A 144,179-nucleotide genomic window follows, 5' to 3' on the forward strand; every position below is an offset into this window, starting at 1 on the left:
TCTTAACCACTGTTGTTCCTAGGTCTGCTCTGACCTGGAGTAGTAGCACTTTCCAGGGTACTAGCTATGGGTTAGCATATTAAGGATTGCATGTAAAGACTGGATCTGATGGACTCTGCAGAAAAAAAAACCTCATTATTCAATGGAGGAGAAGGCAGCTACAACAATGCATTGTGGAGTACAGAGAGCAAGATGAAGCCTGTAAGACATGTTGGTCAGTTCCTGCATCTGTTTCCATCACAAGATGTCTTGACCTGGTCTTTCTACTGGATTGACGCTGGTCATAGATGAAAGAGTTAGGTAAATAGTATGCAACTCTTCCTTGTTTTAAACATCTAGAACAATGGGAACCATGATGTGCCATATTGCTGTCAGTGTATTTCAGTGGCTACTGAAACAATTGTTAGTTAATATGTTCCTTATTTTTCAGTTGATAACAAACTTTGCCTCCAAACTTCTAATTATAAAGTCACTATTTTCATTATCAATCTTTGAGAAGGATTTTACTTGTCATAAAAAGTCTCTTGTTTCTTTGAATTAACTGACAAAAATTGGAGTTTATAAGCAAAAACAAACTTAGCCCTCTCTTTGTCAAAGCAGACCTACAGCTTTGCTATACAATTTAAATGGAGTCACTATTAATTTTTTACATGATTTGGTTTTGAATTTATGAAATTAAAAATAATGTTATCATCATCATCATTTAGCATCCATTTTCCATACTGGCGAGTCAGAAGACTGCATCAATCTCTACTGTCTGCTTTGGCATATTTTCTATGGTTTGATGTCCTTCCAAATGCAACCATTTTACAGTGTACTGGGTGCTTTTTAAATGGCACCAGCATCAGTGAGGTCACCAAGTAACTTCAGGACAAGACCCCCATCAACTGTGCAGGGAGTAGTATTAAGAGAAGAAAAAGGTGTCTTGCATTTGAAAAGAAACATAGCTACTTTAGATGGAAAAAGAGCAGGATGGTGAAGATGTGATGGAGAAGTAAAGGTGTACACCTAAGTTACAGGGAGTTATACAGATGTGTATACAGTGAAGTGGACCAGGGATTAGAGAGGGTGTTTGAGTGGGTGAGTTCACAATATTGCAAAAAGAGTGGGGAGGGAATGTAATAAGTGGCCACATGGTGGGGGAGGGAGTATTAGGAGGTTATGTTGTGAGGAAGGGATTCAACAAGGACATTGTGTGCAGATAGGTACATGAAGGAGGGGAGGGGAATACAGCAGCGGTGAGAAGTAGGGAGGTGTCTGGATATTTTTTTTTTAGGTTTTTTTTTTCTTGTTTCTTGTATTCTCTAACTTTATATCAATGTAACTGTCTTCTATTTTAGATTCCTACTTAAATGTGCTAGAGACATTTTCCAAGGAAAGAATTTGGTTGGTTTTGTCTCATACCTCAATGCCAATTACACAACAGAACATCAAGATGTTGACTCCAATTTACACTTGTCAGCACTACTGAGATTATGTCAACATAGATCCAAAAGGTAAAGTTTTGATTATTCTTTTATATGAAACAGATAAAAATATTTTTCATTTGCAAAGATAACAGGCATAGCTCTATGGTAAAATCTTGCTTCTCAACAACATGGTTCCAGGTTCAATCCCACTGCATGACACCTTAGGCAATTGCATCTTCTACTATAGCTTTGGGCCAACCAAAGCCTTATGAGTGGATTTGGTAGATGGAAACTGAAAGAAGCCAGTCATAATATATATATATATATATATATATATATATATATATATATATATATATATATATATATATATGCATACACATATATATTTGTTTGCTATTGTTGGAACAAACTGGCAAGCAGCCATGATCCTCATTGGTAATCATATATTTAATTTTCTTTGTACTGAAATACAGGTTGACCTTGGCTAAGATCATATTTGTAATGATTTAGTTAATATGTAAACAACAATAACAATATCAGGATGATTATGATGATGATGACGACGATGTCTGTTTTCCATGCTGGCATGGGTTGGACAGTTCAACAGGACCTGGCAAGTTAAAAGACTGCACCAAGCCCTACTGGTATGGTTTCTGTGACTAGATGCTCTTCCTAATGCCAACTACTTTATAGACTATACTGGGTGCTTTTTACATGGCACCAGCAACAGTGAGGTGACCAAATAACTTGCAAGACAAGATCTTTTAACTAAGTGGGGAGTAGTATTGAAGGACAGAAATAGGTTTCCATCATCTTTGCATATTTATTCCCTATGTAATGTAATATGAAATTTTCTTTTTCTTTTTTGTAGAATGCTTTTATATATTTCAGAACTTGTTTTTGAGAAGATAAATTCTGGAAGCTCACTTGAACAGGCATTCAATATGTGGTCAAATGAGATAAAAAATATGGCTGTTGTAAGTTGATTTTAAACAAAATTAAATGAATTCGGTTAAATTTCTTTATATGTTTTTAACAAAAGATTTTTTTGCTTCTCCTTGAAGGCTTGTAAAGAAAGCATAACCTCTTATGTAAATATACTTCACTTGCATAATTGAAAAGAGAATTTCTGTGAGGTCACTTATTATGCTATAAATAGGAACCCAATATCCTTCAAATCTTGTTCTAATTCTGATAAGAAGGTAGGATGGTTGTGTTAGATCTGTTTGATCAGGGCTCTTTCCTTTGGCTAAACAGCAACAACAAATATGCTTACAATAGTGCTCCTTAGAATAAGGAAATGTTGACCCTGAATCCACCACATACTAGAGTAATATACATAACAAGAACAACAAAAGTTTATAACACTTTACTCGTTTCCAAAAGCATATATATATATATATATATATATATATATCATTATCATCATCATCGTTTAACATCCGTTTTCCATGCTAGCATAGGCTAGACGGTTTGACTGGAATCTGGGAAGCCAGGAGGCTGCACCAGGCTCCAGTTTGATCTGTCAGTGTTTCTACAGCTGGATGCCCTTCCTAATGCCAACCACTCCATGAGTGTAGTGGTGCTTTTTACATGCCACCAGCACAGTAGCCAGAGGAGGCTGGCAACATCCATGATTGGTTGAAGCTTTTTACGTGCCACCGGCATGGGTATCACTACTACAATTTCCATTTGATTTTTATTTTGATGTTGATGTATTTGACTCAATAGGTCTCCTCAAGCACAGCAGGTCACCCTACGATCCAAGGTAAGCATAGTAGGCCATCCTGCGAGCCATGAACTCACTTCATTTGTCGGATCTTCGCTGTCACAGCATATCTCCAGAGGTCTCGGTCTTTCGTCATTGCCTCTGTGAGGCCTAATGTTCAAAGGTCATGATTGACAACCGCATCCCATGTCTTCCTGGGTCTATCTCTACCCCGGATTCCTTCAACTTTAGCAAATAATTCTCGCCATTATATCATTTTTATATATATTGATAAATATAAATTACGATAGATATTAATTCTTATATCTATTTATTTAGATTTGTTTTTACATTTAATTTAATTAGGTGGTATATTTATTATGTAGTATTAAATTTTAAGATAATTAGGTATTATATTAATTGATATTTAGTCAACTATATCATAGATTGATATATTAAATCTATAGATACTACATATGTATATTAATTATATAGTTAGCTTATTTAATGAGTTTGTCTATATTTGAACCATTTTTTATTTTGATTACAATTTAATGACTTGTACTAGCAATGTGTATATTAATTAATTTTAAAGTATTTAATAATTTAAGTATTGTTTTAGTTTTCACTTAATGTATATTTAGTATTTTGTATATATATATATATATATATATATATATTAAAGTATGTTTATTAATTAATTATTTTATTATTCTAGTTTATTTTTAACCTGATGAGTAGCTATATTTATATCGAAGTGATTTTACTACTACTATTAATTTTTTTACTATAATCATTTCTTAAATATAGCCACGAAACACGTGTCGTTATTCTACCAATTATATACGTTTTTATTATTTTTTCGCAATTTATTTTGGTATTTTATTATTTATTTAATATTAATACATTGGTATTTTATTGTTTTAATTTTAATATTTCTATTATATGTAATTTTCTAGATGGTGTAATTTAATTGTTCATTTTGAATTGATAAAAGGTGGTTCTTTCTAATTTTTTATATATATATATATTATAATGTGTGAAATTTGATTTAGTATTTCTAAATTGAATTTTTTCCCTATAAGTTAGGATTAATATTCCCTCAAATAATATATATATATATATATATATATATATATATATATATATATATATATATATATATATATATATATTATATATATATATATATATATATCCTTTTCAAATTTTAAAAGAACTCCAAAAATTTCATTGAAACTGAATTTAAAGTAATACAATATTGGTAGAGTACCACTAAATGCTTTATTATTTTTGCTCTCCTTGGTTTTGGGCCTCAGGCCCAATTAGTCCTCCACAGGAGCTAGGTTAAAAGTCTTCACAGAGTGTGGTTTTTAAGCTAGTTCTTAAAATAAACCACAAAAACCATGTCATATTCAGCTACCTAGGGTTTCCTAATCAAAATATTAAATTTATTTCACCACAGTTCCAACCTGTAAACTCTGGGTAGCTAAATTTCACATGGTTGGTTTTTGTTTAATTTTTATTAATTATCTACTCTGATTGAATGCTTCATACCACACATGTATGTACACACACATATACAATTACGCATGTAAATACTGCTTTCAGCAGAGATCCTCAATGCATCACAAAAAATAATGGAATTTATCCTCAGCTGTGAGCAAGCACATAGGAATGTAGAAGAAAGCTGAGACTCTAAAAAGCAGATGATAGTACTGAAATGCTTTATTATTTTCCCCCTCTCTTCTATTTCTGTCTTGCAAGTTATTTAGAAACCTCACTAATGTTGGTAGCATGAAAAAAGCACTCAGTACATACTGTAAAGTGATCAGCATTAGGAAGGGCATCCAGCTGTAGAAACCACACCAGAACTAATACTGATTCTATCAAACCATCCAACCCATGCCAGCATGGAAATTGAACGCTAAATGAATAATCATAATCATCATCATTACTATGACAATGACAATGAGTTCAATTACAATTATAGTTTTATGTTATTATTATAGGCTGTCTGTCAAGTTTACACCATGGAAAAATTCATTGAAGCTATTGGTCAAATAAAAGAAAATTGCTTGGCATCAGTATTGACTGATGTTTGTAAATTTTATTGTGTATTTAATATTGTGGAGAATATTGGTGATTTTTTACAAGTAAGTTGGAAATTATTTTTATGATATAAATTTTTTTATTATTTTTAACAATTCTGATAAAGTAGATCATTTCCTAATATAATTTTATTATCCATTGAAGTGAATACTAATTTTACAGAAATTCTTTTAATATAAAACACAAATTCTTGGATCGATAGAATATATTTCTGTCATTCAAGATCCACTGTTATATCATTGTTACCCATAACAGGCTAATTAATAAAGCATCAAACTTCTTGTTAATTATTCAATCAGTTTGGTATACCACTATTTAGTGCTTCTTAATTGCTGTCTAATTCTTTTCTAAGACAAAAGCATAGTGTTCTGGCACTAGATAAAGTGCTAACATTCAATCTAGCCATTTATTATGTAAAAGTTGAAAAAGGTGTGTCACAGAATATTTTTGTTGTTTTAAAATATGGTATTAAACATTTTTTTCCCAAGCTTTGCTACTGTCTTCAAATCCCTTCCACTACTTTTCTATAATGTTGATGTACAAAAAATTTCATGTAATATTTTGTTTTTAAAGACTGGCAGAATCAGTTAAACAATGGACAAAATGTCCTGTGGTATTTTGCTATATACTTTAATGTTCTGAGTTGTAACAAGTAACAGGGTGAGCTAATCAACTGTGCTACACCAGTCTTCCAAATTTTTAAGGATGATATCCTTGTTAGAGATCAATGTTGTGTTTTTCCCACTCTCTACATGTCTTCCCAATTATATTTATACTATTTCTTTTCAGTTCAACCTTCTCACCCAAGAACAGATAAAATTACTGAAAACTGCAATGTATAATCAACTGTCCAAAATAAGGCCTAGTGCTGTAGCATTAGTAGATGCCTTCGATTTCTCTGACCGTTTGCTTCACAGTGCTCTTGGTCGTTATGATGGTCAAGTTTATCAAGCTCTTTATGACTATGCCAAACTTGCTCCAATTAATTCAAAAGAAGTAAGTGTATTTTGTAACATCATCACCATGGTTTAATTACATGTTCCATGCTGGTATGAGTTGGATAGTTTGACAGGATGGATCCAAATGGGTCCAAATACTGCATTCTTCTTCAATGTCTGCTTTGGCTTGGTGTCTACAGCTGGATACCTTTCTCATTGCCAACCACTTTACAGCATGTACTGGGGCTTTTTTTCAAAGTACCAGCAGTAGTGGGGGTGCCATACAGCCTGCTAGACTTAGAATCCTTTGTACTGAGTGGGGCTACAGAAGGGAGGAAGGTGGTTTTATGCTAGGGGACGAGGGAGTTAAGGTGGTCAGAACAGGCTTCTTGCTGTAAAGGAGCTACATGGTTACTAACGTTATATAAGAGAGGGTAAGAGTGGTGGGGTGATGCTAGAAAGAGATAAAGATAGTGGTGATGAGGTGTTAGGGTGGACCCTCAAATATGAGGTGGGTAGAAGTGAGTGGGGACAGGAGAGTAGGAAGTATGGGTGGTTAGAGGTTGCAAGCAAATATGAGAGATGGTTAGAAATAGAGGATGGGTAAGAGAATGAATATAATGAAGAACAAGTGTTGAGAGATGAGAAGTAGGGAAGAGGGGAAAAATAGGTGATAAAGGCATAGGTGACTAGGATATGAGGGAAAATGGTATGGACAATAGAAAGATGAGTGAGTGAGAGGGATGTGTGACACAAGGGATGAGAGATAGAGGGATGAATGATGTGGGTGTTTGAGAGTTGGGAGAAGAAGCTTCATCAACAGAAGCAACATACTTTTGCACAAGTGGTTATAGGGCGTTGGTGGGGAGTAAATTATTGCTAGTCAGTCAAATGACTTTCTTTTGGACATGGTCTTGAATGTTTGTCTCTAGCAGCAACACTCTCCTAGATATGTGATCAGTACTCCAATCTGGATCTTATTTGAGCATTGTTGAAGGTTAACAACTGATCTGGGCTGAAATATCACCATTCTCTAAAGAGAAAGTGAAATCTTTGGCATGTATGGTTTTGGCAATATGAGGTTTAATGTGAAAGATTTAAGAAATTGTGCACTTTCAATAACTTTGAAAGTTTAATAAGGCTTGAAAATTTAGAAATTGTAAAGTGAAGTAAAATAAGCAAAAGTTATTTCCAAAATAATGCGATGGTGGTGGTTATCTGACGATGGTAACGGCAAAGTTGATGCTGATAATGATGAGAACTTCTGTAGGAAGAGAGAATATCTATCAACATGGAGTTTTGAATTCAATGCACTCTGATATCTTTCTACTATTGTTTCCACCAACATAATTAACCAATTAAATAACTTAAATACCATGTGTTTATAGAAGCCTTTGTTTTTACTACTTGCTAGGGATGGAGGGAGGAGCAGTACCCATATCTTATGCTGGCCCTCAGAGACTTCTGAGTTTGATACCATTAATGTTACATTTAAACTGTTGTGTGTCAACACCTGCAGAAAACGACATATGTAGAGATGACACTCCAGAGGTCAGATGTTTTGGGGAAGAAGGACTTGGCATAATTGTTAAGTTAGAGACTGAAGGGTTGGACAATTTAAGGAGAGATAAGTGGATCAGCAGTGCCAGTGAGAGGAGATACAAGAGCAGCCAACTTTAAGAAACAAAGTGATTTGATGTCAGTAGCTATTCACTTGATATCTATGGGCTTAGCAACCTCATCATCCCTGATCAAGACCTCAAATGAGCTTTGTAGCAATTGTTGGAGGTTAAAATAGCTGTAGTTTCTTAAAATAAATTAACATTACCGTACTCTCAACTAAGTTTCATTCCTGTTATTTTTAACTTGTAAAAATCCCCTCATTGCTTTCTTAGAAGTTAAAATGTTTTGTTTGTTTCATAGAAACTGATTTCGTTTTGTTTGAATTTATTACTTTGTAAAATAAATGTTTTTCATCTTTTATACATTTATTTAAAACTATATATATATATATATATCGTTTTTGTTTTCTCAGGTACATGACAGCTGCAAGGAACATCTGCTTCCATTTCTCAAAGAGCAGAGATTGAAAGCTCAATTATAAAGGAAAATTTTAGATTTTAATCTTTACAAAATTATAATTCCTCTAGACTTTGTCTACTCATTCACCTGGTGCTATAGAATCTGTTTCATAAAAATACTGCATACAGTACATATTTTCATTGTTATATTTCTGGTTTCCTCACGGATTTGTTAATGAAGAAAATTTTTTTGAACTGTTCTTTCAATGGAAAGATTTTCTATGAAACGCCAACACTTATATGTTGGCTTTTCATTGACCATTAACTTTAAGAAAGTTTAGTACTTTTGCAGTGGAATGAATGAAACTGATTATAACTATTTTAATTGATTTCAAATTATTTCCATGATTGTAATTAATTTCTTCATCGAATTTAATCATATTATTCAAATTAAAATTTACAAAACCATATTTAAAAAATATAATTGCTTAGATACATGTTAATTTCATCATACAAAACCAATATTTGATCAGAACAATTGGGAGCAACTTGAAATTGAAATAATTTCATCGAATTCAAAGACACCCTATAATTAATAGAATAAACATAATTAATTAATAAAAAAAGTTTTATTTTTACATTTGTAACTCTTACTCTTACTTGTTTCAGTCATTTGACTGTGGCCATGCTGGAGCACCGCCTTTAGTCGAGCAAATCGACCCAGGACTTATTCTTTGTAAGCCTAGTACTTATTCTATCGGCCTCTTTTACTGAACCGCTAAGTTATGGGGACGTAAACACACCAGCATCGGTTGTCAAGCGATGTTGGGGGGGGGGGTGACAAACACAAACATGCAAACATATACACACACACACACACATATATATATACATATATACAACGGGCTTCTTTCAGTTTCCGTCTACCAGATCCACACACAAGGCTTTGGTTGGTCCGAGGCTATAGTATAAGACACTTGCCCAAGATGCCACGCAGTGGGACTGAACCCGGAACCATATGGTTCGTAAGCAAGCTACATACCACACAGCCACTCCTATGCCTATGTAAGTACATATAAAACAAATAACAGTAATAATAATAATAGTTTCAAATTTTGGCACAATGTTAGCAGTTTTGTAGCAAGGCAGTAACTTGATTACATAGACTCCAGTGCTCAACTAGTACATATTTTGTTGACCCTGAAAGGACAAAAGTCATAGTCAACCTTGGAAGCATTGAAACTCAGAATGTAAAGCCAGAAGAAACACCACTAAGGATTTTGTCTAATATGCTAACAATTCTAGTTCACTACCTTTACTACTAGTTCACTACTACTACTACTTGAAGATCTTCTCGGTTTGAACGGCAGTTTTTTCTAGCGGTGTCATATGAAATTGTCACCCATAATTATGACCCTAGTATTGATCTATTGCATTTCAATCTGTTTTAGGGTTAGGGGTGGGGAGAAGGGTATCTTTTTCCTTCACAAATGTAAATAAACCCAATCTGTTTCTTAAACGAGGGACATATTCATATGGCACAGAATGTATTTTACCTCAATAGATGTCAGTGATTGGTTGAAATTGCAGAAAAAAACAACAAGTATCTTACAAACTATAGAATTTTCTCAGTAAAGCCAAGAGAAAAAGATGTTTTATAAACACATTCTTGATAACTAGTGTTGCTTTGTTTATGTCACTATAAACTTAGTGGTTTGACAAAAGAAGTTGATGCAATAAGTATCAGACTTAAAAGATAAGTATTGGAGTGATTTGTTTGACTGAACCATTCGAAGCAGTGCCCCAACATAGCTGCAGCCCATTGACAGAAACAAGTAAGAGATAAAATGGTATTATGCAAAGTCAGAGCAAATAACCAAATGTTTCTCACTTGTACGCATTGTGTTGCTCATATACCACTGTCCAGTGACCATACACATTGCTATATAAAAAAACAAATCATGTAAGAGACTTGCCATGTCTGAAAGCATCCATTGTTATAAAATTTTGAGTCTTGATTAAGTAATATGCTAATAAAAGTTACAATAAAAAACATAAATAAAATATTTTTTGTTAATTATTCAAGAAAATAAAATGTTTTTGCCATCATGCCACTTAGAATTAATTACGGGGATATGTTAACATTTATTTCCTGTTTATTTTACACCTGTTTCAGAAATATCTGATATATTGACAATCCTATTTTTCTATGCCAATAAATATTTTTGTATTTAAACCATGGTGATGATGTTACAAAATACAGTATTTTGTTTTACTGTCACTACAATGAGATGGGTGGAATCTCATGAAATTGGAAAAACAAACAACAAATGGGTTGTACCTTATAATGAAAGTCTTTTAAAAACATTCAAATGCCACTGCAATGTTGAAATTGTTGTTACATCATCAAGTACATGCTGTATGGAAATGACCAAGCTGCTGTTCAAATAAACAGTGATAACGAAATTAGTCAATGGGCAGGTATATTGGACCATCCAAAACAGTTTCATCCATTTTAGGATTTTCAATTCATGAAAGAGTACCTGCAATAGTGAGACCGCAAGTTCATCTACCAGATGAACAAAGAATATTACTCAGAAATTATGAGGATACATATGGTTGTCAATGAACAATATTAACAGAATTCTTTTCATTGTGCATCAATGATGACTTTGCAAAAATATTACTTAATGTTGAAGTACCCGTTTATTTGACTTGAAACAGTAGTAACAAAGAATGGCAAAGAAGAAAGTAAGGAAAAAATGTTGAAGGCCATTTGAATGTTTTTGAAGAAGAAACACTTGGTCATTTTTATATTGTCACACCAAAGACAGGAGAACTGTGTTATTTGAGAATTTTATTGTACAAACTTCGAAATAGTATTTTTTTCCTTTACTGCTGCACATCAACATTTTCAACTTGGAGTGGTTGTGACCCAGTGGGTCACGGCAGGAGCATCTAGTATCTTCTAATATAATAAAACGCTAAGTGTTGCCCCTGTTGGCCATGCTGTACCTGTAGGGAAAGAAAACTAAAACAACAGATGAAGTGGGAGTATGTGGCAGTGAGAGATATTACTGCAGGTGGACAACATTTAAACACTTTGCTCCAAAGACACTAGGGAAAGAAAAGTAAAACAACAAACGGAGTGGTAGTGAGTCAGAGGTGGCAAACTGTAGTGAGCTCTGAAATAAACAGTATTTAAATGAAAATGAAATAAAATTTTCATTGTAAATTCATCATCATCATCATCATTTAACGTCCATTTTCCATGCTGGCATGGGTTGGACACTTTGACTGAGGACTGGAGAGCCAGTGGCTGCACCAGGCTCCAATCTGATCTGGCAATGTTTCTACAGCTGGATGCCCTTTCTAATGCCAACCATTCCAAGAGTGTAGTGGGTACTTTTTACATGCCACCAGCACAGGAGCCAGTAAGGCAGGCCTGGCATCGATCATTTTGGATAGTGGTTTTTATGTACCACCGGCATGGGAGCCAGTCTGGGGGCACAGGTATTGGCCATGTTCAGATGGTGCTTTTTATGTGCCACTGGCAAGGGAGCCAGTCAGGCACACCTGGCATCAACCCCGTTGGGTTCAGCTACTCTGCATTGATAAAGGGCAAATACCCTGAAACATGTCTGCAGATGCCTGACCAGCGAGGGGAAGTGGCTAACCTCCCCTGTTCGAAGGTTATAATGGACACAGGTTTGTGGGTCATATAGCTAGCTAGAGGCGATGGTTTCTTGGAGCTAATTAGCGGAAGCTTTCGTTCTATATTTATGGACTGCCATATTAGCTTGACGATAACTGTTAATATATATATACATATATATATGCACATTTATACATATATACACACACATATATATATAAATATATATTTCATTTTTAGATTTGATTTGCAAGATTCTTTATATGAGTTCATGTATTGAAGCATATTCTGTTGTGTCTGGGGAGAGTAATTTTCTTTTTGTGCTTTATAATTTAACGTACTCGCTGGTAAAATTTCCAATTATTTTTTATTTTTAGTTTCCTAAAATTTTCATTGCATATTGCAACCTTTAAAATAGTCTAAGACTATTGAAAAGGTTGTAAATGTTAGGAAACTAAAAATAAAAAATAATTGGAAATTTTACCGGCGAGTGCGTTAAATTATAAGGCACAAAAAGAAAATGACTCTCCATTCTTTTTGACCCAGGTTGATGTGTCAGAAAAGAGCAGAGTCTATTACTCTCACTTTTATTAACCTGTATCCTCCTTTCATTCCTTTTTTTCCTATTCAGTTTTATTAACAATTAACATGTAATTTCTTAACTCTATCTATCTTCTGTTGATTGATCAATGGCAGTTCTTCATGTTTGAAGGAATAGCTACTTACATGCAGGGTTGAGGTTGCAACTACCAGTACCATCAAGTACCTGTCATAAGGCTTTTCTACCTGCTCTTAGTTTTAAAGTAAGCGTAAGTAGGTGCAATTTGATCTTGCTCTTTAGAACTTGGAGGTCTGACCACTGTGGTTCAGCGGACTAAGACAACTGCAGTGACCAACAAGTTGTAAGTTTTACATTGGAGTAGTTTTTCTCCTTGGTGTATTACCTTACCGGGCTGCAAATATTTTCCCCACGAGAGTTCTGGACCCCAGTAATGAACTCATTTGCATACAGCCAATCAGAGTTCACCTTGACCTTGTTATCAAGTTAACAAACACACTCTACCAAGTAAACTCAAGATGAAAAATGGTGTTGTAAGTCCACCGATCACCAAGTTATGCTTCATTTTAGAAGGAGACAAGTAATTAGATAGATTTTCATCTATACCTATTATTGGAGTTTGTTAGGGCCCCATATGTAAAGATGTGGATGAGAAAAAAATCTGGGTAGAGGGTGATGTGCTAACAACCCTCTCCCCTTATTGCTTTACAAAGTAAACAACAACACAAATATCTAAGCAGAGTCAGCCATGGTTGAAACAAGAACAAAAACAAACAAGCATTCTCAGAAGAGAAAAGAAGTATAGTTATTCCTTACCCAAGTGACCTTATCTTATCGCCCATCACTTGTTATGTTCTCATAAATTACTTTGATAGTTGAGCTGATTGGCTGTATGCAAATGAGTTCCTAAATAGGGTCCGGAACTCTCGTGGGAAAAAAATTTGCCTCCAGGACATTACTCTCTTCCATATTACACTCTTGCATCTATCTCTGCTTTACCTCTCTCATCCACTTACCCTTGTTCTCTTGTTCTCATCAGTCTTTCTTCTATCCACCCCATTGACCACATTTGGCTTGAAAAACAAAAAACAACATAGAGTAGAAAGGACTCTTTAATCTCACAGGGAATAAGGCATGTTCTTTAATGTTGGTATCATGATAAAATGTATCGTACACTCTGCTAAGTAGGTGGTGCTAGGAATGGAGACAATGTAGGGTAGACAACTTCTCTAGTGCTTGCATTATGATAACATGCATCCAACACATTCATGTAACGGCATCCAGCTATAGAAACCATGCCTCAGACTCATCAAATTCCAAATAAGTACTGACTTGAGAATTGGCTAACCCTTACCAGCATGGTAAGCAGACGGAAGATGATGGTAGTGGTGGTGGCGCTGATAATGAGGGTGACGATGGTGAAAGGTTTTGCTAAAGCTCGCTTTTCAAACAGTTTTGAGAGCCAGTTTTGTTGCATGGTTTCACATATAATTAAAAATTCTGCATTTATTTACATATGCAAGCATACAAGCTGTCTGCTTCCATGCATCAATGAATATACTTGCACAGGTAGATATAAGTATATGCACGCACGGTGCATGTCCATGCTGTATGTATGTGCATTTAAACCTCTGCATACTGTGTATCTTTGTATGTGCATCTATGCTGTGTATTTACACTGATATATGCACACAATATATGTGCTTATCTGCCTACATGTCTGCATGCATATCGGTGTTTTACAATGCGCGTGAGTGTGTGTAATTTTAGTACATCTGTATGAATCCACCCCCACCCCCGCCAATACACCCTACTACGCTAACTTCAGTCTTCCAGTCCAGCATTAGCATGCCCTCTATTTCAGCTAAGAAGAGAATGAAAGAAAAAGAAAACTTCACAAATCTATCTACCTCCCCACTCTGCATCATTCAGTAACCCTAATTGACCTACTTAAGTCGACAAAAATTCTTTTCAACCTCACCTTAAAAATCCTTCTCCTAAAGTACAATTTTTTTGCCTTTCCCCTTCCTTATAAACAGCCTAACCCAAATTGACACACAAACGCAATAAAAAAATAAAAACAAAACAGAAACCTGACCACACTAATTCATGTCACGACCTTGACATCTCCAAGACAAATGCATTGTTTAATAATACCCTATTCGTTTGTCAGTTCTTCAATATTCTGAAGATTCTCATACCAGGATTAAATCACTGGTATTTAAGGCATGCAATTCCCACAATAAATATTTATTCATTAACAATGAAGAAAACGAACAATAAGTAATAAAATTGGGTAAAAAGGACACAATTTTTACAGACTATTACAGGAAATACTGAAACAGATATTTCCATCTGAAAAGTTTTCAAGTCAATGTAAAACTCACAGTAAAATAGCAATGAGGTAACTAAGGATGAGGTATGAAACAGATAAGTATAAATACGAGCATCACCTGATACTTTGATATGACAAGACACACCAATGGTGAGAAAAGCTTCGTTGTCATTCTCGAATATCATGGTTTAGCAAATTACATCTGACGAAGCATTCCCATTACTAAATTACTTCTGCTAATAGACGTAACAAAATTTTACGAGAAAGTTAATCCACCTAATCCTGGCGGAGGTAAAGATCATAGCTCGCACCCCTTTGGGATTTTTTTTTACAGGAACACACTATATCGAAGGCGGAGATTCCGAATCTGCAAAAACAAAATCCGCATTTCAAAATTTAACCCCCTCCCCTACCAATTTCTTAAATTTTCACTTTAAAAAAAATTCTTTTGGGCGAAATACGCAGAAAAATACGGAGTTTATGAATTTGAAAAACAAATTTGTAAAATTTCAATTTTTCAAAAAAATAAACACCCCCTCCCATCCGCCCCTATGACAAGAAGTGAAATTAAAGTGTTTTCTCTGCTAATGTTTCACGCATGCATAGAATTATAAAATAGCAGACGCAAAAGGTATCCAAACAGAAAACCTGACACGCTAGAAATACTTTTTCAAAATTTTAATACGAATTACCAAAGAAGAAAAAATTTCAGAACTGAACCCCCCACCCAATTTCTTCATTTTGGGCGAAATATGTAGAAAAATACGGAGATCATGATTCTAAAAAAATTATTGGTAAAATTTCAATTTTTCAAACACCCCTCCCCTCCATCCTATGACAGAAAGTGAAATTTCCCCCATCCCCTTTTTTTCCTTTGCTAGATCTTTGGGGAGGGGGGTTTCAAAATGGGGTGAGGGGAAATAAAAAAAAATTTTTAATGCTTTTTTTCTTTTTTGCAGATTCGGAATCTCCGCCATCGATATAGTGTTCTCCCGTACAAAAAAAAAAAAAAAATCCCAAAGGGGATGCGGTCCATGATCTTTACCTCAACCCCTAATCCCTATTATTGTTAAAGTGACATTATAATTTAGTGAGAAATCTATATAAAGTTTGTAGATTAAAATTTGTCAGTTATATAACCTCCTGCTGAAGGTTATGTTGTATATACCTTTATCAATGCAAACATTTTAGTTAAGGTACAAATCTGGGATACAGTTCCCTATTTCAATACATATTCTGTCGGTTTAATATAGTAATTTTTTCTACTAAAAGCACAACAAATTCCTTCTACTACAGGTACAAAGGTCTGAAATTTTGAGAAAGTGGGGGGCTAGTCGATTACAACTTTTTCACGGCAGAATCTGAACTCAAAACGTAAAGACAGACGTTAGCCCGGCATGCTAATGATTCTGCCTGCTCACTGCCTTGGTTTAATGTAATTATAAAGCTTATTCAAAGTCGAGGTCCTTCCCATAGGGAAGACCCAACAAAGGTCCCATACATACCGGAAATAAAATTTTAACCGGAAATACCGGTAGAATGCTGGGATCGTTGTTAATGTCAGTTACTGTGTTTATCTCAAGAAATAGGTTCCTTGTGTTTATTTTTATTTCACAAATATTTTATATTTTCTTTGCCGTACGTGTCTACACTGACTTTATTATTTTGGTCAGCGCAAACCTAATTAAGTGATATTTGCATATTTAAAAGTTTACCTCACAAAGGTAAGTTATGTGCAAGCACTTTAAAAAAAAATTTCATGTGAATTTTCTTGCTTGTAACATCTTTCACATTTAAATGTAACACGGTTAACTGTCATATATGTTGCAATTGTTCTGTTTATGTAAGATATACAAAATTTGATTTTAGCTTTGGTATGGTGCAAAAGTTTTCAGTTTTACAAAGGTAAATAACTATAGAAAAACAGTAGGTATTTGTTAACTTTAGAATGTTAAAACTTTATATTATGTCTTATTTAAAAAACAAATAAAAAAAACACGTCCACAGAAATTGGTGGAGGTAAAGAATACGTACACCACCGGCTTTCGGCGTAACAAAAACCCGAACTCTAAAACTAGTCCTAAACCTCGAGTGTACGTATTCTTTACCTTTGCCTCCAAATTAAGATAAAGTCCACAAATCGAAAGATTTTGTCTCGTTACTCCGGTTTCTTAGAGCTTTTATACGAAGCCAAAGTGAAAATCAAGTTTTGTTATTTTGTGGTAGTGGTGAGGTGTGTGTGTATTAATATAGTTCTGTCTGTTAATGCAAGTGCTGTTTGTCTATTTGTGTGTATGTTAATGTGAATAACGAGATTTTTGGCCTTACGAATGGATTTATGGGGATTTTTTTCCCCTCCAGTTGCACTCATTGTTTTAACTATTTATTTATAGATTTGTGATGAAAATGAATTGTAACGGCTTTTAATAAAACCGTTACGAGGGAGTTTCGGATCAGGACGCCGAAATAAGTTGGATTTCTCCGTTTTGTTACTTGAGCCATCTATCTATTGTAGTCATTACATATTCCTTTTTTGGGGTGAATTCGAATTACAGCTGTTTCCGATAGTCATTATTGCTTCGCTTCGTTCGTTGATTGATTTACTCAACAATGAAGGAACGGTTGAAGAAAATTTGGATCTTTGTTTGGCTTTCACTTTTCAATTTCTTCCAATTGATTTCAAATTTGGTGTGTTAATGTAGTTGTGCTAATTATTGAAATACAATTAATTTTCGTCAAATCTATAAATAGATAGTTAATCACTTTGAAAGTTTGCAAATTTTGAGTAATTCAAATTTTAAAATTTTCATTTAAATTTAAAATTTCAAAACCTGAAGGCAAACAGATAAAATCCAAAAATTGAACGACTTTTAAATAACTATTGCTTTCCTCGTCGGAGTCGTGACGTTTCCAAAGAATAGCGTCGGAATGTATCTCATGCGCTCGTGTATGTTTTAAGTATCTGAGATTACGATTTTGCCAATAACGGGACGGGAAGGGACGCTTCTGTTTTTCCGTGACGTCTCAGTTTTGACAGGTTTTGAAAATCTTGTGTTGAAGAATTTTGTAATGCAACTTATCCAGTGATTGGAACATTGATGTTGGCAATTTTGTTAGAGAGTTTAAATCTAGATAATTTAAGCCTGGTTCTATAATACAAATTTCTTGTTTTAAATTGTCGTTATCTCTGGAGTTTAAAGCATCGATCTAAAAACTTTTCAAAAGAATTTCAAAACAGAATAATTACGGAAAAGAATTTAGGGGCTATCTCCTCAAATTTTCTTTTGTAGACTCCACTGTTTAAAAAACATACACATTCGAAGAAATTATGTTTTTTTTTTTTGTATATTTTATAATTTTGAACTATATTTTTTTAGGAACACTGATCATGATTTTTTTCTACGTTCGAGTGCCCTTCTTGACACCAACTCTCGCCTGTTTCCAAACAAGATAATGAATCCACTAGTCAACCCGCAAATTCTTTTGCTGACTAGAAGCAGTACCGTTTGTATGGACGGTGAGGCATTCATTTACAAACAGTATGTAACATGTCAAGAAGCCTGGGCATACGTTCCAGGCAGACTGCAAGCAAATCACGTATACGTACACACATACGCTCTTTCACTGTTTTCAGTCATTGGGCAACAGCCGTATAGGGGTATCACAATCAAGTGTTCAGTTGAACACACTAATCCCAGAAATTTGCAGTATATTCTGCAATGGAGCCTTTATTTTAGTCTGATGCTATTTTACTGATCTCTATTTATCAAGTGCTAATTTAAATTATGACATGTTTTAGCTCTTAACTCTTTACACTCTAAGGAGGCCAGGTCACATCCAGGTCATGACTCTTTGATACTCCTCTGTCATTTTTGTACTACTGTTTAGGTTCAAATTTGCACCCTTGAAGGTGATGAGGTACCTCAAAGCCAAGGTGCTTTTCTGATAGATGTAACCACTTTGCTATTATATACTAGTTATACAATGAAAAAGTACTTCTGAAATTCACTTTGACCAGATCCAGTTAGATCTCTTTTTGGCTGCTTCTGCCACTGCCTTTAGGTCTTTGGTATTCTTAGAAATTGAGAGCTGTGTCATTAGATCATAGGCAGAGTTGCATACAAACCCTCTTGATCACTAGCATAGCTAGAGTGTGTGCCACCCGGGCAGCCCTTCCATTTGCCGCCCCCAGACCCCACACATATCACATATTGCCTACAGCAATAGCCTGCAATAGGATGAAAAGTGACCCCCCCCTCCAGCTATGCTATAGTGAAGATTTTGGCTTTGAAGCCAGATTCTCTAAACTTGCATGCTTCTCAGTCTTTTAAATGTAGGCTTTCTCCATTCTACTTTCATATGTTACAGTGAGTTGAGTCAGAATCGTTTGATTTATGTGAATGGAGTTACTGTTCAGTCTCTTACCACTCTTGTTCTTGATTTCTGAGTTGTTTCCAGTTTACAAGATTTGCTGTGCACTCCCAATCATCCACTCTATCTAGTAGATTCTGCTTCCATGATTCAATACACAGCTGTTCTAGGTCATAGTTTTTTGCTACCTTCTAGAGCTTCTAGTGGTGTGGACTTTTTTGCTCACATTACAAATCAAACATATGCTCATTTTAAGCACTTGGTTCTGCTTCCATATGCAACTCCTTTGGGCAAGCACCACCTTACATGAGCTCAGTGTATACTCTGCTGTTTGTTTTGACAGAATAGGCACTCAGGGTTGGCTAATTTTCCCCATTTCATCAAGTTTATATTCGAGGACAGGAGGTCATATACACAGATCTGAGGATGAAGCTAATTCTAAGAGTCATCATGCCTCTGGTCATTCTAGCTAAGACACTTTCCCATGGCATCTTTTGTCCTTGTTGGCACTTTGGAGTTTTTCTGGTCTTCTATTCTTCCCTCATTTCCTCTATTATGTCCATCTTTGTTTCCCTTTTGTTGTTTATCACCATTCCACTGAGCCCCTATCCCTATGTATTAATTTACATATATCCTGTTATTACTCTTATCTTGAAGCTCTTTTGTTGTGTCTACTGTATCTTGTGTTTTCCATTTTCTTCTAGTTTCCAGTTGGGCTGGATTTGTTTTACAGTCTTGTCTCCCAAGTGCTCAAGCATACTTAAAGAGCTTTACTTTTTCAGTTTAGTAGAAATTATATATTGCAGAAATAATCTGCATGTAAGTAATCAACTAAATGATTAGGTACAACTCACAGATTCATCTCTCCAGTTATACCATGACTCTACTTAGCTAAGAAACACATTGCATACTCCAGTATGCAGTAATGAATTTTATGGTTGCATTATCAAACTCTGCACATGTTGCACTTTCCACTGTTCTGTACATTTCAGTACACCTATTGATAATGCTAGATTAGCTTTTATTGAGCTGTCATATCAAATATATTCTGGCCAGAGCATCTCATATTTTCTCTATGTACAGGGAACACAGCACCATGTTATCAAATATGTCCTTTTTTTAAGACTGTGGATGCTATTTATAGCTTGTTAAGTAACCATGAAAAAGCTCTGATTCTGGTGGTTTCCACGTTGAAAATGAGCCAAGAAAACTCAGAGCATGGAAGTTACTGCATGTAATGTTGGTGGTTTGCATCCCTGTTTAATATTTGGAGCTCATGTCATTATTTTGATATTGTCTTGGTTTAGTGAGTGATAAAGTGTGTTTTAAGAATGTCCTTCTAGTAGTGTTCTTGGATATTGAATATATCTAGGTGTGTTATAGGTGATTTTAAAGATTACTCTTCTACATATGTATTCAGTTTTTCAAAAAACTTACAAAAAAAAACCCCAGTTGTTCAAGTAGAAAAATTTACTAAAATCTCTTTTATTTAAGTCATTATACTTTTACTACTGGTTGTGTGTAGCTCAAATTAACTCTACTTAGATGTCTCCATGGTGGGTCTAATGTATTGTTATATATATATATATACCTGCTATAAAATCATTCAGGCACTTTGTTATGCTTTAGTTGATGGTTGGCAGCTATTTGTTATAAAGCACATGATGTAAGCAAATGCTTACATCATATGCTGAAGTGGAATGTTTGAACTGAATAAAGCAATTATTTTGTTTACAAGTTCAGTTTGCTATAAAATACAAATAACAGTGAAAAAGTTTCTTTTGACTACATAGCTTTGATGGTACTTCATTGATAATTTCTATACAATTTTCTGCATATTCTAATTTTACTAAAGCTTCATCAGACACTGTAAACTTTGATCTGTAACTGCAGATATATATTGAGATGAGTGCATTAGAGATTGATTTCTTTCCAGGAGCTTCTCTGCTTATATTCAAAAATGACCATTTTTCCATAAGTATGTCAGTCAAAAAGGACCACAACCAGAACATCAGCATCTAAGACCTTGCTATAACAAGAATACATCAAGCAAAGTAACTTAAAATGCTGCTATTAGCATATATATTTCATGAACATATTGATGTTTTTATTTAAGTAGTGTTGCTAGTTTCATAAATATTTGCTTGACCTTCTCTCTCTCTCAGAAAATATCCTTGTATTGACTTATCAACTCAATCTAAAAAGACTGCTTTGTAATTTTTCTATTTAATCAAAAGATATATTTAAATGTTTTTGTGTAACTTGTGTTCCTCTATGGCTTTCTTAAATGACTCAGTTTTATAATAATTAAATTTAGAGGATCATTAAACAAATCTTATTGTTTACTTGTTTCTATGTTTCTATGTTGGCAACTCCTCCCTCCTTTTATTTATTCATACCTAGATAACAATTTGAAACCAGTTGCTGCTAAATCTTGCCTCTTTTTGCCAGTTGATTCAATATTTAAAGTGAAACTAAATAGCTTCTTAGTGAAATCATTTAGTCTCTCATTAAGCCTTCAATTTCTTCATTTTATGAGCACAAGTATTAGTAGTAAGAAATAGTGGGCAACAATGCCTTATTATCAACTACTTATAAACAAGAAACCACTGTTGTTTTCTGGATGCCTATTGAACATCTTAGAATAAATGCAACAGCAAACATAAGAACAGATTTCACATTTGCCATAAGATTTCAAGCTGTTGGTAATTTATTCCAAGTTACCATTTGGTGTGACTAATTCCATAAGTGCTTTTCAAAGAGTGATGGATGGTGTAATTACTGACATTGATGTCAAAGGTGATTATACTTATTTTGTTGATTCATTGTCAAAAACCTTTTGAGAAGCACAGTGGAAACTTAACTCAGTTTATTTCCCTTACTGAGTGACTCAACTGTGACATATGTCTTCTTTGTTTAACATCTGTTTGTTACTTAGGTTATAAAATAAAAAAAACATAATTCTCCAGCAACCTGATCTGAAAAAATTGAAATCCCTCTTTGATTACCACATGGCTATAGCTATTGTAGAATGTGTTCGGAAATGGTCAACTTTGAGGTTACTTCACATTTACATCCGATCAACAAGTGATCTCATCTATATTTAGTTATAAAAGTAGAAGAGAAATGAAATTCTTCATTGAGTTAAACAAATGTGGTGCATAAGAGTACTTTTGGTGTATTTCTGTGACTTGTGACATTTTACTTTTATTTTTTACATGTCTCAATGCTCTGCCTTTCACTTGGATCTCAAACAAATAACAATTTTGATGACCTTATTGTTGTTATGAAATCTGTCATAGAGCTTCTGTATAGAAGTCAACCAATATGTTGTATGTTTGTAGTTTCAGTTAGTGGAGACAGGTGAGGTGGGTATGATGGAATTGGTCAGGCCAGGCTGGTTGCTTTTGCTCTTACAATTCTAGTGGTGTATATTCAAGCAGAGTGTTTGGAGTTATTGATGCTGTGACAAGTGTTTGTATGATTGTGTCATTCAGTGACAGAGGAAAGAAGAATGAGTGAAAAGGTTGTTTGAGAGATGAGAGGGTATACTGTCAGGTGAAAACCTGACAGTATACATACAGAAATATATAAATACATACACTCATGTATGTGTATATATACACACACATACGAGTGGACAAATGAGAGGCACTCAACACATTTAGCCGGCATTACATATAGTATCATTTTAAAACGGTTTGATTTGGTCTCATGCAACTGAAAATTTCATAGACTCCTCACCTCACTCATCAGGCCCAGATGACGGAATCATGCATCATCATTTAACATTCATTGTCCACATTGGCATGGGTTGCATGGTTGACTACAGCTGGCAAGCTGTGGAGCTGCACCAGACTCCAGTCTGATTTGGCATGGTTTCTACTGTTGGATGCCCTTCCTAACAACAACCATTTTACAGTGTGTGCTGGGTGATTTCATGTACCACTGCATTGTGCTTTTACATGACACCACATGGGTACCTTTATGTGGCACCACCACGAGTGCTTTCTACCATCTGAAGGACCAATCTTAACACCTCTGCAGTGGAGTTCAGGTCTTGAGTACAGCAAGATTCCAGGTATCTTGGTCCTTTGTCATCTCACCTGAAAGGTTCAACATCCTGTGGTTGTTCCTCAGTACTTCATCTCATGTCTTCCTGGGTCTCCCACTTCCATGTGTTCCATCTACTTTGAGAGATCGGTACTTCTTTATGGAGCTGTTGGCATCCATCCGCATCACATGACCAAACCAGTGCAGTCGTCTCTCTTGCATACTGCATCTAATTCCTCTTGTGCCTAACTTCTCTCTCAATACTTTAGCACTCTGTCAAACATGTACACTTATATTACACATCCAGCAGAGTATATTAGTCTCATTCATTTCTAACCTTTGCATGTACTCTGCATTCAGGGCCCACATCTCACTACTATGTAGAATTGCTGTCCTTATAACATGTATCACACAATCTTCAATTCACTTAGAGAGAGAGAGAAACCTTTTGTGGCCAACAGAGGTAACAACTCTCTGAATTTCCTCTATCCTATTCTTATTCTAGCTATCACACTCTCCGTGCATCTTCCCTCACTACTAATTTGGTCCCCTTGGTAGCAGAAATTATCTGTTACCTCAAATGAGTCACCAGGGCATTTGACAGAATCAATTTCCTGAGTCCCAGCTTCCACCATTACCAATTTTACTATTCATTTTGCCATGTCTATATGTGAGTGTTCTCTCACACTATGTTGCCAATCATTCTAGTCCTTTGTCATCTCCTCTAAGAGATGCAACAACTTTGGATCAGTCTTCACTACTTTAACCCAAGCGTTCCTTGAGATGTGTGTGTAAAAAGAGACACAAAGAGAGCTCATCTTCTGCATTGGTATATAATTCTGCTTCCATTTTACTTCATTTTATTTTCAGCAGACTATTTGGATCTGAAAATGGGCAAGCATCAATTCGCCAAAATCTTCCTTATTTTTTTAACGTTTGCTGTGCACATGGCTATGCTTGGTGTTAGTTACTTGGCAGTATTTCCAGAAAAAAGTCGAGGTAATAATCTTTTACTGTCTTTAAACTGTTATGTAAAAATTAAGCTCTCTTTAACATCAGTGAAACATACTTTGATAGTAGAATAGTACCTTCAGATCTTATGTGTCATGAGAGGTGATCAATAGATGAAACACCTAATAAAAATTTGAAAGAGTCCTTAAAGCTCAATTTTGTTGACTGTGGATAAGATGTGGAAAGAAGCTGATGTATAAGATCTTGAATTGGCCATGGGCCATAACTTGCAGCAATAAAAGAATAGAATATTTTTGGTTGGGCTGGGGGCACTGAGATAAGGATCCTATCCTCAGGTGCACCACTTTTCTTTGAACTTCTGAAATTGAATGGTTGGGCTGGTCATGCCAAATTTAAGCTAACAGAATCTACTTAAATAGGGTTAGTTGGTGTTGGAGCTACTATAGTTATAATGTGGCTGAATATACCACTTGTGTAACCCAAATGTAGTGGTTCATAATCTTTTTGGCTTCGTGATGCCCTGGATATCAAATAAAAATAACTGGCCCATTAGAAATCAGATAAAAATAATTACTTAAGTTAATAAAACTGTTTTAAAGTTTAAAAATTGAGTAAAACATAGTAAGCTATAGTTAAGATTGAAATATGTGATTTAACCCTTTAGCACTTAAACTGGCCATATCCGACATAGATATTCTTGTTTTATGCTCAAACTGGCCATATCTGGACTCTCTCACCTACCCTACAATGTCATTCTGAAAATATACAATCACATCATTGAAATTTTGAAGCTATGAATTAATGTATGATTAATTCAAAACAATGTGAATAAGTAAGCATTACATTTGACACAATAATTGGAATGCTAAAGTGTTAAGGCAGATTTGGCTGCTATTTCTTGCAAGTTGAGCAACTTCTTCATTAGTTCAGATTACAAAGTTCTCTTTTGTTGGCTCAAACGATTTTTTTCTCTACAGGTATTTACACTGATTGTTATTTGCATTGTTTATTAACGATTACCATTTTTCTGTTGAAAAACATAGTTTTTTTTTTATTAATTTTGAAAATAACGAAGGATTTAATAAAATAATTTTGTCATTATGAAGTTAATGTTTGGAACATAAATTATGAAATTTTGATTGAAGATTTTAACTTAGATCACACTAAAGCATTGAAGTTTCTATAATAGTACTAAAGACTCCGCCGGTTACGACGACGAGGGTCCCAGCTGATACGATCAACGGAACAGCTTGCTCGTGAAATTAACGTGCAAATGGCTGAGCATTCCACAGACACGTGTACCCTTAACGTAGTTCTCGGGGATAATCAGCGTGACACAGAGAGTGACAAGGCTGACCCTTTGAAATACAAGTACAACTCATTTTTGCCAGCTGAGTGGACTGGAGCAACGTGAAATAAAGTGTCTTGCTCAAGGACACAACGCGTCGCCGGGAATCGAACTCACAACCTTACGATCATGAGCCGAATGCCCTAACCACTAAGCCACGCGCCCTCACTAATAGTACTAAGGGCTGTCTCAAATGCATTGATATCTTGTTTTTCAAGATATTCATTAGTATAGATTTTCCAAATCCTTAAATTATGTTTTAAAATCCATGTTTGCACCGAGATGCATATTTTGGTGCACTAAGAACCACTGTCTTAATGCATGAATTAGGAGTCCTGCAGTCTTTGTGACCTTTCTGGTAGGTCAGCAACAAAGATAATGATGTCAATCCATTTTAATGGCACCTTGTTCTTATTTTATCCAACCTTTGGAACAATCTTGAAATAACTCAAATGTTCAACCTCCAAATGGGCCCTCCTTGACAATGAGGAAACTTTATTTTTTGAATTGCTGATATTAATCCAATTAGAGGAATAAAGGAAAATGTACACGTGGAATTTGCAAACACAAGACATTCAGAAGTTGTGGAAAAGTTCTGTAATTGACCATAGATTTTGGTATTAGAAGAAAAATATTTGACAGAGCACAAGTAATTCCAAACTATATACGAGAAGTTTGAAACTTTGAAATCAAGAGTAATATTTGTAGAAAGAGCGAAGTGGGTTCAAACAAATGCTTTTATGTATGAACGATTTGATAGGTTTGGAAATGAAAGTTATTCCTCATAATATACCAGTAAGAGTGAAAAATAAAAATCATAAAAATAACTTTTAGTTTATTGTTGGTGAAGAGAATTTGCTTCCTAGAGTGTAACTTGTTAAAAACTTCTTGTTTGTAAAATCTTATTTTATCTTTACAAACACTTTATTCATGAATTCTGATATGCTTGTTTCCTACATCAGATTGCTCCTATTTGGATATTGTCATGTCAAAGTTGAACTGTATATGATAAATTTTGCTATTCAAAAAGCAGCTAGAAAGAACTAAAACCTGGAAAGGCCATGCTTATCCTGAAATTATAGGCTTTTTTCATTAACAAGCTTCATATGTAAAACTTTTCAATGAACGATTAATGATCAGTTGGTTTCTTGAACAGAACAGTATCTTTATTGATTTTGTATATTTCAGAGTCTTTGAAACTTAAGATTATCTGACTTGCTTGGAGACATACATTTTGTGATGCCTTATTAGCAAAAAACACGGAGTATCTGAATTCTTTGATGTAGAAAAGTTTCTTACAGTATAAATTTACATGGCAACACAACAAATTTATGTTTCATTGTATTGACCAGACTATAGGATGTCGTACATCACTGGTCACAATGTGCATTGTAGCTTTCAAATGATGGCACCCTGTTGGCTTGATGGGTAGGCTGACATTCCCACTAAATGGAATAGCAATCTATCACAGGGTTACTCATTTACTGCTGAGTGGATAGGAGCAACATCAAATGAAGTGTTTTGCTCAAGAACACAACATGCCACAAGTCTGGGAAATGAAATCACTATCTTGCAATCATGTGTGCAGTACCTTAACCACTAGGCCATGCATCTTAGTACATGTGTGTAATTGTAAACTTTTTTTAACAGCAGTTGGGAGTTTCTAGTGTAGCAGGACTTTTGTTTTTCATACCCTGTTTAACTCGAAAATTATCAAATTAACTGAATTCTTAATCATATCAGTATTTTTGTATACTGATGCAGAAAAACATAGTAAACATCTATATTATCTTGCTTCACAATGGTTTCAAATTTTCTAAAACTGAGAAGATTGTGTATACATTTTTGTAATGTTCCTTCACTATGAATGCCAATTTATTGAGTTCCATTGTGCTTAAACACTTTAAATTAGTATTGCATAGCAAAAATTTACTCTGTATTTGCAGAGAGAAGTGAATTAAACTTTTTAACATAGTGTTTTTGTTTCAAAATTTAAAATCTATTGCAATTTATAGCTCTGATTAAACCTCATTTTTCATCTGATAAGTTTCAAGATAGATAGGAGCTTGTTTTTTACTCATACTATATGTGTGTTTGCGTGTAAGACAAAAATTGAATTGTAATTGATTTCAATTTTCATGTTGAATACTGAAAATAAAGAAGTTGAAATTTAGATTTATGCAAATTTTCAAAGATTTATTATCTTTTTCTAAGAATTTATATTTTCTTTATAGGCCTGTTCACTTCTGAAACTGGTAACATTTCTCATAAATATGATCTGGCTGCTGTTCCTGATGATTCAGCTTTCTCCATTTGGGGTGCAATTTACCTGTCAGAAGCATTGTGGCTTTTGTATGCAATCACAACTGTATTTCGATCAACTTCCAAAGGACCTTTATATGTTTCGTGTAATGTGATGCCTTCGCAAATGCTTATTGGTTTTATACTTAACTGTATTATCAATATAATTTGGTTAATTGCGTTCGACAGAGAAAAAATTCTTTATTCTGGTATCATTATTTCCTTCCTTCCATTATGCCTTATATACTGCCTTGTCCTTTCTCATAGAAGATTGCATTCTTATTCTGTCTTCATGATTAAAGAGTCTTTGCTTTTTGATATTTGGATTAATCGTTTCTTAGTCCAAAATGGTATTGCCGTAAATGCTACATGGGTATCTATTGCAACATGTTTGAACTTCGGAATGGTTCTTACCTATGTTTATGATGTCAAAGAAGAAATTTCTAGCATTATTGTTCTGATGATGGTGTCAATTGGAACCCTGTTATATACTTGCTTTGATTACAAGCGCAAGCTTACCCACTATACAGTGACACCATATATGGTTGTTAGCTGGGCTACAGTTGGCGTACTGCTTAAACATGCTTCAGAAACTTCTTGGACTAATATTACTATATTGTCTGTTGTTCTCCTGGTTTGTACTTGCATTGTGTTGGGGTTCAAAGTCTTCTCCATTTTATTTCCATTAAAAACTGATCGTAAAAGTAAGGCAAAGAAAAGTTCTTAAATATGAATGTCCATTGAAATGAGAGGACAAATAAATCTCGCAACTAAATATAAGAAAATATTTTTTTAGTACAAATTCTTTTTACTAAGAATATCTTTAATTTTATATTTTACTGATACTTATTTATAAAACACATTGGAGTGGCAGCTGAACTTAAAACTATAAGGGCCTAAACTATTTTCGAAAAAACTTCTTTTTATATATGTATGTTGATTCCATTGCTCTCAAAAATGGAAAAAGCTACATTTTTCTAAGTCAATATATCCAATAAGTACAAATCATTATTTCTCAAGGTACTTGTCATACATTTTTTTAAACATGCTTGTAGTTATTACAAGCACCCAAGTCTTAACATTTTAACAATCTAAAAGTTATAAGAATAATAAATTGAATGTCTTCTATGTTGATTGCCCATCATCTGGTACAGTATCAAAAATTACAGATTCAATGCTTTAGAAAGCTAAATTTCTATACATGTTCATCATAGTGATACTTAATTATCAATTAAGATTACTTCTAACTTTAAAGATACATCATCAGAATGCCTTTTGAATTTCATTCATTCGAACTTTTAATCTCAGTACATTGATTAAAATATAAAATTTATACTAAATTAGATTATATTTTTCCACTGAAAATTGTATAATTTTTTTTTTTTTTTTAATTTTCATATAATAAGCGAACTGAAAAATTAAACAATGATATTTTGCTATGTAAAGTTTTAGAATCCAGTATTATACATTGAAATCATTTTTGTAATCACATGAAAAAGGGCTTTTCATTACAGATAACTCATTAATATAAATTTGTGACAAAAACACTTATAGATTGTGTCTTTTAAAACGTTTTAAGTAATTTAATATACTACTCATTGTTTCAAGGATACTTGTGGATCATACTGTTACTATGTCTCAATTATCATGTGTAACTTTTCTTATTGAACTGTTTTCACTGTGTTTTGAAAGAACTAAAGTTTGTATATAGACTGACTTTTGCACTTTTTTACATTTTCATAATCAAACTTTCCATAACAAAATTGCATTAGTTTTTCTCATTTTTATGTAGTAATTTTTTAAATAAAAAAGTTATTAAACATTTTATTATATTGTTTTGTTCTTGTTTTTTTTCCTCCTCTTATTTGTGAATCTACATAAGTATTTAAATATAAGTATCTTAGAATTCACTGTGAAAGGATTTTTTGTATTTCAGTCTATTCAATAAAATGATCTCCAGAAAGCATCTTGAAAATCTTTTGAGAATCAAACCAGTTACTTGATATGATCAAAAGTATTATTCTTCAATAGGTAATAATCTCTATTTCATGAAGAGATCAGCAAGAACCAGTCTACTTCTGGTCATAACTATGAAAGGAATTGAACTTTCTGCTGTTATTTTCAGTGAAGGTTGTCAAAGTAGCACTGCACTGTGTGTTACAAGATATGAATCACTGATAGCTTAGTATACTTTCAACTCAGGACCGTTATGTAGTGATTCCCAAATGATTGATCAAAGCTTACCAATGTCACAAAAATATTGCTAGGTGTGTTGTGAAAATAAAATTAGATTTAAAAATTGTGAAAACTACAAAATAGAATTCTAAATATAGTCTTTAATGGTGATTCATTTATTGAATATAGTAATAGGTTATTTTCTGTAGTGTTTTTTATAGGCATAATCTTTTTGTTTTACTTGTTTCAGTCATTTGACTGCAGCCATGCTGGGGCATCGTCTTCAATTTTTAGTCGAATGAATCAACCCCAGTATTTATATTTTATTTTGAGCATGGTACTTATTCTATCAGTCTCTTGCCCAACTGCTAAGTTACAGAGACATAAACACACCAATACCGGTTGTCAAGTGGTGATGGAGGGACAAACATACACATATGACAAGCTTCTTTCAGTCTCCGTCTACCAAATCCATTCACAAGGCTTCAGTCGCCCTGAGGCTATAGTAGAAGATGCCCAAGGTGCCAGACAGTGGGACTGAACCTGGAACCTTGTAGTTGGAAAGGAAGCTTAACTGTTTTATTTTTATTAGAGTATTTTGTTCTAAAAAGCCATGAGCCAAAACTCAAAAGTTGTGTGAACCACTGCTCCAGATCTTATGTTTATATTAAAGCATCTGTACCAGCAACATGTGAGAGTACCCAACACACTCAGTAAAGTGGTTGGCACTAGGAAGGGCATCTAGCTGTAGAAACCAAGCCAAATTGGACAGAAATCTTGGGCAGCTCTCCTGCCTGTTAGCTCAGGTCAAACTGTCTAACCCATGAAAAACATTAAAGGATGATGATTAATTAGCTAAGTATTGCAACTTAATTCTACACATAAACCCAGGAAGACATGGAATGAGATGGTGAAGAATGATCTTGAACTTTGAACCTCACAGAGGCGATGACTAGTGACTGAGACTTTTTGTGATGTGCTCTGCTTAAGAGGACCCATCAAGCTAATTGCACCTGTAAAAAAATAATCAACCTTTGAACGTTGGATCTCATGGAGATAAAGTGGATGAGCCCCTTTCGAGTGTTGGTCCTCACTGAGGCAATGACCGAGACCTTTGGCATTATGTCATGCTTGAGAAGACCCATCAAGCTGAGCAAAATCGCAGTTGTGGCAGATACTTGGGTCATGCAAATAGCACCTGTGCTGGTGGTACATAACAGCACCCATTACACTCTCGGAGTTGTTGATGTTAGGAAGGGCATCCAGCTATAGCACCATGCCAAATAAGATTGGAGTCTGGCACAGCATACCAGCCCAATTAAACTGTCCAACTCATACCAGCATGGACAATGGACATTAAATAATGATGAAAATTGCATTTGATTCTACTTTTTCTTTCATAACTACATTTTCCTACAGTGACAAGGTATAAGCCAAAAGGAAAATTAATCTAATGGAAATATTTTTAAAGTGTTGGTGCAATTGTTTAGGGATATAGACTGAATTGAAGCTTTATACAGGCTGTTGCTCACTGAAGCTTTAATTGTATTGTAACAGTTTGCATAATTTGATGTTTTTAAATACATTTCTCAGTAATATTGATTTTAATACAAAACTTACTTTTGTGAATGCAAAAGCACGATATAGGTAAGATTCATCTATTTCATTCAAATATCAAAGTCTAAATGTGTAAAGATGATCATGAAAGTATACTAAAAGATCAACATGAAATCTTCAGTCACTGTATTTTGTTTGGAAGCAAGTTTATTTAAGATAAATAGTTGATGAATAAATGAAAAATATAAAAGTAAAAAAAAAAAAATTCATTTCAGAAAACATACAACAGGAGTTAACTCCTTGTTTATGATGATATCATTTTAATTTGTAACTGAACAAGACCTGGATAAATGAAGCAGTTAACATTAATCATATCCCATATGTTATCTCCCCTTAGCTATAATTACCGTAACATGTTTGGTAAAAGACCTATTCTGCATATGAATAGCGTTCGAATCTGATCAGTGAATGTTATGGATTCAAATTCACTAGAAATAAATAAATATAATATCTGGTTAAAAGGCGTCCCTTTTATTAATATCAACAAAGATTAAAAAAGAGTTTCAAAAAATCTATGGTTCCAGTAGATGTTCCCAAAGAATCAGTGCATGTATAGATTTGAAAGACATGATCTGGTAAACATTCCATTTAATGCCAGATGTGAAAATTTAAGTAGCAAAACATTTCTCATGGTGCTTGGAGGCCACAAGGAATGTATGTAAATGTCATACTTCAACTTACATTGCATTTGGCCCGATCAGAAACCCTAAAGTGGAATATCCAAATCTGTTGATTCACCTTAATGTTTGGATGATTTGAAAAATGCATAATAAAAGTGAAAATTCTGATATATATATGGAAAATTAATAATGCAAAACTGTCACCATAGATACGAAAGGAAGCACCATACTTCCTCTTTCTATTTCTGAATATGTAGGGCACTTTCTTGTCCTTGTCTATAAACTTAGGCAGACTCTAACTTGGTGTATTGTCAGGTTGTTCATTTTACCCTTGTTGGCATTTTTTTTTTTTTACTTATACATCCAGAAACAGAGATTATATTCATTCTGTACAATGTATTGACTTGTCCTGAGTGAAAAAATACCTGACCAATATGACCAGTGTACTCGTGTCATTCACAATGCCTGTAGCTGCTATCCAAAACAGTGATGGGTTGAAAACGTGGTTTGTCTTGTTTAATTTTAAGTGCAGCAAAAACTATAATAATTAGTATGTATCATTTTAGCAATTTAGTTTTGAGTAGAAAATGATTTATAGAGCAATACAAAAGAAATCCGACTGATAGTTACTTATTGCCTATGTAAAGATTGATATAAAACAAGATCACATAATACATATACCATTCATAAATTCATTTGGATAATATACAACAAGAACATAAGTGAACTGATGAAATAAAGGTTAATTTAAAAACAACAGCTTCAGTGTAAATCAGTGAAAGTGATGAAAAGAAGAGATGTGTAGGATGCTGTGATACTGTTTTGAAAGTAGTGATATCAAACAAAGCCATTGATAGTAATTATCAAGCCACTATTGTGGCTTGAATGATTTATCACATATAATAAAAAGGATAAAAGTTATCCCACAATGGTTCTTGTAAAAGTCGAAGATTTATTTACAGGCAGCTATTAAATTCTAAACATTTTTTTCACACAGAAAAGCTGTATAACAACATGTGTAAATAAGATTTAATAACAACATACAAGTTGCTATTTAGTGAGGTTGCAAGGCTTGGATATCACCATGGTGTGGAACATTACTCCCATATCTGAGTTACTGATGAGCCAAATCAAATTTGAAAAAAAAAAAATTTTTTTTTCAATATCTGGTTAACAGATAACAAGTAGCTTCCTCGGTCTTTTCTCTTGTTAGCAGTAAAAAAAAAAGTTGTCATTCTACATTTATCACTCCTCCAAGACATTGCATCAAACAAAATGCATTTCTCAGGAATTTATGACTTTGGAATGCCTTTCCTATACTTCTACAAAATTAACATCAGCTAAGGGGTTTTCGTCTGGTGAGATACTTGTCTGATCCTTCTCTAGGAAGTAATAAATAAAACATCTTACATGTTTTATTTATTTACATTACAGTTATGTTCCAACCTATATTTTAGAAGGTAGAAAAGGTCCGTTTGGCTAACACAATTGTTTAACACTTTCAAAACCAGCATTACCAACAGTATTTAATATAATTAATCTTAAAATGCTACACTTTGTGATTTATAGCAAAAACTGCTGTTAATACTCTTCTTAAAATTTCAGTGAGAAATTATTTGTGGTTCTAAATCTATATAGGTGTATTTTAATTATTATCAAAACAGTTTAAAATGCTGGAGGTGACAAAGAAAGGGTTAAATGGAATTCATGCTCATTCGCATCTGACTGACACCAGCATGAAGTCCTTTACACTGTAAAGTCATTACATATCATCTTGCATATAGCGTAAATACTTTTCATGATTTGCTTCATAGCTGTGAGATTGGTATTGGCCTTCACAGGTTTGTAGTTGCTTAAAAGATGTACCAGACAAGGTTTGAAGTACATAATCTCCAATGTCAAAGGAATATAATTCATTCCAGGAGAGGCGACCATCATGGTTGCTGTCAATTATGTTGAGAAACTGAAGGAAAAGAAAATAACCAGTTTAATAAAAAATCTAACTAAAAACATTAAAAAAATATTTTGTAATTTGACTAGATGGTTTTTAAGATACTTTTACACAGTACAGGATATTCTTAATATTTTCAATGCAAACTATAAAATATACAAATTTTAACTCTGCCTCATGAATCTTGGACACCAAAATTCACCATAAGGATTTTTGTTTAGAAAATTGCAAATATTTTCTTGTTACATCATTATCCTCATTATCATTTAACATCTATGTTTCATGCTGGCTTGGATTCGATCCAAGTGGGTCCAAGGACTGCATCATACTCCAGTGTCAGTTTTAGCATGGTCTCTATGGCTGGATGTCCTTCCTAAAGCCAACCACTTTAAAACATGTACTGGGTGCATTTTTGTGCTACCAGTTCTAGTGAGGTTGTCATGCAGCTTGCAAGACTACAAACCCTGAGAGGTTTAATAATAATTTAATAACATATTTGATCAATCTCTTATGATAAAATAAGTGCTAGACAAAGTAATGGGGTCAGTATGTTTGACTAAAACCCTTGAAGGCTGTACCCCTGCGTCGCCACAGCATTAAAAAGCATTAAAAAGACTGAAAGCATTAAAAAGAAATTTTTAAATAATTAAAAAAAAATTTTAAGAAGAGGTTTACTTCATTAAGAAGTGATCCATACATACAAGCATGTCCACTCATTCCTCTCTGGGCTGAGAGAGCCTACTCTTGTGGGAATGTAGGTGCTGGTGCTATGTAAAAGCACTCATGCTGGTACCACATAAAAGCACCCATGCCAATTCCACATAAAAGCACCTGTGCCGGTACCATGTAAAAGCACCCATGCTGGTGCCATGGAAAAGCGCATGTGCTGGTGTCACATTAAAAGCTCTCAGTACACTCTGAAAAGTGGTTGGCATTAGGAAGGCGCATTCAGTCATAGAAACCATGTAAAGCAAACAATAGAGCCTGCTGCAGCTTTCTAGCTTGCCAGCTCCTTTCAAACCCAACCCATGCCAACATGGAAGACAGATATTAATTGACGATGATGAATGATTTATAAGCAGTCTTGGTGATGAGAGGTTTTTGTTTATTTTTAGATCACTTGAAATAAAATTCATTCTCTTTATGTTTTTGGTATACTTCTAACCAGGATATCATATCAACTACTTTACAGAGCTTTGCAGACAAAATTCATTCATTATTTTCATCACCATTTGAGTCAAATACACTACATGCACTCTGTAAAGTGGTTGGCATTAGGAAGGGGTATCCAGTCATAGGAACCATGCTAAAGCAAACAATGGAGTGTGGTGCAGCTCTCTGGTTTGCCAGCTCCTAGGTGCATTTCTAGTTACTTAATTTTCAAAGGAATCAAATTTTGATACTAAATTAGTTTGACTGATGTCCATTTATGTATTTACCATAGGAAGAAAAGTAATATGTAATTGTGATATGCAAACACACAGATATAAGAGAACAGAGAAGAGGCAAATCAATACAGCCATTGAATGAAAAGAATTTCTAATATACATTAAATAACACCGAAAGTATTGTGATGGAAGATCTGCAGAGATTGGGTTTTCATGTGAAATATTTGACACAAATGGTGATGAAAATAATGAATAAATTTTGTCTGAAAAGCTCTGTAAAGTAGTTGGTATGATATCCTGGTTAGAAGTATACCAAAAATGAAATTAGATTATAAAAATTTGCTTTGTTCAAATTTCCCAATATTACCATTACCAAAATTTTAAATGGATTTGAGGAGCAAATATATAACATTTTTATATACCTGAATCCGTGATTCTTCATCAAACTTAGAAATTTCTGAAAAGAATTCTTTATTGCTGACTGTTTCTTTATTAGCCCATTTAGAAAGCAATTTGGACCTGGAAAATTTATTTAAAATATTTTGAAAAGTTAATAGAATACTCAAATTGAAAATAAATTTTTACAATACCAACAACACTTCACAAGATGTAACCTCATCTAATCCCAGAGAACTGAACTCCTTTCCTTTAGTAGTTCATCAGGCTATAAAATGCTAACCTTTCTTTACCCACTTTCTACATCTCCCTTCATCTATTCAACTTTGTTGTGGCATATGTACAACAATTACTTCTGGAAATTTCTCCTTTACCATAGTTTTTCTCTTAATAACAAGCATCGGTTTTAATTTACTACTATCAGCTATACAAGAAAAAGTTATAGAAAATTTGTTTTCCTCATGTTGGTATATTTTGCCAGTAATGACTTTTCTTGTATTAGGTTTCCAGTATGTGTCTCTGGCAAGTAAAGATTAAGAAATGTTTTGTCCATACTAGCATTTCATTAATTTGTAATCGGCAAATGGAAGAAAGTTACCCGATAACCAGTAATCTTTTTTTACCTGCTGATTACAAATTAAGAAAATACTAGTATGCAATCATCTGGATCAGAAGGCAGCCGTTATGCAACCTTCATTCTCTGTTGAAGTGCTACATCATTCCGTCTCATGAACCTTGTGCATCTTTTGGCACTTATCTTAAAATCCAAAATTCTGTCCTTGGATTTCTTATGTGCAAAGATTCAAATGGCATAAATTATACATTTGCTATCTCAACATTTTGATTTCCAAGTACCCATACATTAACTTTTTCTACCTGGTCAGCTCCTGTCAACTGTCCTACCCATGCATGGAAGATGGACGTTAAACAATGATGATGTTTTCTCACAAAAACATGAAGAACTTTAAAGTCAGAAATAATCAGCTGTATATACAAGGGTTGAACAAAATAATGGAAACACCTAGCATCATAGCATCATAATTTTGAAATATCTATAAAATCGTCAAAAGCTTGTTTATTTTTATGTTTTTTGATTTATTATTAGTGTAACTTAATGTTTTGCTAAAATTACTGTTTCTTTTCAGACATCATTAGAAAAAGGTAATTAAAATTTTTTAAAATGACAGATCTATTGGACTCTCAAAGAGGTCAAATTGTTGGTGCTTGTATAGCAGGAGCTACTGTAATGAAAACAGTTGAAATGTTTGCTGTATCAAGAAGTACTGTCTCGAAAGTAATGACAGCCTTTGAGAAAGAGGGAAAAACTTCGTCATTGAAACAAAACTCAGGAAGAAAACCAAAACTTTCAGATAAAGACTTCGGTACTCTTATGCGAATTGTTAGAAAGGATCACAAAAGTACAGCTCCCAAAATTACTGCAGAGCTTAATGACCACCTCAAGAACCCAGTTTCCACAAAAGCTGTTCGCTGGGAGCTGCACAAAGCTGGATTTCACGGGAAGGCTGCAATCACTACTTTCAAAAACAAATGTTGCAAAGTGTTTACAATGGAGTAAAAACCTACAGAATTGGTCCCTAAAGCAGTGGAAGGATGTTATTTTTTCAGACAAGTCATCCTTTACCTTATTTCAGACCACAAGCTGAGTATACATGTGGAGACAGCCAAAAGAAGAATTTGACCCAGACTGCTTTCTTCCAACTGTTAAACATGGAGGAGAATCTGTGACAATCTGGGGGGGGGGGTGTCTATATTTTAGAAATCTCCTGGCCCAATGGTTTCCCTTCATAGCAGAATTAATAGTCAAGACTATTTAAGCACTTTATCTTATCAAATTCATCCTATGGTTGCAGAACTGTTTCCAGAGAGAATCGCAATCTTTCAGAATGATAATGCACCAATTCACACTGCTAAAGTTTTTACTGAATGGCATGAGAAACATTCTAGTGAAGTTGAACATCTTATCTGGCCACCACAGTCCCCAGATCTCAATATTACTGAACATTTATGGTGCATTTTAGAAAAACAAGTAAGGAGTCGATATCCTCCACCATCATCACTACAAGAACTGGAGACTGTTTTAGCTGAAGAATGAACAAAAATTCCTTTGGAAACAATTCAAACTTTGTATGAGTCCATACTTCATGGAATTCAAGCTGTAATTACTGCCAAAGGCAGTCTTACCCCATATTAAAATAAATTTGTTTGAAATTTTAAGGTATTTCCATTATTTTGTCCAACCTCTGTATATGTGCTACATGGAAACTAATATCAGCTGTCCTACAAGTGATATTATGAACTGATTTTGACCCGATTTTTATATGATCTACTGAATTTCTGTAGCTTGTAAAAAAAAAGTGGACCGTAAAACTGTTAATTGTGATGTCATTACATTGAGAAGTACTGCCTTTTGACTCTTATCTGACAACACAGGTTATACTACTTTACAACTGTATGTACATGTATGTAAGCTGTAGAAATATGGTAATTATAATGAATTATAGAGGTAAATGTATATGGTTCAGCTTATATAAGAAATGATAGAGTTTAGTAATAATCTAGATTACAGTAACTGCAACACTTTTTCTATAATAAATTTGAGAATTGTTTTTACAGTTAGATACTCTTCCTATCTCTAATTCACTTAAGTATGATACAATTAGTTGTCAACCAGAGGCAGCTGGCCACTGTATTCCACAAAATAATTTAGTAGACTTTTATTCACAAATAACTTATAGGTAACAGTTTTGTTCCTGATGATAAGGTACAGAATTCAATACAGTAAATTGATATTTGCTCTTTTAGCAAAACTTTGGAGTTACATTAAATGGAATTAGAAATATATTGCTTTTATTTCATTTGTTGATGCACTTCAGAGGACCTACTAGTCAAGGTTAGAGGAGTGAATTAGAAAATGTTAAATTCAATAGTAATAAGTAAAGTTAGTACTCTTAATGTTATACTAATTTATTCATTATCTTGTTAAATAATGCAAAAGAAAAAGTTAGTATAATACAGGCAGTGAAACTGCATAATAAACTATATACCTTACAGTATTTAGTCTTGTATCTCAGCTTTCTGAGCTCAGATTCAATTCTGCTTTTATTTTTCTGGAAGCAATATAACAAACATCAGGAATATTATAGATTAGTTCACTCAACTGCATGCTTTCTCTACAAAACTGTGACTTTGTGTCACAATTATTATCAAGGGTATTATTAGCATTCTGTTAATCAACTTCCTCACTAAGGGTTCTCTTTTGCCATTTTTTTTGTAGCAAGAGAAGCAAATTTCAGTTTTCTCTTAGGTTATAGTCTTGATATTTAATGCTCATGATTGAGTTAATTTTTTTGTGCTGTATTGATATGCAAATTAAGAGCCGATGATTAGATGTTTATATACACACACACACACACACATACACAAACACAGAAATATATATATATAAACATTATGAATTGTTTGTCCTAAAGATACAAATAAATTTGTAACTTAACCTCTAGTGCTTAGATTTCCTCTACACAGTTCACTAGAATTCTAGTTTCCCCGTGGCGGGTGACAAACCCTAAAGAATTTAACCAAAGGTTTAAGGCATGGTTACCCTAAACCTGGTTTAGCTAGCCTACTAACGCTGTTGTTCAATAGAGGGCATGCTGCTACATGCAGATTATTCATGGAGCCGTAGGTGAGAGCTGAATGCCAAGTTGAAGCCAGTGGCAAATGAGTTGTCCTGAAAAGAAATTAGGAGGATCTCTACTGAAGGTAGTGTTCCTCCCTCATACTCATACTGAACTAAATATGTGTACATCACATACATTTTTGTTCAGTTAATTACTACACAGAATTAGGACCACATCTTGGCTATTTTGATTTTTTGAATATTATGACTTAGAGATTTTGTTCACAGCATAGCTGTTGACAAAGATGATGTTTTTCATTTGTTTTTCTTTTTTTTAAATAGAAAGATGCTGCTGCTGGCTTGTTTTCATCAGTTTTGCCAAATCCAACTTATGGTATTAGAATATCAATTGAACATTTGAAGATTCACCAATTAGGTCAGATAAGGATTTAATTATCAATTAAATAAATTTCAAGTAAAGCTGAATCAATGCATCAGTAAAGTTATGTTTTCTCATCAATATTACATAAAGAACAACAGTTTCACTTATCGTTTGTCAAAATGTAAGATAGTATTTCTCCAGATAAGCCATTTCTCTACAAAACAATAAAAGATACATTTTCTAAAATTAAAAATGGTATTGAACTAAATTTCAGCAAGTAATTGTCTTGAAAATGTTCTTACCTGACTTGTTCATTATTCGATTGTACTGCCAATTGTTCCAGAGTTAATGAACCACTTTTTATCTCTATTGAGTCACAGTTGGATTTATTAAGCCACCATAAGTGACTGAACCAATAATTGATGCCCAAATTTCTAGCATTACTGGATCGGAACTGGTGATACCAACTTCAATCAATATTTCAGGTAAAAAAAATTTTTTAATAAAATCAGTGTTAAATTTTGAATTAAAAATATCCTGTTTTATAGATTATTTTCAGAGGTTGCACATTAGAAAAAAAGGTACTTAATCACTATGTTTAGACTCAGCTAAATACTCAAATAACATTTTAGAAATTCATTTGATGTTTCAGTGTCTTTCTTTATGTAACCAATCTTGAATTTTGTCCAGTAAATGGCTAAGAGTAGAATATTTGTGAATAATTATCTCATATTTAAATTTCTCAGGAAATGCACTAGTACATACTTGACCAATATGGCATTTAAAATAGAAGTAAATATTTTTACAATCTTTAAGAAAAGAAATTATATTCCAGAGTTTAATTTAATAGTCAAATGTTGATACAATATACATTTTGACTTACCCATGAGGTATGTAAAGACAATCTCCTTTATCTAAAACTGCAGTAGACCAATTCACTTGTTGTAATTTAGGAAACCTTTTTAGATTTACTGCATCAACATCAACTTTACTAAAAGACCCTTCTTGCATAAAGCCATTTGCTTCAATCAACTGCTTCTGAGCCTAAAAATACAAATGTTTGGGTTCTACTTTGAACATGCAATTAAAAAGTTATAAGATCAAATCTTGTTGATTGTTTATGAAAAAGGTTTGAAATTACAATGTTTCTTGTTCCTTCCTGCTTCCCTGTTCCTTGCCATACTCTCCCAGATTCCCCTCTTACCATTCACTCATCTCTCAGCCTATGATCATCATCCATTTTCTCTTTCGTTTTCGTTACAGGAGTAACTTTAAGGCCTGAGCCTTCCAAGTCGTGAGAGCTGGTGTCATGTATAAAACAGCTGGCATTAGAAAGGACATCCAGCCATAGAAACTATACAAAAGACATTGGTGCATGATGCAGCCATCAGACTCAAAACGCCATGTCAAACGGTCCATCCCATGCTGGCGTGGAAGACAGGTGTTAAATGATGATATCGATGATGCAAATTATTACATAAAAAGTTCACACATTCCACTTAGGTACTTATTTAATCAACCTGACTGAAAAGCCAATGTGATTGCACAGTTATTCTTGATCATCATAAACAAATTAACCTAAATATTAATGAAAAAAAAAAAAAAAAAAAAAAAAAACAAGCTGCAAGCATAGCTATATGGTTACAGAGTTCACTTTATAGCCTTATGTGGTTTCAGGTTCCATCACATTGTGTGGTACCTTGGGCTAGTGTCTTATACTTTAACCCTGGCTTGACCAATGTTTTGTGAATGCAATTGGGTAGACTGAGATTGTACAGAAGCCTATTATGTGTATGTGAGTGTTTATTTTCGTGTGTCTTCATGTTGACACCATATGAGCAATAGTGATATTACATTTGCATCTTGTGTAAACAATATGTCCTGTAATTTGGTAGTTTTGTTAGTTTTGACAGATGAAAACTACTGGATTAAAAATACCTTACTTGAAAAACAAATACAGATTGGCAAGAGGAAGGCATCTAGTCATTGAATACTCCCTCAATAAATCTCCTTGCATCTAACCCATGCCAGGATGGGGAAAAGAGAATGAATGATGAATGAGAAAAGAAAATATAGTACCACTTTAACATGTAGTCTACCTGGCCATTTACACTTTAGCATGCAGTCTACCCTAAACCCTTAATTCATATTAGGTAATTTCACAGCATAGACTGTGGATACTGCAGTAGACTGGAGTAGCACTAAAAAATATGTTATAAAATGAATGGATTATGAAGAAAATGTAGAGTTTTCATTTTATGTGAAATTGTTAACATGAATTAAATTTGGTAAATAGTATTATCTGGATGCTTATTGAAGTTAGATTCATTTGATAATAGACATCAAAGGTAAATGATAAAAAAAAATTATTCAGGAAGAAACTAAATTAAAGCAGAGTATAATCATAAGTTTTGGTTTGTAGATCTCACAGCTTAACATGGCTAAGTAGTCAGTCAAAATGGGGATACATGTGCATAGAATAAAAGGTCATATACAAGTAGGTAGAAAAAGTATTCACCTCACCCCTCAAAAAAAAACACAAAGAATTTATGCACCACACACATACACACAGAGTCATGACTATATCTTACATAGTGTAAACATTATCTGACTAGAACATAATGCATATTTGATATATGTATTATATCAGGAGTCAACAGTCTACTTTGTGTTACATGCTTGGCTGTTCATAATATTCAAGAAGAGCCAAAGTTAAAACTGAGATTTTTTTATTAAAAAAAGTATGACTGTACAGGAATGTAACTGTTTTCATTAAGTTCTTATAAAAAGATATATGTTAGTTGGAGAAGTGCTATGCACTGACAGTTTAAGGTGCCCACAACATAGAAAAACAGGAAGAAATAGTGAGGTCATGTCTGAAGTTGGTAGACTTCTCACATGAAATTACAAAGGATAGCAATTTGTGTTAACATGCCAAATCTGATGAACTAATGCATGAGAGATAAAGCAGATATCATGAGGATTATGGTGATGATATACAGACATATTTTCTTTTCCTTTTATTCTCTTATAAGCTCTAAGTAGTTCAACAAAATATCAAAATCATTAAAAGTGTATCACATAGAAATAATTGAATAAGTGGTTTCAAAATCAAGGAAAATATTTAAAAAAAGAAGAGAGAATCAAACAGAAAAAGAATGAAAAATAATAAATATACATATATGGATCCAACTCATTCCAGCTAAGGAAAGCTGACACGGGCATTTGAGAGAAACCAGATTGCTTTTGGGCCTTGAAAGGGGTGTGGGATCTTGCAAAGTTAAAAATAAGGATTTTATCTATAATTTTTATTAAAAAAATTTTTTTTTTAGAGGGAGTAGTCCAGCAGATAGTCATGAGCTTAGGCTCTTGGAGCCAGACGGATATATTGGCTAAATCCCACTCTTATAGGCTCCAGTGCTTTGTAGTAAAGATTGTTTGCCAACATAACATGGCAATCCTGGTTTAGGACGAACATTGCTGAATATCTCACACTGTGAGATTTAAAAATAGTAATTTTCTAATTTATAAATCAGTGACTAGTTGTCACTTTGAAAATTATATATTTCTCACAGAATTTGGCAGTGCCACCTCTAGCCAAACAATTATTCTGTGCTGATGAATGGAATTAACCTGGAAATTGCGATACACAGGTATTGTTTTGAGCTGAGTAGGGGTGCTAGATTCCCTTGTTCAAAAATATAAGGACACAGATCGTGTCGTATAGCCAGCTGGAGACGATGTCTCCCGGGGCTAAATTACAGCAACATTCGTCCTAAACCAGGACTGCCATATTATGTTGGGAAACAATCTTTACTACAAAGTGCTGTTGCTGAATATCTCACATGAGATTTTAAAATAGTAAATTTTCTAACAATTAATTCTTAACTATTCATGAATTTAGCATGTAATTAACCTTGTTGACAGAGTATCAATAGAACAGAATGGATTGGCTAAAAGTTATGCATCTTCAATTTGTCATTACTGCTATATTCAAAATTTGCTTGGAATTAAATGTAACTTACATTTCAATGTTAAAGTTGGATAAAGCAGGCCACCACTACTAGTCTTATGAAATCTCTTCTTGGAGAACATCTGCCAGTTCACAGAGGAAGTTACAAAAAGAAAATAATGAGGGACCTCAGACAATAACATATACTTTTTACATTTTAACCCTTTCGTTACCATATTTCTATTGAAATATGCTGTCTTTGTTTCAATTATTTTTAACAATAAAGAAGAATTTAGTTAAATAACTTTGTCACTATTAAGCTGGTACTTGGAACATGAATTAATATAAAATTTTGATGGAAGGTTTTAATTTATATAACTTTAAAACAGGAAACTTGTATCATAGAACCAAGAGCATTGTCCAGTAGGTTGATATCAAAAGGGTTAACATAGAAAATTAACACATGTAAAATACTAATAACAAAATTTATATGCATGCAAAGCTTATACATTTACGGAGAAGGAAGTACACAGAGATGAGCTAAGGGATGCAGTGAAATAAACTTTAATAGAGAAGTAAAAGGATAAAAATTAAATGATGAGTGAAAAAATAGAGGGAAAAAATTCTAGTCAAAAAAAAATTCTAGTCAAAAATAAAGAAAAACATAAAAAAAAACATAGACAATACTAAAAGCTTGTGTTCTTGAAAAAAATCATTCATTGTCCATACTTAACCTTATTAAAAAGAAGAACAACTTTCTGACCATCTAATACACAATTGATGTTGTCCATATCATCAAAGTGTAATACAGACCGTGTATTACCACTGCTTAACCATAAGACACTGTCTTGTAATACCTTTTGGAAACCACCACAATTCAGTAAAAGTGGAACTGTAACTTCATCTGGAAATTAATAGAAAAAAATTTATAATACAAAGGAAAAAAAAAAGTAAACTTAGAAAGAAAAGAAAACAAAAAATAAATAAAAAGAAATGAATCACCAAAAATAGAGAAATGAAAGAAATTAAAAGAAAAAAAGAATTTAAAAGAAATCTGGTTATAGAGAAGAAAGTCTTTTAAATGTTTTTGACATTTATTAATCACTTTAGAATGCATTATTACATTTTAGTAAGCAAGCTGAATATTAATGTTAATGCCTAGTCCTCATAGCAGAATTAGCCAAAAATGTAGAGATGAAGTTCCATACTTGGAAAGAAAACCTAGAATTAAATCCCTCAAAGTAAACACCTAGAAAAGACTCAATGTTTAATTAGCAGGAAAGAAGATAGGGTCCTGCTGTTGATTGGAAAGTGGTCATGTGCATTATGCAGAAAAGGTGTAGGTAGGAAATTCATATGATGTACCTACGAGGGGCGTTCAATAAGTAATGCCCCTGACCCACTTCCCATAGCAGTAGAGTAACGAAACTTGGCACAGTTATTAGCCTTTTTCTACATAGGAACCACCCAGAGTTACGCATTTCTCCCATCGTTTGATGCGGCTCTGGAGACCGTTTTTGTAGAAGAACCCAGCTTGGTCCTCCAACCTCAACGTGACTTCAGAAATCAAGGCTGCATCATCTGGGAAACGCTTTCCTTTCAAAAACAACTTCATGATTGGGAAGAGGTGAAAATCAGAGGGTGCAAGGCCAGGAAAGTAGGGGGGATGGGGAGGAGTTCATAGCCATATGCCTGTGCTTCTGATCTGGCGACAAGCGAGTTGTGGACCGGAGCGTTGTCCTGCAGGAGGAGGATGCCTTTGCTGATCTTGCCCCGCCTCTTGATTTTGATAACTTCTCTTAATTTCCTCAAAAGTGAAGCATAATAGGCTCCTGCAATTGTGGTACCCTTTGCCAGGAAATCTGTCATCATTACTCCGTCCTGGTCCCAGAAGACTGTGAGCATGACCTTGCCAGCGGAGGGCTGCACCCTTGCCTTCTTTGGAGGGGGTGAGTCACGGTGCTTCCACTGCATTGACTGGGCTTTGGTCTCTGGATCATCGTGATGGACCCAGGTTTCATCCTGTGTAATCAGTCTTTTGAAAAATTTTGACTCATCTTCTTGGCACATCTCCAAATTCACCCTCGAGCACTCAACGCGTTCTTGCTTCTGGAAAGGCGTGAGCAACCTGGGAATCCATCTGGCAGACACCTTTTGCATATGCAAATGGTCATGAATGATAGTTTCCACAGACCCGGTACTAATCTTGACCTCATGGGCTATTTGGCAAATAATTATGCGTTGATCTTCCAAAATGGCAGCCTCAACTTGACGGACAGATGCCTCATCAATGGCAGAAGGGGGCGACCAGATCTGGGAGCTGTTTCCACAGAGTTCCGACCATGTTTGAATTCACGATGCCAGCGTTTTACAAGGTCATATGATGGGGCATCATCACCATAAGTTACTTTCATTTCATCAAAAGTCTCCCGTGATGTGCGTCCTTTCAAATACAAAAACCGGATCACTGCTCGACACTCAACAGGCTCCATTTCACACTTGACTCGGTTCAAACACCTGTAAATCAGAAATCACAATTAATTCAGAGCTGTAATTTGCCACTTACTCTATAGAGATATAAATGATTGCACATGCAAAATTTCAGCTAGATCAAACAACTGCAAGTGGGTCAGAGGCATTACTTATTGAACGTCCCTCGTAGTGTGAAGAAGAAATGTAAATTGATTACAAGCAGGTTAAAAGGGAAGGTAGGATTCTTATATTACAGATGTACAAGAGTAGTGAGCAGCAAGAACAAATGTTTTGGAAAACATAATCTCAGGTGACAAATGAACTGATTGTCAGTAAGAGGTGAACACTTGGGTAAAGACATTTTTTTCTCTTCTAGCATGCAATGTTAGAAGCAATGTTGTCTTAGTGACAGTTACTAATCTTAACATTATGCATTAAAAGGCTGGTGTATGTCTAATTAAGAATAAAGTTCATGGCTATATTTTGTGGAGATGCAAGAACTGAACCAGGTTATTTTACTTTTCCTAATCCACTTTGGGGGTTGGGGCAGGGATCTTCCATGTACACTAATTTCTTGCTAAAGCCACTCTTCACAATCATTGTAAAGGGCTGTAGTTCTATCTAAAATATCTGTCAGAGGATAAATTAAAGATTCTTCTACTAGGGCCAGTTACTAAGTTTCTAATTAAAACTTGGGAGTGAATAGTGATTTCTGTTAATATATTACAGCCTCCTCATAAGGCTTTATAGAGATAATATTTGACTGTCTTAAAGTAATGTCTGAGAAAATGAGTGTATTTACATTGTGCTGATATATTTCACCCTTTTGATACCAAAACACTTGATTTCATCTTTGTGGTTGTATGTTACCAACTTCCTGAGTTAGGATGAACTAAATTAAAACCTTTCATTGGAATTTCATGATAATTTGTTCTAAACGCCAGCTTAAAAATGACAAGGTTATTTTACTAAATCTTTCGTTATTTTCAAAATTAACTGAAACGAAGGGAATGTATTTTCAACAAAATGGTTAATTCAAACATCTTGAAGATTCCTTTAAAATTCTTCACAAGTTTATCTGTGGTGTGTCCATTGGCATTGCTTAAAATTATCAGGCTATCATCCCCTTAAAAATCCAAGCTGTTGGAAGGTATAGATTTCTTGAGGATATCCAGTATAAGTAATCCTTAATCCATAACCTCAGCACTCTTGTAACTCTCCATAAAGATTTTGAACTGTGGGTCATCTTTCTTTTTAACTTGGTAGAAGTCATCATGATATTAGTATGACTTGCTAGTATTTATGATTCTTTTAATATTGTAAGTAATTCTAGTGAATTTCCTCCAAAAGTTCAAGGTTTTTAGAAGGGGAAGAATAGGAAACTTTGATAGCAAATTGAGTGAATCTTCAAGCTAATTTGTTCTCAGTACTGCAAAATTAGTTGATAATGGCAGAGCTGCAGTTAATCTAGCAGCCCTTCTAATATTAGAATTGACAACGTTCAGTATACACTTACTATGCCTCATTTATAAAACATTGGTTGGTCTAAGCCCAAAGTCAAAGACACTTGCCCAAGGTGAAATCACGCAGCCATGCTATTTCCTTTCTTATTTTATTGGATAACTTATATGGCTGCTCTGAATGATCAGAAGGAACTAAACGGTCATTCAATGATGACCATTAAAAAAGTGCTTTCTTGTCTCATATGGTCAAGGTAACATAGATACAGTTGTAAAATATATTAAAATATATTTTATGGCGTTAAAATGTTATACATACTGATATGTATGTGTGTGTCTGTGAGTGTGTAGTTAAATCAAATAAACCAACATCAAAAATAACAATAATAAACAACAAGAGGACATGTACATGGAATGTATTAGCTTGATGTTCAGTAAGAAGAGAGAGCTTCTGAAGATTTGAGCATAGCTCTTCATCAGAGAGAAAACTGAAAAGGCCAAAGAGAAAAAAATCACCAACAACACATGTGCAGTTACAGAGAGAGGTGGGGATATGGATGTTAAACAATGATGATGATGCATGTATGTATGTATGTATGTATGTATATATCATCATCATCTTTTAATGACTAATGATTTGTAGGTATGTGGTATTTCGTTATACAACCATAATACACTATAAATATATTAAATGTTTTTATAAGTCAATATCACATTCTACTGCATTAGTAGTGCTTTCTTTCATGATTTTAAGGTAATTTCGACAGATATTCTGTAGAAATTACAGCCAGCACTGATTTTTTGTTACAACGTTTCATATTGAGACGTTAGATGTAAACAAACAATGAGTCTGGAGACAAAATTGGGGTTTTTGTCCCTTCATCAGCACTCTATAGCCCATTCTTACCTCCAAACATATTGCTTATATAGCCACCACATCCAGTGGTGTTAAATTATTGGATATACCAATTTACATATTAAACACATTCCTAGAACTGGTACGTAAAGACTAATGATTTGTAGGTATGTGGTATTTCATTATGCAACCATATTATATGATAAAGTATATTAAATGTTTTATGTGGAGGCACATGGCCTAGTAGTTAGAGCAGCGGACTCGTGGTCGAGGGATCGCGGGTTCGAATCTCAGACCGGGCGATGTGTGTGTTTATGAGCAAAACACCTAAGCTCCACACGGCTCCGGCAGAAGGTAATGGTGAACTTCTTGCTGACTCTTTCACCACAACTTTCTCTCACTCTTTCCTCCTGCATCTTGCAGCTAGCCTGCAATGGACCAGTGTCCCATCTAGGTGGGGAACCTATACACCAAGGAAACCGGGAAACCGACCCTAATGAGCCAATTATGGCTTGAGAAGGAACAAACAATATTAAATATTTTATAAGTCAATACCATGTTCTACAAGTCTTTACATAGAAGCTCCAGGAATGTGCTTAATATGTAAATTGGTATATCCAATAACTTAATATGCAGTGGCTATATAAGCAATGTGTTCAGAGGCGAGAATGGGTTAGATGAGTGCTGATGAAGGGGAAAAAACCTCTGAAATATGACACCTATTTTTGTCTTCAATTTCACTGTTTGTTTAGAATATCTGTAGAAATATACCATAACAAAATCATCTTTTAATGTCCATCATCCATGCTGGCATAGTTCCTTAATGTCTGGTTTGGCATGGTTTCTATGGTTGGATGCCTTTCCTTATCTGACCAGTTTACAAAGTGAATTGGTTACTTCTTTTGTAGCCCTAACACACATGAAGATTAAGATTCCTTCAACTGAGTGGAGTTATAGTAGAGAGGAAGATGGTTTTTTACTGGAAGATTATAGGTTAGAGCAGGGGTCGCCAACTGGGGTCCATGAATGCAATATAATAAATTGAGGGCCACAGTAATTTTTCAGGGGCAATGATGATGATGAATGAATGAAAAAATCATGCTTCAGACCAGTAGAATTTATGTGGTTATATTCTACAATACACAAAATATTTTAACAATTTTTATACAAGTCCTAATAAAATTTAATTAAAAAGATACAATAGCATTTTTAAAACATTGAATGATTATGGATGATCCACCCAAGCAAAATAGGAATCAAAGAAGTTCATAGATCAAAAAATGGTTGAGAACCATGAGTTAGAGTATGAAAGAAGGGGTATGCCAACACACAAACATGTATAGCATGATGTGTACAAATGAATACTAAAAGAAAGTGAGAAAGGAAATTGAGTGAACAATGAAGTGTAGTGAGAGAAGAGACAAAGACTTCTGGGTTAAATAATGAAGAAGCATTTAAAATGTATATGATAGTACCTTTCATCTCATTGAGAACACTTTGTACCATATAGATATCATTTGTTGCATACGCGTCTAAAAACGTTTTTAAGTTGTCATGTTTAGGCTTGAGAGAACGGTTTTCTTTTTTACTTTGCTCAACACGGACTTTTAAGTTACCATATTTTTCACTGAAATAGAAAAAGAATATTACAATAATTAATTTAAATTCCAAGATAGATAAATACTAATAAGCCTATATAGATACATGTGTGCATATTAGATGAGTTGTTATAGTGTCAAATAACAAGTACAATGTTAATTCATTTGATCTTCGAGTTAGGTTTGTAGCCAAAGCACATAGACTTAAAAAATTTTAAAAAAAGTAAAATTAGATATTGCCACACTCTGGCAGAACATATAATACCAAATATCAGCTTTGACAGTTGACAAGGATTTAGTTTTAAAACTTTGTTTAATATTTTGAAAAACAAATCAAATCACAGTTAAACAAATATCTAATTCAGAAACACAACACATTAAGCCAGCTGGTGGGCTAGCACAGACTATTCATATTATTTAAAATCAGAACTCAAATTTTCAAATATCCAGCTGATGTCAACCTGAATTTCATCCATGATCAATTGATGTTATTTTTCTGACATTTTTTTAATTATTAATTGCCACAAAGATTATAACTGATTTACTGATTTTAAACAGATTTTAAAAATTAATTAAACCTATGACGATGCATAATCTGTATAGAACATTTTAGTGGTCATTATATAATCTTGAAATCCCATGTGCATCATTTATCTTTTACTTGTTTCAGCCATTGGACTATGGCCATACTGGGAAACTGCATTGAAGGGTTTTGTTAAATGAATCAATCCCAATACTTCTTTTCTAAAACTTGGCACTTATTCTATTGGTCTTTTTCGCCAAACCACCAAGTTAAAGGGATATAAATAAATCATCACCTGTTGACAAGTAGTGGTGAGGGATAAACACAAACACACACACACATAGATATGCACAAGCACACACACACACACAGATATGCACAAGCACACACACACAATAAGTTCCTTTTGGTGATTTGCTGTGTTTGAGATGATATGTTGAGCTAAGTGAAATTGCACCTGTGTTGGTGTGTGTTTGTGTGTGTGCTTGTGCATATCTGTATGTGTGTTTGTGATTATCCCTCACCACTGCTTGTCAACAGGTGATGATATATTTATATCCCTTTAATTAGTGGTTGGCAAGCCAGAAGGCTGCACCAGGCTCCAATCCGATCTGGCAATGTTTCTACAGCTGGATGCCCTTCCTAATGCCAACCATTCAGAGAGTGTAGTGAGTGCTTTTTACATGCCACTGGCAACGATCACACTCAAGTGGTGCTTTTTACGTGCCACTGGCATGGGTACCAATCAGGCGGTAGTGTCATCGGTCACAACAACAACTTCACTTGCCTCAACAAATCTTTGAAAGCACAGTTTATTGCCCAATGATTGAAGGGTACTCTTAAATGGGTTGGTTATGTTGCACTGACATAGGCCATGGTTACTGATTCACTTGGCTTGCCGGGTCTTCTCAAGCACAGCATATCTCCAAAGGTCTTGGTCACTTGTCATTGCTCAACGTTCAAAGGTCATGCTTCATCACCACATACCAGGTCTTCCTCTTCCACAGGATCCCGCTACTGCTAGGGTGTGGCACACAGCTGTCCTCATCCATACACAACACGTGACCATACCAGCGCAGTCATCTCTCTTGCACACCACATCTGATGCTTCTTATGTCCAACTTTTCTCTCAAGGCGCTTACTCTCTGACATTACACTTCCAGCAGAGCATACTAGCTAATTCCTTGCAAGTTTACCCATGTCCTCAGCAGTCACGGGCCATGTTTCACTACCACATAGCACTCTCCTGTTCAAAGAGGCGACTATGTATAAAACTGTATATAACAATAACTTTTTATTTATTTATTTTTTACATAGCTTAAACACATTATTCTCTTCTCCTGCCAATAAATTTCATTTGATTTGAAGACTTTGGCTTTGCTACATTGACTCTAAGGCCCTTCAATTCTAGACCTTGCTTCCACACCTGAAACTTCTCCTCTAGTTCTGATAGTGACTCAGCTATTAGAGCAAGGTCATCAGCATAGAGAAGCTCCCAGGGGCATCCTGTCTTGAATTCCTCTGTTATTGCTTGGAGGACTATGATAAATAAAAGGGGGCCGTGGAGTGTTCACCAGATCGGTAGACAAGCTGGCAGAATCGTTAGCACACCAGGTAAAATGCTCAGTGGCATTTTGTCTGTCTTTATGCTCTGAATTCAAATTCGGCTTTGCCTTTCATCCTTTTGGGGTTGATAAATTAAGTATCAGTTGATCATTGTGGTTGTTATGATCAACTAGCCCCTAATTCCTCATTTCAAGCCTTGTGCCTATAGTAGAAAGGATTATTATCATTATCATTATTAAGGCAGCGAACTGGCAAAATTGTTAGCATGCCAGGCTTAGCAGTATTTCATCTGTCTTTACGTTCTGAGTTCAAATTCTGTCAAGGTCAACTTTGCCTTTCATCCTTTCAGAGTCAATAAAATAAGTACCAGTTGAGTACTGGGGTCAATGTAATCAATCCATCCCATGAAACTACTGACCTAGTGCCAAATATTGAAATAATTGTCATCGTCGCTGCCGTCATCATCATCATTATTATTGTTAGGGTAGTGGATTGGCGGAACAGTTAGAGTGTCATACAAACTGCTTTATGGTATTTGTGCTGGCTTTTTATGTTCTGAGTTCAAATCCCATTAGAGTCAACTTTGCTTTTCCACCCTCTGGGGATGATGAAATAAAGTACCAGTCAAGAATTTGAGTAGCTAGCCCTTCCCTCAAATTTCTACTTTCTGAGTTCAAGTTTACCTTTCAACCCTCCAAGGATAATATAAGTACCAGTCATACTGGAAGTCAATATAATTAACTAATCCTCTCCTAGTAAATTTCCAACCTTGTGCCTATGCTAGAAGAAAATCATTTTATTATTTTTATTATTATTATTATTATTATTACCTCTGCCTTAGTGAAGGCAGAGTTGTTGTTTTCAGTCATGTTTGTTTATTTATCCATTGACAAGACATCTCAAGAACTGCTGGATGAATTCGGATTAAACTTTCAGAGATGTTTGGCCTCATAACTGATTAGATTTTGGGATTGATCTGGTACCGGACAAGGATTCTGGATTAGTTTTCCTGTTTTTTTAACTTGATTTTTGAGAGCAATTGGGTTCGTTTTTAGTATTCTTGTCTGTAAGTGCAATAGAGTTTATTTCAGATATTCTCATTTTAAAAATCATCTCTGGCTAATCGTTGAGAAGAGTTTGGTGTTGCCTTGGCAGAGGTTTGTGCCCTCTGAGTGCTCTTGTTATTATTATTCTGCCAAAGTTGACTTTGCCTTTCATCTTTTTGGGATTGATAAAATAAGTACAAGCTGAACACTGGGGTTAATGTAATCAACTCAAATCAGCCCTCCCTCAAACATGCTGGCCTTGTGCTAAAATATGAAACCATTATTCATCATCATCATTTAGCATCCATTGTCCATGCAGGCATGGGTTGGATGGTTTGACCAGGGCTGGCAAGCTGGAAGGCTACAATAGACTCCAGTCTGATTTGGCATGGTTTCTACAGCTAACGCCAACCACTCTGAGAGTGTAATGGGTGCTTTTACATGCCACCAGCATGGGTGCCATTTGTGTGATATCAGTATCTGCCATGACTGCGACTTTACTTGGTTTGATGGGTCTTCTTCTGAAGCATGACATAATGCCAAAGGTCTTGGTCATTGCCTCAATGGGGCCCAACACTCAAAAGGAGTGTTTCTTATACCGCCGGCATCAGGTAATTTGCCTCCTTGCCTCTGTGAGGTGGCACAAAAGGTACTTTTTACATGCCATCAGCACAGGTGCTAGTTATATGACACCAGCATCAGCCACAACTATGATTTCACTTGACTTGACAGGTTTCCTCAAGTACAGCATATCGCCAAAGGTCTCAGTCATTAGTCACTACCTCTGTGAGGCCCCAAGTTTGAAGATCATAAGGCAGTGAGTTGGCTGAATTGTTAGAATGTTGGGCAAAACACTTAGCGGTATTTTGTCGGTACTTTGTAAATATAAGTTTTTCTCAAAAATGCTAAGAGTAAAGCATGTTTTATATGACACATTCTACCAGTGTATGAAGTTTGAAAGTGTTTCGTTACTAAAAATTATTTTTAAAATCTGTAGGTCAAAAGGTAAAGATCCCAAAAATGTAGTAATATCCAACTAGTTTTCGCTATTTAAATCAGATTTTCAAGGGACATTCTGAAGTAATCATTCCTAGAGACAAAGGAATGATTACTTCAAAATGTCCTTGAAAAGCTAATTTAAATAGCGAAAACCGGTTGGATATTACTACATTTTATGAGACATTTATCATTCATAATGTATGTATATATATTTTTTCATAAAAAGATATTAAAAGTATGTGAAATGAAGGTATTTCTCTTCCCCTTTTTATATATGTTTTCTACATATTTTCACTTCATAATTTTGCCAGGTGGTGTATATGGATCTCCAGCATTTTCCCTTCTTTTATATTTCTCATATATATATATATATATATATACGAGCAAAACACCCAACCCGTCCAATGAACGGTACTGAGTTGTCAAACATTTAAACCAAAATCGCATCTCCTCAATGACCAACATTCCTGTCACAGGCATGACATCATTGCACATGTCTCCCATCTGAAGCTTCAAAAAATGATGGATTTGGTCAGGTACGCCCAGTTGTTTGGAGCAGTTCGTTGTTTCACATACAACATGGAATGGCAGAAGAGAGGCCTACTGCATGCCCACATCCTTCTGTGGCTAAAGGTCAGGCTTTTTTGGTCTCTTAAATATACTGCAATTTGTGGCATTATTTCAAGCCAGCCGACTTTTTTTGCGCAAACTGCATGTGCATTTTTCTCACATACAAGTAGTATTGATTGCACAGCTGATGTACTTGCACGTACAAATGCACGTTCCTACAGCTTTATTGATTGCATTCTTACCTGGAATCGATTTTTGTAATTTTTTCAAGACTTATACATGCCCTGATACCGTCGGTATCTACATATCAAATTTGAGTGCAATCGGATGGAGGATGCCCAAGATCTTAGAAGACACACACACAGACAGACAGAACAGATTTTATATAATAGATAACCCATGCTAGCATGGAAAATGGACGTTAAATGATGATGATGATGATGATGATGATATGCATGCGTGCGTGCGTACGTACATACATACATGCATACCTGACAGGCTTCTTTCAGCTCCCGTCTACCAAATTCACTCATGAGGCTTTAGTCAGCCCGAGGCTATTGTAGAAGACACTCTTTAACCCTTTCATTACCAAACCGCCCAAAGCCGCCCGAATTTACCTATTCATATTTAAATGAGAATATCAAAGCAAATCTCTTTAGTACATTCGTGAAAACACGTGATTATGCTTCATAAACAGTTCATCTACAGTTTTGTACAACGATCAACATGTAATTTTAATTCCCTGATTTTGGGAGATTTTTTTCCACATTTTTTTCGGCATCGATTTTTCTTCAACTTTGAAAATGGATAGGAGTTTTATGTTATCAAGCATTGATTCCGAATTGGAAAATTTGTGAAGCAAAATACTGGGTACTGTTGTGGATTTAGTTTTTATACAGGGAAACTAATGTTAGTCAGCATGGCTTAGGGTATGATGTGGTCTGGAAGTTAATGTTTGAAGCGATCAATGCGGAAACAAACACAAAATGGGGGTTCAAATTTCAGAAAATTTGTGAAGCAAATACTGGGTACTGCGTGGATTTAGTTTTTATACAGGGAAAATAATGTTAGTCAGCATGGCCTAGGGAACGATGTGGTCTGGAATTTATCACTTCCATACCATAACCAGGGCCGTATATTATTTTTTGACCGATTTCTTTAGTTCGGTCAAACTTACGGTGGATTCCAGTATTTCACTTTATTCCACCTTTATGGTACATCTGTTGTGCATTAAATTCAACTGATGATATAGTGATGTGCACAATTCTTCTTAATCAAAATTTTGTTGCATACCCATTTGAATATTAGCTGATGATTCATTTTCTATGGTGATGTTTAAACAAAATTTTAATATTTTTACCTTTTGCTCAATTTACCTGGATTTACTTGTAATTAAAGTCACTTTGAGACAAAAGTTATGCAATAGAATTGATTAAGAACCCTTTCTTTAATTATGTTCCAAATATCACATTAATATGCTGATAAGTAAAAAAGTTACAGTTATTTAATGAAACAAGCCTAGATTCATGATTATTTTAGAATTTAATTGAAACTCATGAGGGGTGTATTTTGGTCAGAAATATAGTAACGAAAGGGTTAAAGTATAGAGCTGAATTCTGTGTAGCCACCCGTAAGCAACTTTTCTCCCCCACCCATTTTGTAGCGGGTATTACCCATTTTCTGTGCTCTTTTCACAGCTATACCTCATTTGTAATTTGCATAATTTTTGTATGAAAAAAAAAAGAAAGGGAGGGGTCTTGTTTGTAGTTTGTAGAGAAAACGTTAAACATGCCTGAAAAAAAATCATGGTCCCCCCCCCCCCAACTAAAAGATATGAAGAACTATGAAAGAAGGTGAATAAGTACCAGATATGGAGGGAAAGAAGAGAGCACTAACAGTCAGTCCTTCTAGAACTCCCAGAATAAAAACGTAAACACCTGAAAGACTTTCCTCTATTCATTACTAAATGTCTTCCCTTTACTTCATTGTTAAAAGTAAAGAAGCTAGAAAAGATCAATGGTATTTGAGTCTAATTGTCGTTGTAAATAACTAATGCTTTCCTTTCTCTATCTCTATCACTTCACTCCTTTTCTCTACAATTGAGTTAATTTTATCCTTGTGTGGTAATGAAAAGTGAAAGTGACATCCAGTATACGCTGTAGTTATTTGTCTTTAATTTAACAATGTGTCTGTGTATCTATGTATCAGGTTTCTTTTGATCTATGCATCTACTGTCTCTCTCAATTTATCTCTCATTTCTTCTGAGTCCCTCCTCTCTCCTGCTTTTAATTTAACAATGTGTGTATGTATCTATGTATCAACTTTTCTTTTGATCTATGTATCTACTTTTCTTGTGATGTGATAAATATTTAAAAACAGGACACGAATGCCATCACCACTCACTGTCTCTTTCACTCTCTCTTTCTCTCTTACTTCCTCTCTAAAGCATTTAAAACACAAAACGAATGACATCACCACTCACTGTCTCTTTCTTTCTTACTTCCTCTCTGTCCTCATCTCTCTCACTTCTTCCTTTGAAGTAAGTGTGACAAATACCACAGGTATGTACAAAAAGAACAAGTTAGTGTATTAATATTATTAATTTAAGAAAACAGCTAGTAAAATTATGCATTCGATTAAAAATTAAAAGAAACCTTTTCCATAAAAAAAAAGTATTTTAAACATTTTCATTTGACTTACCCTAAATATTCATCAGTCCAAATATTCAACATCGGAAAATTGATGTCAGTAAGAACATTTTTCATTAATAATGGTAATTCAGGTTTAACAAAGTCATTATAAAATTCTGTTGTACTTGGAATGTAGGAAATATATTCCATCTGCTGTCCATTTTCAGAATGCTTTCCAAGTGGGAGCAGTTCTTCAGCCGAAGAAAATGCAAACAAGATTAACAAAAGAGACATCAGGTGATGCAGTTTCAATCCAGCCATATTTATTTATTTCATACAGCTGCCATCATATTCGGTTCTAATGAAAATACAAAGAAAAGAAAATGAGATTTCATAAATTTTAATACAATCTTCGCATAGATAATTCTGTGCATTACATATCAATATACAGAAATATAGTAAACATGATATTTCCAACATAATAAAAGTGCAGTTTATAGGCCAGATATATATATATTTTCTAAATTCAACTTGAGTATTTTGATAACCACAAAACAATGCAAAGTTCTGCAAAACATGTTGTAAGCATGTCTCTGTGGTAAGAAACCTGCATCCCAATTATGTGGTTTTGGGTTCAGTCCCACTGCATGACACCTTGAGCAAGTGTCTTCTACTATAGTCCTGGGCTGACCAAGACCTTGTAAATGGATTTGGTTGATGGAAACTCATATGGTGTATGTGTGTGTATGTATGTTTGTGAGTTTGTCCTCCATGACCATTTGACAACCAGTGTTGGTTTGTTTACAGTCTTGTAAACAATCTGATAAAATAAGTACTGGGATTGATTGATTTGTACAACTAAATCCTTCAAGGCAGTGCTCCATCATGGCTGTAGTCCAATGCCTGAAAAAAATTTGTGTCTATTAAAACTTTTGAATTAAGAATTTTCCTTGTACATTTAGTCTTAATATGCAGAGGACTCGAGTTTATGACAGTTACTATGGGAATCCACCTCACATATCTTCAATATAGCCAACAGATTTTTTTTTTAATTATAAGCACAAGCTAAGATGTAAAAGAGATTCCTGGTGTTGACATGAACTACTCAAAAAAAAAACCCCTCTCACTTCTCACAAAATTCAACACCTAAATATGAATTAGCATTGTTGTCATTACAATGCTCACTTTTCTATGCTTGCATAGGTCAAATGAGACTTGATGAGGCAGGTTTTCTACAGCTATGTCTTCTTTTTGTTGCCAAGCAAAGCAATACTTCCTGTTTCCATGCAAAATAATAATTCCCCATGTCCTTCAAAGAATGTACTCAGCAGTCAGCCATCTTTGCATGAAGATTGAAAACAAATGACACCATTTGTATGAATGGTGGCTTTATTTATAATCAGTGTGGAAATGTCTAGATGAGTACACACACACACAAACACACAAATGATGAGTTTCCATCAACTAAATTGACTCAAAAGGCACTGGTTGACCTTGATCTTGAAATATAGTAGAATATACTTGGCCCAGAATAAGCACAGTGAGACTAAACCAGAAACTATGTGCTTGTGGAACAAATTTCCTAACAAACTTGCACTTATGAGGTTCTAAGCTGTTGGAGATGCAAAACTAAATATTTTGCATCTACAATAGCTTAAAACTATTGTGCAGTTGTTTTACTATCAACATTTCTAACATCCCTTGAAGTAAAATACATTTCTGTCTTTTTAGTGGCCAATATATATTTTACAAAACAAGCTCAGCTGGAGATCTCTGAGTCAACTGATAATTTCTGTTAACACTATTTTATTTCAATTCATAGTGCTACATAGTTAATATTTTACATCAGCTACTTGTTATAAATTAGTCATATCTAAGCTTTGAAGCTAGATATATCAGATCATCCCATAAGTTCTGTCCGAATTTTGAATAAAGAAAACAAGTGATCAAATGTTATATTTAATTGAAATTTAATCATCAATGTACTTTCCCTGATTATCTATGACTTCCTTCCATCTATTTACAAGCTTTTTAATCCCATTAATGTAAAACTCTTTTGGTTTCAAAGTGAAGAACTCTGAAATGTCAGTTTCGACATCCTGGCTTGCGAAAGTTATGTCCTCCAAATAATTCTGTAAACTACAAAACAAATGGTAGTCTGAAGGAGCAAGGTCGGGAGAATAAGGTGGATAAGGAATTTTTTTCAACCAAGCTCTTCAATCTTCTGTGATGTGATCTTTGCAGTGTGGGGTCACGCATTGTCCTGATGAAACATCACTCCTTTTTGATTCATTAAAGCAGGTCTTTTTTTCTTCAAAGCTTGGTTCAAACACTCTAATTGCTGACAGTAAACTTGAGCATTGATTGTTGCATTAGCTAGTAACAATTCAAAGTGAATTACTTCTTTGCAATCCCACCAGATAGAGAGAAGAACCTTTTTCCCATGAAGTTCCCGTCTCGGTTGTGGTTGAGCTTTTCCCCTTTTACCAAGCCACTGTTTACGACATTTAACATTTCAATAGAAGATCCATTTTTCATCACCAGTCACAAGTCTATCCAAAAAGGGTGAATTAAGTTTGTGAGAAAGGAGAGAAGAGCAGATGTCAACTCGGGATTTGTGGTTGCTTTCAGACAATCCATGAGGCATCCATTTTCCAAGTTTGGGAACCTTTCCAAGTTGTTGAAGATGATGATGAACAGTTGTATGGTTTGAACTAAGCTTTATTGCCAATTCTTCAACTGATAATGCAGGATTTTCTTTAAGTAATGCCCCAGGGAGCTTATCAAACTGAACTGGACGTCCTGTTTGATCTTCATCTTCAAGGCTGAAATTTCCACTTCTGAATTTTGCAAACTATCTTCTGCAAGTTCTTTCATTCAAGCATTATTTCCCATAAACTGAATGTATATTTCGAGTTGCTTTGGCTGCAGAGTTTCCTTTTTTGTACTCATAAAGCATTATGTGCCTCAAATGCTCTTTGGATACTTCCATATTAGAAAAGGTTTTAATCAATGAAATTTTAATTCTATTATTCTGTAAAATAATATTTAATTAGTTTAAATGTACACAAATGCATAAAAATAGTTTTTAATTCCATTAGACTTTCTAAAATACTATTAAATGTCATTCAATTTTAAAAAAGGTAAAATTGGACAGAACTTATGGGATGACCTGATAATACTAATTTAACTGATGTGATGTTCCCTAGTATTAAAACATCAATATCAGTAAAGTATCCCATTCAATAATAGTATAGATTTCCCAGAAAGTTAATCATTTCTCAGAACCAGTTCATTCAATTTTTCCAGCTACTTCCTGTCCACTTATTACATATTCAAGAAAAATAAAATTAATCTTTTTAAAATGGGAGGGACTTGTTGCATTTCAAAAGCTTTCAACCCAATTCTCATGCCCTATTCATGAGCTATTTCAAAGCCCTATTTTCAAACAACATTTCATGCTGGACTAATTATATTTTCATCCATACCAACTAACTTATTTCTTGAAGTTGTTTTCTAAGAGAAGATCAAAAGCAGTCAATATCAATCTACCTTGTAAATTTTAACTTCAGTAAAAAAAGGATAGTCTTGAAATTAGCTCTAACTTAATCAGTTTCTTAGAAATAAATCTTTTTAGTGGTGTACCATGGGTACTTAAAGTGGGATGGATTTTAAAATCAGGTAAACTTATATGTATGACTTGTTTTATAAAATTTATTCTGAAATAAACATCATCATCAACATTTTGCAGATACCTTTCATGACATTAACCCTCATCTGTTTCCAAGCAAGATAAGAATCTCCTGGTCTACTGAACAATGAACAGCCCAAACATGGTTACATGGAGAGCTGGAAACAAATGACACTGTTTCATTGTTTCTTTTATTCACAAAGATTGCAGAACATGTCAAAAAGCCCTGATATGCAAACTGTCTGTATGAATAGTCAGGCTTATATTTACAATCTGCAAATATGTGGAGACATGAGGGAAATATGAACTCACTCTCACATAAAGTCATACACACACACATATATATATATATAATAAGCCCATTATATATCTACTGTGTTTTTGTATTTGGTTTGCGGGATGTGAATTCATGTACTGAAACAAATCTTGTTTTGTCTTGGGAGGGTCATTATGCCAATAATAATAAACACATGCACTGGTTTAATATCACTTCTTTATTAGTTAGTCAATCAGTTAAATATCCAATCAACTATCTAATTGATCATTTGCTTGACCAATCAATCAATCTGCCTTGAGACTCAAGGCAGACCTTGAAGACAGAGAGAGCATGTCATTGATGAGATTGCAAATAGCGACCAAAGGACTTTCACAAACAAACAACTGACTGATTGATTAACCAATTCATCCCCGTGTTCGATTCAGGTAATGTGATGTTGGGAAGCCACAAAAATGGCAAAATATCGGCATCCATCACACCAGAATTTGATTGGAGGTGAGTTATCTCACCTGTCTAGACTTTCAGGTGTTTTAGCACCCAGCATAAAGAAGGAGTCTTCCCCTAGGTGCTATACTGTAGCAAACAAACTAAATGTATACATTGAGTATGTGTGGTCAATAATATATATATATATGGATCAAAACAGTTTGATTCAAGTTCATTGGTACTCCAAGTTTCAAGCGTGATGCTAATCTTCAGCCATTCAAGTTCATTCTTGAAACTCGGAGTACCAATGAATTGAATCAACCTGTTTTGACCCAAACATGTAACTCCCAATAAATTTGTTGAGTGCCCTTCTTTTGTCCACTCACTTGTGCATTTATATATATATATATTTTATATATACACACACATTAAATCAAGAAACTGCTACACAATTTAATGTCTACTTTTCCATACTCACATTGGTCAGATGGTATTTCTCGAGGCAGATTTTCTGAGGCCTGATACTATTGCCAATAATTATGTTTCCAAACATCAAAATATTTTTTTCTGGCCAATATGATGCTCATCTATAATCATCTTTTGATTTCAAGACATAAGTATGGACAGGCATACACACATATTGAGCCTTCTTTCAGTTTTTATCAACCACATCCACTCACATTGCTATGCAGTGGGATTGACACTGAGACCACACAGTTGGGAAGCAAGCTTCTTAGCCACATCATCACCTCACATGCTTGAGGTGAATTTTCTTTCTACAAAGAAAATTTCAATTTTTCCCATTCTTGATTTTTGAGTTTGAAACCTAACCTTTTTACACCTCATGGCAATTGGATAACATTACATTTTGGATGAATTCTATAAATTAGTTTGCTTAGTCCTGCTATATATCACAATGCCACTATATCACTAAAGATAAGGCGGCGAGCTGGCAGAATCGTTAGCATGCCGGGCAAAATGCATAGCCATATTTCGTCTGCCAATACGTTCTGAGTTCAAATTCCGCCGAGGTCGACTTTGCCTTTCATCCTTTCGGGGTCGATAAATTAAGTACCAGTTACACACTGGAGTCGATGTAATCAACTTAATCCGTTTGTCTGTCCTTGTTTGTCCCCTCTGTGTTTAGCCCCTTGTGGGTAGTAAAGAAATATATATCACTAAAGACTAATGTTTCCATGTAATGATTTCAAGAGGGATACATAAAACTGCTCTCTTGTCCTCTGACTCATAATTCAGAGAACAAAACAAATGAAAGATGTTTTGCAAAGGTATGATTCACTTATCACTTACTGGTAAACTCTATCTATGCATAACACAAACCAATAAGGATGTTTTTTATGTGTTTGTTTGACCAGTCTGAAATTGCAGTAAAATTCTCAGAAATCACACTCTACCAACATGGATAAAATAGTCTGGGGTTGAACAACAACCGATTTACAGTTAAGCAAAATGAATCTAACAAGAATATTCTTGACTATAGACACAGACAGTGCAGGGGTGGTGAAAAGATGTGAATAATTAACATGACCAGTAAAACAATATTTTATCAACTTGACCAACTGCAACTGTACATTATGTAGCTAAGTTCATTAAGATAAAAACTTGCTTTAGAAAAATTAACTACTTAACACTTATTTTTTTAACAGATTAGTCATAGGAGGAAGGCAGCATCTATGATCCTTTCCAAGGTTTTCATGATTGGTGGATAGAAGTTATCTTTAGATTGGGAATCTAGCCACTAATGGCTCCTAAATGGCAGCCAGTGGTATTTTTATGTTAAAAACAAGTAGGTACAGCTTGGTTTATCATCATCATCGTCATCATCAGCATGATTTAAAGTCCACCTTCCATGCTGGCATGGGCTGGATGGTTTGACTGGATCCAGTGATCTACAGGGCTGCATAGTTCTCCATGTCAGCTTTGGCATGGTTTCTACAGCTGGATGCTCTTCATAATGCCAACCCAGTGAGTACAGGGTGCTTTTTTTGTGCTACCAGCACTAGTGGGATTGACAAGTAACTTGCAAGATGGAAAAGCACAAGAAAAAGAGAAGAGGGAAAAGGCCCCTCCCGATTAATTGGTGATGGCCAAGGGTATTTTAGAAAGAGGAGAGATGATTCTTTTTATGTCAGGGGCAAGCAGGCGTCTTGCTATACAGAAGATACAGAGCAACCCCACATTATATAAGGATAGATGAAAGTATCAGGGACAAAATTAAGCTGGTAGTCATGGGGTGCTAAAACAAAGACTTTGTCATTGTTGTAAATTACAAATAGGTTATTTAATTGCAAATTAAATAAATTAATTTACTTAATTTTTACATAATGGCTTTGTAGATGTGCAGCATAAACTTAGTGGATAATGAATATATGCTGATGATTTATAGTGTTTTGATAGCATAAGAGTTTAATACCTAAACCAACAAATAAACACTAGAGACCTGTGACTAGATAACTCATTCATATCAGTGACTTGCAGTAGGACTTCTGTTACTGGATATACATGTGGAAATTCACAAATATCCATAAAGAAACAATTTTTAATATGAGATGGATTGAACAGACTCACTCTGGTCACCTGAGTATGTGCATGTATACAGCTATTATTGAATCACAATAATACAATATTACATATAATTTATGTAACATTCAACAATTAACAGCTGATAATAATGCATTGAAACTATTGTAGCAATTTTTAATGAAGCCTGTTCAATCCATCTTCTCATTAATATATATATATATAAAGATGGATGAATAGAAGGAGAAATAGTGAAAAATATATAACAGCCAACAATATATGTATATTATTTAAGGAGTAGACAATTCAGGATCACATAGCCTATAAAATTCTAACTCAATAGTGTTTCAACTCATTCTAATATACACTACATATTGTTCCTTGTGTAATTTCATGTATAAACTGATGACCTCTCATATGTAGTTGAAAAATCTTACCACTGGGTTGAAAATTTTATTTATGGCTTCTTTAGTTGTTAGTAATCCTGCCCTCATGGATAATGTCTGTCTATATTTTTCATATTCAAATTCATCTATAGTATTTATTGTAAAATTTGTCAAATATTTTCTTAATCATTTTAAACAGGACCAGAAAGTAAACCAATAGCCATAAATTTAAATCTTTACTTCTTTATTAGCCTATGTATATATCTGACAGTCCAGTTCTTCCTTTTTTTTTCTATAAAAAAGGACATAATTCTGCTAATCTAATTCATTCTTATGACTAACCTCAAGCACCTATTCCTGAAATATTACAAGTAATCTCTTCTAGTCTTGACCTTTTCATTTACTATTTTATACACTCCTTTGGATACAGTACTGAGGTCTTAATTCTTCACCATCAGGATTTCTTTGCGGCACGCGTGTATCTCAATTTACAAATTCCAGGAGCTTAAAATAAAGATCAGCTAACTTGATCTTTCTTTCGTTAGAAAGATGTTTCAAAAGTGATTCTGGGGGAGGTTAAATGGTAATTGACTTAGAATGGATCTACGTCACGTAATTTTAAAGGAAAGAATGTTAAATACGGATGATTTGTCTGGTGTTGATGTAATATAACTGAATCAAAATAATGTGTTTTGTTGGTTTTTAATATAATATTTAATAATGGGGTATGTTATGCAAAATAAAAAGCTTTGAAATTTTTTTTAATCGAAAATATTAGAGCTCCAGTTACTATTTTTATTTAATCTTTGTAATTTTTACGACACTATTTCGATTTTTAAATTAGAAATGAATCTTTTCTTCACTAGCAGATGGTTAACAAAATTTACCAATTATTCTAAGACTATATTCGAAATGAATTACATTATCAACGTAAAAAATTGTGATTAACTTCAAAAACTGTTATTTATTTTAAGTGGTTAGCTATTAATAGTAATATTTCATAGTAAATCGCAATTACTAGAAAATGAATGCAAATTCTTACGTTAATATTTGTAATGCAACCCCGAGGATCCTAACAGTTGAAATTGACCTATTATCAATCAAAGTATAGTTATCATTCTAATGTTTTGGTAACTAACATACATTTTTTTGCTTTAATTTCAAACATCCCTGTCCAACTAAACTTCAGTAAAACAATTAGTGCATTAATCGTACATTGATAATATCAAAGACAATATGTTGATAAACTGTTTGCTTTTTAAACGACCAGTAAAATGTCGAAATCACCTGGTACCTAATGACATAATCACTCCCCTCCATAAATAAAAATGCTTAGTTTAGGTGAGCGTAAGAACCACACTGAAATGTAGCAATAATTTGATTCTTTATTAATTTGGGCAGATGTTTACACTGGATTAACCGTGCTGGTTAAAGTTAGCAGTGTGGAGTTACCGCTCTCTTCTTCAATGTTTATCTTCTCACCATCACACACTATCGTCACCTTTCATACTCCAAAATGCACTTAACTCGTTTAGCATGCTATTCCCAAATTAAACTCATTCATGATTATTTTAATACCACACCGAAAATGGAAAAAAAAAAAGAAATAAAAACCCCATTTAGAAAGGCACGTTTTATCTGCAGATATATATATATGTATATATAAAATTATTATATATTTCTCATTACTACTATTTCTATTAGACTATAATAGTGATTACTGCAAACATTATTTACCTTTACTGATGCGCAATAAAATCTTGAAGCGAACGTGTTAATTGACAATTGTTTTCTTTTCTCACTTGCAAGAGTTTTATTTATTTATTATTTATTATTAAAAGACTTGCAGCCTGAATCAGTATTTCCCAGCTTCGTCTCTACTCCCTCCCCTCCCCACCGGCCTTCACCTCCCTCCCTCCCTCTCTCTCTCTCAACAGTTCGACGACGACGCAATGAATGACGGTATATTTCATACTACCATTCATCGTCACGTGATTCTTCACATCAACATTCTTCTGTTGTGATCTATCTCAAAACGGAAAAACTTCTTTCCATCAGCTTTATATTAATTACAACTTGTATATGTTTTCCACTTTGTGCCAATGTATCCGTAAATTCAAGTTGACATGGTGAGTATTTTAGTTAAAAGTTGCGTACTTGGGATATTAAGCACATATTTCTCTCACACATATCGTTGTCATATCTAATGGCGCAGAGAAAGCTTCTCATAAAATATAGTTAAACGCAACTAATATCTCCTTTCCCCCTTCCTGGATGATGTTAATATGTTAAGCTACTGTCATAAATATATGTAATAACTTTTCAAATAAATTTACGTTTTATAGATATCTATTAATCTGGTTGAATTAGTTTTGTAGTTGTTACTTTTTTTTTAAATTTCACAACTACTTCAGAGTGTTTTTTTTGTTTTTGCTTGTTTTATTTTTTAAATTACAAATTGAATTTAGTTCATCCTTAACTTTGATCTTGCATCTAAAATACAGTAAGATAATTATCTTTCTGGTATTTTTTTTAGCGTGTATAAAGAATTTAATGTGTCTGAACAAATCTAAAAATTAAAGTTATTTATTATAATTTCTCATTAATTCAATTAAAATATGATTTTAAAATATGCAATTCCGTTTCTTAACCAGATATATTACATATATATGTTATACTGATATGATCAACTAATTCTCTGAAACCATTTTCATTAAAGTTTTATATGAAGTTAATCTTAGGCATTTCATTAGTGTTGTCTGGCAACTAAAAAAAATCAAACCTAATAATTAAAATATGAGAAACATTTCGTGAAGTGAATTATATATATAAAAAAAAAGATAAATAAAAAAGAAAACCCCATCATGGCAATATATGTATGTAGTGCATAATTTACAATCCGTCCATTATTTTGAAGTAATATTGTATGTGGTCTGGCACATACCATACTGTTTGATATGCAGTTTTATCATATGGTTTCATATTCTCCATACATCATGCAACTTTTAGATATAACTTCTGGGTGGCTTAATTTGCCCTGACTCCTCTACAAACTGACTTTTGGTCAGACAAACTATTCTAAGTACAAGCTGTTACAGACAGTAGATTTATTTCATTTAACACATAAAATGTGAAAATATATTGCTATATTATTTTGTTAACTTGTTGCACTATTTAACTGAAAATAAATTCTTAAAATTGCTTTTTTGGGGGGGATTAGTATTCATTATTTCATCAAAATAACTCAATGGAACATATCACTAGAGACTTTCTCAAAAATATGATAGATCAATAATATACTTAAGGTAGTTTGATGAAAGACTAACACAATAATATTGAATTCTGAAGGAGAATCCTGCTACTATCTATGCTTTATTAATATTGACTTATACTTTTAGCTCATCTGTATTAGTTTTTGTGTGGCTACATTAAAGTATCTTGGGGCTTATGTCCATTTTCACTTTCTGATTTCAGAGCTTAGGCCCTTCAAGCAAAAACTGAAATAGGTTTGTTCATGTGAAAAACAAATTTTACATTGTTATTTAATTTTATTGAACAAAAAAGATTAAGAATACTTGTGAATCCTTATGAATATCTGAGTAATTTAAACCAGTGTAATGTAATATTAATGTGAAAACAATATTTAGCAAAAAGTGTGAGAATGAAAGAAATAAAGGGATTAGGAGTAATCTATTTATAGAAAAAGACTAAAGATAATATACAAATATACAGTGAAAGAAATAGTGACAATAGATTCTTAAACTTGTTAAAAATTAGAACTAAAGTGGTCAGTTATTTTAGATGGTTAAATAAATATGCATAAAAAAAATCATTGATTGGACAGTTTAAAATGACCACTTACATAATGTCATATAAATGGAATAGAAAAGATTATCCCAAATGGATACCATTGAAATAGCATGTGTATATATAGCAAACAATGAAGCTTCCTTTGGATATAGCTTAAAATATGTGAAGAGGTACATGCTGACTAAGAAAAGAATTTGTAATGGACGATGACCTAGGAACAATTCCTGAATAATGTCTGACGTGTGTCATTACAATGAAAGCAGGAGTAATATTGCTGTAACATTCTAAAATGAAATATTGAAGGTCATAAAATAAATAACTTGATACAGTCTTGTATTTCTGAAGAATCACAGGTGTGTTTTTTGTCTGCTTTATTCTTTGTTAGTGTTATTGGAATCTTTATTTTTACAATATATCTTTACTGATCTTTTATCATGAAGTAGAAATTATTATTTTGTAGCCATGTTAACAAATAACCTTATATAATTATCTTGCTATAGGATATAATATTTAAGACCTCATAAACTCAGTTATAAAATACAAATACATTATTCTTTTCAACTTTCAAACCACATGTTCAATATCTAAAAATCAGAAATCCATTCCATCTTACTTTTCATGTTATCTTCTCAAAGTATAAAAATGTTTAGATAGCATTAGTTGTAGTTTAGTCTTCAGATATGTTTGCTTCCATTCAACCATATTTGGCCGTCCCTATGCAATTTTTATTCTTTGGTATTGTGTTTTGAAACTTTGTATAGTTTTGTTATTGATAGTGCTTAGAACATTCTTTATATGCAGTTCGCTTTATGTTTGTCAAACCCATGCCAGCATAGAACATGGACTTTAAAATGATGATTCTTTTGATATTCTCTTAGTAACACTATTAGCAATAGCTTCACTATCAAAAGAATTTGATATTTAAGTGGCTAAAAAAATTGAACAAATTATGACATGATCCATGGTTACATGCTGTCCCAAATACAAGGACATCATCATCATTTAGTTCTGTTTTCCATGCTACTTTGGGTAAAGTGGTTTGACTGGAGCGGGAGAGCTGTACTGGGTGTCAATCTGTTTTGGCTTGGATTTTATGGCTGGATGCCCTTTCTAATACCAACCATTCCACTGAGTGTACTGGGTGTCATTTATATGTCATTGGCACAGCTGCCTTTCACATGTCATCGGCACTGGTCGTGACTACAATTTCACTTTGCTTGATGTGTCTTCTCAAGCACAGCAAATCATCAAAAGTCTCAGTTACTTATCATTGCCTCTGTGAGACTCGACATCTGAAGATCATATTTCACCACTATCTGTTTTCCATGCTGGTATGAGTTGGACAGTTTGAAAGTATGTGGTGAGTCACAAGGTTCAGTTTTGGCATTGTTTTCCTTCCTGTGACACTTGTGAAGACCTGTGAAGACCTGTTGAGGCAAGTGAAAATCAAATCAAATCAAATCAAAATAGATGAACATCAATGGAATTTGTATCTTTGTGGTACCAGTGCCGGTGGCACACAAGAAAACCATCCGAACGTGGCCGTAGCCAGTACCGCATCGACTGGCCTCCGTGCTGTGGGCACGTAACAAACACCATCCGATCGTAGCCAGTACCGCATCGACTGGCCTCCGCGCTGTGGGCACGTAACAAACACCATCCGATCGTGGCCGTTCGCCAGCCTCATCTGGCACCTGTGTCGGTGGCACATAAAAACACCATCCGAAGACCCGGCAAGACTAGTCAGGCCATAACCCGTGGCCCCTACCTGGGACGTAGTCAGTCCACCTGTGCATACCTTCCTTCTTGTGACACTTGTGAAGACCTGTTGAGGCAAGTGAAAATCAAATCAAAACAAATCAAAATAGATGAACATCAATGGAATTTGTATCTTTGTGGTACCAGTGCCGGTGGCACACAAGAAAATCATCCGAACGTGGCCGTAGCCAGTACCGCATAGACTGGCCTCCGTGCTTTGGGGACGTAACAAACACCATCCGATCGTGGCCGTCCGCCAGCCTCATCTGGCACCTGTGTCGGTGGCACATAAAAACACCATCCGAGCGTGGCCGTCTGCCAGCCTCGTCTGGCACCTGTGTCGGTGGCACATAAAAACACCATCCGAGCGTGGCCGTTCGCCAGCCTCGTCTGGCACCTGTGTCGGTGGCACATAAAATCACCCACTACACTCTCGGAGTGGTTGGCGTTAGGAAGGGCATCCAGCTGTAGAAACACTGCCAGATCTGACTGGCCTGGTGCAGCCTTCGGGCTCCCCAGACCCCAGTTGAACCGTCCAACCCATGCTAGCATGGAAAACGGACGCTAAATGATGATGATGATGATTACAGTTGGATGCCAGCCACTTTACAGTGTGTACTGAGTACTTTTTTTTCATGCCACTGGCATAAATGTTGGTTGCCATGTAATTTGCAAGATAAGAAAGTGCAGTAGAAAGAAAAGGTCCCTTCACTAAATGGGTGGGGAGGTGGCTGTATGCCAGGTGTTGGGGGTCTAAAAAGTATGACAGAGGATAGCTCAGGTGTTTTGCTATATATCAGATACATGGCTACCCTACATTATTTGTAGTGGTGGGGGCGAGGGAGTAGTTAGAAGATGCAGATGGTGGTGACTAGATGCCAGAGCATCGCAAGATACAAGGTGATACTGAAGGAGAGTAGCAAATGTTCTGAAATTGGAGGAGAATTGAATATAGTGAGTAATAAGCGAAGGTGGAAATGCAGTTTGGGAAATATCAGTATGGAGTGGGAGAGAGTATGGAATATCAATATGACAAGTTGAAGTAAACTGTATGTAATATTGGCAACTGCTCTGATATCTCTGCTTTTATGAGTTATAAAAAATTTCTTTCTACATACAAAATACATAGTCTTGAAATCTCAAAACTGTCATCTGTCATAGAAGAATAGTAATTGATATGTAAAATATATAATACAAATTCTTGTAGAGCATAGTTTGGCCGATATAATGTAACTTAACATCATGACAGATATGCAATTGGTCTCTTTAACATTAGTTTATTGATTTCCTACCTTTATGTAATATATCTTCCTCAGCTTATGTTGTTTAGTTTATCGTGTATTTCTCTTTTATTTTTATCCTGAGTCAATCATAACTGAATCTGCTTGCTTGTTAACAACGCATATTTTCCTCAGTATCATTGTTTTACATATTTTTATGTTCATAGCCACAACAAATATTTAGTTGACCAAGTTAAAGTGTTGGATTACTTACCAAAACATTGATAGCTCATACTACTTCACTGGCAATACATTGTGTTCTAAACAAATTATTCTTGAATCTGCATTCCTCCTGGCTGTAAATAAGTATGTTTCACTGAATGGGAATATTGTTTAATTAATGAGTTTCGCTGTGTTGAATAAGTCCGTGCCCATCAACAGAATGCTGTTTTACATCACAGGTGGTCAGTTTGCCATTTGGTTGGAGTACTAGTTTGGATTCTATGCTGTATATGATATTATGCAACAGTCTTACATTAAATTCTTGCTCAAATAAGATACCTCTCCTGATTACAAAAGATTCTGTTACAGTGATTACTTATTAATATCATGTTGTAAGGCGGCAAGCTGATAGAAGCACTAGCATGCGGGGAAAAATGCTTAACTGTATTTCATACATCTTTATGTTCTGAGTTCAAATACTGCTGAGGTTGACTTTGCCTTTCAATCTTTTGAGGTCAATGAAATAAGTATCATTTAAGCATTGGGGTTGATGTAATCAACTCACACCTTTCTCTGAAATTGCTGGCCTTGGGCCAAAATCTAAAACCAATATCATGCTGTCCTTTCTCTTTATAGTTGTCATTCTGTCAGTGAATTTTCTTACACTTCACTAGTTTTAATCACCCATAAGGTACTGTACAGGCTTCTGCAGATCTAACATTTCATTGTAAGCAAAATTTATATTTATATCTTCCAGACTAGTGAAGGCCAAAGACTCTTGCTTAAACTTTAACAATTGTGTAGATATTGTAGCGCCCTTCAGTATCCTCATGAGATTAACTTAGAGAAGCCATACAAAGCAGCGTGACAATATTTGTCTGTTGAATAGGATGATATACGATCTTTAATTCAGTACAAGTTTTAGTTTGCATTGCTTTATCAAGTTATAGTGTTTTTGATAGTAAATATCTCCAGACCAGTATTTGACAAGTCCACTATTGTGTTTCACTAGAATTGTTTCAAGTGCACAAAAGTCTAGTATTTTCATTTCCATCAAGATTTAATTTAAATGTGACCCGTAGTCTCTATGTAATTCTTAAAAATCTTTCTCCATCATTGATGACAATGATTTCATCACTAGTGACCATTATGTTAATAATTGCAGAATTGTTTGTTGGAACTTTGATCTTTTTCCTCTTTCAGGTAAGCAAGATATAGGTATGTTTAAAAAAAAACTGTTTAATCTTGCCTATTTTCATTTTCTAAAAGATAAGACTGTGGTGTACTCAGTGTCTAATTAACTGCTCACCAATGCAATGATGCCCATATACTTGCACTAGATAGAACATTTATAGTCTAACAATTGCAAATCCTCTGCATTCAGGGCCCAGTCTCACTTCTGTATTGTACACAAGTATCATACACTTTGCTCTTCATTCTAAAGTAGCGGCTCTTTGTTAGCTCTTTGAACTCTTTCCACCTCATCCTTACCCTGGGTACTATGATTTCAGAGCACCCACTTCTACTGCCAACTAGATCACCTTGGTAACAAAAACTGTTGACTACTTCCAGAAAGCCTCTTGAACAGTTGTAAGAATCTATTTCCTGAATGCTCTTTGTACTTAAAGCTCTTGTGCACCTACTGTTTACACTGGGCACACTATTAAGTTTCTACCTGCTCCTTTTCTACTTATTGAGCATTCCTGACAACATCAGTGTCATGTCTCATCTATTTGATATAACTTTAGTCTTGTCTAAGTTTACTTTAAGGTCCTTTAATTCCAGGTTTTGCTTCCATGTTTGCAATTTCTTCCACAGATCTACGGATGCTGCTGTAAGAATAAGGTCATCAGCACACAGGAGTTTCCATAGACAGCCAGTCTTATTTAATGCACGTTATTGGATAGCTTAACTTTTTCAAAGATGACACTGTTCATGTAGCTATCTTCTTGACAGAATGTTGACATTTTATTTTTAAGCTTGGTGGAATGTTATGATTATTATAGAAATTCCCTTCAACATGTATATGAAGTATGTTACAGGGACTGGGATTACTTTATATGTATTGATACTTACTGAAAGTTTGTAGTCTTATGAGTCAAGATATTTGTGCATAAAAGGCTCGTGGGAGCAACAAGCATTTGGTTTTCCAAATGCACTTGAATATTAATTTGGATGAGCAGAAGAGCATGGATGATTACAAACTCCGTAAATAGATTTCTGGAGTAGTGAACAAGTTCTATTGTTTCATTGATAATTCTGTATGTAGGTAGGATTACAAAATATTTATTTTTTTTTGTTATGAGATTGAACTGGTATTATTTCTTGTATTTTTACTTTACAGAATGATGCTGAAACTTACATCATGTTCATATCTGAATGCACCAAAATGATTTGTAATTAATGAATATTTTGAAGAAAATGGAGTCAATGGATACTAATGATTCACCTTCAATACTTGAGTCACCACTGATGCAATTAGCGAATGCTAGTGCTTCTGCTGTAAGAGCTGATCTGCCGACTGAAGAAACCCCTAAAGACCAGCCACGTGTGTACACCAATGAGGCATTTTCAAGTGAGGATAATACCTTGGCAAAAGAGAATAATATATCTAATGTTTACTGCACTCAACAACTTGATCAAAAGGAATGTCTCCTGAATTCTCATCAAATGGAGTCTAATAAGGAAATGGAATTAGTATCTACTGATAGTTTTGAAAGTAAATTATCAAACTTTCAAGTAGATGCGCAACCAAACATTATTTCTCATAATTGCTGTGTTTCTACAGCTAAAAATTCCCCTTTCAGTCAACCAGATTTTAAAAAATGCAATAACAAAGATATGATATGGGATTCACAACACTTACTGCACACACCACAAATTCAGGACAATAATGACAATTTTTTCCCATCGTCAAATTGTGATTCAGAACAATCTAAAAAAAATTCCACTTCTAGTGATGATAATTCATCTTTTGAATCTAAAAATAATTTAAATTCATTGGCAGGAAAAATAACTTTATTACCAAAAAAATGTATAAAACCTTTTAACAATATAAGTGATACTTTTGATAAAATATCTAATAAGGAGGAAATATCTTACAACAAACAAGATCAGTCATTAAGTAGTGACTGTCAACTTGAATCTTCTGAGATAAATACTTTTGTAGAACCAATATCCATTCCTAATAATGACAATGTTAAGGCATGTTCTAAAAAGTCTGCATCACCTGAGGCTTCAATTGAGCAAAATAGATCCCCAAATTGCAAAAACGATTTTGATTCTTCACTTAAGGAGCTGCAACGAGTTTCTAATTTTCAAGTTTTGTCTAGTAAGGAAGAAACTCATGAAAGAAATTTAAAGACTTTTGTAGAGTTGCCTCCAGAAAGTGAAAGCAAAAAAATTGCTGAAAAAAGTACTGGTGAGGAAGTATTTTTAGTACCTGAAAAAAATTTGACAGTTTTAGCTCCTAATAAATTATCTAAAGTAACAGAAGAAAATACTTCTGATCATTTGCTTGATGAGGGCAGAACTCTCTCAAAATCACCAACTGAAGAGGCTTCCAGTTTTGTTACTGCTGATACGTCTAAAACAGATGAAACTTCATTACCAATTACCAGTTTTACTATGAATAATGATGTAGCCCATAAACAAGTTCCAGATGAGGTGTTGACAGATATAAAAAAGAAAGCAAATACTCCTGAATTAACTTCCAAAATTGAAGCGGATAAAGATAACGTAAACACGGTTTATTCTCTTAATAAGTCCTCTGAAACTGATCAAGATGATAAAAACATTTCTTCATCTCCTGCAAGAGCCACTATTTCTGAGACTGAATCCAGTAATGTTTCTAAAAGGCCACGCAGAAATATCAAGGCAAAGCGCATATTTTCTGCATCATTAAATGATGCTAATTCAGCCAATCAAAATGAAAAGAGAAATGTTAAAGAGTCAAGAAAAGAATCTCTGTGCTTAAAAAAAAATAAATTACTTTCTGCAAAGAAGAAGAAGTTGAATCTATCAAAAAAATTACATGTTGAGGAAGATGAAGATATTGCAGAGCAAAAAAATGCTCAAATTAAATCATCTAATTATTTTAAAACTGATCAATCAGTTCCAGTAGTTTTTACTTCCAGTCACTCTTCCATATCTTCAAATCCTTTAGATACTGTTGGCATGAAAACAGTTTCAAGTAAAGCAAAAAATTTATTAATAGTTCCTAAATCCACATTTACTGTGAGTTCTCCTGATGAAAACCAATCAATCAATAAATGTTTAACCAAAAATCGAAATAGTAAACCAAAATCTGTTACAAAAGAGAAAAGTTCTTTACATACAAATGTTGGAAAAGAAGCAACAAAGAATGGTGAAAATAAGTCTTCTTTCACTAAAATTAATAAAAATAGCAGTAAAAGAGTCCTTTCAGAAATAGCTTCGACGTCTTTTGATAATAAAGTCACAAGTGATTCATTTTTAAATAGTAGTATTTCTTCAAACTTTTCAAAACCTGATGAAACTGAATGTAGTATAATTTTACCTTCCAACATGCCTATTACTTCCTCTAATCTTGCTACTTCATTTCACAATGAAGATGTAAGTCTCAATATTACTGAAATTGAGAATTACATTAAAAAAGAGCCCACAGACATCTCTGAGTTGAATGAGTCAGCAAGTTCTAAAGTTTATGATAGCAAAACTGAATCAGTCTCTAATGCTTCCAGTTCGGTTGGTGAAACTCATGAAATAAGGAAATTGCTTAATGCTAGTTCAAATGCTACTCAGTTAATTAGCACAAATTCATCAGGCTCATCAACAACAATTTCCAATGCACAACCTCTTGGTTCTGTGAAAATTAGTCCCGTATCCCCTTATGCAATATTTTTACCAGTTTCTCTTCCTTCTGGTTCAACTGTTCCTACTACTGCATCAATATCGTCAAACAGCTTTCAGTTAAAAGTTCCAAATGTTCTTAGAAAAGAAAAACCTTTGTTACCAAATGATAGTATAATCTGTAAGAAGTCAGATGGTACAGGTCAGTTGGCCAACAATTCAAAACAGAAAAAATTTAGCAGAACTAATCTTATTCCTGCATATTTTCCTGCTCCTTTACCTAAATCTCTAATAGATAAGATAACTGTTAGTTATCATTCATGTGCTGAGTGTGGTGATACTTTTTTATTTAAGTCAAGTTTACATATTCATAAGACTCGTAAATGCATGCAAATAACTTATAACTGTGACAATTGTACAACGAAGCTTATTTTTTATAATAAGTGCTCTGTGCTGGAGCATGTCCGTTCGCATTATCCATCTCAGCCAGTTACTATTAAACTTGATAAAATGGACATTGTTCCACTACCTGAAAGTATAACTGACATTCTTGAAATAGGGGACTGTGAACAAATACCAGTACACAAGACAACAGAAGAGAGCAATAACTTCGATTGCATTGAATGTGGTGCCAAGTTCCATACCGCTCGTGCTTTAGCTAACCATTTTGGACATTCAGAAACTGCTTGTACTTTTACTTACTACTGTGCTCTGTGTCAAACTTATTTACCTAGACATTGTGCACAGAAGGCACATCGACGTATCCATCATGAAAAAACACCACATGTTTGTCCAGAATGTGGACAGTTAATACCTAACCTTGTATCTTTCAGGCATCATTTAAAATATAAATGTGTTCATTTTTCCCGTATTGCACCACTTACATGTCCTAAGTGCTTTGCAAAATTTTGCTACAGTCCAGAATTAAAAGATCATATTATTTCTATACACAGTGAGACTTTTATCAAATGTTCAATTTGTCCAATGGCTTTTAAAGCCAAATCTTTTTATCAAAACCACCACCAAAGCATACATTTATCTGAACAAGAACAAAAAAAGGAAATTTACAAGTGCCCATTGTGTGATACAGTTTTTCATAATATCCAACAATTAATGAATCATGTTGATGTTCACATAAATGACTTAAAAGTTGGTGTTGATTATGCTTTCCGATGTTCTGTTTGTTCTGTTATATTTGATAGACGCTCACTTTTGTTGTCTCATCTTGGAAATTGTCATCATCTTGATTTTATGCAACATAGGTGTGAATTTTGTGACTGTGTTTGCAAAACAGCCCATAATCTCCAAACCCATCAGAAAGCAATCCATAAAATTGAAATGTCAAAAATTAATAGCAAAAATGAAGCAAAAACGGAAAATGAGGCTATAAAATCTAAAAAATGTAAGGATAAAGGTATTGCATATTGTTCTTTATGTCAAATATTTTTTGCCACTGAAGGTCAACTGCAAATGCATTCATCAAAGGTTCATGAAAGTAAACTTAATGATTCTTCTGCAGTTACTACAAGAACTCGAAATACACAAAAATTTTGCCAATACTGTAGTGCTCCCTATAAATCTTGGAATCGTCTCATGCAGCATATTTTAGGACATCGGCAGTCAGGAGTTTATATGTGTCTTATGTGTACAAATGCTGCTTTTCTTACAAAAGAAGATCTCCATAAGCATGAGGAATTTTGTAGTGGAGAATCTAGTCAAGGAAAGTTACCAACTGTGTTTGAATGCAAAGAATGTCATGAGCTTTTCAAGCAAGAGAACTGGTTAATAGCACATCAGAAAAATATCCATTCAAAGAAACCCATGTTCCCTTGTCATTTATGTAACTTAGTGTGTAAATCAAATGACTCCTTAGTTAAGCATATACAAATATCACATGAAAAGAAAAAGCATTTTTATTCATGTCAAATTTGTAAAGAAACAAACAAGGAAAAGATATTCAGACGTCGGATCCAACTTGAAAAACATATAATTTCTAAACATAAAACGCTTCGTAATAAAAGCAATAATTCTAAAATAGCGCTTCAACCAAATGTAGCTAAGCAATCTACAGAAACTGACAATAAGGAGCAAGCACATGGTATTAATGTGGATAACCAACCCATAAAGAAACTAAAAACACAAGAAGAAACTTTTTCTTGTGTTAAATGTGTGTTTACCACTAAAGATCATAACCTGTTTCAAATTCATACACAAGAGCACAAAAGAGTCAGTGATGGCATCAGGTGCAGTGAATGTGGATTGTGTTTTACTGCAGTTGATTCACTTCGGATGCATTTGTTTATGATTCATAAAATAAAACAAACGAATGAATTTTTGAGCAGTCATGGTTTGCTTTATAAAAAAAATAAACTTAAAACAGAAAATGCTTTAGAAAGTTCTCCACAACAGTTAAGTAATATAGAAAATAATGCAACTGAACAAGCTCAATCTTTTGAATGCAATGTATGTTACAAAGTGTTTGAAAGCGAACATCTCCTTAAAATACATTTGCGAACTCATGGAATGGCATTTATTCGTTCAAAACGTCTTAACTTAACTGAAACAACATAAATTTTTCATGTTTTTGCGTTATTTATTAAATATTATGACCTTGCATTCTATTTTTAATTCATGCATTCTGCCATACTTTTTTTACACTTCTCTTTTGTTCAATACTTTTTAGATTGTATTTGCTGTAGTTTAATGTGGAGCTCAACAGATTAATCTTCACTCTTTCTTTCTAATGTTAATTGCATCATCATTTCACATTGTAGCTTAGAAAATACGAGATGCAAACTGATACTGTTGTGAATTGTTGATTTGAGTTTAGCCTAATCAAGCAGATCTGTGATATCTTATCTTTTGAAACTCACTTTATCTGACTACCTTTTGTTTAAGGATGCTGCTGGTGTCATGTAAAAGCATCCAGTTCACTCTGTAAAGTGATTGCCATTAGGAAGGGCATCCAGCCATAAAAACCATGCCAAAACATTCAGTTGAGCTTGGGGCAGTCCTCTGGCTTGCCAGCTCCTGTCAAACCATCCAACTCAACTATGATGGAGATGATGATGGTAGAGTGTGATTTGAGAAAGATTTGGCTATTATTTCTAACAGATTGTTGTTCAGCTTCAAATCAGCTTGATTGAGCAGATCTGCAATCACAGCTATTTCAGTCATGATTTTCCATCTTTTTTGTACTCCATTGTCTACTTTGGCTTTTCTTTTTTAAGATGGTAGATAGGATTTAAGGGAGATATGGTTGCTATTTCTATCAGGCGAAGAGACTACCCCACAGATAGAGTGATGTTGACTAAGCTATTGCATACTTTATCATACTGGCATATTCTTCAGTAATTTCTGATTTGAAAATGGGTGTAAAGTCATTTATCAAATGACATTAACATATTTTTGGTAAAAAAAAAATGTCTTTTTTGTATTTTCAATTATCTCTTTGCATTTTAAAGTCTAACTTCTTTTAGTAGCAAAAGTATTTAACTCTTAGTTAAAAATGTTACTTAAAGAATATTCCATGTTCTTGAACAGGGCTTGAAATTCACAATATCAAATTCTGCCAAGGTCGATTTTGCCTTTTATCCTTTTGGGGGTCGACAAATTAAGTACCAGTTGCGTACTGGGGCCAATCTAATTGACTGCCCCCCCCACCCAAAGCTTCGGACCTTGTGCCTAGAGTAGAAAAGAACATTCAATTAACAGCAATATTATGTTGTTTGATATATATATTTATTTATATATATATATATGTAATTATAAAAGATCTTATTAGAATGTTATCATTTTTATTTAGCAAAAAACAAATCATTAATTTTAGTTTTACTGTGTTCCATCTTATCTGAAATTCTAAATTTCATTGTTAGAATGATTAAAGCTGTTACTTTTTATGTCAATTGGAGATACTATTTAGGTGTGCTTTTTGTTAAAAAGGCGACCACTTCTTTCTGTAGGATAAAGTTGAGATAATAGACAGAGAACACCACTGGAAAATACAAAAACTAAAAGAGGCAGCACATATCCTGGGACTTAATAACCTCCTAAGCTGACCTAGTGCAGATATGAGTAGCATATGGAAACTGGTATTAAGGAAGGATAGAAACATATTAGATTTATAAGCCCTAAAATTCACTCCATAAATTCACTCCCACAGGCATATGGCGTAGTGGTTAAGAGCACAGGCTACTAACCCCAAGATTCCAAGTTCGATTCCAGGCAGTGAATAATAATAATATCGAAAAAAAACCTTAGGAATGAGAACCCAGGTTCGAAATTCCCCCAGGACACCTGACGACTGCTGGAGAGTACATCAGCTGAAACATTATGTTAACAATAAACAAGATGAGGACAAATATCTGTCAAAGTGTGAAGTCAACTAAAATGGGGAAAAAAATATATAAATGCAGGTGTGCCCAATTGGTTAAGAAGTTTTCTTCTCAATCACGTAGTTTTAGGTTCAATCCCAATGTAGGGTAAATTGGGCAGCTGCCTTCAACTATAGCCCATGCTGACCAAAGAATTGTGAGCGAATCTGGTTGGTAGAAACTGAAAATAGCCTATTGTGTGTGTGTGTGTGTGTATATATATATATATATATATATATATATATATATAATCTTTTAGCTTTTACATGTTTCAGTCATTAGACTGTGGCCATCCTGCAGCACTACTTTGATGAATTTTAATCAATACCGGTGATTTTTTTTTTTCAAGCTGGGTACTTATTCTATTGGTCTTTTTGTTAAATCACCAAGTTACAGGGACCTAAACAAACCAACACTGATTGTCAAGTAGTGGGACATACACATATGTATGATGGGCTTCTTTCATTTTCTGTTTGCCAAATCTGCTCACAGGGCTTTGATTAGCCCAAGGCTGTAGAGTAGAAGACATTTGTCCAAGGTGCCACAGATTGGGACAAAGCCTGAAACCATGTGGTTGGGAAGCGAGCTTTCTACTACACAGCCATTCTTGTGCCTATAAATTGTTTACTTATTTTAGTCATTGGACTACAGTTGTGCTGGGGCTCCACGTTGAAGGGTTTAGTCAAACAGATCAACCCCAGTTCTTACTTTTAAAGTCTTTCTTTTGCCAAACTGCTAAGACAGGGATGTAAACAAACCAACACTGGTTGTCAAGCAGTGGTTGGGGCCAAACACAACACAGACATCACACTCACACACACATACAAGCACAAGCATGTGTATCATGAACTTCTTTCGGTTCCCATCTACCAAATCCATTCACAATTTCACAAGGCTGTGGTTGGCCAGGACTATAGTAGAAGACACTTGCCCAAAGTGCCAGTATATATATATATATATACATATTGTTTCTAGAATAAGTATTGGGTAGAGGAAGTTTAGAGAGCTATTACCTGTGTTGGCAACAAAAGGCCTCTCTCTCAGAATGAAATGTAGACTATAATGCTTGTGTACCAACGGCTATACTCCATGGGAGTGAGGCATGGGCTCTGAATGCTGAAGACATGCATAGACTGGACAGAAATGAAGGTAGTATGCCCCGTTGGATGTGCACATGTACAACAAAGTGAAAATGTTTTGAGAAAAAAGTTGGGCATAAGAGGAATCAAATGTAGCATGCAGGAGAGAAGACTTTGTTGGTTTGGACATTTGATGCATATGAATGAAGACAGCTGCATAAAGAAGTGCTGATCTCTCTGAAAGTGGATGGTACCAATGCAAGAGGGAGACCCGGGAAGAAGTGGTAAGGACTGATCTCAGCAAGTTGGACCTCATGGAGGAAGTGACCATGGACCAAGATGTCTGGCAATAAGAAGTGCTAGAGCAGGAGATTTTAACAAAGTTGAAATTTTGAAAAAGAATTTTTTTCAGTATCCTAATCTGAATTTCTCCATGCAAAATTTAAAAAAACAACTTTTCAGAAAAATTTAAAACAAGCAAAAAAATCATTTGGAAAGCTGATTTAGAAGCAACATATAAATCTCTATTGTTGAAAATATTAGAATCCAAAGAAATTGGAAAAAAAAAAAAACATAATTGGTTGAGGTAAGTTCTAGATACTTCAATCTCCAATTTCTTTTACTTTTCAACTATTTATACTAAATAATTTTTGATACAAATTATCACTATTTTGATTGGGTCCTACTATTTGTACCTTTTAATCTCTCTCTATCTATCAATCTATCTATTTTTTTAATCTTTTATTTGTTTTAGTCATCAGACTGCAGCCATGTTGGGACACTACCTTGAAGAATTTTTAGTCAAACGAATTGACCCCAGCACCTGCCTTTTTTAATCTGGTACTTCTGTTGATCTCTTTTGCTGAACTGCCAAGTTACGGAAACATTAACACACCAACACTGGTTGTCAAGTGGTGGGGAGGGGGACAAATACAGGCACAAATAAATAAATGTATATAGTTTCTGTATACCAAATTCATTCACAAGCTTTGGTTGACCCAAAGGTATAGTGGAAGATACTTAGCCAAGGTACCACATGGTGAGACTAAACCCAGAACATATGGCTGTGAAGCAAGCTTCTTATCACAATATAGGCATAACTGCAGTTTAGTGCCCCAGGGATCACCTTCAAATTCAACTAGTTTTTGCCCTATAAATTTTTATCTACTGTACCAAACTTGGTGTAGATCTCATTTATTCTTTTATACATTTCAACCTAAATGCTGTGGCCATGCTGGAGCGTATGCTCACACACACATCATTTTTGCTTTAACATCCACTTTTTCAAGCTTGGATGGATTTTGTTGAGGTGGATTTTCTATGGCTGGATGTCCTCCTTGTTGCCAATTCTTACCTGTTTTCAAGTAAGGTAATATTTTTTCATGAAAGATTGTAATGATGGTGGACTCATTTACAACTACAGAGTGGGGCAGAGAAGATGGACATTTTTTGAAATGGCTATTACTCAGCCCCAGGGGGAGGGACACATGTCCAACAGGTACCATTCAATTTGTGGTGTCTTAGCATTTTTTATCTTTTCAGGTGAAGCCATGGTACAGTAGACGATAGAGCATCACATGTTTGCCTACAACAGTGATGTGAAGAATAATGAGTCTGTCACAGCAGTTCAGTGTGAGTTTCGGCACCACTTCAATATTCACTGAAATCAGGCTGCTCCCACCCACAACACAATCTTACATTGGGCAAATGCACTTTGTACACGAGGTACACTAGCGAATAAGAGACTGGTTTAGGGGCGCCATGAATGGTATGGACCCTGGAAAATGTGAAACGCATCAGACAAGCTTTGATATGGAGTCCGAATCACTCTACTTGGAGGCATTCCACTGAACTTGGCATTGGTAATCGATCGGTAAGGTGTATTTTGCATGAAGACCTACATTTTCACCTATACAATTGGTCATTGGGCAACAGTTGAAACCATGGGACTATGCAGTGTGGCTTAACTTCATACATCAAATGGAAGCAATTTTTGAGGCAAATGACAACCTCATTTTCTTAATGAGTGATGAAGCGCATTTTCATCTCAGTGGCATGGTGAATCAACAGGACTGTTGTTATTGGTCTTTTGAAAATCCGAGAGAACCACATGAAAGACTGCTGCACAGCCCAAAAGTGATGGTTTGGTGGGCTGTTGGAAAAGCTGCCATCATTGGTCCTTACTTATTTGAAGACAATAATGGAAATGCTGTTACTGTGAATTCTGAGCATTACATCAAGATGACAAACAACTTCTTTGTGCCTGAATTATGATAAAAACATATGCCTATTTGACATGTGTGGTTTCAGCAGGATGGGACAACAGCCCACACAGCCAGAGCATCAATGGATGTTCTTTGCCCTCTTTTTGGTGACTACCTCATTTCCAGATTTGCTGACATTCCTTGGTCCCCTCGGTCCACTGATTTGTCTATATGTGATTATTTCTTGTGAAGAAACCTCAAGGCACATGTGTATGCACACAAGCCCAGTACATTGGATGATTTGAAAGCCGCTATTCGTGTGGAAGTTGCCCAAATCGACAGAGCAATGCTAGAGAGAGTGGAGACCAACTTCCAAGAACACCTTCAGAAATGCATCAATGAAAACGAACATCACATGATGGATGTTGTTTTTCACACTTGATTTTGACAAATGCTAATTCAATATGAACACATTGATGTCAATAAAATTTGCAGCTGAAATTAACGGTTTTGTAAATTTTTCAAAAACGTCTGTCCTCTTTGCCCCACCCTCTATCATGTGAAGTCTAGGCAAGGAGACAGTAACACACACACAAACTATATATATAGTGTCACTTTGTCATGGTCCATAATAGACTCAGGGCTTCCATACCAAGGTCAATACTTAGCCTGTAAATTATGCCTCAAAGCTGCATTCCACATATTAAAATACAACTTCTCAACACTACTAAACAAATATAATGAGGCCCTAAGTACATGCAACCACCGCTTTTTCATACCTTCAAATTTTACCACAAATCTAAATAGCAACACAGTATATATCCACAACACCCTGTAGGTAATCCCCAACAACCCTACTTATTTCCCTTTTAATTGTTACTCTTTAATTAACTCCCATACTACATATATGGACATGTGAGTGGGTACATGTGTGCACAAGTATTTTATGTATTTGTGTTTGGGTATATGTGCATATATATATGCACACATGTATGTGAATGTGAGTACGTAAGTATGTGTGTGTGCATATATATATACAAATATATATGAATGAGTGTATATATGTATACATAAGTACCTTCATGTGCATGTATGTATACATTTATGGATGTGTGTGATTATGCTTGTGTATGTATAGGTGTATGTATATGTCTGCAGATATGTGAGTTTGTGTGTATTTGCATGTATACATATTCACATATATATATATATGTTTGTGAGTGCATGTGTATGTATGTCATTATACCTTCTTTCCTCCTCTCAGATTCCTACCGACCACTAGTCTATTTATAGTATTTTGACATCCTTATATTCTTCCCTCCACTTCAAATTTTACTTCCAAAACTACTACTCACTTTGGTATCACTCCAACCATACGTTTTCTTTATCCATCCCTTAATACAACCCTGTCATATCACCCTTACTCACATATCTCACATTCTTTTACTCCTTACTCTCTCATCTCTCCTATCCTTCACCCTACCTCTCCCTTCTTCCCATCACATTATCTTGACCACCAACGAACACTCCTTTCTCACTTCTTTTTTCTCTCTTTCTGTCTCTCATTTTCTCTTCCTGTTTTAAACCTGACCTATCTCCTCTTTCTAATCATATACACCCCCCTCCATCATCTATCCATAAATACTACCAATTCATTCTCAAATGTTCATTCATGCTACAAATCCCTTTCAAATGAGCAACATTGATTCCATAGCTGCATACTTGGAAATGACTAAACATGAACTGCTATTGGAACTTACCATGTACAGGAAACTTTTTTACCACTTCTATACACCATTTTCCTGGAATAGTGGAACTGCAACTACAATATCTATATATCTTATTTTTATTTTCATTTTCTTATTTCCCTTCTATTTTCCCTATCGTCTCCTTTTCCACAATAATTCGAACTCAAATATTTTCTCACACTGTCTCTGATGAAGGGATATCCATAACATCCCAGAAACAGCTATATGACTATTTCATTATAAATGTCCTGAAAACTCCTCACAGCCTTGGGTTTGTTATCTCATTCTATCTAACATACACGCACACACATACACATTCATAGATGCTCTTTTTACTCTTTACTCTTTTACTTGTTTCAGTCATTTGACTGTGGCCATGCTGGAGCACCACCTTTATAGTCGAGCAAATCGACACCAGAGCTTATTCTTTGTAAGCCTAATACTTATTCTATCGGTCTCTTTTGCTGAACCGCTAAGTTACAGGGACGTAAACACACCAGCATCAGTTGTCAAGCGATTATGGGGTGGGGCAAACAGACACACAAACACATATATACACACATACATATATATATATATATACAACAAGCTTCTTCCAGTTTCCGTCTACCAAATCCACTCACAAGGCTTTGGTCGGCCTGAGGCTATAGTAGAAGACACTTGCTCAAGGTGCCATGCAGTGGGACTGAACCCGGGACCATATGGCTGGTAAGCAAGTTACTTACCACACAGCCATCTCAATTCAAGTAGATGGATTGAACAGGCTTTATTACAAATCACTGCGATTATTTCAATGCATCATTATCAGCTGTAATTTGCTGAATGGTACATATATTATATGCAATAGTGCATTAATAGGATTCAACAATAGCTGTATGCATGCACATCCTCAGGTTCTCTTTAGTTTCTCCACATTTTATACCCATGCCAAAATACTGTTTTGAAATACAGTTTTTAGTACTCCTCTATGAGAAAAACATAATGATTTGTAATAAAGCTCTTTCATTCCATCTTCTCATACTAAAATGTTTTTGTTTATACTCTATGGATATTTACAGACCTACTGTATAATAACATTTGGTAGCTGATACCTGGAGAGGAGCTTTGGAAAACACTATAAGGTCATTACCCAGATTATATTAAAATATATATTCTTTTATTTGTTTCAGTCATTTGACTGTGGCCATGCTGGAGCACTGCCTTAAAGGGTTTTTTTTTTAGTTGGAGAAATTAACCCCAGGATTCATTCTTTGTAAGCCTACTACTTATTCTGTTTATCTCTTGCTGAACCATTAAGTTACGGGGATGTAGACACACCAACATTGGTTGTCAAGTGATTGGGGTGACAAACACAGACACAAAGACATATGTACACATATATATAAAAGTTTTTCTCCATTGAATATGTTATATGACAGAAAAGAGAGATATGAATATGATATAATAATTGTTTACCAAAAAGTGTTATAGATAATTATTGTTTATTATTTTGTCAAAGGATAATGTTAAAAATTAGTGCTAATTAACTTCCATTGAACATGTTAAGACATATCCCTTCTTTGTTAATAAGGTGTGGGTTAAGAAAGATAATGAAGTGTGGTCTAAATAAAATAGATGATAGCTGCTACATGAATTTTGGCTTTCTTAAGAACAAGCCTAAGTAGAAATTCTACAATTATCAATTCATAGGCAAAGGAGAATCGTGTATTACTGATGATTTTGTAACCTGTTCAGCAGTGGCTTGTATTCTTTAATAAGCAGACTTTCTTTATTAATTCTTGTTTGGCCTAGGATATTGTCTGTACATTGATAGGGTATGAAGACAAGAAATTTGGGAAATTTGGTTTTCTTACATGTGTCTAGGTATTCACTTAATGGCATATATTAAATTTTTTGAAGAGCTAGTAAAATGGATTTTCACAGTAAAAATTTATTCTGATTTAAATTTGCAAGTTGTGTCCTAAGTTCCACAACCATATTGGCCACACTTTGAAACTGTTGGAGTTGAGTCTGTAGTTGGTAGTTTCATATTGGTAAATAATGTTTTTTAGAGACTTTGGTTGTCTTGCATTTGATTATTTTGTATGATTCAAGGGCCTTCTTCATTACTGGGTCTTGGCTTGATAATGATATGTTCTGATGGATAATGCTGAATGTTTGTATGTTTCTTGGATTGTGTGTTGTAATTAAAAATAGTTTTTGTTGTATCTGTACTGTTTTTAGCTTCTTGTAATTCTTCAATGTCTATTGCTTTGGTGTGTTCTATTTCATTCTCTATTAGAGTAGATGGGTAATTTCTTTCAAGTACTGCTTATTTTAATTCAAGGAGTCTTTTATTCTGAACATTTGGTTTGGAGACAATGTTCAGATTCTTCTAGCTAGGTTGAATGGAATATTGGATTTGGTTTGTTTTGGGTGGTATGAATAAAATAGTAAGTACTGATTTGAGCCTGTTGGTTTATAATAGACATTAAATTCTATGTTCATATCATTCTTAATAATCAAAATATCTAAGAAGAGTAATAGGTTATAGCTAAATTCCATGATAAACTGAATACTGTTAATGATGCTTTAAGGTAGGAATTTGAAATTATTGAGTTCACCTAGGTTGTATGTTCACAGAATAAAGCAGTCATCTAAATATCATTTCCAGTTTTTCACCAGATAATTTTGGAAGTTGAACTGTACATTATTTTGGCATGTTCATACATCTGAACTTATAGCTATGCCATGACTAAGTTGGCATATGTTTGGACAACTTTTGTATCCATTGCAGTTCCAGATATTTGTTGGTAGGTATTTTCCCTTGAAAATAAAGTTGTTTTGAAGGATGAATTGCAATCCCTCTGTGATGAATTGTAGATCAATTTGGTCTGAAGTTCATCAGAGAATTTTTTTAGCCAAAAGGCTATTGTTGCTAAAACTTATTAGTGTAGGATGACTGTATAAAGATTTATGACATCAAATGTAATGATTATAATATCGCTGTTAACTTTTTGTGGCAGATGGCTTAATAGTTCTTGGTCATCCCTTATGAAACTTGGTATGAATTTTAAGAAAAGTTTTAGCAGTATGCCATGGAAGTTACTAAGTCTGTGAGTTTCACACGCTGAGTCTGCCACAATTGGCCTTAATTTCAGATCCTTCTGAAAGGATATGTTTATGTAAACTGAGTGTGATTCTTTGCAGGCATCACTGTATTATTTTTGTGGATTTTGGGAAGTCTTTAGAAGAAACTAGTTTTGGCTATAAAATTTGTTAGATAATCAATTTCTTTATTAGTTAAGCCTTTTCTGTGTTGGTTTATGAGAGTTTTAAGTTTAGATATTTGTTTGTTGGTAGTTGTTTGCTATTTTATAGTGTGTGTAGAGTTAATGCAGTATTTTTGTAGTGTTTCATATTCATAATAACTACAGAGCTTCTCTTATCAGCTTCTTTTATAACTATGTTATGAATGCTTTTTAGATCATGTATAGTTTTCCATTCTGTTCGACTAGTATTGGACTTTGGTTTAGGAAGTGGAAGTTCATTGTTACGGAAGGTGGATATAAATTCAGAAAATTTGTCTACTGTTTTGTTTCTCCTTTTTGTATGGAGAATAAGTTATTACCCTTTGTACATCTGAATAAAGACTGTTCATGTCTAGGATGGTTTCTCCTGTCATAATTACTATTTCTTCATGTATATTGGAATATCTGGTTTTGAATGGTGTTTTGTCATGGCGAAGAGGGATTTTGGAATCTTTTAGTGGGTTTATTTTGTTGTCTGGAGAATGTGGAATTGGTGCTGTTTCTTGCAAATCTTTGGTGGCTAAAATTTTTAATTTTTAATGTTTGTGAATAAAACTGATATGCTTTAATTTTCTTTAGAAATGGATTAGCATTATTTTCAGTTTGAAATTCTTTTTCACATCTGTTAAACCAAAAAGTGTAACTTTCCCAGCATCAAAAGATATGTTGATTGTTCATTTAAATATTGTTCTTTCCAGAGTTTAACTGTATTTTCAAATAGAATGCCTTTGGTAGTGTTTTTTGAAATTTCCATTTTCATATGTTCACCAACAGATTTGATTTTTTTTCCTTCATTCATGCTAGTTCTGAGATGCAATAGTTGAATTTCCATTTTTCTATAGTCATCCTTTCCAAAAGCTCCTTCAGCCTTTGGAATGTCATCTTCACTGTCAAGTACTGACTTAAGCTACTCAAGCTGTTCACAATAGATCTCCTTTGTTATCGTTTGGTTTTGGTTTAACAGTTCAAAGTAGACTAAACCTTTCATATCCTGCCAACAGATAATAACACCTTACATGGGTGAAGACCTTCTTTAGCCTGGGGTGCTGGTGTTTCTCCTTTCCCTACCCACTGTCTTTGGCACTTGAAATTTTTATAGAGAACCCATTTCTCATCACTGATCCAAACAAAGGTTCATTTGTGAGATGTGACAGCAAAGAAGAGCACACATTCACTCGGAAAGTTTGTGAGTAACCCATTGACTCAATTTGCTGGCTTTTTTGATTGCATGCAAGTGTTGATGAATGGTTGAATGAACAAATCCAAGCTTTTCTCCTAGTTCCTCAACAGTTACAATGGGATTTTGTTCCATCAGAATTTGCAGGACATCCTTGTTGAGCTCTACAGATCTTCCAGGACGAGTCTTGTCTTTTGTAGTTTCTGGCTTGGAATTTCTGGAACCACTGTTGATACTGACTTACGCTTAGTCTTAACCCCATATACTGCATTAATATTCCTTGCACTTTCTGTTGTGTTGTTGCCGTTATTCAACTCCTAAAGCAAAATATGCCAAATATGCTCATTTGTCACTTCCATTATAGCTTTGAAAAAATAACTGTTAAAATTGAATTGCACACTTCAAAACTTACACTACAAGGTAATATTACTACCTGCTTTTATAGCAAGTTAATGCAGATAGTTTATCCTGTCCCCCTCTAATTTTTGATTCATGCAATTGAAAAAATTGCATTATTTATGGGATGCCCCAATATTTGTTAATCAGGCATGTACCTTCCTAAATTGTTCAAATTGAAGGTCTTTTTGTTAAAGTCTGTCTTGCATTGTCTTTATGTTGAAAGGAATACAGAAACACCTGCATGCGCGCACACACACAACCCTGCCAAAATAACTATGTGTATTATGTATATGCATATAGCCTTTTTTGAAGTCTTTGTTGCATTGTGTTGACAGACTTGCACTTAAAATTCTCACATTTTAAATCAAAACTTGTTAGTTACTGAGGTGACAACACTACCTATTTAGCTATCTTTCACACACACACACATTCTCTGTCACTGTATTTCTCTCTCTACAACTTTTTTGCCTCTCCTTTCCTCTCTCTCTCCCTCCCTGTATTTATCTCGCAACAACTTTTACACCTCCCCTTCTCTCTATACACACAGATGTTATGAACAGATAGATGGAGATCAGTTTCTCTTTTATAATATTATTATTATAAGTAATATAGTTATTAGTATTAGTAGTAATGTTGATGCTAATATTTGAGTAATTTCTAGGTAAGTTTTTACTTTTGCTTCTAATTTTATTTTTGATTTCAGTCATATTATTATTACAAGGCAGTTGTAGCAAGAGATGCTATTATTATTGTTAGAAAAGTTGATGTTAGAATTAGTCATAATAACACAAAATGTTATTATTAAAATTATCATATCCAGGGTTTTAAGAACCTAGTTCAGTTTTCATCTGCTAGAAGCTGCAATTATAGATTCAAGATTTTGTATAGTAGTGAAAGGCAACTGTATAGTGGAAGTATCAAATATGGAGTGGTACTGAAGCTGAAGTGGGATATTAGACTTTAGAATATTAAAGAAAAGCTTAGGCTAGATTTATTCAGAAAACAAGATGGAGGTAGGTGTAAAGCATAGAACTACCTTCTGCTTCTGTTATGTCATCCAAAACATTTTAGTTGGGTAGAATCATTATTCATAAGATGAGTTTTGGGCTCATCTGTGCCATCGTTTTTTGAGATCATCTTGGGCAATACCAGGGACATATGATTAGTATTAGAATTATACTTTGAAACTCTATGACAGTGAAAATCAGAAGTATACTTATTGTCCATAGAAATAGGATAATATTGGATTTATTCAATAAATCCAATAATACTAATTTTAAGGACAACACTTATTGTCTTTAGTATTATTGGAGATTTGTGTAGAAGTAGAATTTTGAGTTTAGGATTAAGGATGTCAGATATTTTATCAGAGAAACAACTAGTTAGCAGGGACTTATAGTAAGGTGTGATTATTAGCCAGTGACATGTAAAAGCACCTGTGTCAGTGACACGTGGTAGCATCTATACTGGTGACACGTAAAAGCACCTGTTCTGGTGACATGGAAAGGGCACCTACTACACTTTTGGTGTTAGGCATCCAGCTGTAGAAACCAAGCCACAATCAGACTGGAACAGCTCTTTGGCTTACCAGTTCCAGTCAAACTGTCTAACCCATGCCAGCATGAAAAATGGATGTTAAATGATGATCTTCATTTGCAGACAGGCTGGGAATTCTAATGGAAACACTATAAATCTATAGTGGTTAAATTTAACATTACTATACTGGAAACATTCATTAGTTTTATGAAAGGGAAAATATAAGCCTGAATTTAAATCTAAAGTAATATCTATGAAATTAGCTATATCAAACTATTACCAGAGATAAGGTATAAATTGAAATTGTGGAAAAATTTATTTAGAGCTTTGTAGATAGGTTGAAGATCAGATTTGGAATAATTGGTAGCAATGAGCAAATTACTGTCTCTAGGCCACCTTCAATTTTAGGAAAATGTATTAGCAGTTAGTATACAAAAAAAATAAGCTAACTGGGTCAGTGACTTGCCTGGAATCAGAAGAATTTAGTAGTAAATGATCGACACTAGAATTTATTATTGAAAAAAAAAAGAGTTTTTCTAGTCATTAGTATCACAGAGTGAATATGTTAGTTTCCTAGCTTTATTCAGTAAAATATGGGATATAGAAGAATAATAGTTTTTAATACTGAGTATTGCCTTTATTAGGAACCAAGTTGTTGTCTCACCAGTATTACCCCAAAGATTAAGCTTGTCTTTAACAACAGGGATAATTCTATTCAAAATAGGTTTACTAATATATCTGAGGCTGGATTTAGTGGGGCAGATAAGTTTGATTGAAGGTTTAATGAGGAAATCAGCCTTGTGACAGGGTCATAGGCTGTGAAGAGTAATGCTAGAACTGTGAAGTCTTGCATGCATTAATTTCAACTCTCTGTTAATAACTGTATTGTTTCTTTCCAGCTAAACTGACATATGACTGTTCAAAGAAAACTTCAAAAGTAACTAGAAGTGACTGCTCTTGAAAATGGGCAAATTTGGTATTGTGGTGTTATCAAGTACCTGCAGAAAAAGGGTTTGCCCCTAAGGATATTCATGCTAACATGCTTGCTATATTATGGGATGATACTCCAGCTTTATCAACAGTGTAAAAGTAGGCAACTGAATTTAGGAAGAGGAAGAGAGAGTCATGAAGATGACCCAAGGCCTGAATGTCCTGCAACTGCCATCACCAAGGAAAACTTTGATCATGTTGACCACATGATGATGGACGACAGGCAGTTGACTAAAAGTCAAATAGCCAGTGCTATTAGCATATCCCGTGAGAGAGCTGAGAATATTCTGCACATTGAAGGTCTCACATCTTCTGACATCTGATCAAAAGCGCACCAGGCTGATAATATCACAGGAAAATTTGACATTGTTTGAGGTAGCTCCAGCTGGTTTTCTTGAATGTTTCCTAAGCCAGGATGAGTGTTGGGTTCATCACTTTGAACCAGAGACAAAAAGACAATCCAAGCAGTAGAAATACCCCCTCCTCATCTGCTCCAAACAAGGCTAAGGTCATTTCATCAACAGGGAAGGTAATGGCCTCAGTTTTTTGGGATGCAAAAGGCATTGTGTTTATTGACTATCTTCTAAAAGGCTTCACCATCAATAGGGTGTACTATGCCAACTTGCTGAAGTATTCATGAAAGGCTATGAAGATCAAATACCTGAAAAAACTGAGAGAAGAGGTCTTTTTTCTTCAGGACAAAGCTCCAGCACACAAGTCATAGGTTTAAATGGTTGTTGTGGATGACTGTGGCTTTGAACTGGCTGATCAGCCTCTTTATTATCCTAATTTGGCCCCATCTGGCTATCATCTGTTTCCCAACATGAAAAAACACATGGCTGGGAACCAATATTGCAGCGACGATGACATCATATCTGCTGTTAATGACTTTTTTGAACAACAGGATGAAAGAAGTGTGTGGACCGCAAGGGGGACTATGTTGACCACAGTTGGTCTCACTCCATGAGAGTATCTTGGTCAGCCTATGAACTTTTCAGTCAATTACCTCTCTCTCTCTTCTGAGCTCTATACGGTTTTACATAATTTTCTTCAAAACTTTTCTTCTTACTAAATCAGCACCAAGAGATGCATACTCACTCTTAGAGAGAGCATGCATAAGTCTCAATGGAAAAAAAAGGGGCAAATATTTAGGTTAATTTGTAAAATGATGTTGATGATTATGAAATTGAAATATGGACACATATAAAAAGGTTTGCTTTTTGTTCAGCCTACTCACCATATGTCAATAATTTGCTTTCTTTTTAAACTAGAAGAAGCAATTATTCAAACTTTTTTACAGTAATTCTGTTACACTTGTTACACTTCAAAATTTCAACATTTCTTCTAAAATAAAGTTCCACAAACTAGTATTATTTTTAAAAAATAGCTTTAATGTCAAAAAATTAAAAGTTGTACAAAGGTATTAATTTATAAAAATATAAACAAAATATGTTGTATGTCAGTATAGATAAAATAATAGTTTATTAGATTTGTATACTGTTAGAGGATTTGGCTTTTATAGTTTATTGCTGGCCAATGAAGTAATAAAATGAAAATATTCAATATCAACTAGATAGACATGCAATGTAATGTGTCTTTCATAGAAGTACATCACGGTTAGTGTAGTAACGTTTGAATTCATGACCAGTAGCTTATTACGAGTTAGTATAACAAGAATTGACATAGCCTAAATAAAAGTAAACACAATCACATTATATCAAACAAGTATTTGGATTTCTCTTGATCTTCGAACACTTCTCACACTTGTTCCATGCCACCACTAACTTTCCACTCATAATTCTTTTCATTAAACACAGGCATGGCTGTGAGGTTAAGAAGCTCACTTCCCAACCATGTGGCTTCTGTTTCAGTTCCACTGCATGGCATTTTGGGCAACTGTCTTCCATTATAACCTTGATTTTATGAGAAGATTTAGTTGGTGGAAATTGAAAGAAGCTTGTTGTGTGTGTGCACACATGCATACTTGTATGTGTGTCTGAAAAAATCACTGATCTACATGCAGTGATCTCATCATTTCCCCTGTTAACAAATCATTACTGGTTTCATACCATTCAAGATGTGTAGAATAAGAGGTCCCTGACTTAAAAAAAAAGGTAAGGGTACTTATTCTATTGGTCTTTTTTGCTGAACTGCTAAGTTTCAGGGACATAAACACACCAACATCAGTTGTCAAGCAATGGTGGGGGTATACATATATATATTCACAATGGGCTTCTTTCAGTTTTCATATACCAAATCCATTCACAAGGTTTTGGTTGGCCTGAAGCTATAGTAGAAGACCCTTGTCCAAGGTGCCACTCAGTAGGACTGAACCCAGAACTATGTGGTTGGGAAGCAAGCTTCTTACCACACGGCCACGCCTGCCCCTAAATGTACAGGCTATATTTTTTTTGCTTATGGGAAAATAAGAGTGAATTTTATAGTCTTAAGTCTATAAAACTGTGCATAAAGTATATAAAGTGAATTAAGTAATCATCTTATTTCAATTTCTTTCACTTTTCAATGAGTAGCAGATGAGCAACTATCTTTCCATACAGACACAACACGGGCTTTGCTTTCAGGTTTTTTGGATAAAGTTTTCAGAAATAACCCAATAGGTGTACCATTAATTCCGTTAAATATTCATGGGTCCCAATAGTTCTTATCAACATAGTTATAATTCGTAATAATATTCTAAGCTATAATGTTTATAAGAAGCTAAACATGATGACTTTACTAATAGAGATGAAAAATCACTTTATAACATTGATATCCTGAATATGATTATAGTCTTCATTTTTATCACAGCTTTTCTTGTTTTCCCACTCGATTTTCTTTGGTACAGTTTGACTTGTACTAGATACTCTATTTGAAAATGAAACCTTCAAATAGTACCTCTATAAATAATGAATTATAAAAGAAACACCACTATAGGAAAAAAAAAAAGATAATTTTTTTCTTGAGTTAACAGGAAGGCAGTGGGATGACAGAATCATTAGCACACCAAGCAAAATGCTTAGTGACATTTCATCTGTCATTACACTCTGATTTCAAATTCTTATTTCTTTATTGCCCACAATAGGCTAAACATAGAGGGGACAAACAAGGACAGACAAAGGGATTAAGTTGATTACATCGACCCCAGTGCATAATTGCTACTTAATTTATCAACTCCGAAAGGATCAAAGGCAAAGTCGACCTTGGTGGCATTTGAACTCTGAACGTAAAGACAGATGAAATACCTATTTCTTTACTACCCACAAGGGGCTAAACACAGAGAGGACAAACAAGGATAGACAAACGGATTAAGTCGATTATATCGACCCCAGTGCGTAACTGGTACTTATCTAATTGATCTCGGTGGAATTTGAACTCAGAATGTAGCAGCAGACGAAATACCGCTCAGCATTTCGCCCGGTGTGCTAACACTTCTGCCAGCTCACCACCTTTTTTCAAATTCTGCCCAGAGATCGACTTTGCTTTTCATCGTTTTGGGATTGATAAAATAAGTACCAGTTGAACACCGGGGTTGATGTAATCAACTTAATCCCTCCCCACGAAATTGCTGGCCTTACAATATGGACATTTCCCCTTGTATTTCCTATGTTTCACCACCAGGTATTTCTTGTGTGTGTGTGTGTGTGACAGATACCTTGTGTGTGTGTGTGTGTGTGTGTGTTTGTGTGTGCATGTGTTTGTGCATATCCTTGTCTTGACATCACCTAATGATTATGAATGAGCATCCTATCATACAAGTGGTGTTGCTCATTTCCAGTCTTCCATAAAAAAATATGTCCAACAATGGGAAATACTACTTTGTTTGGTAACAGGTGAGGTTTGGTGGCAGGAAGGGCATCTGGCCTTAGAAAATCTGCCTCAATGAATTCGGTCTGGTCCAAGCAAACCTGGAACAGTGGCAGTTAAATGATGATTCTGCTTTAAGCACCTTGATACATGGCTTGAACTGTTCTCACAAAATATTTATCTACAACTAGCTTTCTTATTGCTGCCAGTCTAGAGAGGATGGAATTCTGCAAAAGGTATTTTCAATTAAAAACCTAGAATACAGAAAAGGTAAAACCTTTCTAGAAAATGGAGACATGAAATTTATAAACTCTTTGCAAACATACCAGATCTAAACTAATTTATAACAAAATGTTTATCTTGTGTGAAATGAAGATATTTGGTAATCTTTTTTGAGGTTAACGAAAGGAATATAAAAATTTTATGGGAATTTTAGATTAAAAAGCAAATTAATTTGATAGAAAGTTTTAAAATCTTTAAAGTGCAAGTGGAAGTTTACATGTCCATCTTTTATACACTATTACTGAAGCAAAAAAATAAGCATTTCATTTCAAGATATTCTGGCAAATTGTTGGTAGTGCTTAGTCCCAGGTCAGCCTTGAGTGATAAAGCTGACATATGATCAAAAGACTTCCAGACATGACCATCCTGTCTTTCAGGCATTGTGTACACTGGATTACATTGTCCAGTATATCATTTTTTAAAAAAATGAGTCATGTAAAAGAAATTTCACTGCTATTTCCAGTAGACCACACAGAGGTGCACCTGTCTTTGGTTCCTTGGTGGAAGGAGTTGCAAAAGGTGTAAAGAGGGATGAAATAATTGGATTACACCTGAAAGTTCTTCAAAAGAGACTTGTCACCTTTCTTAATTGACGTGGTTTCATTTTTCTGTAAGCTCTCTCTCTGAAGTGAATGAAAGACAATACATATTTGATGTTAATGTTATAAATACAGAATATGCATCTATAAAATTAATTTAGATTGAAATGGTTTTAACTATTACTCCATATGATTAAAATGTTTTAACAATAGTATGAGTTAAGCACGAAGTAAAAATGATGATTTTTAGAGTTTAATTCAATATTATACTCACAAAGCTTCAAATTCTGAATGATATGTAAGACTTAACCTTATGATCAACAAAATAATTTTTTTAATCATTTTTTTTTACTAAGTAAGGTATGAAATCTTAAGATTTTATGAGAAATTTTGTGCTTTATGCCGTTCTCCAAAGTATTAGCAATACAAATGAAAAGAAATGGCTCCAATTTATAGAATGCATCACCATTTAATGTCTGTTGTCCATGCTGGCATGGGTTGGACAGTTTGATTGGGTTGGTATGCCGGAGGCTGCACCAGGATCCAGTCTGATTTGGCATGGTTTTCTATGGCTGGATGCCCTTCCTAACACCAACCACTCTGAGAGTGTAACAGGTGCTTTTACATGCCACTGCATGGGTGCTATTTGCATGACACCAGTATCTGTCATGGCTGCGATTTTGCTCAGCTTGATGGGTCTTCTCAAGCATGACATAATGTCAAAGGTCTTGGTCATTGCCTCTGTGAGGCCCAACACTCGAAAGGAGCTCGACCATTTTGCCACCATGAGGCCCCTTGCTCAAAAGGAACTCAGCCACCTCGCCTCTGTGAGACCTGCTTAAAAGGAACTCAGCCATCTTGCCTCTGTGAGGCCCAACGCTTGAAAGAACTCAACCACTTTGCCTTCATGAGGCCCAATGCTCAAAAGGAACTCAACCATAACTGGAAAAAGAAAATTAGAATTATTTATCCCAATAACCCTAGATATTTAAGAAAGAAATAGAGATCTTACCTTCATAACTATGTACTTTTAATTCTAATTCTTTTAATTTGTTTCTTAGATAGGCAATCTCTTTCTTTTGCTCTCTGATAATATCCTAACAATAGGAACAAGAAAAAATAAAATAAGTAAGCAATTATACAAATGAAAATTTGAAAATTACACTTCAGACTATATTAGGGTTATACGAGATGATATCAAGAGGTTTTCAGGCTTATAAAAAATAACTTATTTACCTAAGTTTTAACATCATTTCTTCAAAAGAGTACCCTTGCACAGCAATACACTAGTCCCAGCATTCCTGCTAGTTTTGGAATCCAGCCTGAAAGTTGGTTTCCATAAGTGAGTAAAGAACCTTCTGCGATTCACTCTGGATCTCGACAATGGTGTTAAAATGGTAACCTCTGAGCTGCCTTTTCATCTCGGAGAAAAGATAAAAGACCGCAGGTGCTAAATCTGGTGAATAGTGCAAGTGTAGCAGGGATACTATTTTGTTTTTGGTGAGAAACTCAGGAGTGATGAGAGCTTGGTGACAGGGAGCATTGTTGTGAAGAATCCAAGTCTTCACACTCCACAGATCTGGTTACTTTCACTGAATGTCCTCCCTCAAACACTTCGAAACATCACAGTAGAACACTTGATTGGTAATTTAGCCTTGGGGGATGAATTCTTGATGCACAATACCACATTTCCAGGGGTGATGCTCATGGCGGTCCTTCTAGATCACTCATCATCTTTTAGAGACGTTCTTCTGCTTTTGAGGCACCCGTGCCACTTGAAACATTGCATATGACCCATTGCCTCATTGCTGTAAGCTTGCCAAAGCATGTTCAAAGTCTCTGTAGCAGACTTCCCAAATTTAATGCAAAATTGCAGACTACTACATACACGTGATCACAAAAACACAAATTTCACAACTTGCAAAGTAAACACAGCAATGTCACTTGGCACACTGCCTCATGAAAGTCACTGCTAGCTCTCACCACATGCAATTGTGTACTACCATCTGTTGGTATTCTACAGAAGTAATCCAGGAACATTTTGATACCAACTTCATATATGTCTGCCACAAGAATATTTGGTAGTCCCAAAACACCCAGATCATTGTATCAAAATCAATTAAACAACACAAAGTGATTTGCTCAATTATTGATGATATAACTAAAAAATCGCCCATTTAGATGTTTGGTAAAACACAGTCTTAATTTCATCTTTGGCACACTTTTTCTGATAAGGACACCGGACATATATTTAGTGTGTTTTAGCCACTAGCCAGCAGAACCCGTAAGCAGCAGTGACACATGCTTAGCTATAGCACCCCAGCCAATGGATGGTGACAGTGATGATGATGACACAGCTAAACCAACAAGCTGCTAAAATCACATGATGATAGGTGCTGTTGTTTTTGACTGCAACATCTCATACAAACTTTGAATTATCTCACTTGGTATAAGCACTTCTTCTTTGTTGTTTGTGGTAATGACAATATATAGTTTGCTAATGATAAGAATAAATGTTTTTGCATTTAAAATCTCAATGAAATTTGTGTTCTTTCCATTGACTTAACACAACCAAATCATCACACTGCTGATTACTGAAAATCAGAAATGTTTTATCACAGCATGTCTTAAATTCTCTGGATAGTGTAATTGATGTACATCATATCTAAAATAGATATATAATATGTTCTTATAATTTTTCTGTTTGATTATCTATTGCAGCTTACTGTATGTAGCAAAATTAATGTAACACAGTTTTTGTCCTTTGGTTGCAACTGTTATTTCCTATTTGTTTACCCCTAGAAAGTATGAAAAATGGTTAATATTTCCTTCAAACTTTGCTTTTGTCATATTTATTTAATCCCCAAAGAATCCCTTTCAACATGGTTATGATGCTCCCCAACTACTCCTGCTCAAGTGGTTAAGATCAAGCAACTGACAAGCAAATCTATGGTATTGAGCAGAATATTTGCTATAATGATATTTCTGCCTCAGCAACTCTGTACTGAATCTGTCTGAAATGTAATGGAAAACAGGTCAGTTTCAAAATGTTTATGTCCAGATCACAAAAGTCTCAAAGGAATAGGTAATCATTTCCGACTACAGTTGGTAGAATTCTTTATGGATATGGAAGCAGTTACTCACTATAAACTCTGGAAATTATAAAAGTTTTAAATATATACTAATTCACTTACATCTTTTGAAGTACATAAGTATTGGCTCAAGATGTTTTGTGCAGTTAACCGTTCAGCAGGATCTTTTTTTGTCATTTTCTTGATTAGTTCAGCCTTTGAAAGACAAATAACACATGGAATAAAAGTTAATTGCTATTAAAATTTCCTATTAAAAAGCTGAGATTTGAGGTAAAAAAGACTGATATAGAATATTTAGAATGGGATGTAGTACATTTTTGGCTACTTTGTCTTCAATCACATATTGTAGAGGAGAGAAAGAAATATTAAATATATCTCTAATTGTGGATGGAATGTGTAGAAGAGGTAGACCCAGGAAGATGTGGGACGAAGTGGTCAGAAAAGATCTTCAGAAGTTGGGCCTCACAGAGGGGATGACAAGGGACCAAGACTTCTGGCAGTTTGCTTGCATGGAAAGACATATCAAGCTGAGTAAAATTGGGGTTGTCCTTGCATATAGGCATGTCCCCAGCATCCCTCTTCAGCTAAGTGATACTAATCTTGCAGGCTCATGGGTGCTGGTGTCATGTAAAAGCATCTGTGCTAGTGTTGCATAAAAGCACCCAGAACACTCTCTAAAATGGTTGGCATTAGGAAAGGTATCTAGCTGTGGAAACCATGCCAAAACACATGGCACCTGGGTAGCTCTTTACCTGGCTAGCTTCTGTCAAAACATCCAGCCCATGCCAGCATGAAAAATGGACATTAAAGGATGATGATGATGTATTCATGTTTGGTGCACACAAAATAAATGTATAGTAGGTGTCAATTATTAATCAGGTTAGTGTAAAGCAATTAGTAATCTAGCTATGCAGATCTGGCAAAGATGGATTAATATCTCCATCATCTATATTAATAAAAGCGAAATTCTGTCTGTCTGTGCCCCTGTATCTGTCTACATTTGCTCTACATAGACATCACCATCATCATTCTACATTTCTATTAACTGCTTTTCATACTGGAATAATATGGAAATGTTGGTAAACAGTTTTACATTTGGTCATTTTGTTTAATCAATATCAATTTTCTATATTCTGAACACACTCTTTCCAAGTTAAGCAAACATTTTCAATATAACAGTATGATTGATTGATTGATTGAATGAGCATGCATGCATGCACATGTGCCCAGGAGTTACAAGATATAAAAAAAACATAGCACACATCATTATCATTTAATGTCCACTTTCTTTGCTAGCAAGAGTTAGACATTCTGACTACAACTGGCAAGCCAGAGAGCTGGATCAGGATCCAGTCTGACTTTGGCTTGGTTTCTATGACTGGATACCCTTCCTAATGCCAATCAACCTGATAGTGTAGTGGGTGCCTTATATGTGTCACCAACACAGGTGCTTTTACATGTCACTAGCATGGATGCTGTTATGGATCACTGGCACTGGCCACAGCTATAATTTCATTTGGCTTGATTAAACAGAATCCACAATACATAACATATGCAGCTTTTTAAACAACAAATGACATAAAAAGTTAAAGAACAAACAAAACATTAGACCGGTGCTTAATAAACAATTTAATAAAAGGAACAAACCATTACTCACTAAACCTGTGTATTAATGCTTACAAAGATGGAATTTCCTTTCCTCAGTTTTTCCCTTTTCTTTTACTTTCCTGTTTTGCAAGTTATTTGGTGACTGCACTAGTGCCAGTAGCACAATAAAAAAGAAAAAAAAGCACCTGGCACACACTGTAAAGTGGTTGGTGTTAGGAAGGCCTCCAGCTGTAGAAACTATGCTAAAGTTGACATGGAGTATTGTGCAGCCCTATAGTTCAGCAGATCCTGTCAAACCACCCAATTCATGCCAGCATGGAAAATGGATGTTATATGATGTATAAGATGCACCAAGTGTAAGCTATGGACACATAAGAGGTGCAGCAATGTCAAAGGAAGGCTAACTAGGAAGATGGTTTTTGTATGTGGCAGATGCTCAGGAATAATAAACACTGAAAATGCTCTGAGACCAACTTCCGTCACTTTCCAGGGAGAAAAACTAGAAATAGTTGATAGTTTCCGTTACCTAGGTGACCAAGTCAGCAGCGGGGGCGGGTGTGCTGAAAGTGTAACTGCTAGAGTAAGAATAGCTTGGGCAAAGTTCAGAGAGCTCTTACCTCTGCTGGTGACAAAAGGCCTCTCGCACAGAGTAAAAGGCAGACTGTATGATGCATGTGTACGAACAGCCATGCTACATGGCAGTGAAACATGGGCCGTGACTGCTGAGGACATGCGTAAGCTCGCAAGAAATGAAGCCAGTATGCTCCGATGGATGTGTAATGTCAGTACTCATACTCGGCAGAGTGTAAGTACCTTGAGAGAAAAGCTGGACCTAAGAAGCATCAGTTGTGGTGTGCAAGAGAGACGTTTGCGCTGGTATGGTCATGTGGCGAGAATGGATGAAGATAGTTGTGTGAAAAAGTGCCACACCCTAGCGGTTGAGGGAACCTGCGGAAGAGGCAGACCCAGGAAAACCTGGGATGAGGTGGTGAAGCACGAACTTCGAACTTTAGGTCTCACTGAGGAAATGACTAGAGACCGAGACCTCTGGAAGTGTGCTGTGCGCGAGAAGACCTGGCAGGACAAGTGAGTCCATAACCCGTGGCCTTCTACATGGGATGGAGCCAGCCTACGTATGCATACCTTCCCTTCTTGGGACACAAAACTCTACTTGTGAAGACCTGTTGAGGTAAGTGAGGATCAGAATTGAAATCGATCAATGGAAATTGCAGATGTGTTACCAGTGCCGGTGGCATGTAAGAGAACCATCCATTTGCGACCGTTGCCAGCGCCGCCCCGACTGGCCTCGTGCCGGTGGCACGTAAAAAGCACCATCCATTCGTGTTCGTTGCCAGCCTCGCCTGGCCCCCGTGCCGGTGGCACATAAAAAGCACCATCCGTTCATGGCTGTTTGCCAGCTCTGTCTGGCACCTGTGCGGGTGGCACGTAAAAAGCACCCACTACACTCACGGAGTGGTTGGCGTTAGGAAGGGCATCCAGCCGTAGAAACACTGCCAGATCTGACTGGACCTGATGAAGCCTTCTGGCTTCACAGACCCCAGTTGAACCGTCCACCCATGCTAGCATGGAAAACGGATGCTAAACGATGATGATGATGATGATGATGATAAAAAAGGACATTACACAAATGTTAATTAACCAATAAACCAGGTAAACAACTAATGTAAAAAACAAAAAAAAAAACAAAACAAAAAACTAAAAAAATCACAAGCCGTGATTTTACCAACTATCTAACATGCTGTTATTTACAATTCAATAGTACAAAGCATTAATATTACCTGATCAGGGAAGTTCTGTATTACAAAGTCATCTATTTTAGAATTTTCTTTCAAAACATGGAACAAATCTGAACGTTCAAACATAGTAGCGAAAGAGTAATATAGTTCGTATACGATTAGGCCAAGGCTGTATATATCTGACTGTAAAAGAACATGAGATTGTTATTTAAATATATCACAATTAGAAGAACATTTTAAAAATAAAATTATACATTTTCTATAATTCTATTGGTGATAGTAGTGATAACCATTGTGTTCTTTGGTCTAGATAATGTGTTTTCTTGGTTTTGGTTACCTTATCTATGTCTATTGGAAGCTTGATTAAAATCTGTGAGAAGTACAAGAAAACTGACAACTCCAAGTTACCAAGCCTATGATTACAGGCATTCTACGACCATCCCATTTTTATTTTGTGACATCGTGTGTTTAGAACTAAATTATGTAATGTATTCTATCTTCTGTAAGATGGTAGGTGTAATTTAGCCACCCAACTGGTCACAGAGTGTTTCCCTTCTTTATTTGTAAATTAAATATTATAAGAGTAACATTTGTAAAATAGGGTTGTGTGATTATGTTTGTGTCACCTTGTCTTGACATTACACAATAGTTGTAAATGATTGTCACTGTCATACAAGCAGGGTGATTCATTTCCAATATACTGTGAAAACATGTCTGGCCATAGGGAAATATCACCTTGCATGGAAATAGGAGAGGGTCACCGACAGGAATTTGGCCATAAAAAAATCTGCCTCAATAAATTCCATCCAAACTGTGGATGTTAGAATGATTTTAAACATGCATTTTATTCTAATGTAAAACTGTATTATTTTTTGGCGAAAGTCAGCCGATCAAATCATTATATTTACTCTATTTATGAAAGAAAAACTAAACAAGATAGCTTTATTAATGTGTTTACCTTTGTGTCATAATTTGAAGAGTTTAGCTGTTCAGGTGCTGAGTAAGTTGATGTACCAACCCCCACAGAAAGGGAAACAAAATTTTCTAAAACAGATGGAAAGGAACACACAAGATATTAACTTCACACTTATGGCTTTCAGAAAGTAGTCTGAACTGGGAGACTGCAGTCTAATGAGTGAAATAAATAAAAGATATAAGCTATACAGTAACTCATCATTGACTATTTATCAAAAATATTCTGCAGTTTTGCTCAAGTAGGTAAATTGTAAAGGAGAAACATGTTATTTTGGAAAGCAAGATATTTATCATAGTTAATTTAATACATATATATATATATTTTCTGTTTAATAATTATTTTCTTATGGCAGTTTTCTTTGTTGGAGTAGTTGTTTTCCTTAGTTTAAGGCTTTTCATATTTCTAACCATTCAACCATGAAGTAGTAAGTACAACTTATGTTAGTAAATAGTTCAGAGATGGAAAGTTTTCTGGTAATGCAATATATAGCAGTGTACAAGAGGCTACTGAAAAGTTCCCAGCTTTAAGGGTATTGTGGAAGGCCTGGTTAGAGGCCCAACCTTCTGAGTTCTTTTACAGAGCTTAGAAAAACTGAAGGACCACCGCAATAAGTGTGTGAATCTGAGAGGGGAATATGTTGAATAAAATCATAATTAACTGATCCTCTTGTATTTTCTTTTACTCCAAAGCCAGGAACTTTTTAGCACCTTCTTGTATTTCTGTATCTTGTGAAAAGTATTGAGAGAAGGAGAGAAAGTTGAAAAGAGAGAAAGAGAATTTGAAGAGTTAGCAGAATGTAAGGAAGTATGATGATGGATGGGACACTACTGTTGTTAGCAACTGAAGAACTGAGAAGAGTGATCCAAAGAAGTAATGATATCCAATGGGAAGTGGGAGAAAAGTAAAATATTACATTTGAATTAAGTAGAATAAGAATTTGAATATATATAGCTTTACCAGCAATGGTGGCAGAAGAATTCAGTAAAATTTGAAGAAATTCTTTTGATAAAAGATCAGAGTGTATGGATTTAATTGAGAAGAGTTGAGAGCCTGCTGGCTGTATTGTGTGATTTAAGGTCTGTTCTGATCAAGCATATCTATGATGGTAGGGTGAATGTTGAGCAAGATTTGGTTGCTATTTCTAGTAGGCTGATTGGCTGTATAAAAGCTCCCTCATTAATTCATGCTAGCTAAGTGTTTCATAACAGCATCATTTGCTCTCTTGTCAATGTCACAGTTACTGTAATAATTACTTGAAAGTATTAACAATTACAAAAACAGATATACAATCTATACAATGGTGAAACATGTAGCTTTTAAGGCAGGATACTTTTCTTACAATACAATCACTATAGTGAATATGTGAACTTTTGGCAGGATTCTGGCTTAAGTATCCCATAACTTTTTAATTTTTTGGAATCCTCAGAAAATGGTTGAGAATTTATGCTCTACACATGGGAATTAATATGATTATGAAAACAAAAATTAAAAAAATTTTGACCCTCACCCCTTACATCCTAAAATTGAACTCTTTTTCAATTGTTTTTTAAAATCAGAGTTTAAAATACAGAGTTTATAATCAGAGTTTAAAATACAGATAGTCTGAATTTTTTGCTTAAAGCCCACCAGTAGACCACCCTCGGGTGTATCACTGTTACATAAAATGTGTTTAAACAACCCATATAACACCTCATAACTTGAAGAGAAAAATAATGAAAAGCATCAATATACATCAGAGTGACAAAGAAATGAGGATGGTATCAGATGACCATGGGATGTGCTAAAAACAACAGGTAAATTACCCTATAATCACACACAAAAATCAAAAAAATTTTTTTTTCATAGTTGTCTAAATTCCCATGTGTAGAAAACAAATTCACAAAAATGCTCTGAAAATTCCAAAAAGTAAAAAAGTTATGAAGTGTTATATGGGTTGTTTAAACAAGAAATCTGACAAACTATCATCATTTAGTGTCCCAATATCTTTACAGCTAGTGTGGTTCTTTACATTTATCTCTATAACACAACAAAAAAATGTCCCAATATTTAATTTAGCCTTGTTTTCTTTGAAAAACTACAAGAATCAACTCAAAGAAATATATATGCATGTCACAAAATGAAATATTACTAATAAACTATGCCAGCATTGAAGACAGAGATGTTTAAAGATAATGATGATGATGAAACAGCAATTAACACAATTAATTATATCTGATTTTTCCTTATCCATTAAAAGGAAAAAAGTACAACTTTGTATCTAATTTAATAGAATAATAATTATTAAGAAGAAAAGGCTTTACCTTTGGATACATCGGAATCACTTGAGTAACTTCTTTTAGCCAAGCCAAAATCTCCTATCTTTACTGAGAAGTTCTCTTGTAAGAAAATATTAGCAGGCTGTAAATAGAAATAGTAGTATAAATATATTTTAGTGAATAATAAAGCCTGAAAATGAAAAACTGGGTGCTCCTATTTTGTTTGATACATGATTCAGATTTAAGGTTCACATAAACTGTTTGCCTACTTAAAAAGATTTAGTTGGCAGAGACAACACTAATGACTTCTTAATATAGTAGGTCAGTGTATTAAGAAGTATATTTTTAATGACAAGAGAAGGCATGGTGGTGTGGTTAAGAAGTCCACTTCTCAACTACATGCTTTTGGGTTGTCTTGCTGAGTAGCACTTTGGACAAGTGTCTTCTACTATGGTTGTGAGTTGACCAGAGCCCTGTAAGTGGATTTGGAAGATAGATGTTGAAAGTAGCTGGGTGTGTGCGTGTGTGTGTTTGCAATAACTGTAAACAAGCATCGCCACCATACAAGTGGTGTTCTGTGAAAAACATGACTGCTCATGGAGTAATATTACTTTGTTTGGAATCAGGCAAGGATTGGCCTCAGCGAATTCTGTCTGACCAAAGCAAACATGAAAAAGTGGATGTTAAAAGAATGGTGATGATGACAATAATGATGGAACTGTCTTCTTTACCTGTGAGTAACAGGTCTTTGGATATTTACTAAATATTGGTTTCAAATTTTGGCACAAGACCAGCAATTTTAGAGAAGGGATAAATCGATTCATCGATCCCAATGCTCAACTGGTACTTAATTTATTGACCCCCAAACTTGAAAGCAGAATGTAAAGCTAGACAAAATGCTGCTAAGCATTTAGCCCAGTGGGCTATTGATTCTGCCAGCTTGCTGCCTTATATTTACTAAATGTTACACCTGGTAAACAATAGCATTGTTGATTATAGATTTTGAAATGGTGAATCAGTGGTTCACTGCTGTACAAAACAAATATTCTGACAGTACAAAACAAATATTCAGTGCAAAACAAATATTGCAATGGATTTCACTGGAAGAGTAAGTAAACACTCATAACATCAGTAATGTTAATGACATGAAGAATACTTATTATTTGTCCTTTCTCCTACAGGCATAGGGGGGAGGGTGAAATTTTGGGGGATGGGGATAGTTGATTACATCAACACCAGTGCTCCAAAAGGATGAAAGGCAAAGTTGACCTTGGTAGAATTTGAACTCAAAACATGAAGACAGACAAAATGTTGCTTAGTATTTTGTCTGGTATGCTAACATTTCAGCTAGCTCGCTGTCTTATAATAATGTCTATTATCTATAAGGGTTCACCTTTTTGTGGAAGAGGTAGCAAGTGTTGAAGAACGAATATCCTTGAGCAAGACACTTATTTCACTGCTCCAGTCCACTCAGCTGGCAAAAATGAGTTGTACCTGAGTTTCAAAGGGCTGGCCATGTCACACTCTGTGTCACGCCGAATCTCCCTGAGAACTATGTTTGAGGTACACATGTACATTCCACAATGGAAACATTCCACTTTCTTAAATGGGCAGTTTTTTTTCTAAGGTGTAGACCTTCACATGCAAAATGGTAAAATGAATAAAAAACAAAAATGATAATGGGTGTAAATCTACCAACTGGCACAAACAATGACACAACTTCACTTATTCTTCACAGGCACATATATTGTCAAACATATATTACACGCATACGAAATTAATATCTGTGTATATGTGAAGGCACGTGGCTTAGTGGTTAGGGCATTCGGCTCACGATTGTAAGGTCATGAGTTCAATTCCCGGCGATGCGTTGTATCCTTGAGCAAGACACTTATTTCACTGCTCCAGTTCACTCAGCTGGCAAAAATGAGTTGTACCTGAGTTTCATGTCACACTCTGTGTCACGCCGAATCTCCCTGAGAACTACGTTTGAGGTACACATGTACATTCCACAATGGAAACATTCCACTTTCTTAAATGGGCAGTTTTTTTTCTAAGGTGTAGACCTTCACATGCAAAATATGACTTTAGTCCTGTTTGTACTGTATTTTAATACACACTTGATTTCTATTCTGCCCGTTTTGCACTTGTTTCACTTGGCAGCAATCTTTATGTTCAATTTTCTCTGTGTCATGCCTTAAATTTACAATTCTTTTACGCTCTTCTGACACTTGTTGTAAGGATACAGCTTGGTTTTGTTCCAGCTTACTTCTGCGTCTTTTTCTGCAGTTAGTCCTGAGTAAATATCAAGCACTTGAACATGTCTGGCATTAACTCATCCAGTTTGAACTTTTCACATTCTCTGTTAACTCTAAAGCATATGTGATTTAGTCCTCCTTGTTGTTCTTTTTCTAGGATCAAACATTTCCAGCATGTATTGAACAATGAGCTTTTCTTGCTAAAAATTTTAGTATGTCTATTGTATTTCTAAAGTTTATGTCAGAAGGTTTTTTTCAGGAGTATGTATTTGCTGTAACGCTCATGTTCTCCTCCTGCCAGTTCTCTTAAGATTAGATGCATTTTCATATCATTGTCCCAATCTTTTGCACTCTTTATTGAAGATCTGTTCATATCTTCTATAGTATGCTTCAAAAGTAACTCCGTTTGGTTCATGCTTAAATTCCATTATTGAGTTTCCAACATAATGTGGTGGGAACATCTTTGCAGCATTTTTGGATGACTTAATGTTCATTAATTGCAGCTTTTGTTACTGTAATAATAATTGTTGTTGTTGACGTTGTTCTTGCAGTAGTTATTGTTGTTGCTGTTTTTGCAACTCAAGCAAACCAGTTAACAATTCTTCCATAATTTTACAATTTTGTATATTGTAAAATTCACACAAAAAACTTTTGTAAGTTTCATAACTCCTTGTGGGTTTGTTTAATCCTCGTCAGTTTGTTAATTCCTCATCACCACTGTTGTAATCCAACAGCGGACTGTTATAACATCCACTCTCGTACAGCAGTATAGTTAGACAAGACATGACTATCTATGACCGACTTTGCTGACTTCTTGACTTGACTTCCTGCGTCACAGTATTTGTAATGACTATCACATGCCACTCATCATGTGGGAGAGGTATTCCATTATTATTAGTATTATTATCCCCATAACACAAACTTTGTACAAGAGCTGTTCTAACATTACTGTCAAAAGTTATAGCATCTTAACTTAGATTCTTGCATCATTATTGCATCTTTATCTAAAATTATGAAATATTATCATTAGAAAATGGATAACTGATAATGATGATGATGTGTTCATGTAATAATATTTTATGTATCATGGATCTCCATGGATTATTAATATCTGAATTTATTTCATTTACATAAATTAAAAGACAAAAAGCATATTTTACCTTTATGTCCCTGTGAATAATTCCTCTGGAATGTATGAATTCTAAACCTTCCACAGTTTCTTGGAGAATTTTCAGATTATTTACAGCATCAATACCTGAGAAAAGAAAAGAAGCCATTGCTGTCAAATAATATTTTGGTGAATGATACAGAATCTAAAATATTAAGAAAAAAATTTTAGTGATTTTATAACTAGGATATTCTCTAACTCAGTGAATTGTACTTTAAAATACTTGATTGAGAGTAAAGATTATGTCATTTCCAATTTGAAATTTTCAAAGAAATGCTGCTACAGTTGTTATGATTCAAAGCAGATATTTCATTCTCTGGAATATTAGATTTGTCTAGGAGGTATGGAAGCTTTATCTTGGGTGTCAAATTAACACATTTCTATATTAACTATTGCTCATCTTTTTAATTTTGTTGGATCAAGCATGTTTAGTACTTGACTAATTATAATTTTAAAATCAGATTCTGAATGTTTTGCATCTCTTTATCAATGGCAACCAAATAAGCAATTTGAAATTAAATTTTCAATTTAAATAAAATTTATCGTTATTCATGGTCCCAGGAAAAATTGATGTTCTCATAATTACCAATTTAATATTGTTTGCTTTATTTTTCTAATTATATTTTGTATGTAAGATGAGCAGGTAAAAATCATTAAATACATAATGGAGATGAAAAAGTAAAAAGAAAAAAAAAATCAATATTCTGTGTTGCCAACAGCACATCATCACCAGAAATGGAATCATTTAACATGGCAAAACTTAAGAAAGACCGAATAATAGCTTTCTTTTTTATACAAGTGATGGTGAATAGGCATTCTTGGATTGTGTATAGATTAATAATTCAAAGATGGTGCTGCAGTATACCAATGGTACTATGATGCAGTTATGAAAATGTTTAGAATATCTGCTTTTGAACCTGGGTCAGTCAATTGACAATCTAAAGGAATAGGCACCAGAAATGCCAGTGCTGCTTGACTGGCGTCTGTGACGGTGACATGTAAAAGCACCAACCAATCATGGCCGTTTGCAAGCCTCCTCTGGCCCCTGTGCCACTGGCATGTAAAAAGCACCCACTACACTTACGGAGTGGTTGGCGTTAGGAAGGGCATCCTGGCTTCCCAGACCCTGGTCGAACTGTCCAACCCATGCTAGCATGGAAAACGGACGTTAAACGATGATGATGATGTATCAATGGTACACTTAGTTTCATGGGTACACAACTAATCTTATTGACAGAAACACAACATGGGCTTAAACAGTCAAGTAATAACACTGTTATGGATTGGGGCTCATATCTAACCTTCTGAACAGGATACAAATAAATAATCTTTTGTACACATAATATAACAACTAGCACAAACTTGTATTTCAATGAGTAAAAATAGTAAGTAATCCATTTAACAGTTACTTAGATAATCCACGAGTAAACTTACGCTCAATTAGCGGTTTATCATCTTCTCTGTTTCTGGAGTTCAGCCAGTCTTCTAATGTTTGTTCACAAAGTTCCATTTGTATATACAGAGTTTTACAGGATTTATACTGCTAAAAAAAAAAGGAAAAAAGAATTTAATAAAACACTTTCAAGACGGACATAAGATTATGTATTGTAAAAAGCAAAACTAAAACCATAAAATAAAGTTTGGTTTTAAAATTTTTAAACAAACCCACATATACCTGACAGAAAAATTAGAAAATTTTTTTACAGAAATACTTTTTTCTATTTAATTGATTAAAGCGCAAAAATTGAAGACAAATTGAGAAGTTTTATATTTTCTTTAGTCATGAAAATTTTTGAGAAAGACACTTTAAATTACAGTTCAAAATGAGGCTGTTCCTCTATATTTGCAATAATCTTCAGCACAAAATGAAAAAATCTGGAGAAATAAGGCTTGGGCTCACTAAACCCAATGGAGACCTGTGCCCCATTGCGGTCGGCTGCACCTTTCGCCGTCTCACTGCAAAGGTGTGCTTACAATCAGTCTAGCTTATTGGAGGAGGAATTTTCTCCCACCCAGCTAGGAGTGGGCACCAAATTAGGATGTGAAGCTGCTGCCCATGCTACCACAGACCATGCCAACTTTCCCTCCTTGTCACTTAAGGTCATCCTCAAACTTGACCTTAAGAATGCCTTCAACCCCATCGGCCATGATGCTGTCCCCAACTCTACCACCTTGCATGGCAGGCTTATTGGGAGCCCTCCTATCTCTCTTTTGGTGACCACATCATCACCTCCACCTCAGGAGTACAACAGGGCAACCCACTTGGGCCCTCTGTGTTTGCACTGGGCATTGATGTCATCAAAATGGGTGTCGAGCTAGACCTCAATGTCTGGTATCTTGATGATGATTGTTTGATGTGATGGGAAGAGACCTGATGGTCTCACCCTGTGCCACTGGTTGTAAGGCAGATGCCTTGTCTGGGATATCACAGTTAGCGACTCCTTTGCTTCTTCTCACATCCTGGATGCTGTGGTCAGGGCAAGATCCACAGATTCTGCAGCAGAGCGGAACAAAATCCTGACATACTACGATCTGTTGGCCAACTACATTTTCCATTCTGTGGCATTCGAGACGTTTGGTGGGGTTGGACCACTAACTGTGAGATTCCTGTCTTCACTGGCAACTCGCCTTGCAGAGGTAACTGGTGAGGCTTGTGTAGGCGCTTGGCCGTTCCAGTGCATCAGCCTTGCTATCACCTGTGGCAACACTGCAAGCATGCTGGCATGTCTCAATAGCCATTAGAAAGGTTTCGTTCGCAGCACCCCCAACTTTTCAACCCAAGGTGGTGAATTTTTTTGGTTTATTCTTTTATATATATATATATATATATAGGCACACACAGACATACACACAAGAATACTGTCCCCTGTTCATTTTCCCAGGGGATTTTGGCTGGCATTAGGTTAAGCCGAGCAATTAGCCTCCACACAACAAGAAATAAAATCAGAAGCAGATTATAATGTATGTATTATAAAATTGAGTAAAAGAAAAGGATATTTCCTGTAAATAAAAAAGAAAGTAGGTATAAAATAAAGATAAAAGAAAAATGACAAGCTGAAGTGACTCAAACAAGAAATTAATACAGGATTGTTAAAAGCTAATTACAAAATCTAGAAATGATCTTAATTTATTGTAAGATATGGAATATATCTGTAAGTTTGGGTAAAAAATCAAGTGTTGCATACCTGACCAGAGCCATAGTTATATAGTTAAACATTTAAATTTAGGAGAATTTATCTTCCAAAATTACCCAATGCATCTCAAATCTGAGCCTCCATGATCAATCATTTGCATCACTTAGTATTTATTAGAAGAAAATCAGCAAAAAACAAAAGCATTCATCAATAGCAATAAGTGAATCAAATGTCAAAAGAAATAAGAAAAGAAAAAGAAGTAATACTTACAATTACCGGAGATCCTTGAGAGTTACAAAGTTGATTATCAGAGCTTTCAGAGATATCACTTGAATTGGAAGATGAGTCTAATTCTTTGATATTTAATTTCTGAAAGCTTGAAGGAAAAAGAAAAAAATGGAAAATTTATTATGATTTAACCTTTAGCATTCAGATTACTTTGTCAAATGTAATGCTTGTTTATTCATATTGTTTTGAATTAATCATACATTATCTCATAACTTTAAAATTTCAGTGATGTGATTGTTTATTTTTAAGATGATGTATGGTAGGTGTGAGAGGTCAGATCTGATTGCTTTGAATACAAAACAGGTAAAATATTTGGGCTGGATATGGTTGGTTTAAATGCCAGAGGATTAGAATACTTACAAATTATTTTATTAACCAATAGTTTTATGTGGCAAGCTAAGCCTGGGATACAGCTTCAGTTCTGTGTTAAGTAATTTCACATTTATTTCTCATATATGTGATTTTCAAATGACATGGGTGAGATGAACTTCATATGATGGGCTTATACTAATTACATTATGCAGGAGTACTGGAAAATTCCTGACTTTAAAGGTATTGTGAAAGGCCTGGTTGGAGGCCAAACCATCCAAGTTCTTTTTATATCTTGTTTGATAATTATTTCCTATGGTAGTTTTTTTTCTTGTTTTTTTCCACATCTTAAGGCTTTTCATATTTCTAACCATTCAACAATGAAGTAGTAAGTACAACTTATGTTGGTGAATAGTTCAGAGATGGAGAGTTTTCTGATAATGCAATATATAGCAGTGTACAAGGTGGTGCTGAAAAGTTCCTGGGTTTAAGGGTATTGTGAAAGGCATAGTTGGAAGCCCAACCTTCTGAGTTCTTTTTACAGGGCTTTGAGAAACTGAAGGACTACTGCAATAAGTGTGTGAATCTGAGCGGGGAATATTTTAAATAAAATCATAATAAATTAATCCTCCTGTATTTTCTTTTCAGCACCCCATAGTACATAGTTTCAAACTGTTTGAGGGTGGATCAACAACTTTTTGGAGATTAAATGGAGCATGTACATAGCTACTTGACTTGTTAGACTAATGACCAAATCTTCATCTGCCCATAGCCTCCTGTTTTTTTTAAAGAAATATAACACATACTGGATTATATAATCTTTGATGATCATAGGTTCTTCCAGTCATTGATGATAAAATGTTAAATAACATAACCACTGGAAATTTTCATTTCAAGATTATAGTAAACTAGCAGAGATACCCCCGGCGTTGCTCGTGTTACATGCAATTGAAGAATTAGACATTTCTGTTATATTTTCTGTAATGAACTGGAATATCTATGTTTCAAATTTCATAAAAATTGCAGATGAGGGTTATTTCCCTCTTTACACACCCTAAAAAAATTGTAATTGTGCCACAAGTATCCCATACTACTGATTTTTATGCACATATTTCAAAATTTCAGTCTTATTGAACCTGTTAAAAGGATTTTGCTCCTGAAAAATGGTCATGGAATTCTAAAATGCGAGAGTGAAGGCCCCTGTTGGGGGTGGGTGTCTTAATGTCAAGCAGAGAAGTGGAATGCAAGCATTTGGGTCAGGATTCAAGTTTGAGGATAACTTTCTCTCTTCCTCTCATTAATTATGGAAGCCATGGAAAAGGTCACTGACCAATAACCATTTAAAAAAAATGAGTTAAACTTTTCTTGGCTAAAATATTACAGGCGTTGATTTACCAAACAACTTTTTGGATTTACCAAATTACTAGCGGTCACCTGGCCTTCACCCTGGTCTGTACTGTGCTCAAATGTATTCATAAGGCATCTATTGTAATCCCATGTGTCTGATTGTAGTAAAAGGCTGCTAGTCACCACTCTTCATGAGAAAAAGGTCTAAATTCCAACCTGACTTGTCGTTTCTCTGATGTTTCCTGTTCTCTGGAGAGGGCATTTCTGGCTGCGTTACTTTGAAGTTGTTTCATTAGCACCTGTTCTCTTAAGCAGGCTTTCCTATCAGCATGAGACTCAAAACTCCATTGTTTCTGTGCTGGTGTTTCTTGTTCCCTCAAGTGGGCTTGCCTGGTTGTTTCAAACTGAAGTTTTACTTCTTGTTCTTGCGGCTCCATGGCATTTTGATGTCTCCGAGACTGGAGCCTGTTCTGCCTTCCTTCTTGTGTTTCACTAGCTCTTTGATTTCTGGAGTGTTGGAATTTAGGTGATTGAAAAGTATCATGTTATTTTTTATGCATCATATTGAATGTTCTAAAGTAAGATATTTAAAAAATCAAAAGTAAATCCTGTAACATTGAATTCATTTCTTGTTTCTAAATTCAATCATGCGGCTTCATTTCATCCAGTCAGTCCAGTATAACAATTATACCTTTTATATATATCACCAAACTTCAATTTATTAAATGAAAATACAATTGTTTCAAATCATAGCACATGTGACACAAGGAATTTTCAAATTACAATATAGTAGAATATATATATATATATGAATATAGTGAAGAATTCCGGGTAGAAGTAGGTGTACACCAAGGCTCAGCCCTCAGTCCCCTTTTATTCATCATAGTCCTCCAGGCAATAACAGAGGAATTCAAAACAAGTTGCCCCTGGGAGCTCCTCTATGCTGATGACCGGGCCCTCATAGCAGAATCACTACCGGAACTACAAAAGAAATTTTGGGTGTGGAAGCAAGGGTTAGAATCAAAGGGCCTTAGAGTAAATGTAGCAAAGACCAAAGTTATAGTAAGCAGAAAGGCGAACTCAGCACACACCCCATTGGGCAGGTGGCCCTGCTCGATCTGTAGGAAAGGCGTAGGTAGAAACTCCATAAGATGCACCCAGTGTAAGCTATGGACGCATAAGAGGTGCAGCAACATCAAAGGGAAATTAACTGATAAGATAGCTTTCATGTGCGGCAGATGCACAGGGACAATAGACACCACAAATACTCAGAAAACAGATTCCATCACACTCCAGGGGGAGAAACTAGTAGTAGTCGATAGTTTCCGCTACCTGGGTGACCAAGTTAGTAGTGGAGGTGGATGTTCAGAGAGTGTCACCACTAGAATACGAATAGCCTGGGCAAAGTTTAGAAAGCTCCTACCCCTACTGGCGACAAAGGGTCTCTCACTGAGAGTGAAAGGTAGATTGTATGATGCATGTGTGCAAACTGCTATGCTTCACGGTAGTGAAACATGGGCCGTGACTGCAGAAGACATGCGCAGACTTGAAAGAAATGAAGCTAGCATGATCCGCTGGATGTGTAATGTCAGTGTGCACACACGACAGAGTGTAAGCACCCTGAGAGAAATGCGCATGATCCGCTGGATGTGTAATGTCAGTGTGCACGCATGACAGAGTGTAAGCACCCTGAGAGAAATGCTGGACATAAGCATCAGATGTGGTGTGCAAGAGCGGCGCTTGCGATGGTATGGTCATGTACTGCGGATGGATGAGGAGAGATGTGTGAAGAAGTGCCGCTCCCAAACAGTTGAAGGAATCAGGGGGAGAGGTAGACCCAGGAAGACATGGGATGAGGTAGTCAAGCATGACCTCAGAGCGTTGGGCCTCACTGAGGCAATGGCGAAGGACCGAGATATGCTTTGACTGCAAAGACCTGGGCTGCTTCCTGCACCAGTTCCGAATAGCCCCTGCCCATTCAAAGTACCTTGGATTCCAGAACATCCCGCTGTGCTTGAGGAGACCTGTTGAGTCAAGTACATGAACATCGAAATAAATGTCAATGGAAATAGTAGTTGTGATACCTGTGCTGGTGGCACATAAAAAGCACCATCCGAACGTGGCTGTTGCCAGTGCCGCCTCGACTGGCTTCTGTGCCGGTGGCACATAAAAAGCACCATCCAAACGTGGCCGATGCCAGCGCCGCCTCGACTGGCTTCTGTGCCGGTGGCACATAAAAAGCACCATCTGAATGTGGCCGACGCCAGCTTCCGTGCCGGTGGCAAAAGACCCGGGCTGCTTCCTGCACCAGTTCCGCATAGCCCCTGCCCATTCAAAGTACCTTGGATTCCAGAACATTCCACTGTGCTTGCAAAGACCTGTTGAGTCAAGTACATGAACATCGAAATAAATATCAATGGAAATAGTAGTTGTGATACCTGTGCCGGTGGCACATAAAAAGCACCATCCGAACGTGGCCGATGCCAGCGCCGTCTTGACTCGCTTCTGTGCTGGTGGCACATAAAAAGCACCATCTGAGCGTGGCCGATGCCAGTGCCGCCTTGGCTGGCTTTCGTGCTGGTGGCATGTTAAAAGCACCAACCGATTGTGGCCGATGCCAGACCCCCCCCCGGCACCTGTGCTGGTGGCACATAAAAAGCACCCACTACACTCGCGGAGTGGTTGGCGTTAGGAAGGGCATCCAGCTATAGAAACACTGCCAGATCAGACTGGAGCCTGGTGCAGCCCCTGGCTTCCCAGACCCCGGTTGAACCGTCCAACCCGTGCTAGCGCGGAAAACGGATGTCAAACGATGATGATGATGATATATATATATATATATATATATATATATATATATATATAGGCACAGCGTTGCTGTATGGTAAGAAATTTGCTTCCCAACCACATGGTTCTGGGTTTAGTTCCACTGCATGGTACCTTGGGCAAGTGTCTTCTATTATAGCCCTGGGCTGACCAAAGCCTTGTGAGTGGATTTGGTAGACGGAAACTGAAAGAAGACCGTCATATATATATGTATGTATGTCCGTATGTATGTATATATTTGTGTGTGTGTGTCTGTGCTTGTTTCCCCATTGTTGCTTGACAACAGTTGTTGATATGTTTACATTCCTCATAACTTAGCAGTTTGGCAAAAGAGACCAACAGAATAAGTACTAGGCTTACAAAGAATAAGTCCTGGTGTTGATTTGTTCAACTAAAAGGTGGTGCTCCAGCAAGACTACAGTCAAACGAGTGAAACAAGTAAATGAAATAAATGAAATATAAAAGAAGAAAAAGAAAATGGATGAAACCATCCCTTCATGAGGTTAACAGAACGTCTAATCGTATATATATGTGTATGTGTAGGTTGTTGGATCCTTATTCTATCGGTCTCTTTTGCCAAACTGCTAAGTTATGGGGATGTAAACATACCAACATCAGTTGTCAAGCGATGGTGGGGGAACAAGCACAGACACCACATTTTTACACCTGTCTCCAATCTCTGGATATATATATATATATATACATACATACGATGGACTCTCCTGTCGATTTTGATGTATGAGGATCCAACAACCTACACTTTCTTTGTCAGTTACAAAGCTTATGTTGAATGTGACATTTAAGTCCCACCAATGATTTACAAAGAAGCCCACAGATCCTGCAAGTATGAGGATTACAGGTCAGTGTAGGTGGTATATTTGCAGACACTTATCTCCTTTGCTTTGTACCACTTAGCCCGTAAACATTGGTTGAAACAAAGTCTCTTGCACCATTTTGACATGATGATCTCCATTTTATTTGCTCCAAGGCTGACTGCTGAAAGGTGTGAGCTGGCTGTACATGAGGGCTTTGGGTATTGTTTCATCACTCATTCTGAAGACATGGCCAATCCAACACAATTGTGACTGCATAAGAAAGCTCTCGATTTCACCTTGCTAAACAGGTTGACATTAGACACTCTGTCTTTTAGTGAATAACTGCAGATTGTCCTGAGACAGTCTTTATGGAAGATGTCTAGTTGGCTAATGTGCTACCTATAGGGGCACATTAAATATATAGATACATACATATACACCAACACATATGCAAACATATGTGTGTATGTGTGTGTAAGTGTGTGAATGTGTATATGTTTGTTTACATTTCTTAGATCAATGAAATCTGTAAAATATGTTATTCTTGGAAAAGGAAATAATATTTTGCAAACAAATGAGTTTAATATTTAATGTTGTTGCTGTCGTCGTCATTTAGCACCTGCTTTCCATGCCAGATGGTTTGACTGGAACTGGTAAGCTGGGGAGCTGCATCAGGTTCCAGTCTGATTTGGCATGATTTCTATGGCTAGATGTCCTTCCTAACGCCAACCACTCCAAGAGTGTAATGGGTGCTTGTCATGTGCAGCTGGCATGGGTACTATTATGTGCCACTGGCATGGGTGCCAGGTACATGACACCAGCAAGAGCCATGACTATAATTTCATTTGGCTTGATGAGTCTTCTCAAGCACAGCATATCTCCAAAGGGCTCAGTCACTTGTCATCGCCTCCGTGAGGACCAACATTCAAAGATCATGCTTCAGCACCTTGTACTATGTCCTCAAACTGTATCACACTCTAGGTACATTTTTACAACTGTCTCCAATCTCTGGACAAGCAGCCAAGAAACTATCATTTCATATCCTATTCAGTGTGTTTATTAGGATTGGGACCAAAATAATTAGCATGCAACTGCAGTCTCCATAGCTTTTAGTAGGTACTAAAGGTGTTATGGCTCACTGCAGTTGTAACTTTATAAGAGTTAGTTGCAGAGATGTTGAAAGTTTAGTAACTATACTTCATGACTGGTGCAACCCAGCAACATAATCTCATAGAGTGGTGTAGAAGTTAAAATGTTGTCCAGTGCCACAACTTCATAGAGTTTAGTGAAGAATTTAGGTTCTAGATTGTTTATTAAGGCTCTGATTTCAACACCCTTTTATTCATTAAAATTATTGATAATTGAATTCCCATTACAATATCTGGACTGGATGTCCTTGAGGAATTTTAAATGTTTATGATCCAGCTTTCATTGAAGTATATGTCAAAAGGGTGCAGAAAGAGTTTTTAACTATAAAGAATGATCTAGACAAGACTCTGAAAATCAAATAGTTGGTAACAGACGATATAAAACCTCTGTGGCTTTCTGTAAATAAGAATTCCTTTAAGCATAAAATCAATAATACATATTTAGACTGTGGGTACAGATAAAATGCAAACTGTATGATGTCTAGAAATTCATATATAACAAATATATGGAATAATTAGCAGTATGTAGATCCTTTAACGCTTTAAATCCTTCTTTAGGAGTAGCATGTAATGAATCAGTTCAAGAGATTTATGTAATAAAAATATGGCATTGAGTATAAGAAAGAGGGGAAGAAGTTCAGAAAGATGTTGTCTATGTTGGAAAAAAGAAAAGTGAATCATATATAATAAAAATGAATCAACAAAATAAAGTATAATGTTTTGTGATTGTGATATTTTATGGTATTTAAAGCAGATCTAAGTGAAGGCACATAGCTTAGTGGTTAGGATATGTGGATTAGAGTCGTAAGGTTGTCTTTGAGCAAGACACTTTATTTCATGTTGCCACCAATTGACTCAGCTGGCAGAAATGAGTAGTACCTGTAATTCAAAGGGCCAACCTTGTCATGTTCTGTGTCATGCTGAAACTCCCTGAGAACTACATTAAGGGTATGTGGGACTGTGAAAAGTGCTTGGCCACTTGCACGTTACTTTCATGAGCAGGCTGTTCTGTTGATTAGATCAACTGAAACCCTCATTGTTGTAATCAATGGAGTGCCAGTTATTAAAGCAGATCTACAGTTATTGAAAAGAAATGAGAGGAACATTTATTATTTTTTCATTTGGTTGAGAGTAAAGGCAATAGCAATGACATTTTACAGGGGCCTCTGAGTCTTGTGGAAGGGAGGGAGTACTCTCAAAGTGGAGACTGGACCTGAATGTTTGCAAAAGAGTGAACTCTGCTACATGCAACTAACATGCCATGTGGTGGTGTGACAGTGGATTAAGTTTATCCCTCAAGTAGCCTGTGATGGGATTTGAACACAGAATGCAAAGAGTTAGAACAAATACTGAAAAGCATCTCATTGATGCCCTAATGTTTTCTTCAATTCACTGCCAGACTGGTAATATATTTATTGACCCTGGAAGGATGAAGAAGTAAAATTGACCTCAGTGTGATTTGAACTCAGAATACAAAGGTGCCAGAATAAATACCACAATACATTTGGCTTGGCACCTTGGGCAAGTGTCTTCTACTAAACCACTGGGTTGACCGAAGCCAGGTGAGTGGATTTGGGAGATGGAAACTGAAATTAAGCCTGCCATGGTAATTTTAAACACGTGTCACCATTATACAGACGGTGTCATTTACTCCCAATCTTCCATAATAACACATCTGATAGTGGAGAAATGTTACCTTGCTTGGAAACAAGTGAAGCTAAATGACAGGATGGGCATTTGGATGTAGAAAATCTGCATCAATGAATTCTGTTTGACGCATGCAAGTATGAAAGAATTGATGTTAAAATGATGATGATGAAACCAGTTGCGAAATAAATAGAACTAGATAAAATAATGTAATATAACAGATAGAAAATAAAGTTATTAATTATACTACAGAAACTGCAGTAATACCATGAATGAAAGATAATAATAGTATAAAATATATTACCCTGCATTAGGGGTTAAACCTGAGTAGGAAAAACATTCCATCTCTGGACCTTCATTTGATGGATCTGGAAAAAAAAATGAATTGTAAAACAGAAATATTCTTTGTTAATTTAGAACAGTTAATGGTAGAATCACTAGCTAACCAAACAGGATCATCATCATCGTCATTATCGTTTAACGTCCACTTTCCATGCTGGCATGGGTTGGACGATTTGACTGAGGTCCGGCGAACCAGATGGCTGCACCAGACTCCAGTCTTGATCTGGCAGAGTTTCTACAGCTGGATGCCCTTCCTAACGCCAACCACTCCGAGAGTGTAGTGGGTGCTTTTATGTGCCACTGGCACGAGGCCCAGTCAGGAGGTACTGGCAACGGCCACACTCAAATAGTGTTTTTTACATGCCACATGCACAGGAGCCAGTCCAGCAGCACTGACAACAACCACACTCAAATGGTGTTTTTTACATGCCACATGCACAGGAGCCAGTCCTGCGGCACTGGCAACAACCACACTCAAATGGTGTTTTTTACATGCCACATGCACAGGAGCCAGTCCAGCAGCACTGGCAACAACCCTGGTCGAATATTTTTCATGTGTTACCAACACAAGTGCCAGTAAGGCGACACTGGTAACGATCATGCTCGAATGGTGCCAGTTAGCTGCTCTGGCAACGATCATGTTTGGATGGTGCTCTTAGCACTCCACTAGCACAGATGCCAGTCATTGAATTTGATTTCAATTTCACTTGCCTCAATAGGTCTTTGCAAGCAGGGTGTAGTGTCCAATGAAGGAAAGGTACGCATAAGTGGGCTGGTTACACCCCTGGCATAGGCCACAGGTTATAGTCTCACTTGGCTTGCTGGGTCTTCTCAAGCACAGCATATTTCCAAAGGTCTTGGTCACTAGTCATTGCTTCGGTGAGGCTTAATGTTCGAAGGTCGTGCTTCACCACCTCATCCCAGGTCTTCCACAGATTCCCTCAACCAGTAATGTGTGGCACTTTTTCACTACCTCATCCCAGGTCTTCCACAGATTCCCTCAACCAGTAATGTGTGGCACTTTTTCACACAGCTATCCTCATCCATTCTTGCCACATGACCATACCAGCGCAGTCGTCTCTCTTGCACACCACATCTGATGCTTCTTAGGTCCAACTTTTCTCTCAAGGTACTTACACTGTCGGATACTTTCCCATTTTTAGTTACCCCTATGTTTGGAATTCAATCCTATCATAATTAACTTTGCTTTCATCCTTGATGGCTGTCTATTTGTGATTGAGGAAGACCATCACTGACCATTGCCCATGCAAAATGCCAGCAATGTCTGTGTGTGTCATTATTGCTCCAGTAGTCAGCTTCATCGAAGTTCATGTCCATAGCTTATGTGCTTGTTGCGGTACCCTCTTGCTTGATTGGGTATCAGATAGTTGATTGCACAACCTAAAATTTTAGGTCCAATAAGACTTGCACAGTACCTCACAGATGCTCTCCACACTACTGACATGATCCTGAGGCAAGCTGGAGCAAGAAATCCAGTGTCAATAAAACAAATACCAGATATGTACCAAGAGTTGGTTATCTAAACCACTAAATTATGACCTATGCTAATGTAATAAACCATTTGTTTTCTAATTTATTTTTTTTTCTGTATCCATATAGTACATGACTAGGAGGATTCTGGTCTACAACTGGTTTTATTTTCAGTTGGGGACCCAAACTCAACATTACAAGCCAGGAAGGCATTTAGTGGGCAGTTAACTTTTTTGATTTGATTGCAAGCCATTTCAGAGTTCTTCGCTTTGAAACCATTGACGGGATTAAAAAGCTTGTAAATAGATGGAAGGAAGTCATAGATAATCAGAGAAAGTACATTGATGATTAAATTTCAATTAAATATAACATTTGATCACTTGTTTTCTTTATTCAAAATTCGGACAGAACTTATGGGATATAATTTGTGTGGTTGTGAAACCTGCTAGACATAGTAGCCAAATCTCCCTCACATCACACACTGCCTTCCATAAGAACTCATTAGCTAATGCAATCCTACAAATCCCTAAAGAAAGACAAGATGGTTATGGCCCTAGAATGCTTTTAATCATAGCTCAACACAAAAAAATTCAAATCTAATAAAACATTGCTTATTCTATATTTTTATACAATCCACAGTAGAATCAAAAGCGAAAGAAAATTGAACTTACCTGTCATAAAAATGTCCTGTTCTAACCAAGCAGAATTGTACCCAACAATATTTTTGTGTTTCAAACTAGCTAAAGTTTTTACTTCATCAAGTATCTGGAAAAAAAAAAAAAAAGGGGATGAACAAACAAACCATTGTTCATATTCATTAAAAAATGTTTTACATGATGTTAATAACATTCCAAATATAAAATATCAAATGTAACAACTTTACAATTACTATCAGTAATTATTATACTATTTGTTTAATGCTTAATTTCATAAATACTCACTCGCTTTATTTCAATGGTGCTTTCATTATCTTTTAGCCAAATTTTTTTGATAGCATAATTTCGTCCATCTAGTTTATTGATTGCCTGACATAAGAAAATAGTTAAGAGTTAATTTTAATGCAGGAAATTAACTGTCAGTCTCTCTCTCTCTTTCTTCCAATACATTTAATGAGTAATGTTTTGGTGCTCTAAATAGATGTTCCTTTTTATTAATTTCTGCAAAAATAAATTATAAACTGCAGAATATTTCCTATGACAATTGTTTCATAATTCTTTTTGTTAAACATTAACTGTTTTATTTTGTAAAACATTTAGATACGGTTAGGAACTACAAAAATGATAGACCTGCTGGCAACCCCAACAGTACCAAAGACTTATTGGAGCTACTATTGTAGGCATGGTGTGTTGCAAGGACAGAAATCACCTGATCTTGGAATGCAATTACTTTAATGGCCGAACTGAGGCCTGCTGTTTTCTTCTTGGTTGCTTGATGCATACTCTGCATGTGCATGAATATATGCCATCATCATCATTTCATACCTAGTTTCCTAGCTGGTATGGGTTGGACAGTTCCACAAGATTCAATGGGTTATAGAATCATGATTTGCTGTAGTGTCTTAGATTTGACATAGTTTCTACAAACGGATGCCTTTCCTAATGCCAACCACTTTCCAGAGTGAAGTGAGTATCTTTTTCTGTGGCACCACCACTAGTAAGGTCAGTATGTAGTTTGCAAGAACCTCTTCAACTTAGCTGAGAGTGAAGTGTCTTTATGTTAGGTGTTGAGAAGTTAAAGAATGATAGAAAGGATAGCTACCTTGCAATATACAAGGCTGGGTCTCAATGATTTGGGTGGAATTGGAAAGAAAGATAAAGACAGTTTCTTGTCTCATGGTTTGTTTAACTTTTGCTTACATACGCATTACCACTGAAGGAAAAGCAGGATATAGAGGGATATTTTGATATGCAAGATATATATATGTATATGTGAATCATGGGCTAATGTAAAAAAAAAAACCCACCAAGTGAGCTATTTACAAAAGGAAGCAGTTGAATCTTGACTTAAAGCTGAGGAAGCTTTAAGTCTGTTGAGTAACTTGCAAGAAATAGTAGTTAAATATCTCTCAAATTACACTCTACCGATATGTAAAACAAAGGACACATTGAATAATGTAGTTCAACAACAACAAGAACAGCACTTAGAATATGTATGATATTTAGAACTAGCTGAAATGTCTGACAGAAAAAGCATATTTAAAATAAACAATATTAAAGACAAGTTGTGTTTTCTATGTGAAATATTTTCTTGGAGCCAATTACCTGACGCACTGAGCCAAATCCACCTTGGCCAATAGGACCTACATCCTCAAATTCAACTTCATAACGTTCACTGGAATTAAAAAAATTGAATAAAGAAAAAGCACAAAAAAGTTTATCTACATAATAAAAACTGCTGGTACATTTTTAAAACTCCATTTGACTTGTTTCTGTCAATTAATTTTGACAACATAATGGTACCCTAACATCTTGGTTACTCTCCCAAGGTTTTATTACTACATCCACTACACTTCACTTCACTTCTAACATGATCATCAGTTAAACTTCTACACTCTCCAACTCAGACTTGTTAGAAGCCTACATTTACTCATAAGTTATCTTCATGGAAATATTTGTGTTCACTGTTGATTTGGCTGCAAAACTGACAACACAAGAAAGGTTCTGGTTTTCGCAGCATGGTCTCAACTAAAAAGCCATCTAAGTTGAATATGGGAAGATACTGAGATCATCGAAATTGATTGAAATTCATTTGGCAATGGTCTAAAATACTTGGCAGCAAATTGGGAAAGAAGGAATTTAATTTATAGCAGTGTTCTGAGTAAAATGGTCTTTTGCATTCCAGGTCATTTCCTAGTAGTGATTTCAGGTAGGGATAAAAAGCTGAAATTATTACCAGAGGACAGCTATCAAGCTTTTGAAAATAATATTTTTTTTTGTTTGCAATTCTTTTGAATGTAAACATTTCAATATGGTTAGGTGTTTAGCAGACTTGTTGCTAAAAATCATCAGCATAGCTTTGACTATAGTTCAATCAATCAACACACTTAAATAAAGAAGATATTCAAAGTACAAATGGAACTTCAGGTTATTTGGCAGTGGTTATAGGAAGCAATGGAAGCATCATCATCATCATTTAAAGTCCATTTTCTGTGCTGGCATGGGTTGGACAGTTTGACAGGAGCTGACCAGGCTCCATGTCTGTTTTGGCATGGTTTCTATGGCTGGATGCCCTTCCTAATGCCAACCACTTTACAGAGTGTACTGGGTGCTTTTTATGTGGCACCAGCAACTATAAGCCGGCAAGATTAAGAATGCTCAGTTGGAGAGGGATGCAGGGGGGTGAAGCCTATATGCAAGGGCAACCCTGCTTTGACTTAGCTTGACATGTCTTTTCAAACAGCAAACTGCCAGGAGTCTCAGTCCCCTGCATCCCTCTCCAACTGTCCCAACATTTGTAGCTCCTTTAAGCAGAGGTAAATTTTGAATTTACAGAAAAAGGAAGAGGTTGAGAGTATTGGGATGAGCAAACTGAAGTGCAAATGAAAGATGAATTGACAAATGAAAGTATTTTAAAACAGAAAATGCTTTAGCTTTTCCAGTTGTTGAGTCATTCAGTTCTAATTAATAATGGAAGCAAACAGTTATTCTGTGTCCTGTCACAAACAATGCAGCTTAAAAAAACAAAACAAAAGACAGAAACCCAAAACAGAAAAAAAACACTAACAGTTATACAAAAATATAAATAATAATTTTTTTTAACTTATAAAACTTTAACTTACTATACTTGAATATTTTGAGGTAATTTATTTAATGGAATCTGCAAAAAATATGAAATTAACATTTATAAAATCAGCTTTAAAAATGTAATTTTAATTTTTAATTTCACACAATAATACTGGATATCATACACATGTAATATATCTATACTTATATGAGCATATTATAAAAATAGTTTTTAGATCAATGTATAATTTATTCAAACAAAAGAAATGTTTGGAATAGATTCAAAGTAACTGCATCCTTCAACTGACAAGATAAGACTGGTTGCTACATTGAAGTTTGTAACAAGTAGACATGTTTTACAAATATGTGCATAAAATTTCGCTCTCTTCAGTGTCTGGAAGAACCAATGGTTACTGACCCAAGATTTCAGCCAGTTTATGCTCAATTAAAAATTCACAGCAATGACCTTATGGCAACTTTCATCTGTTTCTATAGTAAAGTTCTACAGGTATAACGAATTCCATAAAAACATTCCCAACATTTGTCATCCATAAGGTTATTTATGTAATTACCAGTTGTCAAAATATTCTGATTTTAGAGTAAAGACCCGTCCTCCATAGCAGAATTGTCAAGGCTGCATCCCCTGGTGAAGAGGATTGGCCTGCAGGAGTCCTATACTGGTGCCACATAAAAAGCAATCATGCCAGTGTCACGTAAAAGTGCTTGTGCCAGTGGCATGTTAAAAGCACTCAGCACATGCTGTGCAAGCAGTAGGAAGGGCATCCAACTATAAAAGCCAAATCCAAATCAGACTGGAACTTGGTGCAGCTCTCCAGCTCTGTTCAAACCAGCCAACCCATGCCAGCAAGGAAAATGGACGTTAAAGGGTGATGATGATGATGATGATGAAATAATATAATTAAATATTCTAATGAGTGCATATGTTGAATGTCCAATTTTCCCTTGAGAGATAGACTGAAAAAATTGATTTATCAGATCTATGCATGAAATTGTGCTCAAATCAAACAAATGGATAATGCATGATGGAAATAAGTGTTGCATGTTAATAGTAAAGGAAAGCTAAGGAGAGATAGACACCTCCCGCAAAAGTTAAAGACAAATTAAATTTAAATAAATGAGAGAACACAGAAAAGCACATGGTAATGAGAATGTTGACTATGTAGCTTATTTACTGATGAAATCATCATCATCATCATCGTTTAATGTCCGTTTTCCATGCTAGCATGGGTTGGATGGTTTGACTGGGGTCTGGGAAGCCAGGAGGCTGCACCAGGCTCCAGTCTGATCTAGCAGTGTTTCTACAGCTGGATACCTTTCCTCACGCCAACCACTCCGAGAGTGTAGTGGGAGGTATTTATGTGCAACCAGCACAGGGGCCAGGCGAGGCTGGCAACGGCTATGATTGGTTGATGCTTTTTATGTGCTACCAGCACGGAAGCCAGTCAAGGCGGTGCTGGCATCAGCCACGTTCGGATGGTGCTGATTTCAAATTTTGGCATCAGGCTAACAAGTTCAGGGGAGGGGGTTACGCTGATCACACCAACCCCAGTATTTAACCAATATTTATTTTATCAACCCTGAAAGGATGAAAGGCTAAGTCAACCTCAGTGGAATTTGAACTCAGAATGGGAAGACAGATGAAATGTTAAGCATTTTGCCTGGTGTGCTAACAATGCTGCCAGTTCACAACCCTAGGGCTGTTAAATATATAATTATGTGTGTGTGTGAAGTTACAGAGATATATTCAATAATAATAAAATCCATGAAGAATAATTAATCAATTAGTTTGTATGCAATGAAGATATAAGAATGTAATGTATACTTACATGTAGTTGTTTGAAAAATAAAAGATTAAAAAGGATCTTAGAAATGTTTGCTCTTAGACCCTGAAACTCATCCAGAGTACTTGATGGATTTAGCAAATCTTTGTCAATTAGGAAGCTGGATATATCTGGAATAAAAAAAAAAAGAAGACTATTTATGAAAATTATCTATAAGAAACAATGGTTATACAATTTATCCTTTCATTATCATATTTCTAAAGAAGGTGGTGAGCTGGCAGAATTGTCACCATACTGAACAAAATGCTTAGCTGCATTTTGTCTGTCTTTACATTCTGAGTTCAAATTCTACCAAAGTTGACTTTGTCTTTCATTCTTTTGGTGGGTGTTTAAACTATGCAATATCCTTTCTACTATAGGCACAAGGCCTGAAATTTTTGGGTAGGAGGCTAGTCGATTACAATAACTAGAGTGCTTAACTAGTACTTCATTTATTGACCTTGAAGGGGCAAAGTCAAACTGAACAGAGTTAGATCTCAGAATGTTGAGCCAGAAAAAATGCTGCTAAGCACTTTGTCCAGTGCAATAATAGTTCTGCCAGCTTGCTACTTTAATAATAATAACAATCCTTTTTACTATAGGTACAAGACTCACAAGTTTGGGGGTGGAGATTAGTTGATTACAGAGACCCCAGTGCTCAATTTGTTCTTGTTTCATTGACCCTGAAAGGTGGAATTTTACCATCAGACGAGGGGTTTGCCATGGGTATCCCTATGCAATTAATTTCACTAATGTAGAGCATAAATGTATTGAGAGAAAAACTAGGCATAAGAGGCATCAGATATGGTGTGCATGAGAATCGAATGTGCCGGTATGGTCATGTGATGCATATGGATGAGGACAGATGCTGATCTCTAATTGAAGAGGGAACATGGGATGAGGTGGTGAAGCATGATCTTCAAATGAAGGTAATGACAAGTGATCGAGACCTCTGACGATATGCTGTGTGTGAGAAGACTTGTTAGGCCAAGTGAAATTGTAGTCGTGGCTGTTGCCAGTGTCATGTGAATGGCACCTGTGCTGGTGGCTTTTAAAAGGCACCCAATACACTCTCGGAGTGGTTGGTGTTATGAAGCGCATCCAGCAGTAGAAATCATGCCAAATCAGACTGGAACCTGGTGCAGCCCTCTGGCTTACCAGTTCCAGTCAAACTGTTTAACAAATACCAGCATGGAAAGCAGACGTTAAATGATGATGCTGATGATGGATGTCTTCATGACGAAATTTGAAACTCAGTTAGTGGAGACATTCAAATCCCTGCATGGTCATGAACCAATACTCTAGTTACAGTTCATTGATAACATCTTTTTTGTCTGGGAAAGATCATAGGACAGTTTAGTTAACTTTTTGCATTTCTGTGACTGTTATGCCAGCTTGCTACCTTTTTCTGTCATGTAATATTGAGAAAGGATTTTTCAATAATGATGTAGATCATTACTATTAAATTAGATATTTAGATTGATAGATCGATTAGATTAGGCATTTTACAAGTGGATAACCTTTCTAACACTAAGCAGTGAAAAGAAATGAGAACTGTCCATGACAGAGATTGAACTTATAATCTTTGATTCTATAATATAAACTGTGTAACAGATAGTATGAAATACTATCTAGGATAGAGGAATGATAGAAATACCTGTATGGAGTGTCTCTGAACCTTTATTAAAGTTTTTAAAAAAATTGCAGAAGCAATACTAGATATCACAGTAGTCACACAACAGACATTGTGAGTTTCCTGATAGATATTGTTTTTACAAAGAGTATATAAGTTTTCAAAACTTGCACATACAAAGATTTACTTTAGAGAAGTGAGAAATCACTTTCCACTCTAGATTAACAATCAAATGATCAAAGTGATATCTATTTTGTTACCCTAGTTAACAACATTGATAGTAATGATGTTTGAACGTAGGAGTTATATGCCATTGACTTTGTTTTTTGTACTGAGTGAAAGTAAACTGAGACGATAATGTTTTACAAACTGATCTAAGACACACACACACACCATAAATGGACATTATATTGTGAAATTAAAAGTAAAGATTTGCACACTTAACTTACCCTGGAATTTTGACTGAGATGCTTTTTTATCATTTCCTTGTATTGAACACAGAAATTCCAGCAAACTTGCCAAAACAAAATCAGTTGATGAATTTTTGCGACTCAACATTGCCTTGGAATCGTCAACACCTGAAAAATAAATTACCCAAATGGATAGTAAAATAATATATTATGAAATTTATAGAATAAACCAGCAATTGTGAATTGGCAAATAAACCAAAATGTTAAACAATATTTGTTGAAGAGAAAGTTAGCAAGAACAGACAATATCGTCCAGTGCTGATTGATGTTTCAGATGCTGCAGTTCAATACCAAGAAGAATTATCAGAATTGCAACATGATGAGTCAGTGAAGACTTTGTTTAAATTGAAAGGTACAAATATGTGGCTATGTGACAAGGTTGAAAGAAAATACCCCAACATCTCTACATCAGCAAGAGAGCTATTGATTCATATTCCTTCGTCTAATTTGGTTGAATGTGGATTCAGCACAGTTGACAATTTGCTAGAAGCCAAGAGAAACCGGCTTGAAATTACAAAATGTGGTGATTTATGGCTGAAGTTAATGAAATTATCTCTTCAAATCAAGGATCTGTTCCGTATGCACCAGGCACAAGGTTCTCACTAAATGAGTCAAGGTATCCGTCAGCCAAATAATTGAATTAAAAATTGTGTTTCTCCATTAAAAAAAAATTTTGATGGGCACCAGATTTTTTGTTATTAAAAAGTGGGGCACCGGAAAAAAGGTTGGGAAACACTGCTACAAAGCTTTATGAATTGGCATGCTGCTGCTATGACTTTTACCTTAAATAATGCACAAATCATTAAAAAATTCTATGAAATTAATGAGAAAAGAAACAAGCAAGTCATTTGAGCATCCTGCTGACTGAACTAAGACGGTAGCTTTTGTATGTAAGGGAGAGAACTCTGTTATTGACTCGATACATTCACTGACACCCTGCTTAAGTAAATGTAAGTTACGTAGATAGAAGAATGAATGTCTGGACAGAACACACACGCATCCAACACTGCAAAACTATGCAGTAGTTTATTTTGTGGGTCGCAGGGTTGCAGGCTGTACAAGTTATGTTTCCTTTGCTGTCCAGTCTAATCTCATATGTCTGGTATTATTGTGTGATAAAGTGTGCATCAACAAGTCAAGCAATACTAGTTGTTTTGTATGGTATTTTACCTCTTTTTTAGATCATGTTGAAAATGTCTGTCAGTTTAAAAAAAACCTTTCCGCTTTATGTTCCTTATTCTTTTTTGTTTAATTGCTTGATGCTGATCTTTATTTCTTACTGTGCAGTGAAGGCATGTTGTGAGGTTGACCCCAGTTATAATCAGGTTTGCTATTGCAATTGTCTAAATAGGTTTGTATGTTTTCATGTTATCCCCTATAAAATGTTTTAGGTTGTTTTTACAATAATTTTGTTGAATGCATATATTGCAATGTCTATGTTATTGGTTGTGTTGTTACTTAGATCCTGATAGAATACATTTATAATCAAAAGCATACTACTTGTGACCATCCTGTCATTATTTCAAGTTGTGTATCTAGCACTATTAGCCACTGTCTTTTTTTTTATGACTATAAGATGTGATTGAAGGAAAATTTGGGTGCTATTTCTCATAGATCAAGCTGGCACATAGACGTTTCCTTGGTGGCTCATATTATTATAGCTAACAAAGGCAGTGATTTGGAGAATTGTCAGAATGTCAAACAAAGAGATGCTTGGCTGAATTTCTTCTGAGTTTAAGTTCTGAATTCAAATCTGACTGAGGTCAACTTTAGCTTTCATTTCTCCAGGATCACAAAAATAAAGTACTCAAGTACTGAGGTCGATGGTATCAACTACCTTCTCCCCTCAGAATTGCTGGCCTGCTATCGAAATTAGAAACAATTATTATTATTATTATTATGATGTTAAAAGCATTTTGTCCATCTTTACATTCTGAGTTCAAATTCTGCCAAAGTTGATTTTGCCTTTCATCCTTTTGAGGTCAATAAAATGGGTACCAGTTGAGCAACTTATCCCTCCTTTGAAATTTCTGACCTTGTGCCAAAATTTGAAATTGTTATTATGATGTTAAAGGCAGTAGACAGACAGAATAGTGAGAGCATTGGATAGATCCTGCCTTGTGGTAATTGTTCTGGTTCTTTAAATTCTTGCATTCATTTACAAAGGCCAGCTATATCTATCAGCCTTTCAAGGTCAATACAATAAAGTACTAGCTAAGTGCTGGGGTCAGCTACTTCTAATGAACCATCTGGGATTTAAGAGGTTCAATTTCCAGTACATCTATTTCATATGAAGCTTACATTCTTGGATAATTTGCCAGTGATTCCACTAAATCACTTGTGTATTCATAGCTTATATTGAATATAGTGTAGAGAAGTCATAACTTCCTCTTTTCTACATATTGAGCAAGATCATTTCTCTGAAGGTACGAAGGTCCCGTCTTCTTTCTTACAAACTAAAGCTTTCATCTTTGCCAGGTTTATCTTAAGTCCCCTCAATTCCAGGTTTAGCTTCCATAACTGAAAGATGGTAGGATGTGATCTGAGTGAAATTTGGTTGCTATTTCTGGTGAGTGACTATATAAAAACTTCCTCATTGGTTTCTGTCCAGTATGTTCTATCTAATGACCATCAATGTTGAAATTTCCCTTATTTGACAGGCCTTCCAGCTACTCTTTGAATATCTGTTTTAGAATCGACTACTATGTATTGATTCCCTTTTTAAACAGTAGGGAATGGCTTGAGGGAGATGTAGTTGTTGTTGCTGATGATAATAATGTTTTTGCAGGTTGATAAAATTTAACCATGCAAACTGTATGCTTATTTAAGACAATATTATACAGATTAGTAAGATATTGACAACAGCATGGACAACAGATCTATTAACAGATGCAGTCCATCTTTTTAATGCATAGGACTACATTCTATAATGTAACCTTTCTTTTATAACTCAATAGGGTAGGATATGAAGGAAATTTAGTTAAGTAGGATTGTATATTATAAGTGGTTAACATACTGAGTTATCCATAACAAGATACTTAAGTTTCAGTAGTTGAGTCTACCAACCTCTAATCAGAGAGATTCTAAAAAGTAGTATAGCTTACTGTTGCAAAAAGTAAAATTGACCATCATTTCATTAACTTTAGTGCTGAATTAAAATTATTTTTTTTGTGACAAATATCCTTAAGACTGTTATCGTGCTCTCATAACTCAACGACATCACAGAGAAAATCATAACCATCATTATTTTGTTAAAATATAATTACAGACTTACCATCAAACTTCTTCATCTTTTTAGCATCTTCAATTTTAAACATACTTTGCCAATCTAGAGAAGTACCAATAAATGAATTTAAGTTTGGCAAAAGAGCATCAAAATTATTAATGGACAGAATGCGGTGAATAAATTGTTGTCTAAGTTACTCAAAAATGAAAATAACACTATCTCATTTTAACAAATATATTTCCCAAAATTACATAAAAATATCTTGAAATACTAAAGAGTAAATTTATTGAATAAAATCACCATTGGCTTCAACCACAGCCTCCAGATGACTTTAGAATCTCCTACAACTCTTCTGGATGGTCTCCTTGTTTAAGTTGGTGAATGGTGTCATAATCCTTGCCTTCAGTTCATCTTTGGTGTTACAAGGAGTTTTGTTGGTCTCTCACTCAACTTCATCCCACACATAATAATCAAGGGGGTTGCAGTCTGGGGAGTTAGGTAACCAGATTTTAGGGGTGATTGCAGAAAATTGTTTGACAGCCATAACTGGGTTCTGCTTGTGTGACATGGTGCAGAGTCCTGTTGCCAGACACAGGGTCATCCAGCAGCCACCCTTTTGACCCAGGGCAGCATTACCTCCTCCAGGCACTTGATGAAGGCCTCCATGTTGAGTCTGAGGCTGTGTGGAAAGATGAATGGAGGCATAACGTTGCCATCACTAGTGATCACTCCAACCACCAAAATGTTGACTGGATGTTTGATTTTTATCACTCTCAGTACATGTCCTCAGATTGACACCCAAACACTCTGAAATGTTTGTATTGGAACTTCTGGTGTGAATGCCAAGCAGTATAGCATGTCATCTCCAAATTTGTGGCAGAGTGAATTGCATCATGGTGCTGTTTTTATCACAGACGATGCCCAACTGACCCTACTATACTGTGTAGTTGACAAAATCAAAAACAAACAATGCAATGTGCATGTACGAAATAAAAATATAAAATGGCAACAGTTTACCTTTTGCACCCTGTACAGACAATGTAGTGAGTAAGATTTAAATGAATAACACCTATAAAACAATATATTATCAAAATAAAACATCATATTGAAGTTTCAGTCAGAATTGCTATGAGTAATCCGGTGCTTTTTCCCATATTAAACAAAGATAACAGATTTATTATCTCTATGGGACACATGGTGTGATTAGATTATTATATTGTAATCAATCTAAATCTTTTCACTCATTAGAAGGTTTAGTTGAACAAATGGTTTTGTAAAGTTTGGTACTTATTTTATTGGTCTCTTTGATGAACTGGGATGTAAACAAACCAACATCCTGTCTTTCCACTTCTTGTAATCTTTACTGTATTTTTCGTCTGGTCCTACACTAAATAATTTTCTCTAATCTTCCTCTCCAGAATTGCATCCCTCATAAATTCATTACTGCCAACACCACCACACATTTTTCCTAAATATGTTAACCAACAGAAGTTCAACTTCCACATTTATTACCTGAATCTCACTAGTTTGGGAAATCCTACAAAAGTCATAGGTATTACTTCTCTTCCTCTAACTAAAAGCATATACAACACAACAAATTAACAACAAAAACCAAAATAAAATAGCTAAGGTACTAACCATCACTTTTCACCAGATTCAGAGGAGTAAGCTTTTTCCTTTGCAGCTGAAAATGTAGACAAATAGAAAGTTAATGAATATATTTCTAAACATTTTTACATTTCATCAGCTTAAAAAAAACAAAAAGCACCCTCACCAAAAACAAAATATAAAAAAAACAACAAAAACACCCATTCTATTTAAAAATAAAATTAAAATTAAGTTAACAACCTAGTGACACAGTTGATTATAGACAAGAAAATATATTTTCATAATTTGAGAATATGTCCTGCTTATGTTTTGTCTAGCAACATGTTATTCACTTTGAATTTTATTTGAAAATGTCATATGTGAAAATTATGAAAATATAAAAGAAATATGGACTGAGTACATTTGCTGATTAAGAGAATCTCATCTGCCTCTTAACCTTTAGTTCAGAAGCTCTCAGTCAGATTGGATCATTACTAGATGTGCTGATGGAACCCTCTTTAAGACTCCACATTCTTTCAACCCTTTTGTGCATCCAGTACAACAACGACATATTTACAGTCACTTCCAACAATGTATTAAGTAGCTGATACCACCTTTCACTCCTTAACTTTCCTGATTCACATTAGTTATCACATGCAACCCGCACATCCCGCACTAAAACTGAGGTTCACAAGCAGAAACCTCAAAAACATTCTCCAGTGGGGTTATATCAATCTTGTTTCCTTCAACTGTACTTATGAAGAAAACACTCCTGTACTCCCACCACCCTTAACCATGGACAACATAAAACTAAAGCCTTCAAAGTTGCTGCAAATGTTAAACCTTACAATTACTGATGATCTCTCCTGGTAGTCTCACACACACAACATAGTAAACACTGGCCTTTCGAACAATACTAAAACTTCAAATATTTGCTAACTCTCAGGAATATTGTTCCCACATTTGAGATGGAGTGGTTGCTGTACACACTGTCATCCTAGATTGCATCCACAGATATCCTGATTGACTGGCACATAGTCACTATAAACATTGACCTATAGACACACTATGTTCTTACTCTGTCTTTGCTATTGTTATTACAGTAACTTCTGCTGCTTGGAGGTGACTGGTCTCATACCTTTCCCACATAATCCCATCTGATTCACAGTTCTGTTTTAATCTCATAAATTACATTATGAGCACTTCCTCTAGGCACCATATTCTGTCTTGTCTCTTGCAAGAATGTCAGCCACCAGGAACACCCTCCTTGACCCATGATATTTTTGCCGATGATCAGAAACATCATCTGTGTCAATTTCATTGATTTCAAAGGGACCACAAATGCCATGTGCCACAATCCCACCATTGTGACCAAAGTATATATATATAAAAAAAACCCAAAAAACATGGTAAATACCTTGTAACTTCTTTATATAGATAAGATGTAAAAAATAAATGTGGTGATATTTTTGATAGGTTTTTTGATCATCAGCAAAAGTTTCAACTTTAGTTAGTGTATTAAGAGTAAGTTAATCAGGAAGAGACTGTGTCTAGACCATTGACTATGGCTATAAACCACAATTAAGAGGATTAAGTAAAGCAATGTAGATTCACATAAATCATAAATAAGAGGATTAAGTGAAGTGGCCCAGCTTAACTGGGAATCACAGACTTGGCTTTGTGTGAGCTTTTCATCACTCTGTACTGCCTGAACTATATATCATACTAATATTTATTTATAGATGGAGCCCCAATTAGGTAGTAAAGAAGTCTGATCTACTGCATTACACCTTGGGCAAGGTCTTTTACCAGAAAAAGCTTCTACTAAAATCATGAGCAACTAAAATCTGGTAGATGAAGCCTATACACACATATACAGTAATACCTCACTTTACGGGGACCCTCTTTACGAACTTTTATTTTTTGTTTACGAGCGTTCTTTGTGAACGAATTAACTCGTATATCGAGGTATTACTGATATCTCAGCAATTAGTAAGCAAAAAGAGAATACTTGATGTTTCAGTTGCCTCCCTTTAAGCTTGCTTAACACATAAAGCGGGTTGGGCCACGATCATGACCGTTAGGCAGAGGTCGACAGGCCACGATCATGACCGTTAGGAAGAGGTCGACAGGCCCCGATCGTGACCTAGATAGATGCATTTAGTTTATGGGTGTTTGTTGGGGGTCTAATGTCATTCAAACGCTCTGATACCCCTCAGAATGCAAGAGAACTAATAGTTCAACTAATGACTTTTCAGATGATGTAAAACATGCCACCATTATATACCAAGAAGATATTTTAACTATTTTTTTGCTTTTTTGTGCATAGCAGTCTCATTTTTATAATATGTGCTCAGCAGTCTATGCTATGTAAGTGCAAATCTCAGCACTTTATGGGTTAACTGTGCTTCTTTCTCTTTTATGGTCAATAGAATAAACTAAGTACTGGGACCACTATAATCAGCAAAAAGTGTTGCTCTAGCATGGTCTCAGTCCAATGACTAAAACAAATGTATGTCTGTGTGTGTGAGCGTGTGCATAAAATTATATATATATATATATATATATATATGTGTGTGTGTGTGCATGTGTATATGATTGGTTTAATAAATGAAAAAAAAAGAGAAAATTTTTGTAACATGTATGGAGCGCAATGGTCCAGTGGTTAGGGCAGTGAACTCGCAGTTGTAAGATTGTGGTTTCGATTCCCAGACTGGGCGTTGTGAGTGTTTATTGAGCGAAAACACCTAAAACTCCATGAGGCACCCGCGGGGTGGGTGGCGATCCCTGCTGTACTCTTTCGCCACAACTTTCTTCTGTTGGCCTGCTCACTTAGCTAGCAGGGTGGCGTCATCTGAAGGGTAAAACAATGCAAAGCGCATTGTGACCAGCGATGTGTAGCAACATCTGATAGCCTGGTCGGTCATGGTCATGGTATAGAAGTTTAAACCACCTGAGTTGAGAATAAATGTAGTTTAGACTACAATGTGACTGCAAATAGTGAGTTGTTGCATAAATAGAAAATTCACAATACTAGCATTCACCATCATCATCATCGTTTAATGTCCACTTTCCATGCTAGCATGGGTTGGACGATTTGACTGAGAACTGGCGAACCAGATGGCTGCACCAGGTTCCAATCTTGATCTGGCAGAGTTTCTACAGCTGGATGCCCTTCATAATGCCAACCACTCCGAGAGTGTAGTGGGTGCTTTTACATGCCACCAGCATGAGGGTCAGTCAGGTAGTACTGGCAATGGCCATGCTTGAAATGGTGTTTTTTACATGCCACCTGCACAGGAGTCAGTCCAGTGGCACTGGCAATGATCTCGCTCGAATGTTTTGTTCACATGCCACTGGCACAAGTGCTAGTAAGGCGACGCTGGTAACGATCATGCTCAAATGGTGATTTTTATGTGCCACTGGCATGGAAGCCAGACAGCCGGTTGCTGTAAAATACAGTTAGAAACAGAATACAAAAAGCTAAAACAATAGTAATCTTTTCACATCAAAGGCAGCTGGCAGAATTATCAGCATGCTGAGTAAAATGCTTAGTGACATTTTGTCTGTCTTCTGAGTTCAAATTTTGCCTTTCATCCTTTCAGGGTTAATAAAATAAGAGCCAATTGAGTACTGGGGTTGATGTAATCAACTTATGCCCTTCACGAAAGTAGCTGACTTTGTGCTAAAATCTGAAACCAATATTACTTTCCACATTCAAAATATACTATGTATTAGAATACATATGCTGCATCTCTCCACATCATCAGACATGACTAAAATGGGCAATGATAGGAAAGGCATAAAACACAACTATAGAAAAAAACGTCTAACTCATGCGAGCATAGAAAATTGGATGTAAAATGCTGCTGAATTCAAAATGTATCAAATAAAAATCAGCTCAAAATGTGTGTTAATTCTCATTAGATATAATTAATTATATCCATCAAGTCATGTTACTTATGTAATATTAACACTAATTTACATTAATTATTGTTCCTTTGTGTGAATTTTCATAGCATACGAGAGATCGTTGCCAGAGTAACAAGCTGGCATGTTAAAAACACCATTTGAGTGTGATTGTTACCTGCGTCGCCTTACTAGCACTTGTGCTGGTGGCATGTGAAAAAAATATTTGAGTGAGGTCGTTGCCAGTGCCGCTGGACTGGCTCCTGTGCAGGTGGCACATAAAAGCACCATTTGAGCGTGGTCATTGCCAGTACTGCCTGACCCTCATGCCGGTGGCACATAAAAGCACCCATTACACTCTCGGAGTGGTTGGTGTTAGGAAGGGCATCCAGCTGTAGAAACTTTGTTAGATCAGATTGGAGCCTGGTGCAGCCATCTGGTTTGCCAGACCTCAGTCAAATCGTCCAACCCATGCTAGCATAGAAAGCGGACGTTAAACGATGATGATGGCAGACCAGCAAAGGATGACTAATTCCCTATATGTCCTAAGTTATACAGTTCAACTTCTGGATAAATAAGTGATGCACTTTCTGAAGAATCAATAATAATTCCAGTATATATGGAATGAATATAGGTAAGAATGGTAATAGTTATTAGATAATGATTAGAATATTTGCTTAGTCCCTAGAAAATATATGATTTGCATCCTGTCAAAATCATTACATATTTTCTTTTGAAACACAATGCCTACACCAGTTAAAATTAACATTAAAAAACCAGAAAACTCAGAAGAAATAAATTGAACGCCAAAGAAAATCATGTTTCTACTGACAAGCAGAAGGTTCTCAATACGAAACATGCTTAATTTATGACTTTGTTCTCTGATAAGATGAGGATATAATGTTGTTTGCCTATTGGGGTTGTTGCTGTTTAGTTTCAGGTCAGTTGATTCAAGAAACTTAGGATTAAAAGCATTCCAACAATGACCATCCTGTCTTTTTTTTAATCAACTATTATGTATCTGATACTACAGTAGCTACAGTAGTTTTATATCTGATCCTTCTTTAAAAGGGTAGGAGTGATTTAAAGGGAAATTTGGTAATTATATCTAGTATTACATGCAGTGAACATATTGATGCTCCTTAGATTCCTTCAGTGTTTCTAATGACAATCAAGCTAATGAGGGAGACTCTACTTGGTTGCTTGACCTACAATAAAAGCAACCAAATCTCTTTCAGATCACACCCAATAGTCTTAGTAAAGGAGACATTGATTGATGTGGTTCTGGCTCCATTGTGCCTTTGAGAAAGATGGGATGGTAACAAGTGCAATGCCTGATTGTATGCTCAATTAAGTCTGACCAATGGCTAAACAATATTATTGATAAATATTGACCAGCATAGATATATGTAATATGTACACAGTGCAGCTGTGTGGTTAAGAAGTTTACTCCCCATCCATAGGCGCAGGAGTGGCTGTGTGGTAAGTAATTTGTTTACCAACTACATGGTTCCAGGTTCAGTCCCACTGCGTGGCACCATAGGCAAGTGTCTTCTCCTAAAGCCTCGGGCCGACCAAAGCCTTGAGAGTGGATTTGGCAGTCGGAAACTGAAAGAAGCCCGTCGTATGTATATATATATATGTGTGTGTGCGTGTATGTTTGTGTGTCTGTGTTTGTCCCCCTAGCATTGCTTGACAACCGATGCTGGTGTGTTTATGTCCCCGTCACTTAGCGGTTCGGCAAAAGAGACCGATAGAATAAGTACTGGACTTACAAAGAATAAGTCCCGGGGTCAAGTTGCTTGACTAAAGGCGGTGCTCCAGCATGGCCGCAGTCAACTGACTGAAACAAGTAAAAGAGTAAAAGAGAGTAAAGAGCATATATATATGTGTGTGTGTGTGCGTGTATGTTTGTGTGTCTGCGTTTGTCCCCCTAGCATTGCTTGACAACCGATGCTGGTGTGTTTATGTCCCCGTAACTTAGTGGTTCGGCAAAAAAAACCGATAGAATAAGTACAGGGCTTACAAAGAATAAGTCCTGGGGTCGAGTTACTTGATTAAAGGCGGTGCTCCAGCATGGCCGCAGTCAAATGACTAAAACAAGTAAAGGAGTAAAGAGAGTATATGGTTTTGAGTTCAATCCAGTTGCATGGCACCTTGGGTAAGTGTCTTCTACAGTCACCACAAGCTACAAACCAAAGCCTTGTGAGTGGGTTTCATAGATGGAAACTGAAAGAAGCCTGTCACACACACATATGTATATATGTGTGTATGTTTGTGTTTCCTTGTCTTGGCATCATGCAATAATTGTAAGTGAGTGTCATTGCTACACAAGTAGTGCCATTAATTTTCAATGTTTTGTGAAACACATCTAGTCACAAGGAAATATTACCTTGCTTGGAAACAGGTAAGGGCGGGCAACAGCAAGGACATCCAGCTGTAAAAAAGATATGCCTTAATCAGCTCTGACACATGAAAGAATAGAAAAGTGGATGTGTAAACAATGATGGTGATAATAAGAATGGCTCTGTAAGTTTAAGGATAATTTACTATCTTATTAATTTAAAATTATTTTTAGTCTTGGGCCAAAATAAGTTTTAAGGTTAAAATAACCTCGAGAACTTGCAACAGCATCAAATAAAAAAGTTGTGAAATCTACCTAATTGGGTGGATTTTGGTATTTTTCAGCTTCTTTGCATGCTCCAGACAAACTGGTCATTTATCATTCAATCTTTCAATATCCAGAAAAAATCATCTACAACTCTAGGAGTTTTAGCATGAGAAAATTTCTTTAATTCTTTAATTCTTCTCTTTGAATAAAGTTTAAAATAACCACATATATATATATATATATATATATATATATATATAATAGACTATCCAGGCGAAGACGACGTATGAGTTTTCAGCTTTTGCCTAACGACCTGCACAAATGGTTTGTTTATAGTGATCAACTGTTCATGCTGCACATTAGCTCACTCTCTCCATCAAATTGACGTTGTCTGAAGAGGTGCACTGTGTATCACACATCAGGTGTTGATGTGATCGGAGAGCAACGTGAGATGAAGTGTATTGCTCAAGAACACAACGCACCACTCGGTCTAGGAATTGAAGTCCCGATCGTT

The 144,179-nt window shown here is 35.3% G+C and overlaps 5 protein-coding genes across 12 annotated transcripts in view; 3 read left to right on the forward strand and 2 right to left on the reverse strand.

Annotated features, from left to right (window-relative positions):
• LOC115209435 (peroxisomal acyl-coenzyme A oxidase 1-like) overlaps positions 1–8,916 on the forward strand; it is a 49,897-nt gene extending 40,981 nt beyond the window's left edge. Inside the window, exons 10-14 of the mRNA XM_029777858.2 lie at positions 1,341–1,496; positions 2,284–2,389; positions 5,133–5,276; positions 6,022–6,228; positions 8,206–8,916. Coding sequence (XP_029633718.1) covers positions 1,341–1,496; positions 2,284–2,389; positions 5,133–5,276; positions 6,022–6,228; positions 8,206–8,274 — 682 coding nt within the window. The 3' untranslated portion in view covers positions 8,275–8,916. The remainder of the gene's footprint in view (positions 1–1,340; positions 1,497–2,283; positions 2,390–5,132; positions 5,277–6,021; positions 6,229–8,205) is intronic.
• A 7,282-nt stretch (positions 8,917–16,198) lies between these two features.
• LOC115209776 lies at positions 16,199–28,694 on the forward strand. Of its 3 annotated transcripts, none has more exons than XM_029778292.2 (3): positions 16,199–16,464; positions 24,038–24,163; positions 27,719–28,694. In XM_029778292.2, exons 2-3 carry the CDS (start codon positions 24,055–24,057, stop codon positions 28,510–28,512), a joined length of 903 nt encoding a protein of 300 aa, XP_029634152.1. In that variant the 5' UTR covers positions 16,199–16,464; positions 24,038–24,054; the 3' UTR covers positions 28,513–28,694. The 3 variants fall into 3 exon arrangements, with proteins under 3 accessions (XP_029634152.1, XP_036357012.1, XP_029634151.1); XM_036501119.1 differs by having other exon boundaries at positions 16,199–16,408; positions 24,035–24,163; XM_029778291.2 differs by having other exon boundaries at positions 16,201–16,464; positions 24,035–24,163.
• Positions 28,695–31,820: 3,126 nt separating this feature from the next.
• Positions 31,821–66,833, reverse strand: LOC115209674 (lysine-specific demethylase JMJ30-like). 2 transcript variants are annotated; one of them, XM_029778145.2, is made up of 8 exons: positions 66,682–66,833; positions 57,694–57,981; positions 50,167–50,318; positions 44,638–44,807; positions 40,835–40,995; positions 40,254–40,418; positions 35,959–36,055; positions 31,821–34,160 (listed from the first exon to the last, which is right to left on the reverse strand). In XM_029778145.2, exons 2-8 carry the CDS (start codon positions 57,942–57,944, stop codon positions 33,960–33,962), a joined length of 1,197 nt encoding a protein of 398 aa, XP_029634005.1. In that variant the 5' UTR covers positions 57,945–57,981; positions 66,682–66,833; the 3' UTR covers positions 31,821–33,959. The 2 variants fall into 2 exon arrangements, with proteins under 2 accessions (XP_029634005.1, XP_036357013.1); XM_036501120.1 differs by lacking the exon at positions 31,821–34,160 and adding an exon at positions 39,003–39,060.
• A 63-nt stretch (positions 66,834–66,896) lies between these two features.
• LOC115209222 (zinc finger protein 687a-like) lies at positions 66,897–79,412 on the forward strand. 2 transcript variants are annotated; one of them, XM_029777491.2, is made up of 3 exons: positions 66,897–67,073; positions 68,419–68,450; positions 74,299–79,412. In XM_029777491.2, the coding sequence occupies exon 3, from the start codon at positions 74,358–74,360 to the stop codon at positions 79,353–79,355; it is 4,998 nt and encodes a 1,665-aa protein (XP_029633351.1). In that variant the 5' UTR covers positions 66,897–67,073; positions 68,419–68,450; positions 74,299–74,357; the 3' UTR covers positions 79,356–79,412. The 2 variants fall into 2 exon arrangements, with proteins under 2 accessions (XP_029633351.1, XP_029633350.1); XM_029777490.2 differs by lacking the exon at positions 68,419–68,450 and having other exon boundaries at positions 66,898–67,073.
• A 17,616-nt stretch (positions 79,413–97,028) lies between these two features.
• LOC115209408 (eukaryotic translation initiation factor 2-alpha kinase 1-like) overlaps positions 97,029–144,179 on the reverse strand; it is a 56,867-nt gene continuing 9,716 nt past the window's right edge. Inside the window, exons 2-19 of one of the 4 annotated variants that reach the window (XM_029777812.2) lie at positions 137,197–137,242; positions 135,607–135,660; positions 132,312–132,440; positions 130,236–130,360; positions 128,445–128,482; positions 126,928–126,997; positions 125,608–125,691; positions 125,338–125,431; positions 123,138–123,201; positions 114,724–114,829; positions 112,754–112,859; positions 111,312–111,406; positions 107,939–108,035; positions 105,621–105,706; positions 104,705–104,845; positions 101,400–101,492; positions 99,218–99,302; positions 97,029–98,289 (exon numbers count right to left, since the gene is read on the reverse strand). In XM_029777812.2, the coding sequence (XP_029633672.1) occupies positions 98,267–98,289; positions 99,218–99,302; positions 101,400–101,492; positions 104,705–104,845; positions 105,621–105,706; positions 107,939–108,035; positions 111,312–111,406; positions 112,754–112,859; positions 114,724–114,829; positions 123,138–123,201; positions 125,338–125,431; positions 125,608–125,691; positions 126,928–126,997; positions 128,445–128,482; positions 130,236–130,360; positions 132,312–132,440; positions 135,607–135,660; positions 137,197–137,242 (1,536 nt within the window). In that variant the 3' untranslated portion in view covers positions 97,029–98,266. Of the gene's footprint in view, positions 98,290–99,217; positions 99,303–101,399; positions 101,493–104,704; positions 104,846–105,620; positions 105,707–107,938; positions 108,036–111,311; positions 111,407–112,753; positions 112,863–114,723; positions 114,830–123,137; positions 123,202–125,337; positions 125,432–125,607; positions 125,692–126,927; positions 126,998–128,444; positions 128,483–130,235; positions 130,361–132,311; positions 132,441–135,606; positions 135,661–137,196; positions 137,243–144,179 lie in introns of all 4 variants that reach the window. The other 3 variants (XM_036501122.1, XM_029777811.2, XM_036501123.1) reach the window with 3 other exon arrangements.

Source organism: Octopus sinensis, linkage group LG3, assembly GCF_006345805.1.
Source record: "Octopus sinensis linkage group LG3, ASM634580v1, whole genome shotgun sequence".
Taxonomy (NCBI): Eukaryota; Metazoa; Mollusca; class Cephalopoda; order Octopoda; family Octopodidae; genus Octopus; species Octopus sinensis.

What these genes read in the sequence shown, in the direction of transcription:
- LOC115209776 (XM_029778292.2), top strand. Translation starts at nt 24,055, where the DNA reads ATGGGCAAGCATCAATTCGCCAAAATCTTCCTTATTTTTTTAACGTTT. An exon ending in ATTTCCAGAAAAAAGTCGAG is followed by an intron (nt 24,164 to 27,718) that starts GTAATAATCTTT and finishes TTTTCTTTATAG; the next exon opens with GCCTGTTCACTTCTGAAACT.
- LOC115209674 (XM_029778145.2), bottom strand. Translation starts at nt 57,944, where the DNA reads ATGGCTGGATTGAAACTGCATCACCTGATGTCTCTTTTGTTAATCTTG. An exon ending in TGGACTGATGAATATTTAGG is followed by an intron (nt 50,319 to 57,693) that starts GTAAGTCAAATG and finishes TTTCTATTTCAG; the next exon opens with TGAAAAATATGGTAACTTAA. An exon ending in TGTTCTCAATGAGATGAAAG is followed by an intron (nt 44,808 to 50,166) that starts GTACTATCATAT and finishes ATTAATTTCCAG; the next exon opens with ATGAAGTTACAGTTCCACTT.
- LOC115209222 (XM_029777491.2), top strand. Translation starts at nt 74,358, where the DNA reads ATGAATATTTTGAAGAAAATGGAGTCAATGGATACTAATGATTCACCT.